At 44.9% G+C, this 144,179-nt stretch overlaps 2 protein-coding genes across 5 annotated transcripts in view; one reads left to right on the top strand and one right to left on the bottom strand.

Moving 5' to 3' along the window:
- sh2d3a (SH2 domain containing 3A) overlaps positions 1-18,182 on the top strand; it is a 20,903-nt gene extending 2,721 nt beyond the window's left edge. The window contains exons 3-10 of one of the 2 annotated variants that reach the window (XM_078531398.1): positions 217-662; positions 2,081-2,178; positions 3,856-4,493; positions 5,517-5,632; positions 6,448-6,619; positions 9,689-9,800; positions 13,738-13,941; positions 16,797-18,182. In XM_078531398.1, coding sequence (XP_078387524.1) covers positions 217-662; positions 2,081-2,178; positions 3,856-4,493; positions 5,517-5,632; positions 6,448-6,619; positions 9,689-9,800; positions 13,738-13,941; positions 16,797-16,969 — 1,959 coding nt within the window. In that variant the 3' untranslated portion in view covers positions 16,970-18,182. Of the gene's footprint in view, positions 1-216; positions 663-2,080; positions 2,179-3,852; positions 4,494-5,516; positions 5,633-6,447; positions 6,620-9,688; positions 9,801-13,737; positions 13,942-16,796 lie in introns of both variants that reach the window. The other variant, XM_078531397.1, reaches the window with a different exon arrangement.
- A 15,572-nt stretch (positions 18,183-33,754) lies between these two features.
- Positions 33,755-135,573, bottom strand: LOC144668920 (cdc42-interacting protein 4 homolog). 3 transcript variants are annotated; one of them, XM_078531395.1, is made up of 15 exons: positions 135,504-135,573; positions 135,349-135,400; positions 72,250-72,365; positions 66,660-66,716; positions 64,743-64,890; positions 62,586-62,648; positions 61,109-61,213; positions 59,993-60,121; positions 59,036-59,182; positions 58,076-58,273; positions 41,091-41,200; positions 38,720-38,852; positions 38,005-38,123; positions 36,745-36,878; positions 33,755-35,215 (listed from the first exon to the last, which is right to left on the bottom strand). In XM_078531395.1, the coding sequence occupies exons 2-15, from the start codon at positions 135,370-135,372 to the stop codon at positions 35,061-35,063; spliced, it is 1,638 nt and encodes a 545-aa protein (XP_078387521.1). In that variant the 5' UTR covers positions 135,373-135,400; positions 135,504-135,573; the 3' UTR covers positions 33,755-35,060. The 3 variants fall into 3 exon arrangements, with proteins under 3 accessions (XP_078387521.1, XP_078387520.1, XP_078387522.1); XM_078531396.1 differs by lacking the exon at positions 135,504-135,573 and adding an exon at positions 49,630-49,788 and having other exon boundaries at positions 33,757-35,215; positions 135,349-135,426; XM_078531394.1 differs by lacking the exon at positions 135,504-135,573 and having other exon boundaries at positions 135,349-135,426.
- Between the last annotated feature and the right edge of the window lie 8,606 nt (positions 135,574-144,179).

Raw genomic sequence — 144,179 nt, 5'->3', positions numbered from 1 at the left:
ACTGTCTCAGGGCAAGTAAAAGATATAGTCTATTCACAGGATTGACCTGGGACCACTTGAAATAGATAATTTGTGTCTGAAATGGGAAAGGGCTCCAATCCCTTGCCAAAACCTGGCAACTCAAAAAGATAAAGAACGTCCGAAAAGGCAAGAAATTATTTAGCAATAGCTGCCAAGTAGCTGCCGGACACTGATTCTCTCCTTTTGATAATTTAGGTAGCGGAAGCACTTATAGAGAGAGACGGAGACTTCCTCATTCGCGAATCTCGTTCTAGTCCTGGAGACTACGTGCTGAGCTGCACCTGGAAGCATGAGCCTCTCCATTTCAAGATCATTCGTATCGTCCTCCGGCGTAAGGAGTCCTACACCCGTGTGCTCTTCCAGTTTGAACAGGAGAGCTTTGATAATCTCCCAGCGCTGGTGCGGTTCTACGTAGGAAACCGCAAGCCAATTTCGGAGGACAGCGGAGCAATAATCTTTCATCCAATAAACCGCACCGTCCCCTTGAGATGCATTGAAGAGAAACATAGAGGAGCATCTGGTCAAAGACCGCATGATAGACATCTGGCAGCCAGAAGCCCTGATCAGAATAAGAGATTCAGCTTAAATCTGTCTGAAGGAGTATCTCTGGACCAGCTTGCAGCAGACAGCAACCTTTTGAGGTAATTAATTAATATCCTACTAATCAGCTAGGTATGTGTTGTTAGCCCTCTGGCCTTGTGCCAGGCTTAGGAGAAGTCATACAGTCAAGAGAGTTACAGATTCAGTTCCTGGTGTTTGCCTTTATGTCCAGACTTGACTATTCCAGTGCTCCCCTGGCCAGCCTCCCATCTTCGAATCTGCAAAAACATCAGCTCATCCAAAACTCTCCTGCCTGGATCATAACCTTCACCGGGTTCTCTTCATTCATCACCCCTGTGCTCATCAACCTACACTGGCCCCTGCTCCAGCTACACTAAAATTATAAAATCCTCTCTTTTTTTGTTTTCAAATTCCTCCATGGCCCCGCCTCCCCCAGCCCTCTGCAATCTCTGCGCTCCTTCAATTCTGTTGCTCGCATGTCACCTGCTTTAACAAAAACAGAATTACCTGGAAAAACTCAGCAGGTCTGGCAGCATCGGTGGAGAAGAAATCAGTTAACGTTTCGAGTCTTCATGACCCTTCGGCAGAACTCATGAAGACTCGAAATGTCAACTCTTCTCTTCTCCACCGATGCTGCCAGACCTGCTGAGTTTTTCCAGGTAATTCTGTTTTTGTTTAGGATTTCCAGCATCCGCAGTAGTTTTTTGTTTTTGTCACCTGCTTTAGTTGCTTCACCATTGGCAGCCGTGTCTTTGGCCATTGGGCCCTGAACTCCAGAATTCCTTTCTTTCCTTCTTTAAGATGCTTCTAAAAAGCCTGTCTCTTACACCAAGCTCTTGATCACCCGTCCAAATATGTCCTTTATGTGCCTCAGTGTCAAATGTTGTTTGATAACACTGCTGTGAAACACCTTAGATATTTTAACTCTGTTAAACGGTGATTTATAAATGCGGTTGTTGTTGTTGTTCTTGGTAGTTTGCTGATCCCAGCAGGGAGAGAGGCATCCCTTGGTATTCCTGAATTAGGAAAAGAACAAATTAGCCAGTGATTTCACTCCCAGGCCAGTGACCCCTGCTGGAACTTTGGGTGAGGAGAACATTCAGTTCTCCGAGCCTCGGTCATGACCTGGCTTACCCAGGTCACGGGCTATATTGGTGTTGATCTGTGAGACTCCCATCAGTTTTATTCCAGGAATTTGCTGGGATGAAGAAGTAAATTTAGCTCATGAGAACTTACTGAAAGCTCTTACACAATTAGTGTTTTCTACATTGCAATAGTGACTATGTGTCATTAAAAAATGACTGTAAAGCATTTTGAGGCCATGAAAGAGCAAAATATATGCAAGTCTTTCTTTCATTTACAATAGCATTTATCATTCTACCTGGTGGATTGACTAACATTTATCAGCAAAATGACAGCACATATAAATATGGTACGGGGAGTGGCTGAAAGATTAACTAACAAACCGTTGCTGTGTTTACTGACATTTTTATTGTAGGAATAAGGACAAGAGTGGCAGTCACCCAAATATTCTGGACTATGGGAATGACAAAAAGCCTTTGCAGTCTGCCCAGTCTGACAGCTACCTTTCTGGAGGTGAGGCCATTTTAAATCTGAACTCTTGCATAACTTGTTATTTTCATTCTGACTGAATTCTCCTTATCTCATCTAGGGATTCCACCATTTTAACTCCTGAGGCAACAATTCTAGTCTGCCATTCATTCAGTGGCTAAAACCCATCCTCTGAACCAAATGTTACTGAAACTAAAGGGCTTAAATTACGAGGGCAGGTTGCATGGATTAGGTTTGTGTTCTCCTGAATAAGAAGATATTAAGGTGATCCAACTGGGGTATTTAAGGTGGCCAAAGGAATTGATAGTTCCTCTTGGTAGATAGAACTAGTCCATCTGGGAGTAACACCCAGAATAAGTGAGCATAACCTTAAAATTAAAACTAGGCTGTTAAGGGATGATGTCAGGAAGCACTTCTTCACACAAAGTAGTGGAAACCTGGAACTTGTTTGCCCGAAAGCTATTTAGGTTGAAGGTGTGTTGAAAATGCCAAAACTGATATTTACGGGTTTTAGGCAAGGGTATAGTGGGTTACAGAACCAAGAGTTGGGAGTTAAGATCTAATTAAATGGCAAAACAGGCTTAAGGGACTGAATAGCCTCCTCGTGTTTCCTTTGTTCCTCACAGGTTACATAAGATAAGTTTAGATGGAGAAGGTCTCTTTGGGCCACTTTGATTTCATCCATTCCAAATCCCAAACCTGCTATCTTCCTATTATTATTGATAACTTCCACCTAAACGGCCTACAGGACCTGTGCTTGACATCGCAACAAGGGGCAGTATCTCTGGCAAAGCAGCATTTATTCAGTACTGCACTGGAGTGTCACCTAATCTTGTGTGAAGACATTGTGTGGGGCCCCAACCCAAAACCTTCTGACCAGGAAGGACCAATGCTTTTGAAGTAAGCGGATGGTGTGAGGAGATGCCATAAGAACAAGGGGAGAAAATAATCCCTACCTACCTTACTTAGTGCTGATTGTGCAGAGCCTCTGACTAGATGAGGAGATTTGATAGAGTTATTCAAAATTATATATGGCTTTGATAGAATAAAGAACAAAAAATTGTTTCCAATGGCAGGTGGGTCAGCAGCCAGAGGACACAAATTTAAGGGGATTGGCAAAAGAAACTAGGCAACATGAGGAAACAGATTTTTTTTTTTACACAGCGAGTTGTTGTGATCTAGGATACGCTGTCTAAAATCATGGTAGAAGCAGATCCAGTAGTAACTTTCACAAGGGAATTGAATAAACACTTGAAGGGTGTTGCAGGGTTATGGGAAAAGAGCAGTGGACTGTGTCTAATTGTATATCTCTGCCAAAGTGTGAGTAAGATGGGCTGAATGGCCTCCTCTTTGCTGTACCCTGCAACCTGCTTTTTCAATCAGGGCGTTGAAAAGGAAAATAGGAGAAAATAAAGGCTGTGGCCGCACCTGAACTGGGGCTTGCATCCACATGCCTGTCAGTTACTGATCTCACTCACACCGCTGAGAGGAATTGTGGAATAGACAATTGTGGAATGAATAAATTGGGTCCATGGTACTCTGGTATATCTCTTAATGGCCAGCTTATAGCAGCGCTAGAGACCTGGCATTAGTCCACCTAACAGGGGAGTACACAAAAAGGGGAGAGAAGAGCAAATAGTTGAGATGGTCATCACTTAGCCATTATATTAACAGTAAGATTGTTGTGTTTGTGTGCAGCAGGACCCAAGGATGTTGTTCAAGCAAATGGAACATACAAATCAATGCGTCCTTCATCGCTAATGTATAGAACAGGGAGTGACCCACTAATCAACCCCAAAGTGTTCCCAAAACGCTTTGGCTCACAGTCTAGTATGGTGTTGAGAGGCTCCGATGGACAGTTACACTGCAAGGCACCTCCAAAGCCGCTTAGAATTCCATCTGTCATGATATCAGGCACTCCGCTGGATCCAACCTTGGACAGAAGTGTCTACTGCGAGCTAGTGCCACACATTCCTCAGGCCAGTCAGATCCCCTCATCGGCAAAGACACACGTGGAGAAGTTAAGAACCACGGAACGAATCAAGAGCCGAACCCGCAGGACAGATACTGACTTTGGTCTCCTGGATTTAGATGCATACTCAGCTTCCATGAAGACCCACCATGAAGAAGCTAACGAGGATGACGACGACGAGGACTGGTCATTCGTACGGCCCCGTTTGGAGACCACTAGCTCGTTTAAACTCGACACTTTTGCTTCCGTCTTACTTCCTGCTGATAACAAACCTCTTGATCCGATTGTGCTTAAGCATCTCAAAGAAATATTTGCTGACAATGATGCAAAGACTACAGCACTGCACATTCTGAAAGTGGACTGTCAGGTAATTAGCAACCTGATTACAAATCTGTTCAATACCTTGACCCAATAAGAACCTTCAAGCACACTGCTGCCTGGTCCTTTGAGTCAATTATTTAAGAGGTTGAATTAGTATTACAGTGTTTATTTCTCTCTGGAAATGAGAAGATTGAGGGGGTGACCTAATAGAGGTCTTTGAAATTATGAAAGGGCTTGATAGATGTGATGCAGAGAAGATGATTTCAATTGTTGGGGTGACTAAACTAGGGATTATAAATATATCTTGGTCACTAATAAATCCAGAAAGGAAATAGGAGAAAAATCTTGACTGAGAGGGTGGTGAGAATGTGGAACTCGCTACCACAAGCAGAAGTTGAGGCAAATAGTATGGATATATTTAAGGGGAAACTGGATAAGCACATGAGGGAGAAAGGAAAAGTAGGCCATGCTGATAGGATGAGATGTAGAAGGGTGTGAGGAGGTTCGTGTGGAGTGTAAACACTGGCATGGACCAGTTGGGCTGTATAGCCTGTTTCTGTGCTGTTAACTCTGAATTCTATGTGATATTTCATTATTAATAATTCATTTGATTACAGGAACTACATTAAGGCTGCAGTGGGGGTGATGCGGTTGGTTCATAATCCTTAGTCTAAGCCAGGGGAAAAAAAAATCAATCCATCTGCTTGCCAGTAAGCCTGGTCTGAAAGTGTGCTTGTGTGGATAGGGACTGAGAAGAGAATTAGGCTCCAGTGTAATGCTCCCTCCCATCATCTCCATAGTCGACCTGCCTTCTTGTACTCTGCCAAGGTTCATGCATGAATTAATTGTGCAAGGAAAGTGCATCCCCCAGAAACCATGGTGGCCAACTCAGTGTGCTGTCACTGGGGGTTTTGGACACTGAGGAAGGTCTCATTGTTGATAAAATAGCACCACAGGATGCTGCACCTTAATATAAATGCAGCATCGACATGTATAGTCGCTAGTAGGATAGGCAAATGCCACTAGTCTCAGGGGACCCTACTTAAAATAACGTGCGTTGCTCTTGTAGGTTGCTCGGATCACCAATGTGTCCCTGGAACAGAAGAAGATGATGGGAGTGAGCTCGGGGCTGGCTCTGATCACATTACCCCACGGGCACCAGCTGAGAATGGACCTCCTGGTCAGGTAATACCCAGTAACAACAACAACAACAACAACAACAGAGTGATGTTGCTTTTGGCACCTCAGTCAGTGATCCATTTAGAACACCCACCCCACCCCATTTGATGTTCTGGGAATTTCATTTATTTTGCCTGTTTGGAGGAGGTGAAGTGCAGAAAAAGAAAAATGGAAATGGTGTCATCCGAAGTGACATCAACTGCAAGACTGAATGTACAACGTTGAAAGATGCGATGGTGCAGGTTGATGATGTCACTGGTTGGATGATGACACCAGGCCAGCTAGCAACCAGAAACACCACAATAAGTACTTCACAGGAGCATAATCAAACAAAATTTGACACCGATCCACATGAGATATTAGGACAGGTGACCAAAAGCTTAGACAATGAGGTAGTAAAGTCAAGGGAAGAGGTGAGACACAAGGTGGCAAAATCAAAAATCTATTTGGCAGTATTAATTTTGATGAATCTACAATAGATTAGGTGAGCATTGGCCGGTGGATATTCTCAATTAGATACTATGGAGCTCTTGCTTTGTATATGCATTGGCGAATGCAACAGAGCTGAATTAGAGTCAGTATTAAAGGGAGGTGCCTGATGCTCAATGTGCCTGTTGTGGATTCCAACCCAGTTGGAGAGGCAACACAGACTGTATTTTAACACAAAGAGGAACAGAAAATGCTAGAGATACTCAGCAGCAAGTTAGGCAGACCCTGTGGAGAGAGAAACAGAGTTAACATTTCAGGTCCATTATCTTTAGTCAGAACACACCATGCCTCAAAAAACTTCTTTATTGTCTCTCCTGCTTTCTATTTTTCAGACATCATTTAATAGCCCTGGGCATTGCTGTGGACATCTTGGGCTGTACAGGAAGTGTTGGACAAAGGTCTGCGGTACTTCATAAAATTATCCAACTGGCTGTTGAGCTAAAAGACTCCGTGGGAGATCTCTTTGGACTTTCAGCCATCATGAAAGCCTTGGAGCTGCCTCAGGTATCTGGATGGCTTGTTTTGTCATCCCTCTTCCTCCTCTACCACCAACTGCTGCTTTGTTTGTTGTCATTCTTTAACGTTAGCTTTCCCAAGGCTGCATCTTGTTCCTCAACATAGGCTTTTGAACCATTGCTACACCTTCTCTTGAGATGAGCGTTTAGTTAATTGTTAATAATCCTTGAAACACACAACACATAAGGCCATTTGGCCCATCCCATCTGTGCCGTCTCTTTGAAAGAGCTATCCATTGAGTCTCACACCCCTACTCTTCCTACATAGTCCTGCAAATTTTTCCTTTCAAGTATTTATCCAATATGCACAATTTTTACATTTTAAACACCTCAATCAAATCATTCTCAATCTTCTATACTCAACTTCATGCAACTTGTTCTCAACGTTTTACTTTTAAATCCCAGTATCATTCTGGTGATTCTGTGTTGCCTAACCCAGTCCTCCAGTCCAGAAACTGAACTGGACCAGTCATAAAAATACTGTGGCTACAAGAGTGGATCAGAGGCTGGGAATTCTATGGAGAGTAACTCACCTCCTGACTCCTCAAAGCCTGTCCACCATCTACAAGGCACAAGTCAGGAGTGCGATGGAATACTCCCCACTTGGCTGGATGACTGCAGCTCCAACAACACTCAAGAAGCTTGACACCATCCAGGACAAAGCAGCCCGCTTCATTGGCACCACATCCACAAAACATTCACTCCCTACACCACCAACAAACAGTGGCAGCAGTGTGTACCATTTACAAGATGCGCTGCAGCAACTCGCCAAGGATCCTTAGACAGCACCTTCCAAAACCTAGAAGGACAAGGGCAGCAGATCCATCGGAACACCACCACCTGCAAAGTTCCCCTCCAAACCGCACACTGTCCTGACTGGAAATGTATCACCGTTCCTTCACTGTCGCTGGGTCAAAATCCTGGAACTCCTTCCCTAACAGTGCTGTGGGTGTTCCTACACTGCATGAACTGCAGCAGTTCAAGACGGTGAATCACTAGCACCTTCCCAAGGTTACATTAGGGTGGGCAATAAATGCTGGCCTAGCCAGTGACTCCCACATCCCGTAAAAGAATAAAAAACATCCGAGGCCAATATATCATGCTGGAGGAGTGGTGCCAAAATTAAATGTACTCCAGGTGGTTCTGAACAGGGTTTTGTACATTATAAACATAGCTTCCTGCCCTTTGTATACCATTCTTCTGCACCCCTTCTCCTGCCACCATTACAAACCCCCCCCACCCCCCCACCAGCTCATAAATTTCTGCACTTGCCAAACTGTGCGTCATGACCTCCAGTGGGGTCTCGAGATGAGATTTTGATATCATAATCTCTGACGGTGAAGTTTGGACTGATTTCTGACAACTATGAGGCCCCTTTAAATCCTTACATTGTTTTCTTTGTCTGTGGTGGGTATGGTCTAATGGACAAATCCTTTTGAGGCCTGATTGCAGTTGCAAAAATAGCCAGTCACAAGGTAATTTTTTTAAACCCTGCATTTTAAACACTTCCTACCATGTTCAACCTCACTCTCCCGCCCCCACTCAGCTGACCATGTTCTATACAATAAGGAACAGACTGATGGGAATTGTCAGAAACAAATACCTGGTGCCCTCTGGCAGTGACAAAACATGAGGTGGCCATCCACACGACAGACAAAGACCATTTGTTCCTAAGACAGTGTATCAACAATCTTTCTTCCCAACGACAACCCCTCAATGGAACAAGCTGCCAAAGGAAACATTCACAGCCCCATCTTCAAGACCCATCATTTCCATTTACAAGTTTTCATTATCAGACTTACCAGTCTCAGCAGTCATGCCTGGTTTAGCTAACATTACCCAGATAAATGTTGGTGGACTAAGGATATTAGTCTGTGATGCCAACACAACTAAAGCAGAAGGCCAACGCTCAGCAGATAAAGGCCACCCACCACCCAAATTTTCACACTGGAATCACTCAAAATCTGGGACATTAAAATGGGGTTACTCCAGGAGCAAGTTTGGGAAGCATTTGTGTATTTATTCACTAAGCCATTGCAGGAGCTGCGATCTTGTTCCATTTCTACTTTCCCTGCCTTGCCAAAGCTAACAAAACACTAAAGTACCTATTGATAGCACTGCATCAGCCAATAGGAGGGAGGCAGGATGGGATTTATGGCAGGAAACGCAGCAAACAATCAGATTAAAATAAGAATCTCGGTGTGCTACAGCAAAAGGAACTCAGTAACCTCTCCTGCCGATCTGTCCTGCAAAGTGCAGTGACTGGAGGATAGTTGGCTCATGCAAAATTTTGCACATAAAATCAATCCGTCACTTGCAGCACTCTCCAGGCGTGATCAATCTTCATTCTGGCTCGGACTCTTGCTGGTGTCACTATATGCAGCCCTCCAGGACATTCCAACCATAATGGCTAAGGGAAATAAAAGCAAAATACTGCGGATGCTGGAAATCTAGAACAAAAACAAAAATACCTGGAAAAACTCAGCAGGTCTGACAGCATTTGTGGAGAGGGATACAGTTGACGTTTCGAGTCCGAATGACCCTTCATCAGAACTAAGAAATATAGAAATGAGGTGAAATATAAGCTGGTAGAGGGGGGCTGGGACAGGTAGAGCTCGATAGGGGGCCAGTGATAGGTGGAGGCCAAGAAGAGACTGCCAAAGATGTCATAGATAAAAGAACAAAGAGGTGTTGGCGGTGGTGATATTATCTAAGGAATGTGCTAATGAGGTCATTAAGGGTAGCAAGCAGGACAAGCTAGTGGCAGATAGCCCTAGTGGGGGTGGGGGGGGGGGGGGGGGGTGGGGGAGGGATCAAAATGGGCTAAAAGGTGGAGATGAAACAATAGATAGAAAAATATATTTGTAAAAAAAATTATAAATTATTGGAAAAAGGGGTATTGGAAAGGGGGTGGGGATGGAGGAGAGAGTTCATGATCTGAAATTGTTGAAATTGTGTAAGGGAAATAAACTTCTGCACTGTTAAGTTCACACTGCAAGTGGGCGAGGGAGCTTGCAAAATACCACCATTGACGCAGCTTCTTCCCTTCTCCTACCAGATCGTGCGTTTAGAGCACACGTGGAGGACTCTGCGTCGGAATCACACGGATAGCGCCATCAAGTTCGAGAAGGAGCTCAAACCATTCACCAAGTCCTTGAATGAGGGAAAAGGCAGGTATTCAGTGTGCAGGGAGAGTCACTCACATGATGCAGAGCTTTAACCACAGAGATAAAAGCAAAAAACTGCGGATGCTGGAAATCCAAAACAAGAACAGAAACAGAAATACCTGGAAAAACTCAGCAGGTCTGGCAGCATTGGTGGAGGAGAGCACAGGACTCATGAGGACTCGAAATGTCAGCTGTGCTCTCCTCCACCGATGCTGCCAGACCTGCTGAGTTTTTCCAGGTATTTTTGTTTGTTTTTGTTTCAGAGCTTTAACCAGGCCAGTGGAGCAGGGATAAAAACAGAAAATGCTGGAAAAACTCCGCATGTCTGACAGCATCTGTGGAGAGAGAAACAGATTAACATTTTGAGCCTGTGTGACCCTTCTTCAGAGCTGGTGGATCAGGGATACGTTAGCACTTCAGAACCGAAAATCCACCTAAAAAAACTAACAAGGTTAGGGTTTCTTTTGGAAATGAACTTCAAACGCACCACAGGTCCTTTTTATCTGTGCATTTCAGTAATTATACAGATTCCTGTAGGGATTCCTAATCTTTCCTGCAGACAAAAGGACTGGCTTGTACCTTTGAAAAGCTGAGAATAGTTAACTCGGTCTCATGATCAACCAGTTAAAGCACATCAGTTGGGATAATTGGTGTAAATTAGAGGAGATCACATCCATCTGCATACAATAAACTCATCACTTGGTAATTTAAATACTTGCAGAGCCTGTTGCTGACTTACATTAGAATTTACTCCACAGAAGCAGACCTAATTGGTCTCAGCTGCTGTTTATGCTCCACACAAGCCTTCTCCCACCTTACTTCATCTCCATCCTATCAGCATATCTTTCTTCCTCGTGTGCTTATCTAGCTTTCTCTTAAATTAATCTCTGCAGTGTCAGCTATGCCTCAGTTGATAGCATTCTTGCTTGAGTCGCAACATCCTGGGTTCAAATCCCACTCCAGGATTTGAGCACAAAAATAAAATGCTGACAGTCAAGTGCAGTACTGAGCGAGCAACAGCTGCACTGTCGGAGGTGCTGTCTTTTGGATGAGACATTAAACCGAAGCCCATCTGCCTGCTTGGGTGGATGTAAAAGATCCCGTGGCACTACTGAAGAAGAGGAGGGAGTTTTTCCCTCTGTCCTGACCAATGTTTATCCCTCAATCATCATTACAAAAAACATAATCCAGTCCATTATCGTATTGCTGTTTGTGGGAGCTTGTTTTGCTTTTATTGGCTGCCGAGTTTCCTACATTACAACAGTGACTATACTTCAAAAGTATTGGCTGCAAAGCACTTCAAGATGTCCGTGATCATGAAAAGCACTATATAAATGCAAGACTTTCTTCCTATGCTTAGAAAATATATATATAATCACGTGCTCAATCTAACCACATCCTTTAATCAGAACTGGCAGTTCTGATGATGAGCAAATGGGTTGGGCTCGTCCAATTTCTTTAAAGGACAATAAAAGCAAAATGCTGGAAATCTGAAATAAAAACAGAAACTGCTGGAAAAACTCAGCAGGTCTGGCAGCACCTGGGGAGACAAACAAAGTTAACATTTCGAGCTGAAAATAACTTTTCTTTAGAACTACATTATTCGACTCCACAGAGGCTGACTTTTTTTATCCTTTGAAGGATAACTCATTTTAATTGTTGATTGGACAAGTTGGAAATTGGAATCTTCATTTCAGGAGTGCGCTCACATTTTCTGGTGTTTGCCTAACCCTCAGTTTTCAGTCCTCCCCACCTCACATCTTCCTTTGATTGTACAACAGTCAGATTGTGACCACAACTGCTGATGCTGGACCCAACATCCCTGAGACAGGGAAAGGTTGATGGTGGCAGAGGTTCCTATCTGTGAACTGAATTTGAAAGAGATCAATCCCAACTCCAGGAATTAGATTCCAGTGACTGTCAGCCTAAAGCAGACTAAGCTAGCTTTCAGTCTGTCTTCAGGTTGTCCATTTCCCACACGACTTCCTAACCTTTGAGCAGAACTCTGTTGATACAACTCCTGAACTACTTTTCCAAGAGTGAGGTGGAGTCATTGTTTGCTGTGTCATCCCTGCCACCATGAAGATAACCCATTAAACTTCCAACTGAAACTGGAGGCTCACAACATAAGGAATCATAGCAATAAATTCTCCTGCATCAAGGACCAATACTTTCTTCCAATACTTATCCCTCAACCAACATCAAGCCTTGAATCCTGATGGACTTCATCCTAGGGTCCTAAAAGAAGTGGCTAGTGAGATAGTTGATGCATTGGTTTTAATTTTCCAAAATTCCCTAGATTCGGGGAAGGTACCATTAGATTGGAAAAGAGCAAATGTAACTCCTTTATTCAAAGAGGGAGGGAGACAGAAAGTAGGAAACTACAGGCCAGTTAGCTTCACATCTGTCATAGGGAAATGTTGGAAGCTATTACTAAAGATGTTATAGCAGGGCACTTAGAAAAATTCAAGGCAATCAGGCACAGTCAACGTGGATTTTGTAAAAAGGAAATCAAGTTTAACCTATGTATTGGAGTTCTTTGAAGGAGTTATGTGCTGTGGATAAAGGGGATCCGGTGGATGTACTGTACTTAGATTTCCACGAGGCATTTGATAAGGTGCCACATCAAAGGTTATTGCGGAAAATAAAAGCTCCTGGTGTAGGGGGTAACATATTGGCATAGACAGAAGATTGGCTAGCTAACAAGAAACAGAGGGTAGCCATAAATGGGTCTTTTTCTGGTTGGCGGGATGTAACTAATGGTGTGTGACAGGGATCAGTGCTGGGGCCTCAACTTTTTACAATTTATATAAATGACTTGGATGAAGCGATCGAAGGTATTGTTGCTAACTTTGATGATGATTCAAAGATAAGCAGGAAATTAAGTTGCCAAGAAGACATAAGGAGGCCACAAAGGGATATAGATAGGTTAAGTGAGTGGGCAAAGATCTGCAAATGAAGTATGATGTGGGAAAATGTGAAATTGTCCATTTAGGCAGGCAGAACAAAAAGCATATTATCTAAATGATGAGAAAATAGAGCTCTGAGATTCAGAGGGATCTGGGTGTCCTGGTACATAAATCACAAAAGTATGCAGGTACAGCAAGTAATTAGGAAAGCTAATAGAATGTTATCATTTATTGCGAGGGGAATTTGAATATATAAGTAGGAGGCTATGCTTCAGTTATAAAGGGCACTGGTGAGATCACATCTGGGGTACTGTGTACAGTATTGGTCTCCTTATTTAAGGATGTAAATGCATTAGGTTATTAAATTAATACCAGGAATAGACAGTTTGTCTTATGAGGGAGGATTGGACAGGCTAGGCTTGTATCTGCTGGAGTTTAGAAGAATAGAGGCAACTTGATTGAAATATATAAGATCCTGAGGAGTCTTGACAGGCTGGATGTGGAGAGGATGTTTCCTCGTGTGGGAGAATCTAGAACTAGGGGGTCACATTTAGGACGGAGATGAGAATTTTTTTCAGTGTTGTGAATCTTTGGAACTCCCTCAAAGGGCAGTGGAAGCAGAGTCTTTGAATGTTTTCAAGGCAGAGCCAGATAGATTCTTGATAAACAGTGGGGTGAAAGGTTACTCTGAGTAGGCAGGAGGTTACAGTCAAATCAGCCATGATCCCATTGAATGGCGGAGCAGGCTCAAAGGGCCGAGTGGCCTACTCTTCCTAGTTTGTATGTAAATTATGTGACCATTATCACATTGTTTGTGGGAGCTAGCTGTCCATAAAGTGATTACCGTGTTTTCTACTTTACAACAATGACTACAATTTAAATGTACATCATTGGCTGCAGAGTGCTCTGGGGCACACTCAGGATGTGTGGTTGTGAAAGGCACTATATATATGAATTTTTTTCATTGCATTGTACATCCATGAATTATCATCTATTACTTGATCTCTCAAAGTCTTTCTTTCCCAACACAGCTGAGCTTCCTCTGCAAAATATCACCATTCCACACATTCTGCCCATCATCACACTAATGGAGCGCCAGTCGGTATCTGATGTCATGGAAACATGGGGTAACATAGATCAGAGCTGCACAATGTTGCTGAAGACGCTGGAGGCAGCTCGTACTGTGACACTGAATGTTGCAACATATAGAGCCAACGCTGAGGCCAAACTGAAAGGTAAGCTTCTCATGCTGCACTACCTTATCCAACGATCATCAAACCCAATGTTTCCTGTTGGTCATGAGTTTCATTCGAGGTCTGTGCTAATTTATCTGTCAGCATGGCACAGTAGGTAGCACTCTCTGTCAGAAGGTTGTGGGTTCAAGTCCCACTCCAGAGACCTGAGCATCCAGTGATGCTCAGTGCAGTACTGAGAGAGTGCTGCACTGTTGGAAGTGCCTTCTTTTAGATGAGATGTCAGAGGCTCCATCTGCCCTGTCAGGAGTACGCAAGAGATCCCATGGCATTGTTTTGTAAAAGAACCATTTCTCCCTCAATCAACATTACTAAAACAGATTATCTCATCATTATCACTTTGCTGTTTGTGGGATCTTGCTGTGTGAAAATTGGCTGCTGTGTTTCTTACGTTACAACACATCAAAAGTACCCCATTGGTTGTGAAGCACTTTGGGACAACCTGAAGTGGTGAAAGATTTTTTTTATATAAATGCAAGGCTTTCCTTTTATCAGCTTGATGGTGAAGACAAGGTAGGATTTGGGAGACACAGCCTGGCTCATGCTTCTGATTATTAGAGGTGAGCTGTGCTGTCAGTGCTCATAATGCAGGATCAGGTTATGATGTCTCTACATTGACATCCAGTTACATACAGTCCTACAATATTCTGAGTGTAGTGCCAGCAGATCTGCTGCGATGACCCCACCCGGCTTTAGACAATCTGGAAAATGGGTAAGTTAGAGAACACTGTTCACCTTCCAAGCAAAATATTATTCAAAGATTTGACACCCTTTCCTGACTTATTGATAGTGTCATGCTAGTTTCAATTGGATGAGCTGGACCATGGCTACTGGTTAGGCATCAGGGGCTGGATTATAGATCCTGTGATGTTTCACTCTAGGGTTGGACAGATTTGAAATCTGTTTACAGCAACATCAATGTGTATTTAAATAGTGCCTCAAAGAGTGTAAAACATCCCAAAGTGCTTCACAGGTGGCTTATCAAACAGAATTTGACAAGGAGCCACATAAGGAGTTAGTAGGACAGGTAACCAAAGGCTTGCCAAACAGATAGATTTGAAGGAATCTTGAGGAGAGAGAGGCAGAGAGGTTTAGGGAGGGATTTTTAGAGATTAGGGCTTTGGCAATAGAAGGTACAGCTCCCAAAGGTAGACGATGAAAATCTTGGATGCACAGGAGACCAGAATTGCAGGAACACAGGGACCTCTGAGGATTGAAAGGCTGGAGGTGGTTACAGGGTTCAGTTTCTTTGGTTATATAGATTTCACATTGGTGAGAAAATACTTTAAAGTGAAAGGAATTGCTTGTCTGACTGTAGCCCCTCATTGTAACACTAACCACTATGATGCATCTTTCCATATAACCAGGATTGTGTATGCTCACTGGGAGCCAGACATTACAGTGCATTCTCTGTCTATCATATCCTACAACTCCTTTTGGTCTGCTTGTCAAGCCAATCTCCCATAATCATTCAGAGCCTTAAGGATACAGTAGGGGAAGTGGAAGTGTCACATTGGGTCAGTAGGTTGCATTTCTGTGAGGCTGGGATTGGGGGGAATCTTTGGGTTCGGGTTCTGTAGCAGCAATTGCAACTATATTCCAATTGTTTGGGCCTCCCTTCGAGAGATCACAAATGCTTGCTCCATTCATTGGGTGTAAAGTGAAGCAACAAAAGCATCTTTTTTTTAGCGTGTGCACAGCCACACTGACTGGGCCAGAAATGTCTAAAGAAAGATAATCCAGTTGGTAGTGATCAGTGTGCTGACCAAGTTGTGGCTCAGTTCATAGCACCCTCGCCTTTGAATCAGAGGGTTGTGGGTTTGTGTCCCACTCCTGGAAACCAAGAACTGTGATTGTACTCGAAAGAGTCGCAATCTGTGACCGTTGATAACTCGAAAGAGTTTCATTTCAACTCCCCATTTAAAAAAAATTCTCCTTATTGTTCTCACCTGTGTCCCATCTCTTGAGGAATAGCTTCTGTCATTATTCATGCAACACAATAAGTGTTGGCAGGTTATTTAACTACAGGGTGCATCAAGCTTCATAATGAAAGCAAAATATAGCGGATGCTGAAATCTGAAATTAAAAATTGCAAATCTGCCTTCACATCATTTCTCACACATGCACTTCCAGCAGAAGCCACTGAGAGGTGAACAAGAGCAGGGAATGTTGGCTCCTTCCTCTCCTCCTCTCCTCTCCCTGCATTGGTAGCAGAGCCTTCGTATGCCTTCTACCAACTTTCGAGGACACTCTTCCTGGACTCCACTATCTTGTCACCCCTCCCCTTCTCCCATTCCACAGCTTCTAAACATCCCCCATTCACTTTGCCTTTAGCCAAGTCCACAGATTCCTCTGTGAGATGTTTATTGCTACCATAAAGGTGCTATAAAAACAGTGACTACAACTTGCATTTATATAGCACCTTTAACTTAGCAAAACATCCCAACTTGCTTTACAAAAATATTATTAAGCAAAATTTGGCATCAGGCTGCACCAGAAGATATTTGGACAGGTGACCAAATGCTTGGTCAAAGCGATAGGCTTTAAGGTGGGTCTTCAAGGAGGAGAGAAAGGTAGAGAGGCAGAGAAATTTAGGGAGGGAATTCCAGAGCTGAGGGCTTAGACAACTGAAGGCATGGCCATCAATGGCGAAGCAAGAAAATGGTGGATGCGCAAGAGGCCAGAATTGGGCGAGTGTGGAGATTATAGAGGGTTATAGAGCTGGAAGAGATTATAGCAAAATGATTTAGTCCATTGACTGGATTGCATATTTCCCTGATAGCAATAACTTTTTATCTAAATATGTGAAGGGGTTAATGTCAATATTTCTTTTCCAGATTTTCAAGCTAAAGATGAATTGTTAGAGGCCTTCAAGACCGAATTTGCTTTTAAATTGTTCTGGGGTGCCAACGCAACTGAAGTTAGTCAGAATGAGAGATACGAGAAATTTGATAAAATCCTGAGTGCCTTGTCACGGAAACTGGAACCTCTGGGTCCATCGGAAATATAGATCAGCATGGCGGATCCTTGTAAAGCGGCTTGGGCCCAGGATAGAAGGGAAGAACTGCTAATAGTCCTCATCATATGATTTAACTCAAAGGACATGCACTTGTTCTCTACAATCTCTCTGGTGCCATGCAGGAAATGTTCTCATCTTCAGTAAATTCATCTCCTACCTTGATCTGCAAAGTATTACTTTGTGACCATGGAAACCTTGCTTCTTTGATTGACCTCCATAACCTAGAAGGACAAGGTCAGCAGGCACATGGGAACAACACCGCAGCCAAGTTCCCTTCCAGGTCACATGCCATCATGATTCAGGTATACATGGCCATCCCCTCATTGTTGCTGGGTCAAAATCTTGGAACTTCCTACTTAACAGCACTGTGGAAATAAAGCCACCACTTGGACTGCAGGGGTACAAGGTGGTGGTTCACTACCACCTGCTCACGGACAACTCGGGCTGGACAATAAATGCCTGCTTTCCCAGCGATGTTCACATCCCCAGAACTTTTTAAAGTTTATTCACTCTCCCATTTCCTGTGGAATGATTGTTGGTGCTTATAATGACATTCTGTTCCGGGGGCGGGGGGGGGGAGCGGGGGAAATTCCCTCGATAATTTTACCAAAACATTATGTATAAAACAGGCAATTTAGTTTTTTAGTCACAGAACTATAGGAACGGGAGGAGGTCAGTTGTATCTGCTTGCAGCTATTTTGAACAACAAACCATCCTAGGTTGGAATGAAATAAATGGGAATCTGTAGCTAATCAGTGACGGCAAATATTTCACACGTCAGGTGATTACAGTTGTTAGCACCCCAGAGATCTATCAGGTCACAACACGGAAGACAATGGAGCCAGGCTCCTCCTCCTTCCATCCTGTCGAGTTGACTTCTTCATGTAACACTTTCCATATTCTAATGATGCCTCACTGAAAAGGCTTTGCAAACACCCACAATTATTGTATCAATCTACTAGCATGTTTCATATCATTTACTATGTTGACAGGTTGTCCACTTCAGCAGCCTTGGGAGCTGACAGGAATGTCTCAATCAGACATCAGCCCCATATTAAATGTATTTACAGATTCAGTGTGCGTTGAACTGCCTTTACTTGTTCTAGCTTAAAATAATTTTTGTAAATCAAGACTGGTGCTAGTTAGGTGCCATTATCGGTTAACACGAGCTTTAGTATTAAAATAGCCACGTTTTGGAACGCCGGCCAAGTTTGGTTTCTGCCATTTTCACACAACTTCTCCAGGTATTCATCACTCCTTTGAGCCCAGAATGCAATTCTCGACGGGATGTGTCGTATTATAGACCTTTTTGTTCCCTTAAATCTCAAGGTCAAGTTCTTAATAAAACCAAAATAAGCATTAAATTCATAAAAAGAAATCACAGATTAAAAAGGAAGCAGTTGGTGTGTTGGAAACCCTTCCTGTCTTTCCACAGCTGGAACTGTTTAATAGATCCTGATACAAATGCTGGTTAAAGAAACTATTGTACTCACGTGGATTCTGGGAACATGCACAATGTACACCCACAGGCTGCAGCTTCCCAAGCGCATTGTAGGGGGGAGTGGGGGAGGTGTGGTTGGATGAACATATAAAATTGACAGGTAGGAAAAAGACAGGCTGGTCCATCAAGCCTGACCCAACACGCATCACGGTTGGATTATCATGACTAAACCCTCCCTCCCTCCCCATCTCGCAACCACGTTATCTGGGGAATGGCTGGAGGAGATTCCCGGTTTGATCCTAGGAATATGCTGTTAACTGGTTTGGCAGCAAGGGGTGCTACAATGCCAGTCTGGGCTATACCATAAACCCTGCTCTTGATTTATTTTGACAAAAAGGTGACACAGTTGTACAGAATATAAGTCTGAATCCACAAATCCTAAGATTTCAACTATTGAGCTATGTCTTCGTTTGAAGTAATTTCTGTGACTGGAATTATTCAGAATCTGACTTTATTTTCTCCCCCCCGATTGTGAGAGGTTGTTCAATCGTAGGAGTCACCGCAAATATGACATGTCTTAGCCTCACCAAGTACATGTTGCTGACATCATTGACTGGTAATGGTTCCTCTTGCTCAGTGACCAGACAAGAAAGTCCCTGTAATGAGAGGTTTTACCAACAGAATAGAGTGTTTCTCTGGAAATTTTTGGTCAATATTACATTAATCAAACCACTTAAGTATCTCAATGGACAGTCTTATCCATTAACCCACTCCATTACCCACATTGACTATATGAATATACAAATTAGGAGGAGTAGGCCATTCTGCCCCTCAGGCTTGCCCTGCCATTCAATAAGATCATGACTGAGCTGATTGTGACCTCAATCCACTTTCCTGCCTACCCCTGATACCCTTTGACTCCCTTACTAGTCAAGAATCTATCTACTTCTGCTTTAAAAATGTTAAAAGACCTTGCCTCTACTGGTCTGAGGAAGAGTGTTCCAAAGACTTAGGACCCTCAGGGAAAAAAATTCTCCTCATCTCCATCTTAAATGGGAGTGCCCTTATTTTTAACTGTGCCCCCTAGTTCTAGTCTCTCCCACAAGGGGAAACATCCTTTCAGCATCCACTCTGTCAATTACCCTTAGGATCTTACATGTTTCAGTATGATCAACCTCTCAATCTTCTAAACTCCATTGGATACAGGTCCAACATGTCCAACCTTTCTTCATAAGATAACCCCTTCATCCCAGGTATTGGTCAAGTATATCTTAGCTGAACAGCTTCTAATGAATTTCTATCCTTTCTTAAATAAGGAGACCGAAACTGTATGCAATGCTCTAGATATGTATGTTATATTTCACTTCCTCCCTTCACATCATCATCAAAATATCTGCTCTTCTCCCAAGCAATATCCATCTTAACCGTGAATTCCAACATCCACCTGAATCAGAAAGGCAGAGAAGGCCTGGGTTTAATAAGTCATGGGAAGAACAGCCCCATCATCTCCCTCAGATGCGTCCTGGGGCCAGAGGGTAAAGTAAAGGTCACAAATTATTATTTTAATACCAAGAAACAAATACTTGTGAGGACTGTGACTCAGAGTTCATCGAATCACAGAAACTTGCAGCATAGAAAGAGGATCTTCGTTCCATTGCCCCTGTGCTGTTTGTTTGAAACAACAGTCATGTTTAGTCTCACTCCTCTGCTTTTAGTCTGTAACCCTGTAGGTTCCTCATCCTCAAGTGCCTGTCCAACTCCTTTTTAAAATTATTTATGGAATCAGCTTCCACACCCTTTCAGGCTGAACGTTTCAGATCCCAACAATTCACGGAGTGAAAAATTTCTCCTCGTCGCCCCTCGAGATTTGTTTTGCCAATGATTTTAAATGAATTCAGTCTTAAAGAATTAAGATGACGTTCAGTAAAATGCAAAAGGGGCCAAAGGAAGGGTGGAGCCTAAGCACATGGATATAACAAAAAATAATAATCAGCTATGGAAGATGCAGATGGAGCAAAGATTGGAACAGTCCTTTGAGGAATAAGTTGTTTTGAAATATTTCAAGTCTCTGGAAATGTCAGGTGTGTTAAATTTATTCCAAATTTCAAATCCAGTTAAATTGTCTTGGGAATCTCTAACATATGTGGACAAGAATAAAGCATGTGTTATTAAAAAACTCAAAGAATTCACGTCTACAAGGGACCAAATGGAAAGTATGCAAGAATCATGAGGGAAGAGAATAAGGAAATAGTTAAAGTTTCAGTTTATATTTAAGAGGCTTCATAAACACAGAAGATGTACCTGAAGACTGGAGAATGTTCTGTATGGCTCTCAAATGTCCCTTTAAGAAAGGAAAGAGCTTGCATTGAGAAAGTGCCTTTCATGATTTCAGGTTGTCCCAAAATGCTTTACCTCCAATGAAGTATTTTTGAAGTGTAGTCTCTGTTGTTATGTAGGAAATTTGGAGTTGAAACACGAACACAGGAACTATGCACAGTTTGTGCAACTTCAACTGTGGGGGAAAATGGTCAAGGGGACATTATGGGAACCCCATGATGTTCATCTGAAGAGCACAGACACCATAAAAATAGTCAGGATGGTTTCAGAAATGATTGGTTGTCCCTTAGATCATACCTAGTGTTTCTTTGAAGAGGTCAGCTGTGGCTCAGTGGATAACACCCTCGCCTCTGAATAAGATGATCATCAGTTCAAGTACCACACCAAAGACTCGACTACACAATCTGGGCTGACACTCCCAATGCAGTACTGAGGCAGTGCACTCTCAGAGACATTGCCTTTTGAATGAGATGTTAAACTGAGGCCTCTCTAAACCTGTCCTCTCAGGTGGATGGGGAAGTTCCCTGGCACCATCTTGAAGAGGAACCAGGGAGTTCTCCCTGAGGTTCTGGTCAATATTTAGACCTCAAACAACGTCGCTACAAAGTCAGATTATCTGCGCATCACCAACTGTGCTGTTTGTGAGGGCCTGCTGTGAATAAAATTGTCTGCTGCATTTCCTCCATTACAACAGTGACTAAGCTTCACAAGTACTTAAATAAAAGCAAAATACTGCGGATGGTGGAGTGCTGAAATAAAAACAGAAAACGCTAGAGAAACTCAGCAGGCCTGACAGCATCTGTGGAGAGGGAAACAGAGTTAACGTTTTGAGCCTAATATTGACTCTTTGGAGTTCCAAAGAAGAGTCATATTCTCGAAACGTTAACAGTTTCTCTCTCCACAGATGGTGCCAGACCAGCTGAGATTTTCCCGGCACTTCCTGTTTTTACTTCAGAACTACTTCTTTAGCTGTGAGGTACTTTGCGACCTCCTGAGGTCATGAATGGTGCTATAAAAACACAAGTCTTTTTTTACTTTAAATATGCATTTTTCCACACATTTGCGGAGAAAGTAGAATATTGATTGTTCCAATTGAAACAACGACAGTCCATCAGCAAAACGTTCAACCTGCAGACCAAGTAATCTGTTCATTCATCGTGGAACTGTTTTGTTCCCTTGATAAAAACAAAAAGCTAAAAGCTACTGCGGATGCTGGAAATCCAAAACAAAAACAGAATTACCTGGAAAAACTCAGCAGGTCTGGCAGCATCGGCGGAGAAGAAATCAGTTAACGTTTCGAGCCTTCATGGCCCTTCGGCAGAACTGAAGCATAGTTAGAAGAAGGGAGAAATATAAATTGGTTTAAGGTGGGTGGGGGGAAGAGACACATTGAAGGTGTGGTGATTGTGGAGATGAGCAGATAATCAAAAGATGTCACAGACAAAAGGGTCAAAGAGGTGTCGAAGGTGGTGACATTTGTCTGAGAAAAGTGCTAATTAAGAATGGAAGACAGGATATTCAAAGTACAGCTCTAGTGGGGGTGGGGTGGAAAGACTAACAAGGTTTTAGTTTAGATTTAAAAATAATGGAAATAGGTGGGGAAAGAAGAATCTATATAAATTATTGAAAAAAAGGGGGCGGGGGGGGGGAAGAAACGGGGTGGGGATGGGGGGAGGGGGAGTTTAAGATCTAAAGTTGTTGAATTCAATATTCAGCCCAGAAGGCTGTAAAGTGCCTAGTCGGAAGATGAGGTGCTGTTCCTCCAGTTTGCGTTGGGCTTCACTGGAACAATGCAGCAAGCCAAGGACAGACATGTGGGCAAGAGAACAGGGTGGAGTGTTAAAATGGCAAGCGACAGGGAGGTTTGGGTCTTTCTTGCGGACAGACCGCAGGTGTTCCGCAAAACGGTCGCCCAGTTTGCGTTTGGTCTCTCCAATGTAGAGGAGACCGCATTGGGAGCAACGAATGCAGTGAAATGCTGCTTCACTTGAAAGGAGTGTTTGGGCCCTTGGACGGTGAGGAGAGAGGAAGTGAAGGGGCAGGTGTTGCATCTTCTGCGTGGGCATGGGGAGGTGCCATAAGTGGGGGTTGAGGAGTAGGGGGTGATGGAGGAGTGGACCAGGGTGTCCCGGAGGGAACGATCCCTACGGAATGCCGTCAGGGGGGGTGAAGGGAAGATGTGTTTGGTGGTGGCATCATGCTGGAGTTGGCGGAAATGGCGGAGGATGATCCTTTGAATGCGGAGGCTGGTGGGGTGATAAGTGAGGACAAGGGGGACCCTATCATGTTTCTGGGAAGGAGGAGAAGGCGTGAGGGAGGATGCGCGGGATATGGGCCGGACACGGTTGAGGGCCCTGTCAACGACCGTGGATGGAAAACCTCGGTTAAGGAAGAAGGAGGACATGTCAGAGGAGCTGTTTTTGAAGGTAGCGTCATCAGAACAGATGCGACGGAGGCGAAGGAACTGAGAGAATGGGATGGAGTCTTTACAAGAAGCGGGGTGTGAGGAGCTGTAGTCGAGGTAGCTGTGGGAGTCGGTAAGCTTGTAATGGATATTGGTGGACAGTCTATCATCAGAAATTGAGACAGAGAGGTCAAGGAAGGGAAGAGAAGTGTCAGAGATGGACCATGTGAAAATGATGGAGGGGTGGAGATTGGAAGCAAAATTAATAAATTTTTCCAGGTCCCGACGAGAGCATGAAGCAGCACCGAAGTAATCATCGATGTACCGGAGAAAGAGTTGTGGGAGGGGGCCGGAGTAGGACTGGAACAAGGAATGTTCCACATACCCCATAAAGAGACAGGCATAGCTGGGGCCCATGCGGGTACCCATAGCCACACCTTTTATTTGGAGGAAGTGAGAGGAGTTAAAGGAGAAATTGTTCAGTGTGAGAACAAGTTCAGCCAGACGGAGGAGAGTAGTGGTGGATGGGGATTGTTGGGGCCTCTGTTCAAGGAAGAAGCTAAGGGCCCTCAGACCATCCTGGTGGGGGATGGAGGTGTAGAGGCATTGGATATCCATGGTGAAGAGGAAGCGGTTGGGGCCAGGGAACTGGAAATTGTTGATGTGACGTAAGGTGTCAGAGGAATCACGGATGTAGGTGGGAAGGGACTGGACAGGGGGAGAGAGAAGGGAGTCAAGATAACGAGAAATGAGTTCCGTGGGGCAGGAACAGGCTGACACGATCGGTCTGCCAGGACAGTTCCGTTTGTGGATTTTGGGTAGGAGGTAGAAGCGGGCCGTCCGAGGTTGGGCGACTATCAAGTTGGAAGCTGTGGGAGGAAGATCTCCAGAGGAGATGAGGTCAGTGACAATCCTGGAAACAATGGCTTGATGTTCTGTGGTGGGGTCATGGTCCAGGGAGAGGTAGGAGGAAATGTCTGCGAGTTGACGCTCAGCCTCCGCGAGGTAGAGGTCAATGCGCCAGACAACAACAGTACCACCCTTGTCAGCGGGTTTGATGACAATGTTGGGGTTGGACCTGAGAGAACGGAGTGCAGTGATTTCAGAGAGAGACAGATTAGAATGGGTGAGAGGAGCAGAGAAATTGAGCCGTCTCAATTTCTCTGCTCCTCTCACCCAATCTAATCTGTCTCTCTCTGAACTCACTGCACTCCGTTCTCTCAGGTCCAACCCCAACATTGTCATCAAACCCACTGACAGGGGTGGTACTGTTGTTGTCTGGCGCATTGACCTCTACCTCGCGGAGGCTGAGCGTCAACTCGCAGACATTTCCTCCTACCTCTCCCTGGACCATGACCCCACCACAGAACATCAAGCCATTGTTTCCAGGACTGTCACTGACCTCATCTCCTCTGGAGATCTTCCTCCCACAGCTTCCAACTTGATAGTCGCCCAACCTCGGACGGCCCGCTTCTACCTCCTACCCAAAATCCACAAACGGAACTGTCCTGGCAGACCGATCGTGTCAGCCTGTTCCTGCCCCACGGAACTCATTTCTCGTTATCTTGACTCCCTTCTCTCTCCCCCTGTCCAGTCCCTTCCCACCTACATCCGTGATTCCTCTGACACCTTACGTCACATCAACAATTTCCAGTTCCCTGGCCCCAACCGCTTCCTCTTCACCATGGATATCCAATGCCTCTACACCTCCATCCCCCACCAGGATGGTCTGAGGGCCCTTAGCTTCTTCCTTGAACAGAGGCCCCAACAATCCCCATCCACCACTACTCTCCTCCGTCTGGCTGAACTTGTTCTCACACTGAACAATTTCTCCTTTAACTCCTCTCACTTCCTCCAAATAAAAGGTGTGGCTATGGGTACCCGCATGGGCCCCAGCTATGCCTGTCTCTTTATGGGGTATGTGGAACATTCCTTGTTCCAGTCCTACTCCGGCCCCCTCCCACAACTCTTTCTCCGGTACATCGATGATTACTTCGGTGCTGCTTCATGCTCTCGTCGGGACCTGGAAAAATTTATTAATTTTGCTTCCAATCTCCACCCCTCCATCATTTTCACATGGTCCATCTCTGACACTTCTCTTCCCTTCCTTGACCTCTCTGTCTCAATTTCTGATGATAGACTGTCCACCAATATCCATTACAAGCCTACCGACTCCCACAGCTACCTCGACTACAGCTCCTCACACCCTGCTTCTTGTAAAGACTCCATCCCATTCTCTCAGTTCCTTCGCCTCCGTCGCATCTGTTCTGATGACGCTACCTTCAAAAACAGCTCCTCTGACATGTCCTCCTTCTTCCTTAACCGAGGTTTTCCATCCACGGTCGTTGACAGGGCCCTCAACCGTGTCCGGCCCATATCCCGCGCATCCTCCCTCACGCCTTCTCCTCCTTCCCAGAAACATGATAGGGTCCCCCTTGTCCTCACTTATCACCCCACCAGCCTCCGCATTCAAAGGATCATCCTCCGCCATTTCCACCAACTCCAGCATGATGCCACCACCAAACACATCTTCCCTTCACCCCCCCTGACGGCATTCCGTAGGGATCGTTCCCTCCGGGACACCCTGGTCCACTCCTCCATCACCCCCTACTCCTCAACCCCCACTTATGGCACCTCCCCATGCCCACGCAGAAGATGCAACACCTGCCCCTTCACTTCCTCTCTCCTCACCGTCCAAGGGCCCAAACACTCCTTTCAAGTGAAGCAGCATTTCACTGCATTCGTTGCTCCCAATGCGGTCTCCTCTACATTGGAGAGACCAAACGCAAACTGGGCGACCGTTTTGCGGAACACCTGCGGTCTGTCCGCAAGAAAGACCCAAACCTCCCTGTCGCTTGCCATTTTAACACTCCACCCTGTTCTCTTGCCCACATGTCTGTCCTTGGCTTGCTGCATTGTTCCAGTGAAGCCCAACGCAAACTGGAGGAACAGCACCTCATCTTCCGACTAGGCACTTTACAGCCTTCTGGGCTGAATATTGAATTCAACAACTTTAGATCTTAAACTCCCCCTCCCCCCATCCCCACCCCGTTTCTTCCCCCCCCCGCCCCTTTTTTTTCAATAATTTATATAGATTCTTCTTTCCCCACCTATTTCCATTATTTTTAAATCTAAACTAAAACCTTGTTAGTCTTTCCCCCCCACCCCCACTAGAGCTGTACTTTGAATATCCTGTCTTCCATTCTTAATTAGCACTTTTCTCAGACAAATGTCACCACCTTCGACACCTCTTTGACCCTTTTGTCTGTGACATCTTTTGATTATCTGCTCATCTCCACAATCACCACACCCTCAATGTGTCTCTTCCCTCTCCCGCCCCCCCCACCCACCCACAAACCAATTTATATTTCTCCCTTCTTCTAACTATGCTTCAGTTCTGCCGAAGGGCCATGAAGGCTCGAAACGTTAACTGATTTCTTCTCCGCCGATGCTGCCAGACCTGCTGAGTTTTTCCAGGTAATTCTGTTTTTGTTTTGTTCCCGTCCTGTGCTGAAGGGGTTGAGGAAGGCAGGGATAACAATCCATGGATCAGGCAGCTCAGCTGCGGGCGATCTTTCATGTGACAATCTAGACAGAAAGTGTCAGAAGGTTATTTAAATACGGAGTGACACCCCAATACCTGGACCATCCCGCGTCCCCCTGGCCGGCATTGAACTCAACATCCGGATTTGCAACTCAGGAATAGCCGCAGGAACCTCGACACTGGTGGAACTGTGTCCCGCAATCAATTTCTTCATGAGGTGTGGCATTGGGTGGAAAGTTAGGAGCAAAACTTGTAAGGAGGCATCTAGATTCATAAATTCCTGGGAACCAAGTGATAAATTGTAAATGGGTTTCTGTTTTTATTTTGGAACAGAAATTCTATAATTTCTCCAAGGGGCTTCTAAGAGTAGAACAGAGCCAGAGTGTCAGATAAGGAAGCACATTGTTCCCAGCATTAAGAGCCTCAGGTGGATTCCATAATTCTAAGCAGAAGGTTGGTGTCAACTACTTCCAGTAACATGTCCTCATCAGGGAGCACTTGTACTGGGAACCAATCCACAATAAAGTCAGCAGGAAAATAAAGAATACATGACTGCCCTGTGGGGAACAGACACGATACTGAATACTGATTTTCTCAAAAGATTATTTGGGAACAAACAATTGAAGGTTGTAACTTTTAAACAAAGATCAGGCTCCTCTTTTCACTAGAATAAACAATGACAACAATTTGCATTTATATAGCATCTTTAACGTCGTAAATCGAGGCATTTCGCAAGATTATCATGCCAAATTTGCCGCAGCAGTTCAAAAGCTCAATTAAGGTGGTAGTATTTTTTTTAAAAAAGGAGAGATAAAAGGGAGGAAAGTTTTAGGGAGGGAATTCCAGAGCTTAGAGCTTTGGCAGCTGAATGCTGGGAATTGTACCAGGAACCTTCCTGGTTTGTGTTGCTTGGATACACACTGCCTACACTACTAACCCCAAATATGTTGGCGCTCATCAAGCAGAAACAACTTCAAAGGCTCAGGCATGTTTGTAGAATGGAGACGGTCACATACCTAAGGGTTCTCTGTATGGCGAGGTAGCCAGAGCCAGATGACCAGTAGGATGCAAATGATGGCCCTAAACACAGATTCTCACACCGGGGGGTTAATAGCTGACAATAGAGGAAAATGGCGACATCGCCTTGTATGCCCTCATTCACCACAATGACGATCAGTGGTTTTAATAGCTTGGTAACAGGCGCCAACACCAAAAACAAACCCACAATGACACCTGACAACCACTTCACACGCGGCACCTGCCTCTCATGGATTAGTCTCTTCAGCCATCAGCAAAAGTGCACCACACGGAACTACTCCATTCCCAATAGATTTCATTTGCTGCCTGTCCCATCATGCTGCGCAGATGGAAGGATGCCGGTAATGACATTACTAACCTAGTGTGGTTAACGATCACCACAGATAGGTTATAACCTATCAAGTAAAACTGAACAGGCTAGGGCTCTTTTCTCTAGAAAAAAAGAGAAGGCTGAGGGGTGGCCTGATAAGCGTGATTAAAATCACGAAAGGGTTCAATGGGGTTAGAGATGGAGAAAACGTTTCCGCTTGTAGGGGAGTCCAAAAGTAGGGACTATGAACATAAGATAAATTCAGTAAGAAATTCAGGAGAAACTTCTTTACCCAGAGTGTGGGTCGGATGTGGAACTGGCAACCACAAGGAGAGCTTGAGGTGTGGATGCATTTAGGGGAAGCTAGACAAACACAGGAGTGAGGAAAAAAAATCAAATAACGCTGAGAGCACAGGAGGCGGCTATTCATGCCTGTGTCACCCCTCTGCAAGCACAACCCAGCTAGGTCCCCTAGGAATAGGTGGTGCTGCTGCTGGGGTGAGATTAAGGATGGGAGGAGACTTGTGTGTGTCATGACCACCAGCATAGACCAGTTGAGCCAAATTGCCCTTTTTCTGTACTATACATGTTAACAGTGTTAAAATAATTTAAGACCACCGCCATTACTTTTTGCTTAAGGTTATTTATTACGATCTGCTCCCATTCGCCAGAAAACTGCTCAGGCTGACAATAGCCAGAAACATAGTTCGGGAATTGAATTTGGGGCCCTACTTTAGTGTCACAACCAGTAGTACATCAAACCACTGAGCCACGAAGGGGGGAGTCACTATTCCCTAAAACTTACCAGCCGAAGGTTTAAATTTCCCCATTATCTGCCTGTCACTAACTCGTAGACACTGATGAAAACTCATTAACCTTCACTGGCACCCGACTTCCTACACGGGAGCTGAGACAACAAGTGTCAGCAGGCATGGCCTACTATGAAACAAGCAAGCTGGGCCCAGCTCTCACCTGAGGTCCACGGTCAACAAAGGTCATTGGATGGTGATCAGGCTGTAGGAACTTTGGCTGGTCACCCTCCCCTTGGTAGACAAGAATACTGATAGGAGTTGAAGTACATGCCCTTCACCCCATTTCAGTCCAAGACCTGTTAGCTCCATTCAGGACGCAGGGACACTATTCTAATTCCAAGGAATTTAAAAGTAGACTTCATATTCCTCCAATGGCCCAAGTCTAGCCACTAAACTAGCTGATCCCTACCAGTAGAATTGACTCCAGAGCTATGCCGACTTTTACCCAGATTAGAAATTGGATTGCCATGACTGGTCTCCATGCTCTGATTTGGACCAGGGTTGGGAAAATCATCCAGGATCCTCATTCTCGATTGCCTGCCAGAAGTGCGTGCTGGTCAGGAACGATTGGGCTTGAGCTGAAGTGTGAAGCCACCACAGTCAATTATCTCGTCAAACCCTTACCATGAGCTTTCAAACATCAAGACCTCTTGGGTGACCAACCCCAATAATTGATCATCGCCTTCGAGAGTGAGAGAGAGAGAGAAATAAGAGAATCAGTAAAATCTGTTTGATGGTCCATAAAGTCAATGGGCCAGTTATTAAATAAGTGACCAAGAAAGATACTTTGTCTGGCAAAATCAAGTCATTCCCTAAGCTTAACTAAGATAGATATACATTGTAAAGGCAATATAGTAGTGATGAACATAGATGCACCAATCAGGGGGATCAGACAGAGCTTAGGGATCCCTGCATAGTGAGTCCCAATCACAGCCACACCATTTAGAGGAAAGCACTGTCTTAATGGAAATTCTCCCAGTCACATTGTGTGCACTTTTTAGCGATTGGTTAGAGAGGAATATCAAATGTCTGGCTGCTGGCTGTTGGCCAGGGATGGTCTGTTAGCATGCGGAAGAGAAACATCAAGGAAAAAAAAACATTAAAATGAGACAGTCACCATAAATACCTGAAGTTTCAGGCATTAGTTTATTTTTTTGCAAAATGTTATACATTAAAAGTAGGCAACACAAGAGCATCAACCCATCACCCTGGGGAGTAGAGAGAATATTTTGAACTTTAATCCCCACACATACACTGCACCGTACGCCGTGCAGACTGAAAGCATCAACTCAGTTTCAAATTGTGAAATGAACCATCCTGATTCACAGGGGGTCGTAATCCCATTACGAGGCGACGTCTGGGAATTGGCAAATCTCCATTCACATTGTATGACCCTGTAAACTCCTTCAGCGCCAAATATTGCTTTGGCACTTGCATTTTAGTAATGAAATAGGCTCAAAACTTCTCCGCCTGCAAACTTTGAGCCCAAACCAATCTTTGTGCTCTGACCTGGACTTCAGACCCACAGCAACGTGGTTGACTCTTAACTGTCCCCTGAAATGGCCTAGCAAGCCACTCAGTTGTACTCAAGGAGACGGCTCACCACCGTCTTCTCGAGGGCAATCTGGGGTGGACGGCGAATGCTGGTGTTAACCGGCGATGCCACATCCTGAGAGTGAATTAACAAAAAAAACAACAGCATTGATCTAAATCCCTCCCGTGGTGTATAAAACACAGGGGAGTTCTCCCATCAGATCTTCAGAGAAAACTGTAAGCTTTTCCCTGGTGTTGCAGTGAGTTAACAAAGTAAACAGACCAGATGGAACATTTAGGAAAAAAATGATGAGCTTTTACCAGCGCTTATCAAAAATAGTTTGGTTAGGTAAAGGATCGCACTGGTCACCCTGAAAGCAAAAATGCTGAATCCCTTGTGGTCTAGCTCCCAAAAAGCAAGGAAAGACTGATTATTGGGAAGCTGTAGCCAAAACTAAAAACGTTCCATCAGATAAAATGTTAAAAATGGAGGAGTAGCAGCAGGTGATTGAAATACTAATGAAATATATTAAAAATTAATTTGCAAACTTAAAAGTTAAATATAAATAGAATGGTAATTCATTAACCCATCTGCACACAAACTGTTTTTGACAAATAGCTTTCTCTCATCCCCTCCCCTTTTTAAATGAGACAAAAATGGGGTTAGAGCAACTGAGCTAAAAACAAAATCTTCAACCATTTCAGAAGCACTGCTTGGTCACAAAATGCCATGAAGCAAAATCAATTCACCTTTTCCAGGCTGAAAGAACACCACCATGATAAAACAACGTTTGCAGTTAAAACGGGAATGACTCACGGGATTATATTCTTGGCATATACTTGATGCAGTCAGCACTCTAGGAGTCATTTTACTTAGCATTTCCAAGGTAGAATAATATTAAACATTAGTGGGCGTCATGAAGCGAGGTATTTTACCAGCAAGACAAACCAGATGCTGTTCCAGGAAATGTTAAAGAGCCATAAAGTTACTACTATAAGAAATGATGGCTTCTTTTGGTATATACAGAAGGGGAGCAAACTGATGCACAGGGCATCTGTGTAACAATACACCATCAATGCAGCATCAGACAAAGGGACCAAAGTCACAACTGCAGAAAAGCCTTGTTTTAGGGGAATGGATTTTCCTCCTTGCCCGAGCTGGGATTGCCCAAACATGGGCCCGAACAGGGAGTGCTTGGAAATGACCTGACTGCAGGACATCACATGAACCCTCACCTGATGCGCATTCCTTCTCACTTTCAAAGATATTAGTTAAGGGGAACTGATAAGGTAGATAAGGAGGCATTATTTCCACTGTGGTCAGGGAGTCAAGGTCAAGGGAACACAGCCTGACCGGGCCCTATCGAGAGTGAAATTAGGAAATCCTTGTCCTCACAAAAGGGTGGTAGAAGTTTGAAATATTGCTCCACAAACAACGGTTGCTGCTAGGCTAATTAATTTGCAATTGTAAATGAGATTTTGTTAAACAAAGGCACACAGAGTGAGGTGACAGATCAGCCACAATCTCACTCAATGGCGGAACACGTTTGAGGGACTAAATAGCCTCCTCCTGTTCCCATGCTCCAGCAGGGTCACGAGATAGGTGCCCCCCCCAGGTGATCATTCCTCCACAAAACAGAAAATGCTGGAAATACTCAACAAGTACAGGCAGCATCTGTGGAGAGAGAACCAGAGGTCACGTTTCAGATTGATGACCCCTTCATCCAAATGATCTTTCCTCCACTTGGGGTTGAGAGAGATTTCAGTTCCCCTACCATCACCATGCTGGTGTTCAGCTGACTCAGGATAGGCCAGGTATCCCATCCACCTGTTCTAATGCCAACATCATGACGAGGGGAAGCCAGAGGGCGAGAAAGAATTTCTCTGTTTAGCCGCACTGTAAATGGCTTCATAAAGAGCACACTCAGAATTTCATTAGAGAGAGATCAGGACAATTTCTCCTTCCAGGTGCTGGGCTGACCCACTGGGAAAGCCTGAGGGAGAAGGCACATTATAATAAGACAGTTACATGCGTGTGTGAATTATACCAGCAAATAATAATCCAACTGGCCACTGCAACCCACCAATTAGAAATGCCCATGGAAAACAATGTAAACAATGCTGTTTTATGAACACCTTCAAGAAATTTTCAAAAGAGGTCCTCCTCACTTTTCAAAGTTTATCACCTGCTTTCCCCTGTGCTCTATCAGCTAAGCATGCATGTGAGCTATCCGACTTGAGAACCTGGTCAACGTTATGCTCAAATCAGCACCCAAACAAATGACTTTCTGCCTTGCCTTTCTTTGGGGCTTCCTCACACCACAGAGAACCACAGTGAGCAAATGATGATGAGCACAGTTCCACTCTTTACTGTCCCATGGCCCACCAGTCATCACCGTTACTTGCAGCCTGACTCAGCCCTATCCTCATCTTCTCAAACCCTTCTCCCTCCTTTAAAATCCTCAAATCTCACCATACATTCTGGTGATGTCTCTTAACTTCCCTCTCAAAGGTTCAGTGTCAGTTGCAGTTGCTTCTCTTTGTTTCCTTGTTAAAAGTACTATATAAATACAAGTGGTAATTGATCTCCATAAAGCGTGGAGATGGAGATTGGAGCCAGAGTACAGGATGGATCACAAGTATATTAAGTAACCTAACAGCTCATTAAAAAAAACTCCAATACGTTGACTTGAAACAATCCTTCCTCTCTCTCTTGGCAGTGGGGGGCGGTGGGGTGGCTGTTGCATTGATCATAGCTGAGGCACTTGGATTTGACCTCAGGACCCGTGCTTTTTACTGCCAGCCACTGCTCTGTGCATATCCAGTGAGGAAAGGATTGAGTTGGGCTGTAATGACGTGCCCTTCTGTCAAACAGCCTCATCACAGCTCGTAGTGAACACTGGCAACCTGGGCTACGTATCGGAGAGTAACCCAGCTGACAGCCAGTTAGTGCCCCCTGGAGATGAGGGGGAAAGAATTGAAGCTGTAGAAGGTGGTGGTGGGGGGAGGGGGGGTGCGGAAGCGAAGAGGGGAAAGAATGGGAATTTTCTGTTTGTTCAAAGACAGGCGTCGGAAGGTGAGATACAAAGTTCAGTAACTTTCAGTGTGAGACATGTGGAGTGCACCAAAGAGAAGGAGCAAAGAGGAGTGATTTATCTCCTCTCATACTCATCATCCTCCAGACAAAAATCTAGAGTTAACAAACCTCTCGGCCTCTCTCTTCCCAATGTGTCTCTCCCTTTAATCCTCTGTTCTGCACTGATATGCAAAATTAGGGACACCCTGTGCGAGATCACCACACCTGGATATCTTCTACACAAGCTGTTGTGTATTTACAAGAGGTGACAGACATGAGTCCTCTGTTGGAATAGTATTTTATTACAGGATTAAAACAAGGTGGGGAAAAAAACAACCATGTTACTGTCCTATTGTAAAGTGAAGTGCATTATTGGTCTACGATACAATCACAAATGAACCATCATCATATAGTTTTTGCACCATGATACAACAGAAAGGCTACATTCTGGACAACATACCAGACACCACAGAAGAACTGACATGACTGCTTGAGCCTAAACTCCCCAGATTAGAATCAGTGCTGGGAGAGTCTGCCTGCAAAGCTTAACTCACATTTGGCTCCCGACAGAATTGTATTTTCATTTTTAAGAATTTACTTCTTAAAAGCGCCGATAAATTTGGCGAAGTTTCAAGTTAATGCAAACTGATAAAAGCATGAACAGGCATGCATGCCTAAACTGGGACTGCCATCTGTACCTTTCATTTCACTTTCCACAGGCATCTCACTTTCCAATTCGTTAAAAATCCAACAAGGCCAGGAAACAGCACCAGCTGGACTGTCGCTGAGCCGGGAAAGGAACCTTTGCTCCCCAGCTTAGCACCCATCATCCGTTACCTAAAAACCCATGGGCAAGCGTTATCTAAGTGTCGACTTTCACCAGTTCATTCACTCTCCGGGGCCACAGCCAGTTAGTTCCATGGCGAGCGTGGGTCTTCCTCTGACTCAATGCCCCATTGCTTTTGAAAACAGCCGGCCGGCTTTTCGTACCCTTCAAACAGAGCCATGATGTCAACGTAAAACAACGAGATGCTTTGGAAACCTAGTTTTTTTGTCCTGCAAATAATATCGTTTGGATGGTGCACTCCATTTAATCAGAATCCGAGATGTGTTCTGCATGTTGTCCTATTCCTCACCCGAAACGACTCCACAAACGTGGATAGAAGAAATGTATATTCTATGTAAAATATCTATATAAAAGATGGCATCAGTGATCAGCAATTAAACAATGGGACTTCATCCCTAAATACAATTATTACTACAAAATATGTACATTAGAGCAGTATTTACTGTACCAGCATGAACTGCAACTGGACAGAGTCTTTCTACAGTGAACTGAAAGATCATAGATGCTGTCCTAATTATGTGTCAAAGGTATTACAAATGCAACTAAGTGACTCTCAGGTTTCCTTTCCCCCAATGTGTGAATACCAGTGAAGGTCAGCCAACCCTCATCCCTCTCCCACTTTTCCACAGAGCCATTCATTCCGTAGAAAGCTCCACCTGCTCCATCCTGGTTCAAAGAAAGAAGACGAGACACCCTGAACCAGAGGATAAAATGTCCTGTGGCCACCAGCAGATCCTGGCTCACTGTCTGCTGAGGGTGATTTTCACGTAGGAGGTGGGTACGTAGCCTTCCTCCCCGTCGCTCCGTCTGACCCGCGTCCACCCATCGCCCTTGTCCTCTTCAATCAGGTGCAGCACCTCTCCCTCCGCCATTGGAATGGTGCCTTCGCTGTTGCCTGCAAGGAACGGACCATTGCCAGACTGTTAATTCGTTGTTTTACCCACAGTTCTTCAATATGCATGTCCACACAAGGACAATCCTCATTTTGGCCCTCTCAGTTCAACTATCGCTGAAATGTAATGAAGGGGAGGGGGTGGTTGTGAAAGTAGAAAGGGCATCTCGGCTGTGGCTCAGCGGGTAGCACACTCCCCTCTGAGTCAGAAGATTGTGGGTTCAAGTCCCACTCCAGAGACTAGAGAAATCTAGGCTGAACTTTAGTAAAGTACTGAGGGAGTGCCGCATTGTCAGAGGTGGTGCCTTTTGGATGAGATGTTAAACTGGTGTCCGACAAACGTAAAGAATCCTGTGGCGCTACTTCTAAGAGGAACAGGGGAGTTCTTGCCAATATTCATCCCTCAACTGTTATCAGGGATTATCTGGTCATTACCACATTGCTCATTGCCATTTGTGAGGGCTTGCTGTGTGCAAATTGGCTGCTACGTTTCCTATATTACAAACTGACAACAATTCCAAAAATGTTAGGTGCTTTGGGACATCTGGAGGTAGTGAAAAGCACTATATAAATGCAGTCTTTCCTAATCTTGTTTTTTAAGAAAATTACTGAGTTGGGTTCCCAATGATGTGGAACTGAGCCACACAAAAATGGTTACAATTCAACCCCAGATCAATGCCAAGTTAACAAATCACACTCAGATAGGCCTTATAGTTGGCCTCAGTGTGTTTTTGAGCCAATGTTAAGGAGGTGGGGGGGACAAGGGGGTTGGGGGGGTGGTGAGTTGTGGTGTGGTGTGGTGTGTGGTGAGTGACTAAGGGAGAGGATAAGTCAAGATTGCTGCTCCAGTTTGCTATCCAAATACAGCGTCTTGGTGCTCACATGGAGAATGGTAACTTGGGGTGGGCTAGTTGGGAGAGCTAACTAAAACTAAACTACAGCTTGAGTCAATGTATGGAAGGGAGAGGAAAAAATAACACGGGAAAACGCACGGATAAAAAGACAGCTCTTTAACTCACTGCTACTGTTGATTAAGAGCTTTTCAAATGAGTCTGGAAAACCGTTCTAGGTGGGTGAACAAACTACTGAGACATTGATCCGGTTCAGCTGAGAGTCAGCCGACTTCTAGTAACTGTGCACAAATTTGGTTGGATTTAGGTGCACGTGTGATTCGCTGTCAGCCTGTGACTTTGTCTAATATTGGCATATTAAATATCTGGAGTAGGACTTTGTAAATAGAGATAATCTCAGAACCTCAATTAGATTACACTTTGCATTCAGCAATTCAGTAAAACACAAATTTGGTCTCGTCCTTTTCCCACCTTGTAGATCTTTCTAAAATTGGAATGGTCATATTCTAAATTTTAAATCTGACTTACATAGAGCTCCCATTAAATAGCAGAAGGGATTACATGAAGATATGACCCCAGGGCAGCAGATTTTGCACAAGGACAAAGCTCCAGCGCCTGTCCTCCAAGCGTCTTCACATTCTAAACCTTGCCTCATTCCTTCAATGAGGTTACCAAGCTTACCGTCAAATGGATACAGAGCAGTTGAGCTTCCAATCGGATGGACAAGGTCATCCTCAAAGTCATCAAACTCCGAGAGAGAAGAAGGCTGTGGCAATGGCTCCTGGCCACTATCATCGGAATAAGTTGTGTCCGGGCTGGTTTAGGAAAGGAAAAAAAAAACAATCACAATCTTTTTAAACCAATTCTGAGTAAGATTATTGGGTGTCAGTTGTATCTCAGCGGGTAACTCGCTCATCTCTGAGCCAGACAGTTGGGGTTCATGCCTTCATTATCCCCAGACCCGACTATTCCAACACACAGTTGGCTGGTCTCCCACATTCCACCCTCCATAAACTTGAGGGTATCCAAAACTCTGCTGCCCGTGTCGTAACTCACAGCAAGTCCCATTCCCCTATCACCCCTGTACTTGCTGACCTACAACGTCTTGACTTTCAAATTTTCATCCGGGCTTTCAAATCTCTCCATGGCCTTACCCCTCCCCAGCTCTGTAATCTCCTCCAGCCCCACAAACGTCCTCTAATTCTGGTCTCTTGTGCATTCCCAATTTTAATCGCTGCACCATTGGTGGCTGTGCCTTCAGTTACCTAGGCTCCAAGCTCTGGAATCCCCTCCCTAAACCTCTCCCCTCGTTTTCCTCTTTTAAGATGCTCTTTAAAATGTATTTCTTTGACAAAGCTTTTGGTCATCTGACCTAATTCGCTTCACGTGGCTTGGCGTCATACTTTGTTTTATAATGCTCCTGTGAAAGTGCCCTGGGATGTTTCATTATGTTAAAGGCGCTGTATAAGTTGTTGTTGTCCCACTCCAGAGACTGAGCACACAATCCAGGCTGACACTCCCAGTGCAGTACTGAGGGAATGCTGCACTGCCAGAGATGCCACCTTTCAGGCTGGATGTTGAAATGAGGACCCATCTGCCCTCTCAAGTCATTCAGCAATATTTCTGTTCCATTCTGTACAGAGCCTCTTGGGGCATTGATGTGGCTAAAAATCATCTTAAACCAAAATTAGTTCCAATATTCCTGAATCCAAGTTGGACTCACTTATGCAGTGGGAGGATTCTATCTGGCAAGGCATTACTGGGAATTATTGGAAGCTACATCACAGTTTGGTTAGGCAAGAGTCTGACCTGATATTGGATTACAACAACACTGGGTGGAGACGCATTCCATTCACTGCCCTTAATGAGAACAGGGTTTAAAATTACTGTGGCCACTGAAAAGAGGAAGAATCTGGAGAATTATCCAAGGCATTCACTTACCTTTCCTTATCATGCGATCCATTGTTATTCAAGGAGGGAGAGCGATCACCGTGGGGGATGTACTGCACACAGCTGTCATTTCGTGCAACCAGTTTCCCTTCAGCATCGGCCAGCCAGGTCTTGGAAACAGAACCAAAGATTTATGGTGCAGCACCTTTTACATCCAACTTGGAATTATTTTTTTTTTCCTCATCCTCCACGGTAATCCCTCCCTCCCAATTCCCCAGCTGAGGAGTTGAATAAGGCAGGTTTATGCTCTGGTTGCCCTTCATGTGAGAAGGTGCATCTTCCTCACCGTGTAACCGAGAACAGGAATCCATCAGGTTAGTCAGAAAGCTGTACTTTGCTGGTGCATTATGGACCAAATCTCTCAGGGCTACTTTGAGCATTAGTCTTCCATCCTATATCTAAATCTCAACTCTTAACCATTAATACCATCACACACTAGCCAAATATTAATTGCTCCTGTTAATAGACCATAAGACATTGGAGCAGAAATTAGGCCATTCGGCCCATCGAGTCTGCTCTGCCATTCAATCATGGCTGATAAGTTTCTCAGCCCCATTCTCCTGCCTTCTCCCCGTAACCTTTGATCCCCTTACCAATCAAGAACCTATCTATCTCGGTCTTAAATACACTCAATGACCTGGCCTCCACAATGATCTAAGATTATAACACTCCTCCATCTCGCAAGCAATCTACTTCATTATCTTACCTCATACTTCTGAACCTCTTGACGTAGTCTGTCAATCTGCTGGTTAGTCTCTGTTATTCCGGGCTCAAGGCTGTTTGGGTCACCCATCTGTGGATTCCGTTGATAAACATCTTTCATTTTATCTAAAGCTTCACTGTGGGAACAAACCAAGGCAGGACATCAACAACTCATTTCCAGTCCTATCTTATATATACACAAAATATAATCAAATTCTTCCCCGCTCCTGTCCCAACGGTGTTGAATCAAGCTGGGGTTCAGTTCCATTGGTGCCAGCTATCCTCTACCACCTCACCCAATATGCCAGTCTTCACCTATGTGCCTAAGCGGCGGACATTAAGCAGTCTCACTGCCCACGGTGGGCCGCAATGCCAAGTGTGCCCCTGCTCTGGCCGGTTATCCAGAGGCGTGAGGCTAACAAGAGCGGAAATCCTGGCTAATTTTCATCTCATTCCACAATCCAGGGTCACCCGCGTCCCCTCCCCACAGACCTCCAGCCATGACCTATCAACTCTGTAATGGAGATGGGAAGGGGGTGGTCAAGTCTGCCTGTATCTGTATTGAAATAAAAACAGAAAATGCTGGAAAAACTCAGCAGGCTTGGCAGCGTCCTGTGGAGAGAGAGAAACAGATAACTTTTAGAGTCCAACATGACTCTGCTTTGGAACTGTGCTGGATGTGGAGGGAGTGGGGTCAGGTCAATATTTCCAATTTAGTTGGGGTTCAAAGAAGAAAAGAACATTTCAAGTGTGAGAAAAAAATTTTTTTTAAAAAGAGAGATGGGTGCTAATGCTAATGTGGATGATACCATTGCTTCATAACTCATCATTAAGTTAGCACCAAGCAGCAGCCTACAATAGGAGTGTCCAGATGGTTTATCTCTGTGGGTCAAGCAGTTTCCAATTATGGAATCTTAGGGATCACATATAAAAGGTTAAATCCAGGTCCCCATTAATTCTTGCGTTGCTGATACTGACAGATCTTAGCGTTCTGATCCACCCAGCGAGTCAAGAGTTCAACACAGTCTGAAACAAATCTGAAGACCAAGTAACATAAAGGGGGCAAAATAACAAATAAGCAAAAATAGGACAGAGGAGCTCAGTTTTGTTACACGTTTGCTGGGGCTTGTGAGGCCCTGAAGGCTCAGTTTGACACACGACTGGCCTACACCATTACCATAGCAACAATCCTGTGCTTTGTTAGTCCAGTAGCGATTCCATCATAAAACAAAAGTTAGTTTAATGTAAAAATAAATAAGCAAAGGTCATAAACTCTGCCAACGGTTAAAAAGTCTGACTACAATAAACAGACCAGCAATAAACTTTCATTTTGTGGACATAATTTACTAGAAGTTGGACAACAGAAATAATCAGCTTGTTTTTCTTGAAATGTAAGGAGCAGAAATCACTACTGGACATCATTGGCTGGAGTTTGGTTTTATTTCCTCTCTCTTAAAAATTAAAAAGTCACCACTGTCAGGATGAAAATAAATAGGTTATTCACACACTGGAACTTCACTCACCCACCTCAATGCAAGGCAGCCCTAAAGCAAATAAAAGCAGTCAGTAATCACCATTGTTTAAGTGCTTAGTTGCAATAACTTGCAGTCACATTATGAGCTGAAGATAAAGTGATAACCTCCCACATTTGTAGTGTTGGCAATTGCCACCCGTGCTGCCATTTTCTTTCAGGTTGGGTTTGTCCATAGGGTCCCTGACAGTTCAGTGAGTATATTCACCCCGCAATGTGGAACTGAAGCATACAAGACTGCCCCGGGTTCAAATGCTATTCTGTGCCCGATTTCAGGCAGGAATTCAGTTAGAGCGAATTCCAACTGGTCTCTGCATCCCTGGGCTATTTATCAGGGAATAAGATGCCAATATGATGCAAGTAACACAGTCAACATCAAGACAAAAGGTTGACTAAGAAAGCATAGAACACCTGGTTATTTAATCCACAAGGGGGAGGGCAGGCTAGACATAGTTCACTCACTGGTGTCATCTCCTTTCCAGAAGGTTGACTGCCGTGGACTTCCACCTCCGTCTGCCCTTTGCTGCCCTCACGCATTCCACATGGGTCAACTGCATCCAGTCCATTCTATACATCCATCATCCATTTTCTCCTGCCCCGCGCACCCCCCCCCCTACATTTTCCATCCATCTTCACGTCAGACAAGTAAATCCAACATTGCCTCAACCCTATTCTGGGATTGGGTGCCACAGGCTACTGCGGTATCCTAATCTGATCACAAAGCCGTCCAGCTGAATGAGCGATAAGAATTACAGCGACCCACAGAGGTGCCTGAAGTTCGCGAAGCAAATAAAAGGTGGTCCGATTGCCCCTCTGCACTGCCCCAATGCGGTGTTTAATTTACCTTTGGTCCAGTTGTTTCTGCAGCTCCTTATTCAGATCATCGATTTTCTGCTGAAGCTTCTTTCGGCGCTGCTCAGGTGGTAGGTGACTGAAGTCCTCGGACACAATGAGCTGCAAGGAACGAACCTGGTTAGTGAGAGGCAAGGTTACATGGATAATTAAAGATTACAGCAGCAAGACCAGACGTGCCTCCCACACCCAAAAGGAAACACGATGGGCATGTGGAGAAGGGTAATTGATAGAATCATAGAATGGCTACAACATAGGAGGCCATGAATCCGGTAGAGTGTGTCTGTTCTGTACAGGCCCACTGGCCCCACTTCCCTGAACTTTCCTCATAGCCCTGTATATTCTCTCTCTTCAGACGCTTACCCAGTTGCCTTTTGAAAGCTAAGATTGAATCTGCCTCCACCACACACTCAGGCAGCGCATTCCAGATCCTAACCACTTGCTGCGTAAAGAGGATTTTCCGAATGTCACCTTTGATTCATTTGCAAATCACCTTAAATCAGTGTCATCTGATTCTTGACCCTTCTGCCAATGAGAACAGTTTCTCTCTCTATCTACTCTGTACAACCCTTCCGGATTCTGAAACATCAAATTTCCTCTCGATTTTCTCTTCTCTAAGGTGAACACCACCAACTTCTCCAATCTACCCAGGTGCCTAAAGTCCCTCATCCCCTGAAAACATTCTCAAATTGTTCCTGCACCCTCTCTAAAGCCTTCACATCCTTCCAAAAATGCAGTGCCTAGAATTGGACACACTACTCTGGCTGAGGCCAAACCAGAGCTTTATAAAGGTTAGTAAAGGTTACATCTCCTTTAACTGGCTGAATCCTGGCCATGCCTCTCAATTTGAACACTACTTTTTTTTTTGCTCAGATTAACTTCAGTTTTGAAGTCTCATAGTTACCATGGACATTTTTCTTCCTGGAAACGATCATGGGTAAGTGATAGTGTATGACTGGGTTAACCTTTTTGGTTTAAACCTCCCGTTACAATGCTATCCTTAGCGCGCCGATGAATTTTCAAAGCGGTAAGTTGCCCCAACCCGCGTTAAAAGACTTAATTAACTGAACAAGAGCCAGGCAGCTGAAGACAATATTGGGGGGGGTGAAAGGGCCTTGAACCAGAGGAACAAAGAGTTCACAGGAGCTACAGGCTGGTGAAAGATTCGGAGATAGAGTAAGGGTCTAGTAGAAGGATCTAAAAATGAGGTCAATAATTTTAATGGAACGTTGGGGGATGGGAAACCAATGAGCGAAGACTGGGGTGATATGAGTATAAAAAGGTAGCAGTTTTGGACAAGGGGGAGTCCATGGAGGATGAGAGCAATGGAATATTAGAGGCTGTAGGTCAGTGTTGTCCAATACCTTCACCACTTGCCACATAGGGCGAACTGACACTGCTCACCAAGTGAGAGATTTTAATCAAATGGACATTCGAAGCCCGCGGCAGCTTATTTGACTGGAGACCCAGTTCCAGATCCTGCCTGGCACAATCCGTGGCCAGTCAAAAGTAGAAAATCCTGCGGGAAAACATTTTAAAAATGGAGCCTCGTTCCATTAAGGTATGTGGTAAAGAAGCCCCCATTGAAGGAAGTGAAAGCACGTTGTAATATTTTAGCTGCTACACCACAACTGGATATAGTGATTAAGTTGCTGCTGCTCAAACTATATTCTACAACAAAGGCACAGTGAGTCCTGTCCCTCAATGCCAGATCGTCTCTGGGAGATTGCTACAAGATCCATCCTTTGCACATATTTTGTATTATGTGGTGAATATGGTGATCCGATCGCCACAAGTTTGGCAAGTGTCGAAATCTTCTTGGACAACACTGTAGATGGCAAAGGCATCTTTGAAGGATTCAGCATCAGGAGGAGCTGAGGGCAGGGCAGAGTCAGGCAACTCTGCGGCAGTGGAAGCAAATAAGTCTTTAGTGAAGGAGAAAACTCGAGGTCAGAAGCTCAGGTAAAGGTTAACTTGATGTTGATCGTTCCTTGGGTTTTCCCTTTGGGGAATGGAAATCTCATTTTTGTGCAGTAGGGGGTGCCATTTTAAGGCTGATGTTCAGGTCAGACTAAGTCTCTGGAGTTGCAGCACTTAACTTTTATCTTTGTACTTTATACGGCAGCAATCGTCATTCCTAGCCTGGGCGTGTTAGATGGGTAAATACACATTAAAATACCTTGAACAGGTCAAGATAAGAAACTAGAATAAAATGGCCTCAAGAGTAGCAAAAAAAAGTTTGTGTTTCTGACTGGATTTCAGAAGTCACATCAATGAAAGACTTGTAAATGTGCACAATCAGAGAATAGGTCAATTCACAATATCAAAGAATGGTGCAAAACAATAGCCTTTCCAAAATAAAATCTTTTTCATGTGTACATTTTCACCTACAGGTCTTCAATCTCTGTGCCAGTCATGCGTCAGTATTTTACCAAGTCACCAATAGCCACTCAGAGGGAATGGGTAATGAGCGCGGGCACGTTATAAAGATTCCCAGGGACACCATTGCCAAGACCAGCCTCCCCTGCTCAGATTGTCAACTGCCCAGCTGACACTCATTGCTTTGCTGCACCAGAGACTAAATGGAAACGGAGACCTCGCACAGCCTCAACACAACACTGCGTACAGTCATTCAATGATACAGCACAGAAGGGGGCCATTCAGCCCATTGTACCTGTGCCACATCTTTGGATGAGTTATCCACTTAGTCCCACACCCTCTGATCTTTCCCAATAGCTCGGAATTCTTTTTCCCTTCAAACATTCATCAGATTTCTTATCGCAGAACTGTTACAGCGCAGAAGGAGGCCATTCAGCCCATTGTGTCTGCACCAGCTCTCGAAATGAGCAATTCCCTTAGTGCCATTCTCCCACCTTGCCTCCATTACCCTGCACATTCTTCCTTTTCAGATAATAGTCTAATTCTCTTTTGAATGCTTCAATTGAACCTGCCTCCACCACACTCTCAGGCAGTGCATTCCAGACCCTAACCACTTGCTGTGTGAAAAAGTTTTTTTCTCATGTTACTTTTGCTTCCTTTTTAACCAACTGCTTTAAATCTGTGCCCTCTCGTTCTCGATCCTTTCACAAGCAGGAACAGTTTCTCCCTATCTACTCTGTCCAGAACCCTCATGATTTTCAATACTGCTATCAAATCTCCTCTCAGGCTTCTTTTCCCTAAGGAAAACAGTCCTAACTTCCTCCAATCTATCTTCTTAACTGAAGTTCCTCATCCCTGGAACCATCTTTGTGAATCTTTCTGTTCCCTCTCCAATCATTCCTAAAGTGCGGTGCCAAAACTGGATGCAATACTCCAACTGAGGCTGAACGAGTGTCCTGTGCAAATTAAACATTACCTTCCTTCCAATTTCCACCCCTCTCTCACCTTCACATGGTCCATCTCCCACATTCCCTTCCCGGACCTCTGTCTCCATTTCTGGTGATAGACTGTCCACCAATATTCATTACAAGCCTACCGACTCCCACAGCTACCTCAACTACAGCTCCTCACACCCTGCTTCCTGCAAGGGCTGCATCTCATTCTCTCAGTTCCTCTGCTGCATCTGTTCCAATGATGCTACCTTCCAAAACGGTGCTTCTGACATGCCTTCCTTTTTTCTTAACCAAGGTTTCCCACCGACTGTGGTTGACAGGGCCCTCAACCGTGTCCAACCCACCTCCTGCACCTCTGCCCTCATGCCTTCTCCTCCCTCCAAGAATAGGTCCCCCTTGTCCTCACTTTTCACCCACCAGTCTCCGCATTCAAAGGATCATCCTCTGCCATTTCCACCAACTCCAGCACGATGCCACCACCAAACACATCTTCCCCTTACCTCCACCCCTGTCAGCATTCCATAAGGACTATTCCCTCTGTGATACCCTGGTCCACTCCTCCATCACCCCAACTCCTCATCCCCTTCCCATGCAATTGTAGAAGGTGCAATACCCGCCCCTTTACCTCCTCCCTCCTTACTGTCCAAGGCCCTAAACACTCCTCACTTTTCATCTACTTGCACCTCCTTCAATTTAGTCTACTGTATTTGTTGCTCCCAATGCAGTCTCCTCTACACTGGGGAGACTAAACGTAGACTGGGTGACCGCTTTGCAGAACACCTTCACTCAGTCCACAAGCATGACCCAGACCTCCCTGTCGCTTGCCATTTTAACACTCCACCCTGCTCTCATGCCCACATGTCTGTCCTTGGCCTGCTGCAATGTTCCAGTGAAGCTCAACGCAAACTGGAGGAACAGCACCTCATCTTCCGACTAGGCACTTTACAGCCTTCTGGACTGAACATTGAGTTCAACAACTTCAGACCATGAACTCTCTCCTCCATCTTTACCCCCATTTTAATCCAAAATTTTTTAAAAATTATTTTATTTATTTTTATTCATTTTTAAAAATAATTTTAAAATTATTTTTAATCCTTTTGAAAAAAATTCTCCTTCCCCCAATGCCTCCCCCCATCCCAACTCCACAGGGCTATCAGTTACTTGTTCCACGTTGTCCTTTCACAGAGTGCTGACCCTTGTTCTGCTATCATCACATTCTGCTATCTTACCTTTATGCCACTATCAGCACTTTCTTTAGTCCTTACCACTACCATTAACATTCCATTTGTCTGATGTCCATCGCTCCTGAGCTCCCACCTACCGCTGACCTATTTTGCTCCACTTGCTCCGCCCAATCTTAAACAGTATAATACCCATCACATTTCTACTTCTCTTTAGCTCTGGGGTCATAAGAACTCGAAACGTTAATTCAGTTTCTCTCTCCACAGATGCTACCAGGGCTGCTGAGTTTTCCCAGCATTTTCTGCTTTTATTTCAACATAACCTCCTTGTTCTTGTACTGTACGCCGCTATTGCACCCGCTTTGGAACTGTGCCCTATACTTTATATTGTCTCTCCATGGTCTTCCTACCAAAATGAATCACTTCACATTCCTCTGCATTGAACTTCATTTGCCACGTCAGCCCATTCCATCAGCTTGTTTAAGTCCTTTCGAAAATAACTATTAAGTTTGTTTCCACCACCCTTTCGGGCAGCGCATTCCAAATCATAGCTTAATGTAAAAAAAAATCATCTGGTGCCTTTGCCAATGACATTAAATCTTATGTCATCTTGTTATTGAGCTTCTGCCATTGGAACCAGTTTCTCCTTATTTACTCTGTCAAAACCTATCATGAACATGACCCACCTTTATTCAATCTACCTTGAACCTTCTCTGATCTGCTCTGCTCTAGCTCCTCTCATGCCCCTGACACCAGTCCCCCTGCAAACGCAACTGAAGTCCTGAATTCCTGGTATCATTTTCGCAAATGCTCTCTGCACTCTGTCCAAGGTCTTGTCATCCTTCCTGAAATGTGGTGCCCAGAATCAGACACAATATTCCAGCTGTGGCCGAACTGGTGATTTATAAAGGCTCAGCATAACTTCCTTGCTTGTCCTCAGTTTATAAAGCCAAGTGTCTTGGGGTTCCAACTCACAGGGTAATTTGAAACTGGCAATCGGCAGCAAGCCCCTCCCCCATTGTATCATTGTTAAGTTGTTTTGCCTCAGAGTTGCCCAGAAATTTGATCTTTTCTTCTTCTTGGACTGCTATCCAATCACTTGTAACCCCAGATATACCATCTGGCAGGAAACTGTTTAGAAAGACTAGAATAGCATCAACGTCTTCCTCCTGGTCCTAGTGCCTGCCACCACAGCTCGCTAATTGTAGGCAGAAGGAGATGGTGGTGTCGTGGTGATGTCACTGGACTTGTCATCCAGAGGCCCAGGCTAAAGCTCAGAGGACGTGGGTTCAAATCCCACCACGGCAGCTGGTGGGATTTGAATTCAGTTAATAGATCTGGAATTGAAGCCAGAGATGGTGACCATGACAAACATCATCGCTTAATGCAAAAACCCATCTGGTTCACTAATGTCCTTTAGGGAAGGAAATCTGCTGTCCTTACCTGTTCTGGCCTACATGTGACCCCAGGCCCACAGCAATGTGGTTGACTCTTAGCTGCCCTCTGAAATGACTGAGCAAGCCACTCAGTCCATGGGAAATTAGGGATGGGCAACAACTCACAGAATACACAGAATTCCAACATGCCTAATCACTTCCCCTTCTATCATACAAAATTCCTTCCTGACCAACTCAGAACTCAGAACTCCAAAAAAGGGATATTCTAGGAAGGAGCTCTGGAAAGGATTTATTAATTTTAGACACTTTTTTTTTTAAAATTAAGAACCGAGAAGGAATTTCTTTTCATCACCATAGAAACGTAGGAGGGAGGGCAGATGGAAAGATTTGCATTTATATAGCGCCTACCACTACCTCAATTTGACCCAAGGTGCTTGACAGCCAATGAAGTGCTTGTGAAGTGTAGTCGATGCTGTGTTTTAATGTTGGCTAAAGTGGTTGAACTAGGAAAGGATCAATATGGACAGAGATGGTCGAATCAATATAAAACCAAAAGCGGCTGTAATGGTCAATGACCAATATGTTAAGTGTAAAGTTATGAAATTCAGTGGGAAGGACAATGAATGACGACGCATCAGAGGCTGATTCTTGGAGGAAAATTTATCTATTTTTGAACATCACGCCCTCAGCAAGACAAAAACATTGAGGAGGAGGAGGAGGAGATCAGGTAAAGCTATTGATGTGTCGCATTTGGATCCAGCAAAGTACTTTTCTTGGGCATTAGATTAGAGGACATCGTTAAGGGTGTCAAAAGATAATGGGATACTTAGGCAATCATATTGAGAAACAGAAAACCAGAGGCCTTTTTAAAAAAAGGACAATAGGAATTCCTGTTAGTAAAAACAAGGCAGGCCTGTTAGCTACTGAAGTGTGGTAAAATAAACTCACTCAACATCATCATTCAACCAGTTAGTGCTGCTGTGGCTTTTCAAGTGTTTTCCTCATGTTAAAGGTTCTCCAGCTATAAATGTCTGGGGATTTTACAAACACATTGGTCTACTCCAATGTAATCAGTGTAGTTTGTTTGCCTCTCCAAGATGGAAAGCCCTTGAGGTAACTCTTTACCACGGTCACCATGGTATCTCTATTGACACAACATATAGTAGTGGCATAACTGCCTGGCAAATAATTTCTGAATACATTCAACAAGTTATTTATTCCACAACTTGGGGACGACTTTACACCATTATAAACTGTGGGGGAAAAGCCTGGCTGGTTCATTGCAGTCACCTACCAGAGGGTTTGATTACAACCCACACACCACTCTCACGCAACTGTCACTCCTCTTCCTGCACTTTCTCCTCTTCTACAGAGAATACTTGGACACGTGCTTGTGTACAGTTCCTCTTCAGTACACCCTTCATCTATCGACCTTGCCTGTTAGTGTTTTCTCCTTAACTCAGGGGTACTGAACTCAGTCATAAGGTCTCTGTTACCATCTTGGCCTAGATCAGAGTTTCCTTCAAGAGACCAGGCATCAAGAGAATGTCTTGGTCAATATGGCTTGGTGCTAAACTGGGCCATGCATTAAACACTGACCATTAAGGAATAAATAGCCATTATTCATAATATAAAAAAGTAAATCTATGGGCAACTTTATTTGCAGTGATGGCCCTTTCAGGCCATGCATCCTGTGCGTTTATCACTCCATCATCCAACAAGAACAACGTTTGTTTAGATCTTGTATTTCACTAGTTTAAATATCTAAACTTCTTTCCTAAAAAAGACATTAATGAACTAGAATACAAGAAGCAGGAGCAGGAGTACACCATATGGCCTGTCAAGCCTGCTCCACTATTCAATACAATCATGGCTGATCATGGGCTATAACTCCACTTTCCATATCCCTTAATTCCACCGAGAAATTGGCCTATCACAGCCTTGAGTGTATTCAACAATGGAGCATCTACAACCCAACAACAATCCAGCAACTTTTTACTCTGCTAGTCCACAAATCACAACTTGGGATTTGAATCTGTGTTGCTAACCCAGTGCCAGAACCATTAGGCCAGCATTTTCTAATCAATAGTTATTCTCTCCCCTGGAATAGTAGACCAAAGGAGTCTTCTTTCACGATGTGGATGCAGAGTCTTATTTCAATTCTTTTACCTCTCCAGCCTTCAGCTTGAAGACAGAATGTTTTGGATTCTGGATCTTTCTGTGCCTATTTATGCAACTGGTCAATGACCGGTTGAAGGCTACTGTCCTGATCCAGGACAGGGCTGAAGCAACCAGTACTTTAAACACTTTCCCATCTTCTCTCACCACTCTTCATCGCTATGCTGGCCCGAGCAACTCGGGTGCTGGCCAATCTGTTGTATTTGAGAGTGTGATAATCTTCCTTTCCTGGTCACTCCTGTATTTCATCTCCTCTTGAACTCTTCCCCCCCTTTCCCTCAACCAAAATAAATTGACGGTACGTTTTTCTTGGAAAGAAAATCTTAGAAGTTACTGCAGTTATTAGCGGAAGTCAGCGTGAGGAGTTGAGCCAAAAGGTTTTCAGCTTCCCAAACAAGTGCAACACCTTCAGTGCATGAGTATTTGTAAGGAAACCAACTTACCCCCCTCCGTAAGCTTCGGAAAGAAGGGATCCTGGGTTTCACTGTCTTTATCTCGTTCAGACAGTAAGACAGCGGATCCCTGGTGAACTTGGGGGATGGGTGCCCATTAGCGACAGATGAAGGGTAAGTGTACAAAGGTGAGAAGGGAGGGGGTGGAAGCTGTTAACGGAAAGGGAAGATATCAACTCACAGCATAAAACAAAAGAGGGAAGAAGGAAAGGGAGGACAAACAGCAATGTCTAACATAGCCCTTGAAAAGCCTTTCAGCCGTTTATTTATCAATCAAAAATAGGAGCAATGCTTTGAGTTCGCCCCATACTGTCTCTTCCACACATTCTCTTTTAGCTAGGATGCAAGTACAGTTCCTAGGAGGTGAGATCTCTCTTCCAGGTCCACCCACCTCCCCACCCCACTTCCCCTTTTCACCCCAAGGAGAGACAAAGTTTTCACAAACTTCACAGCTCTAGCAGATTGGCATGTGTCGATGATTGGGTGACTGGATTGTCATCCCTCAAAGGGTCAGATGCTTGAAATCCACTTCATCGGGGAAATCTGCGCAGCGACTCTTTGTGAGGCATGAATTGTCAGTTGTCAGCCAAGTCAATAACCGTGAGCGGTAGATCAGCGAGAGGCAGAGGCTGGCCCACCCACTAAGGGGAGAAGCAAGAACTGTTAAGATTATTCTAATTTGGCAGGGAGGACAGTGACAACGCTGGAGCCAAACTATACTCAAGGCTATCTCACCCTCCCGGTGAAGGCTAGGCTGTTGAGGAGTCCAATGGGAGGAGGTGCTGAGCCAACGGCTTGGACAGAGAGACTTGGGGAGGCAGCCAGTGTGACGCTTTGTCCCAGCGCCCTGGCCGAAGTCCATCACACTCTGCGGAATGGTCAACCATTCCTTTGAAGAGGCTGTGCTGTGTAGCTATCCCTGCTCTTGAGTTTCAATATCACCTTTCCTTCAGAATGCTGGTTTTATGCAAAGTATTTGACTAATGGAGTCAACCTGATAAACCAGTCCTGCCAGTGACGCAATAGAAAATACAGTAATGTTCTCTGAACAGGCGGACCAAATTTGTTCATGGGTTGCATTTGGATTACAGGGTGTGAGAGATATCTGACATTCTCACCAGAAATATCTCTCTCTTATATTTTTCCCCTTAGTTTTCTCTCCTTATCTCGAAAAGGTGTCAACTCTTGCTAGGCAGGAGACAACTTCCATTACCTTACGCCCAAGTAATTGTTCTCCACATGAGCAGCAAGGTATTCAGTTTGGACAAGTTACTAACCAATAACGGCCATCACCGATGACCCCAATTCTGTTCCCTCCCACTCACGAGCGCTTTCCAGGAGGAGTCAATGGGTAACTAGTAGGAGTGGGAACTCCAGCTGATTTTCCCAGTGATGTTAAGACTATTGCGATCCCCCACCTCCCCCCAAACTCAGCACAGCCAGGAAATGGGGGGGGTGTGGGGCGTGCAGTTTGCACATTTAAAACCCAACCCCAAAGACAAATTTCTCTTTTAGTTAGAAAATCTGGAGTATCCCCTCCTCGTTTCCCATTCCACATACTGTGTCACTTTAATCCCAATCACCAGGCTGGACACTGTTCAAGAGCTCCTTGGGGGGTCATACGGTGGTAAATTCACAATATCATGCATAAATAAAATGCAAGAGTTAAGTGCTGCAAAATGAGGATTAAGGGTTGGCGGGGGGAGAAGTTCTCAGACCAAATTCATTCCTATTTCCCATCCTGTCTAACAATGGAGACATTTTGTTTACATCGCATCCCCAAGCCCTCGGAGCCCAACGTTGGAGTAGGTACAGGACTGGAGATCAGCAGTTATCGAGTCACTTATTAAAGGGGCTAGGTCACCAGAAATTGCCAGATCCAAACTGCAGTTGATTAAAACGGAAGTTAGGAAGTCGCAAGGTGAATTCTGCATTTGTAAGAATCGATTCCTCGAGGAGCTTTTAAAGGCATAAAACTTCCCAAAAAAGAGAAACAAAAACCAAACTGCAAAAATCTTTCTGTACCGGCAACTGCTGAGACACCTGCTCTGGTCCAGCCTGGGTGCATTCAAACACACCACGACCCAATTAAATGGTGGAACAGGTTCAAGGGGGCTGAGTGGCCTACTCCTGTTCCTAAGTTCACTCTTCATGGCTATCCTTGGGCATTTGGCAGGATATTTGGACCAGGCAATGTTCTCGCATCCATCTCCTTGGCCCTCTGCTGCTCATGTTACGAGCATGATTATATTAAGCTCCATGACCTTCTCCATCTTCTTCACGCCTCGCTGCCCAACTGAGCTCAGATTATAGGGAACAATGGGCATTACCCCTCCCACTCGCATCAATCTGTGGTGGGTGCATCACATCACCAAGGCATGCATCAGTGCCATACGTGTCCGATGCACTTGTATCGCTGCCCAATCTTCTCTGCCCCGGAAAAAGGGTTCAAAGAGCAGGATGCGAAATGATTAATGAAGTTGGTCATGGTTTTAAAAATAAAGTGAAGAGATGTAGATAAGGGAGTGTTTCACAGCCTCCAGTTCTGTACTGCAGCTCGTCGTGTCAAAGCAAATGTATTGAAGGGTGCAACAATTACAGGAAGCATTGAGCACTCGCAGATCCTCGATCGCTCTGACATCCAAAAATACATTCTCCTCCCCCCAGCCCCAACCTTAATCTACAATTAATTTCCTGCCCTCCTCTCACTGATGCTGGCTCATGCAAGGAGAGAGCTGTATCAGTCATGGCAGGTCTCTGGTATCTGGCTCCGGTGAGTCATTCCCTGTTGTGAGCCCAAGGCAATGTGTCAACAGGTTCTGTCCAACCCTATCCCCCTGCTGGTTAAAAACACAGGTACAATGGCATAAATGAGCCACTGGCTAGGAACTGGGAGCAGGAATTCGGAATGGTCCCCCAATTGCACGCCCCCACCCACCCATTACACCCATCTGGCTCAAGAGAAGCAAAGCTAACAGCCAGGGATAACAGACTTCAATTATGAGGAGAGGTTGGGACTGGAACAGAGAAGGTTAAGATGGCGCCTAAGGGAGAATAAAGGTGATGAGCCGCTTTGCTCCGCTGGGTCAATATCCAGAGGTTTCCAAATCAATGGCGAAAATTCTCGAGGGGAGACGAGGAGAAATATTTTGACTCAAGAGTTGTCAGAATCTAGAATGTTCTGCCTGAGTCAGTGCTGGAAGCTGATTCCATCAATAATTTTAAAAGTAAGTTGGACAGGTTCCCAAGAAGTTTTACAGGGTTATGGACAAAAATCAGGGGACTAAGCACAGCTACTCTTTCAAAGAGCCAGCACAGCATGACAGGCCAAATGGCCTCCTTCCATGTTGCAGGTTTCTATGATCCAACTTGTTGCTCTCACTGAGATTCAGTGCCAACTATGGATTGGGCCTGAAACATTTTCACCTGCATGGTGTATTAAAAACCATATCAAACCATTGGGGACCACTCAACTTTAGCTGCCCAACAGCAGAAAACAATCTCATGTGATTTGGTTGATGGAAGATAGAGGATAATTGTTTTCTGGCAACTGGCGTAAAAGTGCGGGTTTATTCATGACAGAAGGCTCGGCCCAAACAAGGCAATGGAGGGTGTGACCCAACAACTGAAGTGAAGAGCAGAGTGACAGGCATAAGTGGAAAGTTAAGACTTTTGTCACATTCGGAGATCCCATGACGATTAATTGTGCAGGTCGCGATGGGTCTGGGGGTGGGTGGAAAAGGGATGGATGGATGGGGAGGTGGGGGAGGGGGGCATTCTAAATTGCAGCTGGCACTATAAACTCATCCACACTCGCATTTGTCATTGCAAATGCAGGGAAGCCATGAAAGCTGGGAGAAAGAGAGGAATATTATAGATTTTGCATTGCATGTTTCAGGGGATGTGGTGGTATAGTGGTATTGCCACTCAACTAGTATTCTAGAGACCCAGTGTAACGATCTGGGGACCCGGGTTCGAATCCCACCATGGCAGAAGGTGAAACTTGAGTTCAATAAAAATCTCGAATTAAAAGACCACGAAACCATTGCTGATTGTCGGTAAAACCCATCTGGTTCACTAGTGCCCTTTAGGGAAGGAAATCTGTCATCCTTACCCGGTCTGGGGTCTGGCCTAGATGTGACTCCAGACCCACAGCAATGTGGTTCACTCTTAAATGCCTTCTGGGCAATAGGCAATAAATGCTGGCCTAGCCAGAAGTGCCTACACCCCATAAATGAATTTAAAAGGTGTAAATTGAGGGGGGCAGGGCATCGATTAGTGTTAAAGGTTGGGGTGGTTTGCACTGCCCATGGCTGCCATGAGCTTAAAACAAAGTGAAGCAACTCATTTTGGGCCTTTGAAGTCATCTGGCACATTTTGTATTCCTCTCCATACACAGCTCTGAGTTTACATCCCATTGTTACACTAAATGTTGTGACAATGTGCAACTGGAGGTGACTCGTGTCTTGTGTGTTTAATCCATAGTGGGAGAAAATAAACTTGGGAGAAACGTTACTCGAACACCTATTTTGAGAGTGTCTGCGCAAGAGATTCTGCAAGAGCCCAGTTTGAGGTGAGTGCTAATTTTGTTACTTAGGGGAGAGTGACTATTTCATTTGGCTATTTCCTCCCTCCTCCACGGAAAGAATAGGTTCTTGCTAAGATGTCATTCCAGCAGCACCATCAAGCTATTGGTATCTCACCCAAATGTCCATCCTTCCTTATGTGAGTTTGAAAAGTGAGCGTGCACAGGCTGTCGAACTCTGGAGGGCAATGGATCAGAAGCCGGACAGATCTAGTCCAACCCTTAGTTTGCTCAGAGAGAGTATGACAATCAATTCACACCCCGTGACCAGGATCACCTGCTGTCGGGATTAAAGCAGCCATCTCTCACTATTAAAGCTCAACACGCAACAATATTTACCATCTCTCAACTCATTCTACCTCTGGTCTTTCAGACAAAATACAAACGAGAGGCCTTTATTCCATTGGACTAGAATTGCATTACCCTCTGAGGTTAATGGGAAAGACTGTTCCAAACCTAAACAACACTTCCCGTTCCTCTACAGCTGACTGGAGAATGCCACTAATCGTTGCACCCTTCCTTTTCAGAGCGGCTGCATTCACAAAAGGCATTTCATGCTTTCCTACGTGTTTGCAGTCAGACTGTTACATGCCAGCGCTCATTGCTGCTTATTAAAGCTGGTTAGACTGCATGCGTGCCATGTGCCTGATGCTTCAGTGCCAGCCTGCCAACCAGCTCATGAGGCTTTTGCATTTTTGGGGTGGGGAATGTGGGTTGCCGGAGGGTGAATGCACGAAGAAAGAGAAAATCAAGAGATTATTTGGCATCGAGGTCCAGAACCTACTGCAAGAAAAAATTGAACAGTTATTGCAGGAACAAGGTCACATTGCGAAAAAAAAACGAAAATGTCTAAAGTCCCGAAAGGAAAATTACAGCAAGGTATTCGAGAAAAGATTGATTTGTACTTATATCCAAATGAAGATGACGTCAGGATGTCCCAAAGCGCTTTACAGGTCGGGGCAGTGATAAGAGTACAATGGTTATTGACACCTCTAGGTTAAGGAAGGAGGAGTAAGTCAGGGGGGGTGTTGGGGGTGTGAGGAAATGAGCTCGGACCCGTCACTCCTCAGGATCCAGCAAGAGCTCAAGATTTGAGCTCTTCAAACTCGATCGCCTGGTGAATACTCGGTTATGAAAGTCTCAGATGGGAAGTGGTCACTTGTGGGGAGGTCCGGGTGGACTCTGGACTTCCTGGACATGTTGCCAACCGTCTGCATTGTAAGAAACGACGGAGAGAGAGAGAGGACAAGGTTGGCCGGCCCTCAGCTCCTGTGACAGCAGATTTTAAAGCTGCAATTCGAGTGGTGGCAGAACTCCAAAACGCCTTCCAGAGAAACTCGACGGTGCAGAGCGACTTCAGAGACCAACAAAAATACTGACCAACAATAGCTGGCCTCCTCCCTCAAGAGCTGCAAGCCAAGTACAAGATGTCTGCACGGAAGGTAACGTACACCACTGCAGACAAGCGAAAACGGGTTGTCCGCTGCTTTGGGCTCAGTTGTTAGCTTTGCAGAACCTCATCCACCTGAGCGATCTTCCAGTCTGCCTAGTATTGGAAAGATACTGGACTGGTAGAGGGTGCAGAAGTGGGCATTGCAGCCCTGTTTCATCCTGGCTGAGTGAGCATACGATTTCCAGGAGGCCGACATAACCAAACTATGACCTAATATCTCCTGTGGCTCAGTGTTAAAACTGTTCGTTTGATATCCCTCCTTGGGATGTTTTGCTACATTAACAGGCGCTCTATAAATGCAAGTGGTTGCTGTTGTTAACTCACCAGGTACCATCTCAGGAGAGGAGCAGAAACCATATTTTACTCTCACTGGAATGGGAGATGGAGAGGCAATTTTGACTGACTGGCCAATTTGTATATGGAAGGGATCAAATGTGAGATGTTCCTAGTCCCTGTGACTCAATGTTGTTCCCCCGCCACATATTAATCCATCGAGCCATCAGGAAAGTCCTTGTGGAAGCATCTCCACCGCACAGACTGCAGTTGTTTCAAGGTGGCGACGGACAATCACCTGAAGGGCAACGAGGGATAGGCAATAAACACCAGCCTTGGCAGCGAAGCCCACAATGTGAGCATTTTGCCTGAGCAGATACATAGAAATATTAACGTTTTCAACTATATTTCGAACTGTCTGTCTCTATGTGCTCCCTTCTGGGGCTTTTATACTACTACTGATTTAAGCGAAAGGACTTGCATTTAGGTAGTGCCCTTCACGACCACCAGACATCCCAAAGTGGCTTTTAGAGTCAGTGAAGTGCTTTCTGAAGTGTAGTCACTGTTGCAATGTAGGAAATGTGGCAGCCAATTTACACACAGCAAGCTCCCACAAACAGCAACGCAGTAATAAGCAGATAATCTGTTTCAGTGATGTTGGTTGAGAGATGAATGTTAGTCGAGACACTGGGGCTAACTCTCCTGCTCTTGGAACAGTGTCTTGGCGGGGTCTTTCACATCCATCCAAGAACAGATTCAGGTGATGGCACCTCTGACAGTGTAACACTCCCTCAGAACCCACAGCTTTCTGCCTGAGTGTGCTGGCAACTGAGCCATGGATGACATCATTAAGTCTGGACTGGGGAGTCAGCTCCCAGTACTCACAATACTAAATGCAGCAACTAGAGCAGCCTAGATCTGCTTTTCTATCAATGTCGGTCAGATCTGTTGCCAGTCAGTCGAATACTTCCACCCTTGTACAATGACATCGCACTATAGGAGGAGAAGAGTGCACAGTTGCAGTATCTTCGACGATCGCCACAGGGTCAGTGAATGATTAACAGTACAATCCCCTGAGAGATCAGTGGATAAATGCACCATGCCACACTTGATGAAGATGCACAGACAGCAAAGGTCCAGCGTTGATTCCTGAATGTTATGAATTACCTTATCGCAGCCAGCAATAAGGGCAGAAACAATCGGCTTCAGCAAACTTGTGGAGTGAAGTAGGAGGAAGAGGAATGAGGAAAAATAAATCAGCCAGAGTCTGGTACCTATTCCATAACTCTGTCTGGTAAACCGACGTGCACGGAGCCGATGAAAATCGAATCAGGTTCAGCAGTGATGCCCTAAACACACTAACATTCATTAGCTAAAGGAAGGCTTGCATTTATATAGCACTTTTTGACCTCAGGATGTCCCAAAGCACTGCGCAGCCAATGAAGTACATATGAAGTGTAGTCACTGCTGTAATATAGAAAACATGGCAGTCAATTTGCACACAAGTGAGCTCTCACAAGCAGTAATGAGATGGTTGTCAGATAATCTATATCTGGTGATGCTAATCGAGAGGAGAACTCTCTATTCTTCGTAGTTGTGCCGTGGGGGTCTTTTATGTTTGGCCGATTAAATTGTGGCCAGCGCTCTCTCAGTCTTGCACAGGAAGTGCCAGCATATATTATGTGCTCAAGCCTCTGAAATGGGGTCTTCTGACTCGGGTTCACACAGTGCGCAAGGCAGCAGAGAGCAGCTTCTGCGCACAGATGTGAGTCCCAGCACGAGTCAGCACCTGGATCATGGCAAGGCGCTAGGAAGAGAGAGAGAAGCTGGGAGAAAATAAAAGAAACAAAAATACTGTACGAAAGTCGATGTATATACGCGGGCAGTAATCCAGAAGCAAATCACAGTGACAAGCAAGTTCGTGCAAGGTCAAAAAGAGAACAAAAACAAGCATAGTTCCCTAGAATTGAAAGCTCACATCAGTAAAAGATAAAACACAGCTATAGGATGTGAGGTGGAACCAATAAAATCACAAATCAATGCCTCATGTTAGCATTGTTGGCAACCACTCGATCACATTTGAGTCATGTTAGCCTAGATGGAGCTACGTGTCTTTATGTCTGTACCTTGTTCTTCTTCCCAAATGGCCAACGTTTGGTCTTGCTTTTGCCGATGGTTCTATGGTCAGCCCTAGGCTCCGATTTAACAGAACCAAGGCTATTTTCTGATGAAGTCCGATTAATCATCTGGCTGTAGTCTTCGAATTCTAACTCCCCTGGTCTCTCAAATCCTGACTTATGGGCCTCGATCAGTACTCGAGAATCCTGGTTAAAATCGAGAGAGAGAGAGAAAAAGAAACACATGAAGTCTCAACAAGTTTGTTTTTAAACTATTTATGCTATGCATGCATTGAACAGTTTGCAACAATGCTATTAAAGGTGTTTATATGAGAAAACTGTTCCTTTGCATCTTGAACCAAAATGAAACAATCGCCCTGGGATTGCAATGCTACTCATCCTACACGGCTGGTTTGTATGGATCAATCCTTGTCACTCATAGCTTTGAGAGCCAAGCATTCCCAGTTCTGGGGCAAATGGAGTTGATTTGTAAACAAAGAAAGGCCTGCATTTCTATAGCATCTTTCACAACCTCAGAACATCCCAAAATGCCTTTCGGCCAGTGAAGAACTTTACGAAGTATAGTTGCTGTTGAAATACAGCTGCCAATTTGCACAATCTCATAAACAGAACGTGAATAATGACCAGATAATCTGTTTTAATAACGTTGGTGTATTGGCCAGGACATCTGGCAGAAGTCCCCTGCTCTATGTTCTATGTAGTCTTTTACATCTAACCGAGAAGGCAGACACAGCTTCGATTTAAGATCTCTGAAAGACAGTACCTCTGACAGTGCAGCAGTCCCTCAGTACTGCACAGGGAGGGTCAGCCTAGATTTTGTGCTCAAGTCTCTGGAGTGGGGCTTGAACCCACCACACTCCGACTCAGAGGTGAGAGTGTTAGCCACTGAGCCGTGGCTGACACAGGGCTGTTGGTCAAGCAGTGCTAATGATCAGCAGTTCTACGTACCGTGCTCTCGTTTACAGACTCTGCAGCTTTGGTCATCCCGTCCAGACACTTCCCAATGATTGGCATGACTTGACGCTCCGTGTCGGCAAACATCTTGTACGCCTCGCACAGCTTCTGTATCCGCTTTTCATCCATCTCCTGGAGTTTCTGTAAAAACACGAGCAGGTACTTGGTTGATAAGAGTACGTATGAAGGTAGAGGGGAAATTATAATGGCTTCCTGCCATTCCCATAGCACCACCTATTGATGCCATGGGGTGAAACCAATGATGTCCGATACTGATCTTCAGGTTTTAACCTGGGTTGCCAACTCTGGTTGAACCTATTCCTGGAAGGTTTCATCAAATGAGTTTCTTCCTCCAGCCATCCTACTCCCATACTCTTACCATTGGTCACCCAGCATGACCATCCTCAAGGAGCAAGACCTCCCTAGGTCAATTTGAAAGTGAATAGATTACCTACTGGATGATTCTTGGCTGTCTGTCCCACATGCTGAATATTTTTATAGTGAGTAAACAATATTGTTGAAACAATTAAAAAAAAATGTTATTGCCCTTATGATTTTGTTCCCTAGGGTTTCTCACATCTGTGTACTGATTATGGGTCAGTCTTTACTTCTCTAGAGAGACTCTTGGGTAATCCTGGAGTGTTGGCAATACTAGGTAGCAAAAGAGAGGGAAGGAGCTTAAAATCTAATCTTGCGGTCAGCTACTCACAGATAAGATAGTCAAAGATATTTAGTTCATTGAAGTTCATCCTTCCAATACTCTAAATCTTACAATGTAGCAGCTGACTGCATTTTAAATAGCTCTAACTTTTTTTTTTTACTTAAGCTTTGCCCAGCTTATTTCAAACGTCTCTTGCACGGGTTCTCCCTAATAGTGGTTTCAAATTTACTGATCACTAAATTTACCTCACCCTGGTTCTACTCTCCAAAGTTCCAATTCCTTAAACTTACATTGAAAACATGAGGCATTTCAGCAAAGTAAAACTGATTTTGGTCTTTGTTGTATTTCTGTAGTTGGGAGGCGTATTCATTCTTGCTTTCTTCCACCATGTGATTCCGCAGGTTTGCCTGCTGTTTTGCCTGAGGGGAAACCAATAAACATAATTTAATTTACGCTCGGATACTGAAGGACCCATTACCTCACTCCACTGACATTAACGATTCCTAATGGCAAGTATGTTGACTACATGTCCCTGTCAATAGTAGTCTTGACATCGCTCTTTCACTATTGAATCCGGGATCAGTATCTACAGCCCCGGAATTAAAAAAAATACAAGTGCACATCAAAAAAAAATTGGATTAATTTTTGTGCTTGTCAAATGACTTTTAGAACTTAATTGAAAAGCAGAATACTGCGGATGCTGGAAATCCGGACTAAAAAGAGAAAAGGTTGGAAATACTCAGCAGGCCAGGCAGCGTCTGTGGAACAAGGAATAGAGTTAACGTTTCAGGTCCATGATCTTTCATTAGAACTGAGAAAAGTTAGAGGGTTTGTGGAAGGGGTGAGTGGGACAAGGACAAAAGGAAGGTCTGTGACAGGGTGGAAGACAGGAGGGGTTGAAGAGTTAGTCTCATGGGGCCAAAGGGAATGGAGATGGGGGCTAGAAGAGAAAGAAAAAATGTGTCTTGAGCAGGTGTGCTACTGTCTGAAAGTGAAAATAAGAGATAAACCGAAACATACAAAGAAAAGGAAAAAGAAATAGGGGGGTTGAATTTATGGTCTAAGATTGTTGAACTCAATATTTTGAGTGTGGAAGGCTGTAAAGTGCCTAATCGAAAAATGAGGTGCTATTAAAACTTGTACACCTCGGTGCCCAATGTAGTTCAAACATTCCCAAATTTTGAGAGGCCAGTAAAGATTGCATGACTCTGCCTCATCGACGTGTCTTCATCTGAGCCAGCTCAGCATTCCCAGCCTTTTTGTCTTCTCTGCGTCAATTCAATGATAAATTAAGGAAAGCTGCTTGTGCTGTAGACTCCTGGCCAGCAGACATTGAGATTAAGATCTGAAAGGGCCAGAGGGAAATATGCTTGGAGGGATTTGTCTGGATCGAACTTCAGGTCTACCTTTTCCACGTCGGCCTTGGTTGTGTTGATGTCACTGTTGACCCTCTCTGCATTCTGCATTGCCTTCTCTGCCTCCTTGCAATCACGCTCAAACCTCTTCTTCGCCTGTGGTAAACAGAACATCAGATTTAAACTGATTGCAATTCCTGTCGGCTAGTGCCTTGGGTGGTAAATCCAGTGCTAAATAAATCAGAAAATCCCAGGACGAATTCCTACCCTGTACTTAACTAGCCGTTCAACCAGGGCAGTCATTGGAGCACTGCAGGTAAACTCAGTGGGGATAAGGGAAAATCATCTGGCGCTCTTGCTCTTAAATGGTATCCAGTGATCTCTGCTGGTATGTGTATGCATGGTGACTAAGGTTTGCCTATGATCCTCCCATACTCAAATAGCTTGTCAATACTCAAAATCTGCATACACATATGAAGAGCGGTCTCTTGAGATAGTGGAGTGGGCCCAGCACCCATGGAATCATATGCTGGTATAAGTCAAGAGAAAGGCACTATAAGGGAGGAAGAGGAATGAAATGTGATCGTTCCTGCTCGGAATAGCTTATTTGAAGTCCCACTCCAAAAACTGAACCTAACATTTAGGTTGACACTCCCAATGCAGTACTAAGGAAGTGCTGCACTGTCGGAGATGCTGTCTTTTGGATGGAGTTAAACTAAGGTCCTCTCAGGTGGATGTAAAAGATTCCATGCATTAGTGTCAACTAACATCATCAAAAACAGATGACCTGGCAACTATTCCATTGCTGTTTGTGGGAGCTTGCTGTGAGCAAATTGGTTGCCGCATTTCCTACTTTACAACAGTGACCACACTTCAAAAGCGCTTCACTGGGTGAAAAGTACTTTGGGACATCCTGAAGTTGCAGGAGGTGCTACAGAAATGCTCGTCTTTTTCTTCCCATTTCCGATCTGAACAGAGCACTTGTCACTCAGTCATCAGGGAGCAGGAGTAGGTACTGAAGCAGGTGGCTTCAGTATTGCTCAGTTGTTAGGGAAAGACCAGTGAGCAACACTGCAGATTGGCACAGGTCCACACCCAAGATAACTTCATGGTCAAGTTGTGAATTCATTTGGTTTCTCAGAAGACGACCCCTCTCTGTTTGTCATTCCTTCAACTTGGAGGAGAGGCAGGAGGGGAAAAGGAAGAAAATAAAGACTTGCATTTATATTGTGCTTCTCATGACTGCTGGGCATCTCAAAGCACTTTACAGTGAATGAAGTCAGAAGTGTTGGAAGTTTGGAAATGCGGCAGCCAATTTTCACACAAGATCCCACAAACAGCAAAGTGATAATGACCAGACAACCTGTTTTCTTGTGATGTTGGATTGGGGAATAAAGATTGGCCAGAACACCAGGGATAATTTTCCTGCTCTTCCATATTGGTGAGATACATGTGAAGAGTAGTCTACATTAATGGCGAGCAGATATACCTGGTGGCTAAAGGAAATAAGTTTATTTGGTAAACTTACATTATCCAGCTGTTTAAAACTAACTTCCAGGTTCTGTTGAGCTTTTCTTCCTTCCAGAAGATACTGAAACAAAAAGGACTCCATTAACATAAAGATGCTGCCAAGTATAAACATAAGAAGTATGAGAAGTGGGCCATTTGGCCCCTTGAGCCTGCTCTGCCATTCAATAAGGTCATGGCTGATCCAATAGTGACCTTAATTCCACTCTCCCGCCTGGTCCAAATAACCTTCAACTCCCTTGAAGATCAAAAATCTGTCTAACTCAGCCTTGAATATATTCAATGACCCAGCCTCCACTGCTCTCTGTGGAAGAGAATTCCAAAGACTAATAACCCCTTGAGAGAAAAGATTCCTCCTCATCTCCATCTTAAATGGGAGACCCCTTATTCTGAAATTGCGCCCCTTGTTCTAGATTCCCCCATGAGGGGAAACATCCTTTCAGCATCTATCCTGTCAAGCCCCCTCAGAATCTGATATGTTTCATTAAGATCATCTCCCATTCTTCTAAACTCCAATGAGCATATTTTTTTTAGTCATTCATGGGATTGTGGGCTTCGCTGGCTGGGCCAGCATTTATTGCCCATCCCTAGTTGCTCTTTAGAAGGTGGTGGTGAGCTGCCTTCTTGAACCACTGTAGTCCATGTGGTGTAGGTACACCCACAGTGCTGTTAGGGAGGGAATTCCAGGATTTTGATCCAGCAGCAGTGAAGGAACGGCGATACAAGTCAGGATGGTGAGTGACTTGGAGGGGAACCACCAGGTAGTGGTGTTCCCATCTATCTGTTGCTCTTGTCCTTCTAGATGGTAGTAGTCGTGGGTTTGGAAGGAGCTGTCTAAGGGGCCTTGGTGAATTCCTCCAATTCATCTTGTAGATGGTACACACTGCTGCTACAGTGTGTCGACATGGAGGGGGTGAAAGTTTGTGGATGAGGTGCTAATCAAGTGGACTGCTTTGTCCTGGATGGTGTCAAGCTTCTTGAGTATTGTGGGAGCTGCACTCATCCAGGCAAGTGGGGAGTATTCCATCACACTCCTGCCTTGTGCCTTGTAGAAACCTGCCTATGCTGTGCTTAAGCCAATCAGTCAAGAAACCTACCATAACAATTCAGGCTGAATGTCCCTCTGATTTGCCCTCGAGCAGAAACGGGAGGAAAATAAAGAACCCCTCTTCACATGACAGCAGTTCAGATCAAGAATACACAGCAGGGATTAATGAACATAACAGGCTTTGGGGAGTCAGGAAGCGGGTTACTCTCCACAGGATTCCTAGCCTCTGACTTGCTCTTGTAGCCACAGTATTTATATGGCTAGTCCAGTTCAGTTTCTGGTCAATGGCAACCACCAGAATGTTGATAGTGGGAGATTCAGTGATGGTAATGCCATTGAATGTCCAGGGCCGATGGTTAGATTGCCTCTTGTTGGAGATAATCATTGCCTGGCACTTGTGTGGCACGAATGTTACTTGCCACTTGTCAGCCCAAACCTGGATAGTGTCCAGGTCTTGCTGCATTTCGACATGGACTGCTTCATTATAGGCCTTACATGCTCAACCTTCCATCATAAGATGACCCCTTCACCCCAGAAATCAACCGAGTGAACCTTCTCTGAAAACATATCCCTGCTTTAAAATGTATTCCAGCATTATCCCAATGACAAACGTTAGGCTAATTGGCCTATAGTTTCCTGCTTTTCTGTCCCTTTCCTTTTTTGAATAGGGGCATAACATTTGCAGTTTTTCAATTCACTGGGATCTTTCTATAGAATTTTGGAAGATTACAACCAATGCATCCACTATCTCTGCAGACATTCATTTAAGACCCTAGGTTGCAGGCTATCAAATCCAGGGCACACAATAGCTTTTAGTCTCATTCATTTTCCTAGAGTTTTTCTCTAGTACTAGACCCAAGTTTCTCACCCTCAATATAAATGTGAAACACTCTCATGTTATGGTCACTTTTCCTCAGAACACCCTTTACTAAGAGCTCATTAATGAATCCTGTCTCCTTACATATTAGCAAGACTGAAATAGCTTGTTCCCTGGTATCCATCGCAGGGGAGCGGATTTGGACATGTGGAAAGGTGGGTGGGGGATGTTGGGGGGTTGTGGGGCACAGTGTGGGGTAAGGAATGGATGAACAGAGTAGCGCTGCACCCTACCGTCTTACGTTCCTGCTTATTTTCGAGCAAGTATTTCAGCAATTGGGCAAAGATGTTCTGCATCAGGTTCTCCGCTATAACTTCCCGCTGTCCAGCGTAGTCATTCAATTCATTGAGAATGTTGATGAAGGCCTGATACTGGGAGAACCTACGAGAAGGAGTCAGATTTTGAAGTAATGGTATTGGACAAACTCAGCACGGGGAATAAAATAGAGACCAACAATTAAGTCAAATTAGATCGAAAGTGTCTTCCTTTGGACAGTTTCTCCCCTTTGCCTGATCTCTGCTTAGGTCCACCTCAAGGGCCTTAGCAGCTCTCCAATACCTCACTCCAGTAGGCATATGTCACATGGTCCTATGTTCCTTCCAGGCCTTGGTTCTAAGGGGCACAAAGTATCAGACCAGATAATTCTCCCATCATTTCAGATGCACTTGTCCCAGGGGAGGAGAAGTTAACTTGAGAACACCAGAGGCCTCACAAACTAATGAGGCATCTGCTGCCATATTGGCTGCAGTTCTAACTGACAAAGTAATCTCCAGCAGCTTCCTCATCAGACTCTGGCAGAGTCCCAATCAGACTTATCCTCTGATAAATGCAAGAGCTCTGGGGTTGGATAAGTGCAAAGTCGGATGAGCCACGCGGACTGGAAGCCCACTTTCCATTTCCAGCTAGCTTCTCACAGCTGCGGGAGTGGTTGAGCAAAACAACCAGCTCTGTTGGTTTAGGAGAGTGGAAAATAGTTCATCAGCATGCTACCTTCACCCACCCACTTCGACTGGTCACTGTCCAATAATAAAGAGCATATTCAGTGGTGGTTGTGAGGAGAGAATTGTCTCAGCTATGGTGTATCGTTGGAGGATTCCTGGTTTTTGAAGAATGCCCCACGGCAAGAGTTCAAGGGGTTGAGAGAATCAGAGTCTTGGAAGTCAAAGGCCATCCAATTACAGGCTGTGGATATAGCTGGGGAAGTGGCACAATGGGTGGACTCTAATTTTCCTCAGCTTTTTATTGGCAAAGTGCTTAACAGATTCTCTCTCCCTGCCCACATCTTGTATCTCCTAAAAAAAAACTTGAGGAACACAAGAAACTATTTGCTGATCTCCTCTCCAGAGGACAGACACCTCATTGACAAGTGACCACTGAGATGTAAAAGAGTTTATTCTGGAGATTTTGGGTAGTGAATCACTTACTTTCAGAGCTAGCAAAACACAACTTCATTATCTTGGATCGAATAAAACAGCTGGCTCCAGTCCCAGAAATGATGTCACTGAGCTTTTGTATTCACCCGGTACTTCCTGAAGGACTGGTTATTGGTACATGAGCAGCCCATCATCCCAGAAGTGTATACACATATGCACACACACAGAGTTGTGTATGTACACGTATGCACACATTACCTACATGCACACAATGGGAAAAGCAGATCTTCACTCTAAACCTGCCTATGCTGCTTCAGCCAATCAGTCAAGAAACCTACCATAACCATCCAGGTTGAATGTCCCTCTGATTTACCCTCTTGAGCAGAAACGGGGGAGGAAAATAAAGAACCCCTCTCCACATGACAGCAGTTCAGATCAGGAATGCAGAGCAGGGATTAATGAACATAACAGCCCATTCTTGTACAGCGGAGCCCACATGGGTCATGTAGCCCCACCTTGAAGAATCAGAATTTGTCCCCTTCCCCACCACCCCTCCCCTTTACTTCTGAGACTCTACAAGAAACCAGTCAAGAAGCCCATAGCAGAATTGCTCCTGGGGTCTGCCAATGCAACATGAGCTCTTCAACAACCTTGGGAAAGAGGGGGAGGCCAATGAGACATTAAATGTGCCCCACTTCCAAACATAATCATCTGCTGGTTACTATAACTAACGGTGTGACTGTATATGTTCATTTTGTCCAATTGAAAGCAGCTTACTTCAATTCATGGTCTTCTTTAGAGACTCGTTTGGGACTGTACTTCTTCACCAAAGTCCTGAGGAAAAAAAGCAAAATGTTCGCATGAAGCAAAGCGCTTTTGTTACCATTGGTCCATGATGATACAAAGCCCTGCTTAGACCACACCTTAAGAAAGACATATCAGCCCTGGAAGGAGTGCGGCAAGATTCATCAGAATGATACCTGGACTCCCAAAGCTAAATTACGAGGACAGATTACATAGACTAGGATTAGTATTCACTGGAAGTTGCAAGGTTAAGTATTGATTTGATTGAAGGTTTCAATATGTTAAGGGGAATTGATTGGGGAGATAGCGAGAAATTATTTCCACATGTTGGCTAGCCTAGGACTGAGGGCCTTAGTCTAAAATTTAAAGTCAGACCTTTTGGGAGCGAAGTTAAGAAATACCTCTACACACAAAGGATGGTAAAAGTTTCGAACTCTCTCTTCCACAAGCACATTTAATGCTAGATCAATTGTCAATCTTAAAATCAGAGATTGGTAGATTCTTGGTAACCGAAGGCATTAAGGGATATGGGGCAAAGACGGGTGTGTAGAATTAGGTTGCAGATTAGCATGGTCTCATTGAATGACGAACAGCCTCGAGTGACTAAGATGGCCCTCTCTTGTTCCTATGAGGTAACTGATCATCATGTGACACCACCATTTGCTGAATGTCATTGTGATGGATAGTGACAGCAAACATGGACTCCGCAAATAAATAAACCCAGCGGCAAAACAATCCAACCCTTAAAGAGCAAATGTGCAACTTAGTCTATAGCTAATGTTATGAAGGATGTCAACACATTTGCTATCTTTTATACAGTGGAATATGGTCTCTGCTCCTGCTGGCTTGCCCTTTTTGCTTTATCCAAACTCCAGATCTATGCCCTTTTCCTCCTTTTCACACTCTCAATTTTGAAATGAAGTCTCTACGAACCATTTCTTCCTCATTCTGCCCCACAGTCTCAAAGCTAATGCTTCAATCCCTTACAATCCAAAACCCAACATGTCTCTGAAGAAAGTGAAGTTAACCTATAGAATTAAACTCTATCCAGGTCATAGCCAATAGCAGGAAGAGGGGTTTGCGGTCAGGGCTTTGGTCTCGGCTAGGACAGTAATTCTATACCAAACATGCTTCACTGATTTAATTCCTTAACCAAAAGTCTCAAAAAATCAGCCAAACCAACCCTTGGTCCAGGGTATTGCCTAAACGGTATCTCTGATGGGAATTTGCATAGGGAATGACTCTACTCATCAGTTCTATGCAAAACAGGTTGTGTGATTTGCTCATCATTTAAATGTACTATTTGGGGAGGGAAGGAAGGAAGGGGTAGAAAGTCTCCATTAAATCAAGTAGCATACCATGTCCACCTCGTTTACCTTCAGAAGAAACTCTAAGATTTCCCCAATATCCTCCCTTCCTGCTGTCATCAGTGTTGATTCACAAGGAATGAAGGTTTCCCAGGACCATAAGACATAGGAGCAGAAATTAGGCCATTCGGCCCATCGAGTCTGCTCCGCCATTCAATCATGGCTGATAAGTTTCTCAACCCCATTCTCCAGCCTTCTCCCCGTAACCTTTGATCCCCTTACCAATCAAGAACCTATCTCGGTCTTAAATACACTCAATGACCTGGCCTCCACAGCCTTCTGTGGCAATGAATTCCATAGATTCACCACTCTCTGGCTAAAGAAGTTTCTCCTCATCTTTGTTCTAAAAGGTCTTCCCTTTACTCTGAGGCTGTGCCCTCGGGTCCTAGTCTCTCCTACTAATGGAAACATCTTCCCCACGTCCACTCTATCCAGGCCTTTCAGTATTCTGTAAGTTTCAATCAGATCCCCCCTCATCCTTCTAAACTCCATCGAGTATAGACCCAGAGTCCTCAAACGTTCCTCATATGTTAAGCCTTTCATTCCTGGGATCATTCTCGTGAACCTCCTCTGGACCCTCTCCAGGGCCAGCACATCCTTCCTGAGATACAGGGCCCAAAATTGCTCACAATATTATAAATGTGGTCTGACCAGAGCCTTATAAAGCCTCAGCAGCACATCCCTGCTTTTATATTCTAGTCCTCTCAAAATAAATGCCAACATTGCATTTGCCTTCCTAACTACCGACTCAACCTGCAAGTTAACCTTAAGAGAATCCTGGACTAGGACTCCCAAGTCCCTTTGCACTCCAGATTTCTGAATTCTCTCCCCATTTAGAAAATAGTCTATGCCTCTATTCTTCCTACCAAAGTGCATGACCTCACACTTCCCCACATTGTATTCCATCTGCCACTTCTTTGCCCATTCTCCTAACCTGTCCAAATCCTTCTGCAGCCTCCCCACCTCCTCAATACTACCTGTCCCTCCACCTATCTTTGTATCATCTGCAAACTTGGCCAGGATGCCCTCAGTTTCTTCATCTAGATCATTAATGTATAAAGTGAAAAGTTGTGGTCCCAACACTGACCCCTGAGGCACTCCACTGGTCACCGGCCGCCATCCTGAGAAGGACCCCCTTATCCCCACTCTCTGCCTCCTGCCAGACAGCCAATCTTCTATCCATGCTAGTACCTTGCCTCTAACACCATGGGCTCTTATCTTACTGAGCAGCCTCCTGTGCGGCACCTTGTCAAAGGCCTTCTGGAAGTCCAAGTAGATAACATCCATTGGCTCTCCTTTGTCTAACCTACTCGTTACCTCCTCAAAGAATTCTAACAGATTTGTCAGGCATGACCTCCCCTTGATGAAACCATGCTGACTTTGCCCTATTTTACCATGAACTTCCAAGTATTCTGAAATCTCATCCTTAATAATGGACTCTAAAATCTTACCAATGACCGACGTCAGGCTAATCGGCCTGTAATTTCCCATCTTTTGCCTCACTCCCTTCTTAAACAGGGGGGTTACATTAGCGATTTTCCAGTCCTCTGGGACCCTCCCTGACTCGAGTGATTCTTGAAAGATCACCACTAACGCCTCCACTATCTCTTCAGCTATCTCCTTCAGAACTCTGGGGTGTAATCCATCTGGTCCAGGTGACTTATCCACCTTCAGACCTTTCAGTTTTCCTAGCACCTTCCCCTTGGTAATGGCCAGCCCTCCTGTACCTCACACCCAAATCACTGTCTTTCACTTGTGAGCTGAGGCAGTGAATGTTGACAGGATATTCAACTGAGGAAACCAAGTGAATGTGACGTGAGCACACTGTTTCATCTCCCCACCAACACCCTTAATCTTCACAACTGAGGTCATGGAGAGTGACCAAGAGCAGGAATAAGACCCAATTTCCCCTTCCGCCAGGGGTTCTAAGAGCAACTTTTCCCAGTGCTCCCACCATAGAATGGAGTCAAACCTGGGGCTTCCCAGCTCTGCCACACTGGTTATTACATCTACCTCTTGTGCTAGGACAAGAGCCTGCGAGAGCATGAAATCCTTTCAATTTTGCTTAGACGTGTGGGAGAGTGAGGCGCCAGAGAGCGTGAGAGGAGAGAGAAAATATGAAGACAAAAAAGAGCAAGAGCGTGTGTGAGAAACGGAGAATGTGCAACTGAAGACAAAGCATGAAAGGGAGGGAGAGAGAATGTGAAGGTGAAAGAGAGAGAAAGACCAAGTACGAGTGCTTCCCTCCTTTCATCTTTGCACTAAGAAAAATAATCGCAGGGTTATGAAGTAGTGTTTGTTTATGTTGGTTTAGACACACCTGGAGATCCACTGTAAATAAACACCTGGCTCTTGCTCAAACTGGAACAGAGTCTGGGTGGGAGGACAGAAATTGGATAAATGCGAGGGGTTTTTCTCCTTCCCAAAACGCTTTCTACCAACAGACTTATTGTTTTGCTGCCTCAGTCCTTTTTAAAAGAGAACTAGGCCCCATATGGTGAAATGAGTTCTTTCAACTCGGTGTTCTCTTTATCTGAGGGATCTGGCATCTAGTCGGGGTCTGGTGGGGGGAGGGGTGGAGATGCGATGGGGAAAGGTGAGGTGAAGGTATGGCTTCTTACTTAAAAAACGACATTCAAAGGTCGAAGGCCTCAGATTCCTGGGTGTTCGCCATTTCGGGTTTCAGTGTTCAGACAGTAAATCCAATAATGTTTGGATTCACAGGGTCCATCCGGGGTTGCCATCTTAAGACAGCAGTCAGAAACTATCTAGAGTTTTTCACACGCTGTAAAATAAGGATGAAACAGGACCAACTGACAATGGACCGAAAACGAAACACTTTCTGCTGGGCTTGTAGCTAAATCACACATTGACTACACCTCAAAAAGTACAGACGGCATTGGGATGTCCCTAGATGCTACAGAAATGCAAGTTTTCAATAACGCTTCCAAATCTTTGTGCAGATTTTCTGTTTAAAAAAAAATATGTTATTACACACTGTTCTGCCCCTTTAAGCTTCCTTCGCTTATTGAAAAAAGAATTTTGGTCAAAACAAAAGAATAATTTCCTACTTTGCTTCAACACGATGGAGAGTTGTCTGAAGCAATTTGCAAATCCATCCCCCCACCTTCCACCTCATGTTTTAGAATCCTGCCGTGCCATTGCATTTCTGTTGGGGTGTGGAAGGTCTGGATATGTCTAATAACTTGTTGGGAGTGGAGAGTTACAGGGCAAGGACAATTCCGTGGCCCATTCCCGTTCTGTGTAGCATTTGCTTCAGTCACATACAGGAGACATGTGGGGAGATGGCGGCGTGGTGGTAACGTCACTGGGCTCATCATCCAGAGACCCAGCTTAATTGTCTGGCATTCAAATCTCACCATGGCAACTGGTGGAATTGGAATTCAATTAATAAATCTGGAATTGAAAGCTAGTCTCAGTGACGGTGACCATGAAACTATCGATTGTCGTAAAAACCCATCTGGACTACTAATGCCCTTTAGGGAAGGAAATCTGCCGTCCCGACCTGGTCTGGCCTACATGTGACTCCAGAACCACAACAATTTGCTTGACTCTTAACTGCCCTCTGAAATGGCCTAGCAAGCCGCTCACTCAGTTCAAAGGCAATTAGGGATGGGCAACAAATGTTGCCCTTACCAGTGACACACATATCCCATGAAAGAATACATCTTAAAAAATTACTCCTCTTCACGGAGTTGACTCCAACAACCCAAGTATTTCCATGTTCTTTGAAATGTTCCCAGTTAGAGTTCATTCCTTCCCCATTTTCCTTCTGCACAACTTGATTCTTCATTTTATCAATGACTCATTATTCCTTCAACCACCAGTAACATTGTGCAGGGTCTGAAAGGGGTTGCCAATTCTCTAGGATTGTCCTGGAGTCTCCAGGAACAATATCACAAAGGGGCATTAAAACAAAGAGCTTTCATTTTAAATTTCTCTGTTTCCTAAGTTATAAAAATATTGAAGATGGAGGGGGGCAGGGTTTGAGAAAGGGAGAATAATAGATGTTTAACAGACAGTCAAGAATCATCCAATTGGATAACAACGATGGTAGTGTTGAGCGTGGGTGTGTAGGGTAGTTGGTGACAGTATATTTGAAGAAACCAGAGTTGGCAACACTAGGCCTGAAGCCTGACTGAACTCCAAATGCTGATGACAGACCTCGAGCTTACCTCAGCTGCTTGGCGTACGTCTGTTCTATTTCAGTCCGATCCTTTACAAACTTCACGTACTTCTCTATCAAGTCAATCCCCCACTGGGTCTGCCGTTCTATAGTGTCATATTGGTCCTAGACCAAAAAAAAGAACAAAACAAAGAGGTGGTGAGAAGTCTAAGTTGAGCAGTAAAGTCGAAATATATCAGCGAGCAGAATGGAAAATTCAAAGAACCATCCTTGTATCCATCCATGTGAAAATCAGCACTATTGGTCTATACGAGGCCGAGACAGACTGAATTGATTAGACACACTTAACTCAAACTTCATCCTGCCCCGTTTCTGGCTCTTGCATTAGGGTAGGGCGTGTTTGGGGCTTCCCACATATACGATTAGGAAACTGGCACACTCACGTCAAGGCTCACACATCACGGATGGCCATTTGGGCTCAGTAATGGATTACAAAGCTGACCTCCAACATAAAACATTGCCCGTAGGGGACAGGAGGAGATGGCAGTCTTGGTAAATATGAAGGAAAATATATTAAAAAAACTTATTAATTTAGTGTCGTTCATGGTTGCACTTTATAGCTAATGAACTGCTCATTGTCACTGTTGAAATGAGGGAAGTGTGGTAGCCAGTTTGCGCACAGCAAGCTCCCACAGACAGTAATGTGATAATACCCAGATAATCTGTTTTGGTGATGCTGATTGAGGATAAACATTGGCCAGGACACTGGGGATAACTCCCCTCCTTTTCTTCTAATTCATATGATGGAATCCTCTACATCCAGCTGGGAGCACAGACAGGGCCTCAGATTAGCATCTCACCCAAAAGACAGTCCCTTGAACAGTGCGGCACTTTTTCAGTACTGATTTTGTCAAATCCTTGAGTGGGGTTTGAACCCATAACTTGACATAGAATACGAACACGGAGCCACTGCTCACACCTCTTGGACAGACAGGGACTTTATTAAGAGAGTTAAGATTTAAGTGGAGTGAAAATGAATGTGCTGAATGAATTAGCACAAACTACAGCATTTAATCACTATATATAAAGTATGCATCTTCGGGTGCCTTAACTTAAGAATAGCGGTCTCTGTAATTTTCTTTTTCCACGGGTTTTGAGTATAGGGAAGATTCTTTGGAGGATTCAAATGCATTTTGGGAAGGTTTGGGATAGTAACTAAAATTAATGTGCCGATCTTCTTCAAACAACATTTTCAAACCATCAAGCTAACAAAGGGGATGTGAGAGACAATGACAGTGAGTATTTACACATCTCCTTTTATCAGATGCATAACAGATCAATGGATTAGACATCTGTTTTAAATGCACAGTCTCTGTGCCTATTCACATAGGAAGGCTTTGGGTTAAAGTACACTCTTGCGCTCGCTTCACAGGCGTTTTATATATTGCACTGTCATTTGATATTCTGTATTTAAGCTGTGATGTAACAACTTATTTAAACTACTCAGAATAATCACCCGCTGAGAATGCTGGGACAAGTACAGTGTGGTTAAGGGAACAAACATCCCAAACAGGATTTCCTTTACTTGTGGAGGTTCATCTTGGTGTCACAAGACGCACTGCTGTTGACCTCTTCTGCTCCAGACAACAGAACCCAGAGTATGACAGGAGTACACGCTTCAACACAAACCAATAAGCCACTTACTCTATCTACCTAGCTACCTTGCTTCAGATTGCAGAGTCTTGTGTGTGTGTGTGTGTGTGGGGGAGGGGGCAGGGAGCATGGAGGAATTAAGAGGAGAGTGGGAAAGCAGAGGGGGAGTTAAATTATCGAGTCAGCCTCCCAGGGGAAAATCTTGTACAACAACTTGCATTTATATAGCACTCCTAAAGAAGTCAAGTGCCCCAAGGTGCTTCACTGGAGCATTAAGAAAAATTATCAACCGAAGAGATATTAAGATGGTTCACTAAAAGTTTGGTCAAAGAGGTAGGTTTTAAATCCTAAAAACAAAAAGCTAAAAGCTACTGCGGATGCTGGAAATCCAAAACAAAATAAAAACAGAATTACCTGGAAAAACTCAGCAAGTCTGGCAGCATCGGCGGAGAAGAAATCAGTCAACGTTTCGAGCCCTCATGGCCCTTCGGCAGAACTGAAGCATAGTTTCAACAAGGGAGAAATATAAATTGGTTTAAGGTGGGTGGGGGGGAAAGAGACACATTGAGGGTGTGGTGTGAGCAGATAATCAAAAGATGTCAGAGACAAAAGGGTCAAAGAGGTGTTGAAGGTGGTGGTCTTTGTCTGAGAAAAGTGCTAATTAAGAATGGAAGACAGGATATTCAAAGTACAGCTCTAGTGGGGGTGGGGTGGAAAGACTAAAGGTTTTAGTTTTAGATTTAAAAATAATGGAAATAGGTGGGGAAAGAAGAATCTATATAAATTATTGAAAAAAAAGGCGGGTGGGGGGGGAAAAGAAACGGGGTGGGGATGGGGGGAGGGGGAGTTTAAGATCTAAAGTTGTTGAATTCAATATTCAGCCCAGAAGGCTGTAAAGTGCCTAGTCGGAAGATGAGGTGCTGTTCCTCCAGTTTGCGTTGGGCTTCACTGGAACAATGCAGCAAGCCAAGGACAGACATGTGGGCAAGAGAACAGGGTGGAGTGTTAAAATGGCAAGCGACAGGGAGGTTTGGGTCTTTCTTGCGGACAGACCGCAGGTGTTCCGCAAAACGGTCGCCCAGTTTGCGTTTGGTCTCTCCAATGTAGAGGAGACCGCATTGGGAGCAACGAATGCAGTAGACTAAGTTAGGGGAAATGCAAGTGAAATGCTGCTTCACTTGAAAGGAGTGTTTGGGCCCTTGGACGGTGAGGAGAGAGGAAGTGAAGGGGCAGGTGTTGCATCTTCTGCGTGGGCATGGGGAGGTGCCATAAGTGGGGGTTGAGGAGTAGGGGGTGATGGAGGAGTGGACCAGGGTGTCCCGGAGGGAACGATCCCTACGGAATGCCGTCAAGGGGGGTGAAGGGAAGATGTGTTTGGTGGTGGCATCATGCTGGAGTTGGCGGAAATGGCGGAGGATGATCCTTTGAATGCGGAGGCTGGTGGGGTGATAAGTGAGGACAAGGGGGACCCTATCATGTTTCTGGGAAGGAGGAGAAGGCGTGAGGGAGGATGCGCGGGATATGGGCCGGACACGGTTGAGGGCCCTGTCAACGACCGTGGATGGAAAACCTCGGTTAAGGAAGAAGGAGGACATGTCAGAGGAGCTGTTTTTGAAGGTAGCGTCATCAGAACAGATGCGTGTCATTTTAACACTCCACCCTGTTCTCTTGCCCACATGTCTGTCCTTGGCTTGCTGCATTGTTCCAGTGAAGCCCAACGCAAACTGGAGGAACAGCACCTCATCTTCCGACTAGGCACTTTACAGCCTTCTGGGCTGAATATTGAATTCAACAACTTTAGATCTTAAACTCCCCCTCCCCCCATCCCCACCCCGTTTCTTTTCCCCCCCCACCCGCCTTTTTTTTCAATAATTTATATAGATTCTTCTTTCCCCACCTATTTCCATTATTTTTAAATCTAAAACTAAAACCTTTAGTCTTTCCACCCCACCCCCACTAGAGCTGTACTTTGAATATCCTGTCTTCCATTCTTAATTAGCACTTTTCTCAGACAAAGACCACCACCTTCAACACCTCTTTGACCCTTTTGTCTCTGACATCTTTTGATTATCTGCTCACACCACACCCTCAATGTGTCTCTTCCCCCCCACCCACCTTAAACCAATTTATATTTCTCCCTTGTTGAAACTGTGCTTCAGTTCTGCCGAAGGGCCATGAGGGCTCGAAACGTTGACTGATTTCTTCTCCGCCGATGCTGCCAGACTTGCTGAGTTTTTCCAGGTAATTCAGGTTTTAAATCCTGTTTGGGATGTTTGTTCCCTTAAAGCGAGCACAAGAGTGTGCTTTAACCCAAAGCCTTCCTATGTGAATAGGCACAGAGACTGTGCATTTAAAACAGATGTCTAATCTATTGATCTGTTAATGCATGTGATAAAAGGAGATGTGTAAATACTCGCTGTCATTGTGTCTCACTCCTTAAAGTGGGAGAGAGAGGCGGAGAGATTGGAGGAGGGAATTCCAAAGCTTGGGGCCTAGATGGCCGAAAACGACTAAATTCATAAAAGTCAGAAGGCTACAGTTCATAAATTTCAACCCAAACAGGAAGTTGGATAATAAATTGTTTGTGCAGCAGGAGGAACTCCACTAATCATAAGCCTGCACAGGGAAGACGAGCGTCGCTGGCTTTCCCTCGTCTCGACTGGCTGTTTTCCTCATTACAGCAATCAGACTAGACAGTGGCAGAAGCCTCCCCCCAGCTTTCGAATCTTCGAAGATTCTGCACAGCCTCTGAAAAGAATTTAAACACTTCCCAAAATTTGGAAGCTACTCTGTTGCTTTTGGAACCAGTTTAAAGTATGCAAAATCAAACGGATTGTAAATTGTCTCCTCGATATTTCTTTGCTTTTAAACAAAGCAAAAAACTTGGAAGTGAATTTAATTATTCATTTTAGAATTTTGTTTTCTGCCTTTTGTAGGAGGACAGGTGTGCAATAGTGGACTGTGTAACTTCAGAAGCAAAGTATCGTAGTAAAAAGATGCTTTGTAATCCGATGGTACACTCCTCCCATATATGGCAAGCAACTTTTGGACAAGAATTTTAAAATTGGAGAAGTAGGTCAGATGGCCTCGTGAATTCGTTCTGGCGTTCAATAAGACCATGGCTTACCTTCTCCTTCCACTCTTCTGCTTGATTCCCATAACTCTTAGTATCCAAAAACCTATCAATCTCAGTCTTGAATATAGGAACGTAGGAGTTAGGAGCAGAAGTCGCCCATCAAGCCTGCTCCGCCATTCAGTAAGATCATGGCTGACTGACCTGGTTGTGGTCTCAACTCCACTTTCCTGTCTGCCCCCCACCATAATCCTTGACCCCTTGTTTATCAAAAAGATCTGTCTAACGCAGCCTTGAATAAATTCAATGAACCCGCCTCCACTGCTCTCTGGGGAAGAGAATTCCACATACTCAGTGACTAAGTACAAACGGCTCTCTAGGGTAGAAAATTCCAAAGATTCAGAACCTTCTGAGTGAAGCACTTTCTCATCCATCGCTTAAATGGCCAGCCCCTTAACCTGGGACTATGACCCCTAGTTGTAGACTCTCCAGCCAGGTGAAAACAGCCGCATCACAACTACCCTGTCACCTCTCAATCTTCCAAACTCCAGAGAACATATTTTATTCAATTTTTCCTCATACAAAAGCCCTCTCATCCCAGGAATCAATCTTGTGCGATAGGTATGGATCTGCTTATGAAAACTTCATTTTACTGAGCATGCGAATAGAGGGAAATTTGAGAAAAACTTTGAATTGCAACAGTTCACATTTATCTTATCACATCACTCAGAAACACCTCAAAGCAATACAATGCATTATTTTGATGTGCAGTGACTGTACTTTCAGAAAAGACCTCAAAAAACAGAAGCCATACTCCAAAAAAGAAAATAGAATCCAGTTCTTTAAAGTGTTAACTTATATTTGGTTTATTTGCACTTGATTTCTGCCTTTGTTTATCCATGACTATTTGGAGATCGAGAAACTATTGTGAGGAATAAAGCTGAAACCTAAGTTCATCCTTTTGCACAATGCCAATGCTGTGACTCTGGAGGCTGCTCTGGCTCAACAGGCAAGGACTTAATAATCTTCCACAGACATGGACACCATTTACAATGTTGCAAGGACGTTTTGCGCTGAGGCACACAACCCTATTAAGGTTCCCAAGAGAAGTCCTTCCTTCCACTACCCATAGAACCATAGAACACTACAGCACAGAAAAACAGGCCATTCGGCCCTTCTAGTCTGTGCCGAAATATTATTCCGCTAGTCCCATTGACCAGCACCCAGTCCATAACCCTCCAGACCTCTCCCATCCATGTATCTATCCAATTTATTCTTAAAACTTAAGAGTGAGCCCGCATTTACCACGTCAGATGGCAGCTCGTTCCACACTCTCACCACTCTCTGAGTGAAGAAGTTCCCCCTAAACCTTTCCCCTTTCACCCTAAAGCCATGTCCTCTCGTGTTTATCTCTCCTAATCTAAGTGGAAAGAGCCAACTCACATTTACTCTGTCTATACACCTCATAATTTTGTAAACTTCTATCAAATCTCCCCTCATTCTTCAACGCTCCAAGGAATAAAGTCCTAACCTGTTTAATCTTTCCTTGTAACTCAACTCCTGAAGACCTGGCAACATCCTAGTAAATCTTCTCTGCACTCTTTCAATTTTACTGATATCCTTCCTGTAGTTAGGTGACCAGAACTGCACACCCAATTTCTACCCAAATTCTTTCATCTTCCACCATGGCATCTGTTATAGAGTTGATTTTCCAGGCAACTTTTCTGGGTGGAAACATTGAACTTTATTTACAAGGCGGCAGCAGCAGCTACACGTCTGCATCAAACTCTATAACTAAAGAACTCCTCGCTCCTAGAGGTTCCCCACAGTGCCAACTCATTGGTTTACACAGATCATGTGATCTTACAACACAGGATTATTCTTAGAACCACAGTCCTAACGTTTATCAAAACTGTAATTACTACATTCCTCCCCCTTTAACTTTTCTGTACATTTTGTATTTACAAGGATATTTATCTCATGACATTACAATATTTACACAGGTCTTAAATTACAAGTTCGGTCTTTCAGGTGGTTTCCTGATCCGTGTGGAACGTCACAGCTCCACGATTTCAGATTCTTTGACAGGCACCACATTCCCTGGAACCGCATTAACATCAGGTATCTCCTTAGGCACATGCAGCTCAGTGTCGTCCACACCGACAGAGACACTGGGCATGTCTATTATTGGTTGAGCAACTTCAACAGGAACTTCAGGTTCAGCAATGGTCACAGGCAGAACATCATTTTGTTCTTAAATGATCCACATGCTTATGGATGATCCAGCCCTCCACTTCCACACGGTACGACAATGGTCCAGTCACAGAGCTTACTACACAGGTAACCACTTTGGTCCTCCACCAAAATTCCTTAAATATCCTGCTTCACCAGCAGTAAATTGTCACTCACAACTATGCAACTCATGAATCATTTTTTGGTTTCCCTTGACTTTTCTCCACCTTCCCCTCCAAATTGGGAAGTATTAGGCTTAGTCTTGCTTGAAGATGGCGCCTCATCAATAATTCTGCAGGTGTTGCACCTGTCGTTGTGTTGGGGGGGTTGTTCTGTAGTGAAATAGGAAATGAGCAAGTTCAGTTTCCAACGATTCACCTGTTAACTTCTACTTCCCATCTTAAAAGTTTGTGCTGCTCTTTCCGGCAGTCCGTTAGGTGACGGATGGTACAGTGCAGTCTTCACGTGGTTGACACCATTCAGGCTGACAAATCTGAAATTCAGTGCCAGTAAATGCAGTACCACTATCTGAGATGATGACTTCTGGCAATCCACGGACAGCAAAGCTTTGGTGTAGTTTTTCCATAGTAGCGCCTGAGGTTGGCGACTTAACTTCAACTGTCTAACTGCTTGGCATAAGCATCTATAATCAGTAGAAACATGGTTCCAAGAAAAGGACTGATGTAATCCATGTGTAATCCCACCCCGGGTCTACCAGGCCACTCTCAGGATGTAATGAGGCTGCCACCGGCAGCTTTTGTAGCTGTTGACATTGCACAGTGTTTAACCAACTTCTCAATATTGCCATCCATTCCCGGCCACCAAAGGTAACTTCGTGCTATCATCTTCATTCATGAGTTTCCCAGAAGGGCACTGTGTAGCTCTACTAAGAGTGGTTCCCTTCCTTGTGAAGGAACTACTACTCATGTACTCATAATAGAATACCACCTTGACTGCTCATTTCATGTCTTCGGTTGAAAAAATAGCTTCAATTCATCAGGGACAGGTTCCTGGGACCATCCATGTAACACTTGGTCTCTCACTTGAGACAGGACTGGATCATGATTCGTCCAGTTTCTTATCTACCTGGCACAGACTGGGTGAGGAATCCAGGAAATTTATCACTAATACAAGCTCTTGGGGAATTGGGACGTGGTCACTGATGTCTTAGGGCAGCGGCACTGGCTATGTACAAAGGTGATTTCATACGCAACCCAAATTAGGGCCCATCTTTGAATTTGTGCAGAAGCTATGGGAGGGATAGCCTTTTCCTCACTAAAAGACCCAAAAGTGGTTTGTGGTCTGATTTCAACGTAAATGTCACCCATGCACGTATTGGTGGAATTTTTTTTACACCAAAAATAATTGACAGACCTTCTTTTTCGATCTGTGAATATCCCTTTTTGGCTGTGTTAAGTGTCCTGGATACATAGCCCATCGGCCTCTCTGTACCGTCGTCTATCTTGTGAGATAGTACTGCTCCCACTCCATAGGGGGATGGCATGATAGGTTGTCTTGGGGTGACTTCCAAACCAGCTCTGGTTTTTCTTTAGCAGTGAATGTAGAGGGGCTAAGAACTGTTGATAAATTTGGTAGAAATCGGCCATATAATTTACCATCCCTAAAAATAAGTTAAGTTTGAGACGTTCTTAGATGCAGCTGCCTCTCTGATTGCTTTAACCTTCTCTTCAACAGGGTGGAACCCTTGGGCATCTACCTGGTGGCCCAAATAAATGACTTCATTTGCCTGAAAAGTGCATTTTTCCTTCTTTAGGTGCACTCCTGCTTCTAAAAATCGTTTCAGGACTTCCTCTAGATTAGCCAAGTGTTCCTGTTATGTGAATCCAGTTATTAGTACATTGTCCAGGTAGAGCACAACTTGAGGTGGTCCTTGTAGCAAGCTCTCCATCATCCTCTGAAAAATGGTATAGGCCGAAGAAACACCGAAGGGCAGGCGTGTGTACTGATATAACCCTTTGTGGGTGCTTATGGTCACAAATTCTCGGGAGGCATCATCCAGTTCCAGTTTCTGATATGCGTGACTCATGTTTAGTATACTTTGTCCCTCCTGCTAGCTTGTCATACAGGTCTTCAATCTTGGGAATAGGGTCCCATGTCCCTGGCTGCTTAGTTGACCATTAGTTTATAGTCCCCACAGGCCTGGATGGTCTGATCTGGTTTTAGGACAGGGACTATGGACGTTGCCCACTCTTGATAACTGAACTGTTTTTATGATACCCAGCCTCTCTAGTCAGTCCAACTCAGCATCAACTTTCTCTCTCAGGGCATATGGCACCGGTCTTGCTTTCAAGAAGCGAGGAGTTACTTCTGGGTCCACGTAAATCCTAGCCCGTAGGCCTTGGATATTTCCCAGTTCATCCTTGAAGATGGTGTCATGTATATTTTTTAGCAGCTCTGGCCGTCCTCCTTCTCGCAACTGAAGATTTCGGACCAGTTTAATTTAATCTCTTTCAACCAATCATGACCTAGAAGGCTTGGTCCTTCACTTTCTACCACCATCACTGGTAGTTGTGCTGTTTGGTGTCTATAATAAACATACACTCTGGTAATACCTTTTACCTGGATTTCTTCACCTGTATACGTTTAACTTGGCAGAGGTTTGTTCCAAATTTAATTGTTCAGCACCTTTATTTAAATACCTGAAAGCGTGTTCTCCTACTACAGCAGTAGATATACCCGTGTCTACTTCCATTTTTAAGGGTTTACCATTCACTTGCAGTGTGACAGTGATTGGCTCTTGTCTTCCCAACTTTCATGTTGAATATGGAATAAATGTCAGAGTTGGCAGTTTCTGGATCTTCCACGCTACCTACTTCCTTGGACTTCGTTTGTTGCCTGGAAGCTTGTTTTAGTCTTGCTTTGTAATGTTTTAATATGTGCCCACTTTTGTGACAAAAATAACACTCCAACTTTCTAAATCTCCAGTTGCTAGGAGTACGATTGTTTCCATGTCAATAAAAATTAGTTTTCGAATTTGTTGCTGGTTTTCTCTCATTTTTCGGTTAGCAGGGGCTGTTTCCCACTGTTTCCCCACCTCTTTCGGCTGACCTTTCCCGCCCAACTAGGAAAACGGCGCCATTTTGCGCGCCTTGAATCGCCTGTGCAGCCTTTACAGCGCTTTCCATCGCAGGCGCTATTTCTAACACTCTCTTAAAAATCAAGATCCACTTCAGTCAGTAATCTTCGCTGAATAACATCCTCTTGCACGCCACAGACCAAACAATCCCTGAGCCCTATCAGTCAGGTTTTTACTGAAATCACAACATGCTGTTGGTTGTTTTAATTTCGCCACGAAGGTAGCAATGGTCGTCTCCGAGGCTCTATTCTGTGAATTGAACATGAACCTCTGCATCGTGACCAAGGGCTTGGGTTGAAAATGTCGCTTAACGAGGCCTACTAATTCACTGAAGGTCTTTGAATCAGGAGCACTGGGGGCCATCAAGCTTCGAATTAAGTTTTGCTCCCACAAATACTCAGGATAATCGCTCTCCTCTTTTCCTTCCCCATGATTTTGTTTGCTTGAAAGTAGAACGCGAGACGTTCTATATAACGAGATCGGTCATCTGTGGCTGGTTTAAAGGGATCAATTCTGCCAAGCTGTGGCCTCTCGAATGAGTTTATCTTCCTTTCTTTTTTGATTATCTTAGATACTCACAATCTCTAGGCAAGGGACAGCACCGGATCAGATTTATCCACGTCGCCAGTTTGTTATAGAGTTGATTTTCCAGGCAACTTTTCTTGGTGGAAACATCGAACTTTATTTACAAAATAGCAGCAGCAGCTACATGTGTGCATCAAACTCTTTAATTAAAGAAGAATTCGCTCCTGGAGGCTGCCCGCACTGCTAACTTATTTGTTTACACAGATCTGTGATCTTACAACACATGATTATTCTTAAAGCCACAGTCCTAACATTTATCAAAAGTATAATTACTACAGCATCAGACATCATTGAGTCCCTCAACTAAAGGGCACTCCTATCTATGCATGTGCATAGACAGAGAGCTGCCATGCAATAACATCATGGAGGAAACTGCGCTTGAGCCAACTCTAATCCCCAATCTACTGTACAGACATGTCCATTATCAGTAGCGATCATTAAATAGTAAGTTTAAACACCGTTTAATTTTTCCCCCCACTCATTTCCCTCGGGAAATAGCAGCAGGAGTAGAAGAAGGTAAATACCTCAAGTCTGATCCACCATTCATTTAGATTATGGATGCTCAGTGCCTCAAAACTCCAGACACCTGCCTTCGTCCCATATCATTTAATACCCTTAACCGACAAAAAATCCTCGCCGTTTTTAATCGACCCCCAGCCTCAGTGATTTTAAAGAGGGGGGTGGGGGAGCTCCAGATTTCCACTACCCTTTGTGTGAAGAAGTGCTTCCTGACTCACGCACGCACATGCAGTCACATGTCATGGGTCATGCTCTTGTCACCACCTTTGGTTAAAGTCTGCTACTACTGCACACACCGTCTCTGTTTTCAAGACCATCCGCAGCTCATTTTCACACCAGCCACCACAGGGATGGCCTCTCTATTTAGTCCGAGGGCAATGTTCTCTCGGTTTACCTTACTTGCCACAAACCAGTACATCTGAGAAAGCGGGTGAGAATTTTATTCCCAGGCCTGGGCCCACTCCATTCTGACCTGGCCGTACGAAGGGATGCGACCAAGGCACGGGAATCCCTTCTAATTCTTCGTACCTCCTTTCCCATGGGAAACACCAGTCCCACGCTCACTGTCTCTCCATTACACAGAGAATAGTTTGTACAGGTTCCACCTCTCTCTCTCTCTCTGCCACCTCACACTGATGCTCCAATAGATTACACCACCTCATCATCATCATACAATATCCTCAAAGCCATGCCAACTATTGTGGCACCTTTTATGCAAGGCTGAAAATTTTACTTCACTGCGGAGGGCTTAATTTGGATGCAATATTCACCAACTGGTACACAGATGCGGAATTCCCTGTTCATTAAAAAAGACAAAACTCCTTTAATGACTTACAAAATAGGCCATAGGTTTCTCCTGAAAGATTTTTATTATTGTACATAAATTGAGAAAGGCTTATTTTGGTTGTTTCAACAAGCCGGCTTTGTTTACGTCTCAACCCGTAGCTCATGCCAATAAACCTCGGCAGCCAAATTAATCCATCTTGAATATGCTCGAAATATTTGGCATTAGGCCCAAAGACTGAGAGGGAGAGAGAGAGAGAGAGAGGGGGAGTGGGGGGAGGGGGTGAAGAGAGAGAGAGAGAAAGAAAGTTGGGGGAGGCGGGAGTGGGGTGGAGAGAGAGAGAGAGAGAGAGAGAGATCGGGATTAAGAGACAGACATACAGACACAGTGACACAGCAAAAGAGAGAAAGATAGAGCAAGAGAGGTGAGAGAAAAGAAAAACAATTAAACTAGCACAAAAGCCCTGCTGTTAGGCCCGAGCTTTTGAAGCATTCCAGTATTTTTCTTTGACCCAGCGACGAGTTGAACCACAAAAAATGTGAGAAAGCAAAGAGCAATATTGTTGTGTGGGTGGTTCCCTGCCAAGTCAATGTCCACTGCCACAAAGACTTGTGGATAAGATACAATTATTTTGCAATGAAATCACTGTTATGAAATCCAAATTTATTTATTCAAGTGCTGTTGTGTTTTCAGGAACCATAATTGGTTTGACCTTTTCTCCTTCAAACCTTATTTGCTGGCCAGGAAAAGTTGTTGGCTGTCCTTCTGTATTAATAAGTTTGAAGCTGCTGACTGGAACTGGTTAAGCTGTCCCCACCAGTGGGCTCAATACCTTTTATGACATACAGTGCTCACAGCGCAGTGACTTGCTATGGTTCATTTCAACAGCACCTCCATTGCCCGTGACCTCCACCAACAAGGAGGTTTAAGTGCAGCAACTTTGCTGGGTAAGAAACCCTACTGCATGTACCCGATTGTGAGAAGCTCTGGCTGTTACAACATCTGGCCAGATAATGAAAGAAAAAACAATGGTCACCAGAGCGCCCACTCCACCACCCCCCCAACCCTCTTTGCCACAGGAACAATGGCATTTGGAATATGGAGCAGTCATAACTTGTATAACATGTAGTTCTGAGGCTGTAGCTGGGCACTCCGGCTCTACAGAGGTACTGGGTGCCTGAAGCAGTTACCTGGTCACACTGTTGGAGGACTGGTGGGAGGTGGAAGAGAGGGGAAGGGGAGCCCGGACCAGTACAGCCCAGTAAGAGAGATTTTGACTTTGTGGTGTGCCGTCATTGTGCTGCTTCCCCAGCGAGACTTGCAGTGTCACTCGCACGCGAGCCCGCTTTCAACTGGCAGAACTCAGGCCCTCTGCCCTTCTGAAAACAGGTCACAGGTCATACGTCAACCATTGAAGAGCTGAAAGGTCAATGTTCTGCCTCAAAAGGATGACATTCTGCCTCAAACACATACAGATCGCAACCCTTCCTCCTGCTCAATAAGCACAAAGGGTTAAATTTAACAGGGTAACCTGTAGAGCAACCTATTCAGTACAAGGAATGGTCCTGCCACCTCTGCCCTCAACTCACTACAGCTGCCAAAGCCTTTATCCACACTTTTCTTACCGCCAGGTATGGTTTCTCCAACATCCTGCTTATCTTAGTCCGGAAACTCCAACTCATTCAAAACTCAGCTGCTTGTATCGTGTTCCATAATCTATCCTGCTCATTCCCTTCTTAACTCCTCAAGCCCCGACATCCCTTACTCTCACCTTCAAATTCCTCCACTGCTTCTCTCCACCCTACTTTGGTAATAACCAAATTCCCCTGCTCTCCGACATGGCTTTCTTTGCACTGTTCCCTTTCGCTCACCCTATCATTGGTGACAGAGTTTCTGCTACTTTCTGGGACACCCTCCTTTGACCTCTCTGCCTCCCTATTCTTGTAAAAGCCTTTGGAAAACCTACTAGTGTTTTAGTTATGCTCTGCACTCTTCCTAACCAGACTTTGAAAAAAAAATGACATTCTTGGGATGTGGGGTGTCGATGGCTAGGCCAGCATTTAATGCCCATTCCTAGCTGCCCTTTTAGAAGTTGGTAGTGAGCTGCCTTCTTGAACCACAGTAGTACAAGTGGTAAAGGAACTCCCATTGCGATGTTAGGGAGGGAGTTCCAGGATTTTGACTCCGCAAGGATGAATGAAATGTCTGAGTTGGGATAGTGTGCAACTTGGAGGACAATTTGGAGATGGTGTTCCCAAATGCCTACTGCCCTTGTCATTCTACACAGTGGGGCGCAAGTTGGAGGCTGAGAAACTGTTACAGAAGAAGCCCTAGGCAAGCTGCTGCTGTGCAATCACTACGGTGACAGTACACTGGTGACAGGGGAGGTTTCTATTTGCAAAGTACCTTGGGCCATTTTGCAATGTTAAAAAAGGTGCAATAACAAATCATGTCGGTGTTGGTCATTTGCAAACAGACCCCCCCTCAGTTCAAGGGTCGGAAAGGGTTGGCAATGTCCTTGGACATGGTTGACAGGGGCTTGACCTCAACCTATTTTAACAGCCTCAGCTGTTAGTAAGAGGAGTGTGAAAACAGGCACCCATGATCTAATCTGACTGACCTATGACCTCTGCACTTCCAGTTCTCACCTCTTATCCGAATTCCCTTTTAGGAACCGAACAGTTCACATTCTCGACCAGTTGAGTATCCATCATGGTGACAAGGTCTTAAAAAGTCCTTGGAAATATTTTCAGGAGGTTCTAATGTCCAGGGATACTCAGGCTCCTCCATGAGAAAAGAGAAGAGATGTAAAGGGACTGGTAGACAAGAAACTAACAAACAGTGTCTCTGCATCAAGGTAGCAGCCAGGTCCTGGACCAAAGCAGTCTCTGGCTGGGTGTTGTTCTGTTTTACTAAGTACGTGGAGAGTTAGAGGGAGAAAGAAAAATGAGAGAGTTGAGATGATCATGGCCAACATAGGCCCAATCAAGAGGCTGTTTAAGAAGTCAGTTTGTCACATTTTGCGAGTGGAACAACATAGGGATTAGCTGGAGAACACCCCTGGGTTAATTGTGCTTATGAAGAGTCAAGAGCCTGCTATCGAATCTCCACTCACGCCAGGTGATCACACCCCAAAACGTTTTTTTTTGCCCCGACTCGTCCTGCCTTTTACACTGAAGGAAACCATGTGAGAAATTGCACTAAAACTCACCAGTCAGGAATGATTGCGTTTTCAAAGGGCAAAGGTCAACAGAAACCCTTCCCAATCAACCATTAGCCATTGGCCAATGACTAAAACTAAACTTGGGTCTGTAATGGCCATTAGGCGATGTGGTAACTAAGTGCAATTGTAATTATGCAAATTTTCATTCTACGGAGAGGAGTGCATTTGAGGTGACTAATACCAGAGATGAGTTTCTGGTCGTTAAAGGCCACCAAGGGAGGTAATAATTCAAAGGAATGAGTTTGCTTTAGCACATGAGCAGCATTCACTTTAATGTGATCTTTCTCCTACAGCAGTCAGATGCTAATACACACACACAATGGTCACAAAATGTCATCCTTGCCCATCTATTAATGGCCCCCTCCCCAGCCCACTATAAAAACATGTGCACGCACATCACAGGACAGCTATTGGTTCTAGTGCAAGTAGAGTATTTTAGGGTGAGGTGGACCATCCCAGTCAAACGGCCATGACTCACTGAAGTTGACAACACAGGAGAAAATACAACTTAACATTCCTGCTCTCTGCAGTCAGACTCTCAATTACTGTGAAGCTCTGAATTTCCCACCTTAGGACATGCAGGTGCTGCACCTATAAACGGGAAGCCCATTCATTTCCATTACTGATTAACTCTGTGTCATAGTCCCTAAAGAGGTGAAAGAGAAAGAAGTCTGTATTTGGAGATAGACAGACTGTCTGCCAAAGCGAAGCCTTTGATCAGTGTCTGCCAAGGATGCACCAGTGGAGTTGGTGAATGCAGTCCCTTCACCAAAAGTTCAACTACTTGCATGCAGCACCTTTAACTTTGTACAATGTCCCAAGGCATTAGCAAACAAGATTTGACAGCGAGCTACATAAGCATGTGGGATCTCTACCTTTATTAATATAGAGAGAGTATAAAAGGCAAGAAGGTATGCAAACACTTCATGACTCACTGCCAGGCCCTAGCTAGAGGGCTGTGTTCAGTTCTGGGGAAGATGTCAAGGCCTTGGAGAGGGTGCAGAGATGGGTTGGTAACAGGGAGAGGAAACAGCTATGTGGAATGATTGGCGAGAGTTGGCTTTTTCTCCATAGACATAGATGATTAAGAGGAGATCTGATGGCAAAGAGCTGGCACAGGCATGACGGTCCATATGGCTTCCTCCTTCTGTGCTGATCTTTCTTATGAGTCTATAAGGAGATAGTGGGATAGGTGGTCTGAAAGCTTGATTGAAGAGAACGTTTTAAAAGGAGGAAGAAGGTGGAAAGGCAGAGAGAGTTAAAAGGAATTCCAGATCTTGGGCTGAGGCAGAATGCATTCCTGTCTCTCAGTCAGAGGTTGAGGGTTCAAGTCCCAAACCAGAGAGTTGAGCATAAAAGTCTAGGCTGGCACTTTGAGTGCAGTACTAGAATATCTATGGAAAATACACACTACACGCAGTGCAGAAAGTGCCCACCGGATCATTTACTACACAGTTTCCATCACACTCCACCAACAAGGACTTGGCATTTGAAGACTGGCATTTCATCAATTTTACCAATAGTTGCTTCAATTCACTGTCCGGCAAAATTCACACACTGGATAACACACTGTGCGCATGGTCGCTAATTCATGGCAAAATGTTAAGTCACAGCTAGGTTGTCACTAAAGCAGGAAGCACAAGCTGCTTTTATACAAGGACTAGCAGCTGATTAGCACAGGATGCACATTGACTCCCGATTGAATGAGTTGCCAAGACAATAAGCGACAGAGAGGGGAACGAAGGCAAGGGCTGGGAGGAGCTTCCTTACAGAAAGGAGGGGGGCGGGGAATTTCACAGGCCCTGTCCCAAACTTCCAATCTCCCAATTGCACAGCGAGCTGTGAGAAGCGGTGGCCTGTTGGTGACATGTTTCCCTGTTGTGGCCCATTCAGAGGGCAGTTAATGGTCAACTACGTTGCTGAGAGACTGGAGTCATATGTAGGCCAGGCCAGGTAAAAGACGGCAAATTCCCTTCCCTAGAAGACATTGGCGAAGCAGATGGGTTTTTAACGACAATTCATGGTCACTGTTACAGATGCCAGTTTCTCATTCCAGACTTTATATTTAATTAACTGAACTTAAATTCCCCAAGCTAACACGGTGGGATTTGAAATCACATGTGGATCAGTAGTCCAGTTCTCTGGGTCACCAGTCTAATAACTTAGCCACTTTGCTACCATACTCAAGCCCTGGGACACTGAGGCAATATCCCCAACTCTACAGACCAGGGCAAAAATAAAAATACCTGGAAAAACTCAGCAGGTCTGGCAGCAACTGCGGAGAGGAACACAGTTAATGTTTCGAGTCCGTGCGACTCTTCAACAGAACTAAGGAAAAATAGGATTTTTATAGGATCCTATTTTTCCTTAGTTCTGTTGAAGAGTCATACGGACTCGAAACGTTAACTGTTTTCCTCTCCGCAGCTGCTGCCAGATCTGCTGAGTTTTTCCAGGTATTTTTATTTTTGTTTTGGATTTCCAGCATCCGCAGTTTTTTGCTTTTGTCTACGGACCAGGGATTGAGTTGACCTAGTCTTTTTGGCTCACTTACAGTCTTTATAAAATAAGCCACTTCAGGCTAGAGGGATGGGAAGAGTCAATTTCTAGAACATTCCTAGCATAATGCAATGATGGGGAATTGAGTGGGTGGTGGGAGTGGAGAATGAGGAAGTGTCTCACCTCAAAAGTCCCATAGTTTTCAACATCACCCTCCTTTTCACATATGAAGTGGTTACTGGGGGTTTGCAGTCTTCCGAAAATGATAAAGTTCAACTTGGGTTATTTCCGTTGGATTTCCCTCAGTATTTTACAAAGCTGATACAAGACAATCGACAGAAAAATCCCATCAATTGGAAACTCCTGACCCACCCGATGTCAACATTTAATTAGACTAAGACCATTTAGTGGGTAAACGCACTGACTGACAATAATACAAAGCCCACGCGACGGGAAGATCTCAGATGCCATTCCTGGTCTATGTTGAGGTGGTAGCTATTAGCTGAGAGAACGCATCTCCTTTGGCCTCCGTTTCCCTGCAATGTGTAGGCAGGAGAAACATTAGCTAGAAGTCTTGCTCACGGTGACACTACCAAAAGGGAACTGCTTAAGTGTAGGATGTTGGATGATTGGTAGCAGCACTGTTGAATTTAGTGGTCAAATAAGCTAGGTTTACCCATCACTCATTGGCCCATGTTGGTTCCCATCCAGCACTGCCTCAAATTTAAAATCCTTATCCTTGTGTTTATAATCCTCCATGTCCTCACCCCTCCCTGCCTAAGTAACCTCCTCCAGTCCTCCAGCAACTGAGAACTCAGTACTCCTCCAATTCTGGCTACATCATGTCCCCAGTTTCCTTCACACCACCAGTGGCATCCATGTCTAGGCCCTAAACTCTGGAATTAGGACTCTAATTTAAAGGGGAGATAGTGGCGTAGTGATAATATCACTGGACTAGTAATCCAGAGGCCCAGGCAAATGCCCCGAGGACATGGGTTCAAATCCCACCAAGGCAGCTGGTGGAATTTTAATTCAGCCAATAAAAATCTGGAATTGAAAGCTAGTCTCAGTAATGATGACCATGGAACTATCATCAATTGTCATAAAAGCCCATCTGGTTCACTAATGTCCTTTAGGAGATGAAATCTGCTGTCCTTACCCACGTTTGACTCCAAACCAACAACAATGTGGTTGACTTGTTCAAGGGCAGTTAGGGATGGGCAACAAATGCTGGACTTGCCAGCGACGCCCACATCCCAGGAAAGAATAAATTCCCTAAACTTCTCCCTTATTTTTTTTTAAGATACATCTTCAAGCTTACCTCTGACCAATCTTTTGGTTACCTGTCATATCGTTGGTGGCTTGGTGTCACATTTTGTGTGACAGTGATCCTGCAAAGTGCTTTGGGATGGTTCGCTAAGTTAAAGGCGCTATATAAACGCAAGTTGTTGCTGTTTACAACAAATTGCGATTTGAATGAAGGGGCAGGCATCACTTGTAGGTCTCTTCTTCAGAAGGAGTGGGACATGGGAAGAGAAAGGGACCACATCAAAATCATTTCGTCACAACGTGCTGCAGGAAGTGGGGAAATCACCCAGCGGTTGGAAATCACCCAGCGGTGAGAGATGTCATCTTTGCATTTTAAATGCTGAGATTGCTCCAAACTTGCTTCAACATGCTGATTTGGATATTTAAAGAAAGAAAGACCTGCATCTATATGGCACTTTTCATGACCACCAGATGCCTCAACGTGCCAATGAAATACCTTTTAGTAGACAGCTTTATAATATAGAAAATGCAGCACCCAATTTGTGCACAGCAAGCTCCCACAAAAACAGCAATCTGATGATGACCACATCATCTATTTTTGTGAAACAGAAAATTCTGGAAAAACTCAGCTGGTCTGGCAGCATATGCGGAGAGAGGAACAGACTTAGAGTCTGTGGACTCTTCTTCAGAGCTCTGACATTGATTGAGGGATAAATATTGACCGGGACACGAGGGAGAACTCGCCCGCTCTCCTTCAAAATAGTGGCACGGGATCTTTTACATCAAACCAAGTAGAAAGATGGGGCCTTGGTTTAACTTTGTATCCGGAAGGTGACACATCCAACAGTACAGTAGTCCCTCAGTGCTACACTTGATTTTTATGCTCGATTTGGTGAGGAAACAGTTCAGATTCATCTTTTAAAATTGATATAAGCTACTGTTTTCCTAGAATATAAGAGCCTGGGCTGACCGAACATTCCTGCTCAATTAGCAAGACCAGAGGCCCAAGCTCGACAAGTTCCTGGCAAATAATAAATACACGGAAATAGGACGAGATCGACAGAATAAACAACATTTAGGGAGCGAGTGAGACTTGGAGGAAACGAAGAAAGAAAGCTCCTATACCACAATCAAACGGCACTTCAAACTACCCCATAGTATAGGCCTGGTTCCAAACATAACAGTGCACAGCATCGGCCTATGACTGGCTGCAGAAAGGAAAAGTATGTGCATCCAAAACACTGGGTAATGTTAACAGGAAATAGTTTGAAAAGTGGCATTAGTTTGCGTGTTTAATCTGAAACAGTGCCAAAGTGTTTTCAACCTTAATGTGGCTTTAGTACTTAAGCAGTAATATGTACAGGAAATATGGCGTGGGGTCGGAGGTACAGAGAGTCTAGTCCAGGAGAGACCCAGCTCTGGCTCTGATCCAAAAAGGCTTGTCGGTAAAGTACATCCACTTCAACTGTGAAAAGACCCAGCTGTACAATCACAGGCCTGTCTGTGCAATGCGGGGTTGTACCTGGAGAGAGCACATTGGATTGTGCAACGTTAAGGATGTTGCACTGGTGGTTACACGTCTGTCACTGGTGGTGACTTTGAGGATGAGGGGTGGGGGATTATTGGGGGGTGACAAATATGAGGGGCACGCACACACATACAAGTTGGGTAAGGTGTGACCCATTCGCTAAATAGGCTTGGTGATAACATAGCACAAGAGGTTTTACATACACAGTGGCGTCCTCCTTGCAAAAGGGTGTGCTTCGATTATTTTGTGGGAAATACCGCTTAGGCTCATCAATATAGAAAAGCACAGCCTCTTAAGAGAATAGCAGCAAAGCAAGAAGCCATTCAGCCATTCTTCCAATGCTGATCAGCACTTCAGCCAGGACTTAACCTGTTGCCCTACCCTCTCCCCACATCCTTTCTAATACTCACCAGAGATGCAATGATTCCATGGGCATTTTCTTCCTTCTCCCCCCCCACCCTTCCCCCCATGTGCCACCCCTTCTACACCTGGGAACCCCCATGCCTCCCCTGCTCGGGAGTTATCCCCTCTCAGAGTAAGCAGAGTCGTCAAAACTGTTGAGTGAGGAAGAACATCTTCAGGAAAAACACTTCAAGGCTCCTTGGTACAATTTCACGGAAGCCACGTGGGTTGCTGTGGTTCAAGGCTACGGCTCACCGCCGCCTTCTCAAAGGCAACTTGGGATGGGCAATAAATGCCAGTCTTGCCAACAACTACTCATATCCCAAGGATTAATTTAAAAAGACAAGCTTTGACGGGGATTGCAGAGTCAGAACATAGGAAGGCGAGAACACAATTAAACTTGGACCATCCCCGGAAATGCATAGATAGTGGGAAGCTTCTATTAGGATTACGAATCTTGAGAAAGAGGTTTATCATTGAGACACTCATGTGATGCAGGACAACGTGTTTGGCTGCTACAATTCACAGCAAGCAAACAACAGTCCGGTGACAGGGACCCGGTGTTGCACAAAAGTTACTGCAACATGTAGCAAGGGTTAGTTGGAATTTTCCCTTGCCCCTCAGCTCAAATACAATTTACTGCATAACAACAAGCTGGAAGTAACAGCGTTACCAGGGCAACGGGGCATCTGGAACCTCAGTGAAGGAAGGGACCAACAGTCTCTCTTTAGCCAATGAGATTAAAGGATAGAGAAAGAAATAGAGGAACAAAAGGAGTAGGAAATAGGGTGAATTAAAGTCAAATCAAATACAGAAAGAGAAATAAAGAGGGAAAGAAAGACTGGATTAAGAGAGAGAGAATCAATGGTTTATATTGTTCCCTTTCTGGGCCAAAGAATTCGATTGGTATAACATTACATTGTTAAAAGGATATTTAATTAGGAGCCTGAACTACCTGCAGTGAGCTGAACAGGCAATTAACATGCAAGTGCAGTAAGACCTGAAGAATAACATGGGCACCAAGCATGAGATGTCAGTTGTGTGAGGCTAATGGTGAATCAAGTAGAAAACTCTGGAGATTTTGCACCAATCACCATATCTCTTCTACCGCTGGCCTTACTGACCGAATCGTTCATTTAATGACACAATGTGGCATTTGCCATCATTTTTTCAGGAGGATTTGGCACAATGCACTGTCGCCAAGGTGGGGTTAAGGAGAGGAGGGGTGTACCAATGTGAGCTGGTGGTCAACATGGTTAAAAACTCTGCACATTCTAGAACGCTGAGCGTGTAACTGTTGCAGTGACATTCCCCAAACAGTGTTCAGCCCCTGGTCGTCCTTACACTTCCCCAATCTGCAGACATGCGTCTGCAAACACTGTGTAAGAATGGAAACGGATAACCAAGATGACAAGAGGACATCACATGACTGACTGGGCTCCTAAACCACAAGCCTCGGGTTAGCCACACACCAACTGAATCAGTGCAGCAGTCATCAAAACTACTGAATCAGGAGAAAACCAGGGAGACGGAAAGGAAAAGTTAGAAAAAGTTCAAGGTTTTAAAATTTAATTTTTAGCCTTCCTCCCAAACTATGAAAACCTTTTGTTTTGCAGCGGTTCAAGAAGGCAGCTCACCACCACCTCCTCTAGGGCAATTAGGGTTGGGCAATAAATGCTGGGCAAGCCAGCGACTCAAACATCCCGTAAATGAATTTTAAAAAAACCCTTTAATAAAAGCATTTTTTTTTAAAACGTTGGTGAATATTGATTAGTCACACTAGCAATGAAGAAGCACTAGTAAAATCTAGAGACCAAGAGAGCTCTGCTGACCAAGGTCAGGAAGAGACAGTTGGAATTTCTTAGGCATGTGATCAGAAATCATAATTTACAAAATCTGATACTGATGGGGAAGATCGATGGTAAAAAGCGATCGAGTTAGGCAAAGAACGATGGCCGGGATTTTCCGGCCCCGTCACCAGCAGGCATCATCGCCGGCAGGACGGGGAAACTTGGAGAGCCGTTGACTTTTAATAGCGCTCCAAATTTTCCCGTCCCGACCGTGAGGATGCCCCGCCAGTGGTGGGATCGGAAAATCCCACCCTACATTTTTCAAACTGGATGAATGTTCCACTGACGAAGATGATCCACACCTCCAGAGCAAGATTAACATGGAGGGCCATGGTCGCCAATGCCCTCTCAGGGCATGGTACCTGAAGAAAATAGATTCACACACTTCCTAAGCTCTTTGAATTCAAGCAGAATATAAAAATGAAAACATTCCCAAACATCAGTATGATATTTTTTTTTAAAAAGTGGTGATGAGGCATTAGAAATTGAACTTGGGCGCTAAGTGCCACTGAAACTACTAATCCTTCCCTTATTCCTGGCAGAGAGCACTGTAGAGCTGGCAGTATAACTGATATCTGCTGGCACTGGGAGTACCAGCATAGATTTTGTGCTCAAGTGTCGGGAGTGGGCCGTGACCCCATGACCTTCCAGGTAAATATGCTACCCACTAAACCGTGGCTGACCACCAGTGACATAAGCCAACTTACTAACCAGCACTGAATTAAAACAGAAAGGCAGCTGACGCCTAGAGGTGAACTGCAACTGGCAAGATGCTGGGGTTCTATAACCAGCCTTGGATCGGCAACAGTGGTGGAACTGAACCAGGTCTGGCTCAGCCTGAACCTGGAGTCGGTGCAGAAACAGGGGAAACAGGTTTGCAGGCACTGCATGACTCAGGTTACCACCTGCACTGTGGGCGATGGTATACGGATGTGTCAAAATCACTTCAAACAAAAGTGTAGAAACGTCAAGCCTATTCATAACGAAACAAAAACCCCTTCAACATACAAACCCCATCCCCCGCCCCCTTACAGGGAGTGCAAACATCGATACAGAAAGTACAGAGGGAAACGCTGATAGCGAGAGGCCCTCTAGAAGAGGCAAATAGTCAACAGCTCGTGTTGAAAATCAAAGTGTCCCATCGCCAGAGCTAATTGAAGACTTTTAGAAAAAGGGGGTGCAACTGGCAATTGTTTGCCAATTCTCCGGCCTCACCTGCTCCAGGAGCTCAAGTCCCTGGTTCAAGAACCTGCCATCGATCTCAATGCTGAAATTTAGCCAATAGGGCTGCTAACTCTGGCTGGACGCATTCCCGGGGACTTCACCAAATGACCTCCTGCCTCAACCCATTCCGTCCAAACAGCAGTTTCTCCTCAACTCCAATTTTTAAAAAGGAAAGTATAACCAAAAGTATTCGAAGAAATCCAAAAAACCAAAATGCATTTTTTTTTTTTTCCATATACATACGTCATTCTGGTCGTCCACCTGGCTTTAGGAAGGGGGAGATTTCAAAGACGAGGATACTGGAAATAGAAAGACACACAGGTTCCAAACAAAACCAGACTGAAAATTTTGGGGTGTTTTAAGAAACTGGTTTGGAGAATTCTTTTACAGGTTTGGCTAGTGTGCGCCTTTGGCAGTTCAGTTGCAGGCACAGCATCTGTAAATTCGCTCTACAATCTGTTTGTACAAGTTTTCCCCTGGCTGTCTTCATACAGCTGTTCGGGGATGGTTCTTACGAAGACCCTTCACTGCCCCATTGCTGCTCCTGGAAAACACGTGACTCCTGCTTGACGGAGTGAGGTCCTGCGGACAGCAGCATCAACCATGGTTCCTTTCCGCTTCCTCCAGTGGGATCTTTTGTAGAGCAGGGACTGTTCCACTGTCCTGGCCAATATTTTTCCCTCAGCCAAACGATATTCACTTGGGTTGCTGTCGGTCAGAAACTCGCTGCCAGGTGATTTTCTCTGGCAATCCCCCCTTGCCGTGGGGAGGAGAGCCATTTCCAAAGGTGAATTCTTTCTTCAGCTCCCACACATGCTTCACATGAGTTAATCCAGGTCTCTCCAGTGCTCACTGACTGACACAGGGCACTGGTTAAGCAATGCCTTGATTTTAAAATTCCCATCTTGGTTTTCAAATCCTTCAACAGCTGTTACCTTCCCTGTCTCTGTAACCTCCTGCAGCCTTACAACACACTTGAGATCTCTGCACTTCTCCAATTCTGGACTCTCGCACATCCCCATTTTTCATCAGTTCACCATTTGGCCAGCCACGCCCTCAGAGTTCCCTCCTTAAACCTCTCTGCCTCTCTCTCCTCCTCTGGACTCTTCTTCAAACTCAAGCCTTCGCTGGTGTTCCAATATAACTGATGGAACAACTTGCATTTATATAGCACCTTTGACATAGTAAAACCTCCCAAGGAGCTTTGCAGGAACCTTCTCAAACACAATTTGACATTGAGCCACATAAGGAGATGAGGGGACAGATAGCCTAAAGCTTATTCAAAAGGATTGGTTGGAAGGAGTTCTAAAATGGAGGGAGGGAGGTAGGGAGGAAGAGAGGTCTAGGAAGGGAAGTCCAGAGCTTTAGGGCCTAGGATAGGTTTAATAACACTGCCACACCTTAGCTATTTTCAGTAGAGTGAGGTGTAGGAAAGCCGCACCTTATATCTGTTTATTCCTCACTTAAGGACCAAAATAAAACCCAGGAGCCTTGGCTTCAGGATGCTGAGCTATCCCCCAATCTCCCTCTGGTATCTGGTGAATATTTCAACAATTTATAACTCGGGCCTACTGTGCAGAACACAAATGGTTTTCACTCCAGCTTTCAACCTGCACAAGCAACACTTACTAGGATTTCAGTAATGCATTAATGTTGGGTGTGAGAAATGTTCAGACACTGTCCACTTGAAGTGTGAAAAACATTGTATAATTAAGAGATTTTGCCCTAAGATAAGGTCCACGTCTGCAGAGACCATTTCCGAGAATGTAGTGGTGAACACAGATCTGACGTCAACCTTAACCGGACCATCACCATTGTAAATAAAACAGCCGGCTACAGTATTTTGCTGGCTACTATAGTATTTTGCTGGCTACACAAAAGTCATGGAGAGAGTTTGCAGCCATGACCATTAGCCTAAAGCACTTTTACTGCATGATAATCAAAAATACACTTCAAAACTGGCTAATGTAGCCTGTGTAATTATTATTCAAAATTATAGATCAACCGTGTTTAAAATTACAACAGAGTCTCGCTGGAGTAAAGCAGACCGCATACCAGACAGAGAAATATGACAACAGGTCTGGGCAAAGCCGGCAAGCTGTTGCAGTTCTCATTTTCTACTCTTGTTGTGTGACCTGTGCTTCCTTATTTGTATGTTCTTTGGATCTCCAGAAAGAAGAAAAAAAAACTTTTACACAATGCCTCATCAAAGGGCTGGAATTTCTGAGAGTCTCACACTGTGAATGATTTTATTCCTGAAGTACTGTTACGTGGGCAAACACAGCAGTCAATTTTGTCACGGATAAGATGGATGCCCGGTCAATCTGCTGGCATTGTTGGCTGAGGAAGGAATGTTGGTCGGAATTCTGACTGAGCGCTTTTGTTCCTTCAAATAGTGCTGCTGCACCTTTAGTACCCAGCTCAACAGGTTAAGACAGGACAGGGGCTTAGTGTCTAACCTGCACAGCCGCGTTTCTGGCACTGAAGTGTCAGCCTAGGTTAGGAGCTCAGGCTCCAAAGTGGGACTCGAACCGACGCATTTCTGACTCAAAAGGCAGGACTGTTACCAGTGGAGTGAGCTGACAAAAGCAGTTCGCTTCTAACCAGGGATTAGTCAGTCCCCTTTGCCTTGGTGTGGAGAGACCAGGGAGGTCTATAAAGTGATGGGGCTAGGCGAACAGCATCAGCACTAGAACGTATGCTGGCAATCGGTAATAACCACAGGGGGCAAACTGGTTGTCTTATGACTATGAGACAATGAGCTGATACTTACACTGGAGTTTAGAAGAATGAGAGGTGATCTGATTGAAACACAGAAGATTCTGAGGGGGCTGGGAGGTAGATGCCAGTCGATGTTTCCTCTTGCGGGAGGATCAAGCTAAGGGGGTGGGGAGGGTCTTGCATTTAAGACAGAGAGGAGGAGGAATTTCTTCTCCCAGAGCTTTCTTAGTCTGTGGAATTCTCTTCCCTAGTGAGCAGTGGAGGCTAGGTCATTCAACATATTCATGGCGGAGTTAGGTTTTTGATTGACAAGGGAGTCAAGGGTTATGAGAGTCTGACAGGAAAGTGGTGTTAGGCAGCCACAATCAGATCAGCCACGATCTTAATGAATGGCAGAGCAGGCTCGGTGGGCCGAATGGCTCACTCCATATGATCTTATGTTCTTATAAGTCCCGCCTCTATTGAGCAATGTAACAGAAACTAATCACTGCCACATTGTAGAACTGGTGCTTTCAGCTACAGGAGGGTAACACCTCCCCTGTGTGAAGTGTCCCTTCGCCACCACCAACACCGCAACCCTCCCAACCCCCACCAAAAGAAGCCCTGTTACTAATGCTCATGAATTGCCATCTTCGTCCACACAAGAAAAGAACAGGTTTGTTTTCTGGTACTTATTCCTTCTCTCATCTTTAGCTTCCAACTCTTACCTTTCTCATCACACTCCTCCCCCATTGCAAACTTCCTCAAATCAAGCATGACGATATTCTAGCCTAATGGCTATTCCTATTGGTAAAAGGGGAGTATTGACAGCAGGGAGTCCACATCCTGAACCATTGCTTCCTCCAGGTTACATACTACAGCTTACAAATTACCCGATCAGTTTGTCTTTAAAGGGCCTGGGAGTTGTTGAATGTCCATGCATGCAAAGCTTCAGAAAAACCCTGCTAACTGCAGAGAAATCAGCGGGAAACTCCCCTTTGGAGGTGAAAAGGCCTTTCAGCACCCACAAATCATGTGTTCTTCTGGCTGAAGAACAGAATTCCCTCATGTATCCATGTTGGCAGGATTACTGCACACACAACCTTCAAATTCTCTACACACAATGCAACCCTCCAACACAGTTACCATCAAAATGGGTGCAGTGAACACATCTGGGGTGTAACAAGGCAGTTGTGGGATATGTTGGCTTTCATTCCATAATGAAGAAAAACACACAGAAGCGAAATACACAGAGAAGCTAGGTACAAAATGAATCTTGAGCGAATACTTTAGTGAGGGTCTTGGAGTACTTAAAGAGGAAGTCCAGAGGCTTGGTCAGTTTCTTTTTTGCTTTTGGTAGCTGTGCATAACTTGTGGTAATGACACAGAATATAATATAACATATTTCTGTCAAAAAGTCACCAACCTGAAATGTTAACTCTGTTCCTCTTTCTGCCAATGCTGCCTCGTTCACTGGAGCATTTCAAATGGTTTCTGTTTTTAGGTCAGGTTTCCAACATCCACAGTATTTGCTTGCTGTGTTGTTATGACAATGCCATGTTCAGTCACTGCAATGGTGCATCGAGTGGAAATTTGCACGTGTCTCTAGCCGCTTGCTGCTCCCTCTCTCTTGACTCAGTGTGGAGGTACAGTGACGACCAGAGCCAAGGGGACCGGCCATTCCATAAAAACACAAGGAATAGGAGTAGGGATAGGCCACTCAGCCCATCAAGCCTGCTCCGCCATTCAATACGATCTTGGCTGAACTTGAGCTTCAACTCCATTTTCATGCCCATTCCCCATGTCCCTTAATTCCCGGACAGGCCAAAAATCTGTCCATCCCAACCATCTGGGGTAGAGAATTCCAAAGAACCCTTTGAGTGAAGAAATTTCTCCTCATCTCAGTCCTAAACAGTCGGCCCCTTATCCGGAGACTGTGCCCCGAATTTCCATGTACTTAATCTCAGCTAGGGAGCATTCTGATTGGCCTGAGAAAGGGAGGTGGGCGGAGGGTAAAAGGAGAAGGTACTCAGTTTCTGCTCATGCCCACTACTCACTGACCCCGTGGCTTAAATATGCAGTGTCTATCCAAAGTTGCTTTCACTTCACAACAACGTTAAACTTGCGCAGAGTAAACCTAACCAAAGTAAAACAGTGCGCTCTCTCATCCAATGTCAGGTCAGAATTTCACTCCATGGAGTCAAGATACTACTGGAGTTTCACTGCAAGGTTCACCATTGTTACAACTGCCACTGATCATAGTTTACCAAGAACAATGATACCTGGGGCAGAGGTAAGGCAATGACAGCTCTACTGTCCCAAACCAAGAATTGATCCTGTGTCAAAGTCTCTCTTTCCTTGTCTTTAGACACTCCTTAAAACCTATCTTGTATGACTTGGCGTCAAATTTTGTTTGAAAACACTCTTGTGTGAAGCGCCTTGGGATGTTAAATAACTATATAAATGCAAGTTGTCGGTGTGTTGCTCAACTGGTGAAACTCTCTTCGAATCCAATCATTAACCGTGCTCAATGATGCTGCAGCAACATTCTTTCCATCACACAAACCAACACCATAGGTAATACTTAGGAGGAATTGGAATCCCCAGAAATATGTACACATCAAAGAAATATCTCCAACGCGTGTTGTTGGGAAAGAGCCACCCACGGTCCTTAAGGTGAAGCGGGCATTTCGACACAAGACAACATCTCACACGGCTGTAACCATCCGAGCCGAATATCTTGGTGCCAGCGTTCATTGACTGGATATATAAGAATGGGCAGCTAGGGTGGGCTTGTATCGCAGGTGGCACCATAACAAGGGGATTGCGATGAGACAATGCTGCCTGAGCTCAACACTCAGTTTTACCTTCTACAGATTTGTAATGGAAACTTACAAGGAGGATGATATAAATAGAGACGCACCACTCGAGGCTCCCGCCCACGTGGTCCTTTTACTGCATTGAAAATGGAACAGTATGCAGACCACAGTGGAGAGAAGTCTGGGACCAGTCAGAGAGCAAGACTGAAGCTAGGAAAGAAAGGTCACCAATAATGGCTGCCCACCCGTAAGACACACATTTATATAGTGCCTGTCACAACTTCAGCCCCAAAGCACTTTACAGTCAACAAGGCACTTTTATAGTGTTGCTGCATTGTAATGTAGGAGATACAGCAGCCAATTTGCACACAGCAAGCTCCTACAAACAACAATGTGGTAATGACCAGTTCATCTGTTTTTGCAATGTTGGCTGAGGAGTAAATATTGGCCAGGGCATCAGGGAAAAACTTCCCTGCTCTTCAAAAGCAGTGGGATTTTTTTATATCCGCCCAGGAGGACAGACAGGGCCTCAGTTTAACATCTTGCCTGAAAGATGGCGCCTCTGACAGTGCAGCACTCCCTCAGTACTGCTCCAGAGTGTCATCCTGGACCATGTGCTCAATTCCTGGAGTGGGATTTGAACCCACAACCTTCTGGCTCACGAGGTGAGAGCGGTACCCACTGAGCCACGGCTGACACACAAGCTCAAACATGCTGCAGCCCCTCCTAGGGACATTCAGGTCAGCCCACGTCAGAATGCTTGGCGATCAGGAGAGGTTGCGTCAACAATACCTTGCATTTTTCTAGCACCTTTAACGTAGCAAAGCATCTCAAGGTGCTCCACAGGGGAACAATCAGACAAAAAAAAAAAATTGATGCTCAACCAAAGGAGGAGGTGTTTGGCAGAAAATCAAACACTTGATCAAAGAGGTAGATTATAAACAGAATGTTAAAAAGGAAGTGAGAACTGGAGAGAATTCCTTTTGTAGGCTGGTGCTGAGACGGAGCCGGGAGAGATGCAGTGATGTACAAACAAAGAAATATATTTCCATTTGAATGCCTGGTTTTTTTTGCATTATACAAATGTTTCACGACGTGTGCTTAAACTTCAGATGGGTGGGAATCCAAGTCCGAGTTAGGAGGCGGTTTAGGGTGGAGGGGAAAAGAGGACAGGAAACCAATTCTCGAGAAACCTCCCTTTCACAATTCTGTACCATCAGCTGTGTCGTCAGATATATTCCCAAACCTGCTCTCGCAGGAGTGGCCATTTCTCTTGTGTGAACAGGAATAATGAAGCCACCAATCCGGCACAGCAAGAATGACAGGAGCTGGTCTTTGGGGTGTGACACCCCCGGCTTGCAGAGCAGCATCAACAGATATTTGAAGAATTTGCCTGTGGTACCAAACATTTACATGCTTATTCGCCCATAACTTATAGGGGCTGGGGCTGCTTGTATTTGCATCGCGGCAGCTTACGAGACATATCCAGGCTCTTACAAACCTTTCGTCCCCAACCCCACAAATACACACACACGCCTACACACGATGCTCAATGCAGAGTCTGTAATGCCATACCATTCAATCAACAAAAACAAATCTGGAACAGTGGACATAATGTTAAGGCTTGTTTGAGCTTGTCAAATACATCCATAGAATTACAAATTTATACAAACAGGCCATTCGGCCCAGCCAGTTGTGCACAGCATTATGCTCCTCCTAGCCCTACTACATCTCATCCTTTTATTTCTTTCTGCCTGTGTTTATCGAGCTTCCCTTAAATATATCTACTCTAGTCATCTCAACTAATCCACATGGCATATCCAGCTCTCAAAATAAGGGACTTTTCAAAGAGTAACTATTTAATTGCACAATATACTCATCCCGATCTCGTGACGTTTCCTCAGCAATTTTGATTCCCAACCCTTATTCCTAATTTAGGCTACCTGGGTTGCCATGACAACTTTCTCCTTTCTTTCTGCCTTTTGTGGATTCAGGTTGAGAACCCGAACTTTGTGAAGCAGTCATGCCCCCACATAACCCCCTGCCCCTACCTCTGTCACAATCTCCATTTGGTTAAATAATACTCCCACACAAGGACCACTGTGGACAACTTTGGTCCAAGGTTTGGTGCGGTCTGGTGAGAAATTGAGCAGGAAGATCTTGGGGATTGTGTCAAGTTAGCTAATCTTAGTCAGAAACACAATAGGATTGCCACAATTGGCCTCAGTACCCCGAGAAATATCTTCCAGGGACGTTTCTGCTTATTTTTGGCTCCTTGGAAAGTTGACTGGCTGAGACTCCGTTCTTGGTGCCCTCCACACTTCAGTCGCCTGTCGACTCATATTTAAACTGGTGTTTCTTCAGCCTAAACCCCAGCAGTAGCTTTATCCCCACTGTTGACCATAGTGAGAAATTCATTCCTTCCTCCAACCACAGCCCCATACACAAGCCCTCAAGGGTCTTAGAAGGAACCTGTCCCATCACCATTCAAGTACAAAACATCCCAAGTGATGCCAATTTGGGAGGGAGGGAGGGTGAGGACCACACACACTAATATGCAACTTCCATTTACATAGCACCTTTAACTTGGCAAAGCCGCCCATTCACTGGATTGAAACCTAGCCACATAGAGAGAGAGAGGGGTTGGGTGGGGGTGGGGTGGAGTGGGGGAGACAGGCAGAGAAAGAGAGAGGGGAGGAGAGACAGAGACGGAGAGAGAGAGACAGACAGACAGAGAGAGGGGGGAAGACACAGAGAGAGAGAGAGAGGGGGGAAGACAGAGAGAGAGAGAGAGAGAGGGGGGAAGACAGAGAGAGAGAGAGAGAGAGGGGGGAAGACAGAGAGAGAGAGAGGGGGGAAGACAGAGAGAGAGAGAGAGAGGGGGAAGACAGAGAGAGAGAGAGAGGGGGGAAGACAGAGAGAGAGAGAGAGAGGGGGGAAGACAGAGAGAGAGAGAGAGGGGGGAAGACAGAGAGAGAGAGAGAGGGGGGAAGACAGAGAGAGAGAGGGGGGAAGACAGAGAGAGAGAGAGAGGGGGGAAGACAGAGAGAGAGAGAGAGGGGGGAAGACAGAGAGAGAGAGGGGGGAAGACAGAGAGAGAGAGAGGGGGAAGACAGAGAGAGAGAGAGGGGGGAAGACAGAGAGAGAGAGGGGGGAAGACAGAGAGAGAGAGAGGGGGGAAGACAGAGAGAGAGAGGGGGGAAGACAGAGAGAGAGAGAGGGGGGAAGACAGAGAGAGAGAGAGAGAGGGGGAAGACAGAGAGAGAGAGAGAGAGGGGGGAAGACAGAGAGAGAGAGAGAGAGGGGGGAAGACAGAGAGAGAGAGAGAGAGAGGGGGGAAGACAGAGAGAGAGAGAGGGGGGAAGACAGAGAGAGAGAGAGGGGGGAAGACAGAGAGAGAGAGAGGGGGGAAGACAGAGAGAGAGAGAGGGGGGAAGACAGAGAGAGAGAGAGGGGGGAAGACAGAGAGAGAGAGAGGGGGGAAGACAGAGAGAGAGAGAGGGGGGAAGACAGAGAGAGAGAGAGGGGGGAAGACAGAGAGAGAGAGAGAGAGGGGGAAGACAGAGAGAGAGAGAGAGAGAGAGGGGGGAAGACAGAGAGAGAGAGAGAGAGGGGGGAAGACAGAGAGAGAGAGAGAGAGAGGGGGGAAGACAGAGAGAGAGAGAGGGGGGAAGACAGAGAGAGAGAGAGGGGGGAAGACAGAGAGAGAGAGAGGGGGGAAGACAGAGAGAGAGAGGGGGGAAGACAGAGAGAGAGAGAGGGGGGAAGACAGAGAGAGAGAGGGGGGAAGACAGAGAGAGAGAGAGGGGGGAAGACAGAGAGAGAGAGGGGGGGGAAGACAGAGTGAGAGAGAGGGGGGAAGACAGAGTGAGAGAGAGGGGGGAAGACAGAGTGAGAGAGAGGGGGGAAGACAGAGAGAGGGGGGAAGACAGAGAGAGAGAGGGGGGAAGACAGAGAGAGAGAGGGGGGAAGACAGAGAGAGAGAGGGGGGAAGACAGAGAGAGAGATGGGGGGGAAGACAGAGAGAGAGATGGGGGGGAAGACAGAGAGAGAGATGGGGGGGAAGACAGAGAGAGAGATGGGGGGGAAGACAGAGAGAGAGATGGGGGGGAAGACAGAGAGAGAGAGAGGGGGGAAGACAGAGAGAGAGGGGAGAAAACAGAGAGAGAGAGAGGGGGAAGACAGAGAGAGGGGAAGTCAAAGAGAGAGACAGAGAGAGAGAGAGAAAAAGACAGAGAGAGAGAAGAGAAGACAGAGAGAAAGAGAGAGAGAAGGGAGGCAGAGAGAAGAGAGAGAGAGAGAAAGAGAAAGAGAGAAAGAGAAAGAGAAAGAAAAACAAAGAGAGAGAGAGAGGAGGGAAGTTTAGGCAGGGGATTCCAGAGCTTAGAGGCCAGGCAGCTGAAGACACGGGCGCCAGTGGTGGGGTGAATAAAATCTAGGGTTTTAATTTGTTTAAACTCCGAACGATTTACGTTCCCAATCCGTTGCTGCTATTATCGCATGTTAATCACCAGGATCCTCTCCACATGACCAACACACAACCATATCCATTCACAATCCAAGTGAACTTTGAGATGGTCATTTCTCAACCTACAATTAAGCTGCTGAGGCACCAAGCTATTACTGCAGAAAGATTTCATTCAGCTGATAAGTGTCAACAGGCTACACTAATTCAGTGGCAGTCCGACAGACACTCTGGCTGTGTATCTGTATCTGCTAACCTCCCAGACCTTCCCGCACTGCCCCCACAACCCCCTAAATATCAGGCTGGATGCACAATTCATTTAAAAACACAAATACTGCCCCCTCCCACCCCATCTACCCCCACCCCCCCCTCCACCCCATCTCCCCCCACCCCCCCCTCCACCCCATCTCCCATCTCCCACCGCACCCCCACCCCCCAAACCCCCTCCGTTTTGCTCAATATCACACAGAGTTTTTCCCTCAGTCACAATGCACTGGGGGCTTCCACAACACAAACACTCTAAAGCCTATCAGCTGTAGCTCAGTGGGTAGCACTCTCGTCACTCAAGTTAAAACACTGTACGTTCAAGTCTCAACTTCAGGAGTTGAGCACAAAAATCAAAACTGACACTTCAGTGCAGCGCTGAGGAAGTACTTCACTGCCGGAGGTGCTGTCTTTTGGACGAGACATTAAACCATCTCAGGTGGACGTAAAGGTCCCGTGGCATTATTTCAAAGGAGAGCAGGGGAGTTCTCTGTGGTGTCCTGGTCAATATTTATCCCTCAAATCAGCATGAGACAGATTATCTGGTCATTATCGCATTGCTGTTTGTGGGAGCTTGCTGTGCACAAACTGGCTGCCACATTTCCTACCTTACAACAGTGACACTTCTTCCATCAGCCGTAAAGCGCTTTGAGACATGAGGTGGTTGTGCAAGGCACAACAGAAATGCAAGTCTTTCATGTGTCTCTTAACACAAACAAACTGGATTTTAAATAGTGAGGCACTTAAGAGGGCAAACGGAATGGGTGGCAAGCATCAGTCGTTGGACTAATGGAGATGAGCAAAGGCATGGTTGAAGAGGCAGGTTATGTATGAGGTGCAGTGCGAATCTGGAAAGGCCAGGAGAGAAGGGGGACAGAGTCCCGGAATGTGGGACAGAGAACTGTAGGTTCTTCCATTGCCGTTGAAGTGGAAGAAAGAAGTAGAAAGGACAAGGAGGGATGCACAGGGTCAGGAGGGGCATCAGGCAAATCCTGCCCACACACAGGGCTTGAGGATGCTCGTTGGTTTGGCCAGGCCATGGAGGCAGTTTGCATTTAACCTGTTGGGGAATGCAGACTCAATAGAAATCAGCAACAGCACAAGTCATAGGGTAGTTGTAAGTAGCACATGATAGGATGTGGGTGCTAAAGCTTGGATTTCTATTTGCCTCTGACCAATAGATTTTGCACCTTCCATAATCACCACTGACCCTTATCAGTGATACAATTGCTGGGAGCACAACAAAAGCACAGAAGGCTTTTTTTTTTTAAATATGAAAAAGTGACAGAATCTCTCAAATTTTGGGGCAAAGTTTCTGCCCCTCTAATCACAGACGTGGCGTGAAAGGTCATTTGCTTCCCTTGTGCGCAAGGGCAAGGCACAAGACTTGTGACAAATGTTTCATGTCCCGACATTAAAGACCATTCCTTGTCCAAATTCCTCTCCATGTTGAGAAGGTTAAGGGTGTGGATAGGGGGGATGAAGGAGAAAGGGCAGGGGACTTGACTCCTCCTTACAACCAGTCCAATAGCACTCTGACTCCACAAGTAAGCAAGTGACCAGGCTGGTTAACCGCGTAACCCTTGTTACAGTCAAGCTTCCTCCTGCTCTCGCACAAAGACCACTTACCCATTCTTCCCAATAAGAGAACAGAAGTAGGAACCCATTCCCCTGCCCTGCCACTTGGACCAGGGGTGATAAAACCAATTGTTAGTTAGTACTGCTGTCCCCACTGCGATTAGCCAACTTGTAACACAGTCAGGATCAGACCTGGGACGTCTTGACCCTGGATTGGCTCTCGGTAATTTAACATGGGTCATTAAATGAGCCCCAAAGATCTTCCTCTCAAAAACTATTCTGCACTTGGTATTTGCACGGACTCGGGTAAATGAAGCAGCAGCAACTGGATGGTGGATTAATTCCTTCGCACAACTGACCTTTCAGAAAGACAAACACAACTCAAGCAATCATCCAGCGCACAGCTAAAAATAGTCACACTCCTGGCAACTGTTCTCCTTGATTTAAGTATCATTAAATTCTTGTTGTCCTACAGATATTGAAATTCTTCTGTGTCACAATGTTTTCTTAAACCACACAGACACTGCCACCCTTCATGCCCCCTCAATCTCATCACTACCAATTGGGCTCCTGAGTGTCTTGTAATTGCTCTAAGGATCCATGTAACAGGTCACAATTAAAGCCTTGAGTATATTTTTTTGGGCAGGGGAGAGACTAACTAGAGAGTGGCAGCATCACATTTCTGTGGGGGCTTCTACAGGAGTTGGCCATTTAGCCCTCTGAGCCTATTCTGCCATTCATTCAATCTGTGACTGAGCTATAGATTGTGGAATGTTGCTTTGTCGATAATTTAAGTCCAGTCTCTCTCTCTCTCTCTTTTTCTCCACATAGCTTTGTTGTAGAGGGTTCTGGAAGCAGATATAACAGATGATGAATCTCAAGGGTAAAAGATGCCCTAGTTAGAGGTAGCAATCTTTCACGGTTGTTTCAACGCAAAGCCAAAAATAAAATAAAAAAATAGCCCATTGGTGTTTCAGAGAAAAGCCACCCAGAGATAAACTGTCAGCTACATTGACCCTGGGAGGTTTCTAGTCTACATGTATTAGATAGAGCATCTAATCTATGGTCAGTGGGGAGTGTTCTGCAAGTGGCATCAGTGGTCCTGGGTCAGGGAGGTCAAATATTATCACCATCCAGCTACCAATCCTGGAAGAGCAAATGCAGCAAAACAACTGAACTTGGCAGAAAACCGACAAGGTTGCTTTGTCAATGATGGCTACTGGATAAACTACTGGAGAACAAGAACTGTCCACGGAACTATAGTGCAGTGAGGCAGTTACACACGTGGAGGGGAGAGGACCTCTTACATGGCCCCAATACCCTTCTCACTCACTCCCCCTCCCATACTGACATAGTCACATAGTGAATTATATTAACGTACCCCCTACAAAACCTACACTCTGAGTATCACTTCTTCCCAACACACAACTTCTGCATAACTCAGGATCTGACTAATCTCTTTACTAATGATTCATAAAGTTGGCCTAGGTGCCAAACCCCACCTAGGGGATAGAGGGTTAACCCTTTACAAAGTTTCAGGTGGACTGTATCACAAGATCAAAGTTCCAAGGTGAAGAGCAATTTAGTTAAATGTATTTGGAACCAATTTAGCCACCCATTCAACAAGGGAATTTGCAGTTCATCTACCTGAGATTCTGGAACAACCTCTGCTCAAGAGTTGGTGGAAGAACAAACAGAGTGACTGAAGCACCTGAGCTCCTGCTCCCAGAGTCCTTCAGTACCTCACACATTGTGATTAATAAAGTTCTGCCCAAGGTCCTCCTCTGTGGCTCAGTTCATAGCACCCTCGCCTTTGAATCAGAGGGTTGTGGGTTCATGTCCCACTCCCGGAAACCAAGAACTGTGAATGTACTCGAAAGAGTTACATGTGATCTGTTGATAACTTTCCCTGAGTGTCTGGGAGAGTCCGTGACTTTGCTTTGCTGTCTTGGAAATAAATCTATAGCCACAGACCCCTGTATGCGGGCAGGGAGATTCTAATTAATACAGACATCTGCAAAGTCATCTAGATCCACACGACAGAATAACACACAAGGGTTACACTATGACATATGAACACAAGAAGTAGCAGGAGTAGAGCATTCAGCCCCTCGAGCCTGCTCCGCCATTCAAAAGAACGATGGCTGGTCTAGCTCAACTCCATTATCCGGCCTATCCCCATATCCATAGATTCCAAGAGATCAAAAAAACCTATTAGTCTCAGTATTGAATATGCCCAACAATGAAGCATCCACAACCCTCTGGGGCAGTTAATTCCAAAAATTTACAAACCTCCAAGTGAAGAAATGACTAATCTCAGTCCTAAATGATCGACCCTTTATCCTGAGGCTTTGTTCCCATGTTCTAGATCCCTCAGCCAGGGTAAACAGCCTCTCCGTGTCTACCCTGTGACCACACCAAATGTTAGGAAAAGCACTGCTGTTTAAAAGCTCGATTATATTCCTTTCTTTCAGGCAATTTGAAAGGAGGGTGGAGGCAGGGAGGGGAGAATAGCCCCCATGTAGCAACAGGGTTTCTGGGACACATGAAGAGCCATGTGACCAGAGAGGTACATCAGTGCAGCTTTGGTACATAAGGAGAACTGAAATTCCTTCTGCAGTTCAAATGAAGGCAGACTTCCATTGATATAGTGCCTTTCATAACATAGGACATCCAAAAGCATTTTACAGCAATTAAATACTTTCTTGTTTTTGAACTGGAGTTACTGTTGCAATGCAAGACAACACTCGGGTAGCTGGTTCAAAGCTAGATTAGCAAAGAGGAATATGAGGTAACTTGTGTACCATAAGTCACCATCCATGCTGATGTCCCTGTTCTGTGCATCAGTACCGCACTGTGCAATGCATTTTCAATAATTATTTTTAACAACTAATTCTTACATTCCTAAGCCTGAATGTAAAACCGAATGAATGTGGTGACTAATGATGCAAGGGGAAATACCGTTCATATCCCACAGAGCCATGAATGTCCTCTGTTTGAGGTTAAAGTCTTATCTGGCCCTTCCAATGATTCATAACACTTATTAAAAAGTAGGGAGCTCTCTGAGCCCTGGCCATCTCTTTCTCATCCAACAACATTCAGGAAACCAGATTAATTTGTGGGATTGTGCTATGTGTAAATGACAACCAAGTATGCCCACATAAAAATGCTTTTGAAACACAATGATTCATTCGGTGTGAAGTGTTTTGGAATGTCTTCTGAAAATAATAAAGCACAAGATGAATGCAATTTTTTAAAAAATATTTATAAAACACATACCATCTTGGCTTTTAAAGAGGCGGAACCTCTCCAGTAAATCTTCAGTATGTAATCTCAGAGCAAAGGCTTTGTGAATGGCCTCATTTCTAAAAACTGACCGGTCAATGGCAGCCAAAGGAAATGATGTAACTACGTACACATCTGCTCCAGTGTCAACCAACTCTCCAGGGGTTTTGATTGCCATGGTGATGTGATGTCATTGAACAACATACCAATCAAAAAATGTCAAAAAAAATAATTTCCAAACATTCTCATGTGAAGACAAACTATCTTTCACAGAAGGGCTGCTCAGCACAAACATAACCAGGTGACCCATCAACTCAGATGGGTTTGTCCATCACTGAGTCAAGAGTACCTGGGAGCTGTCAGCTCTACCCACCGAGACGCTTGCTTGGCTTATTTTAAATCAGCGCGCTCACCTTCCAATAGAAATCCAGTCATTTCTGCAAAGAGATTCGCAAAGTGTTGCACCCACCCATCCACACCTAACCGGGAATGCCCATTGAAAGAGAGTACTAAAGTGAGGAAGTTATGCTGAAACTTTGTAAATCTCTGGTTAGGCCACAGCCGCAGTATTGTGTCCAGCTCCGGGCACTGCACATCAGGAAGGACGCCAAGGTCCTAGACAGCAGATTTACTAGAATGGCACCAGGGATAAGGGTTACTTGAAGGGAATAGAGAAGCTGGGATTGCTCCCCTCGAAACAGAGAAGGTCAAAGGGGAGGTTTAAGCAAGATGTCCAAACTTCTCAAGAGTTTTGACTGAGTAGAGGGGGAAGAATTGTTTCTATTGGAAGGGCGACGGGGTAGGGGGTGCAATAACCAGTTTTCAGATAATTAATAAAAAGAGCCAGAGGGGAGATGAGGAGATTTTCTTTTAAATTCTATTGTTACACTTGGAATACACCACCTGAAAAGGGCGATTGAAGCAGAGAAGAGCATCAGAAGCCATAGACATAAGCCCGACGACCAACACCATACACATCTTGAACTTGCTCACTGTTATATGGTTTGTGTTCGGGGTGCTGGCAGGCAAATAGGAGAGCAACAAGAAGTCATATTTCAGCATCCACAGTGCCCTGGGTGCAAGTTAGAAATTAGAAGAGTTTCCACTCATGATTGCTATCCAGCGACACCTCTGTGAAAGCCAGCATTCGTTTAAATGTTGAATGGGAATAGGATTGAGCTCAGTTACTGTTTTCTCAGAGTGTAAAATCACTCAATTGTTCACCATCAATGGCCACTTGGGTGAGGTTAAGAGAGACAGTTAATGGCGACAATAAATGTCCACTTCCACAAGCAACGTCTTAAGAGATGGGGAGAATGGTGTTGAGATTGTTTAAGGTTAAACAGGGCCCCGAGCTACCCCTTTCTACCATCAGGGACCTAGAAGAGCCCATTTTCAAATGGTATGTGACCTGCATGTAGAAAAAGGTCAAACTCAGCGCCTTTCGCACATTAACCGGTCATGTAGTCAGGTGTTACTGGACCCTGGCACTCCATACGTGAAAGTGGAGGGCTGCATTGCTACTATCTGACTGAACCAATGTGGGGACAGATTGGAGCAGAGCCCATGCAAAGTGGTTCCGATTCACAGTCTCAAGCTTCCAAGTTGGAGTGGGGGTTGCCGCAGAAGAATGGCTTTGAATCAGATAAGTGGACTTTAAATCTATTATTCTAATTGATTTCCCGGATTTGCAATGTTACTGGAAAAAAGGGAACACAGGAAATCTTCCTACCTTGTTTACAGCTTTAGGAACAAAGGCAAGAGGAGAAGTTCCCCTCCGATAACCTGTAATCACGTGATGAGTACGAGGGTCCAGACCCAAATATAAATCTGCTGGGACATACAGGGGTAACTGACAAGCTACAGCTTTATAGGGTGTTAGGGAACCCATGTTCTAAGCTCTTGACTGAAGTGGTGTCAACAGCGATATATAAAAAGCAACAACAATATGCGCCAGAAAAATATCCAGTTCTGCGCTCAGGCTGTTCTAATCATATCCAGGATGTTACATGGAATACAAAGCAAAGAGAGGGCCATTCGGCCCTGCCAGTTCATGCTGATGTTTATGCTCCACTTGAGCCTCCTCCCATCCTTCCTCATCTAACTGTATCAGCGTAATCTTCTATTCTTTTCTTCCTATTATGCAAGTACCGCACTGGCGGAGGGTTAGGGGGGGTCAAATAAGGAAAAAAATGTGGGAAAAGAATGGAGAAAAGTAAACAAGTCAGCCTGGGCACTGAGTGGCAATGACGAGTGTTACATTGAACTGCAGAAACACATCTGCACCAGATACCCTCACCCATCATCAGATGAAAGGTCATTGAGACTTGAAAGGTCAACCCTGTTTCTCTCCACAGATGCTGCCTGACCTGCTGAGTATTTTGTTTTTACTATAAGTGTTATGTTGGCAGGATAGCACAGTAACTATAATCACGCCTGCAATTGTATGGCACCTGTAACGTGGGTGATTGTCTCTGTCCTCGAAGAGGGTTAGAACGATGCCAAGCAGGAGATGGGAAGGGGAGGGTTGGGCGAAAGGAGGTTTCTGGAGTGCTTTGGGAAAGAGGTGAGTAGGGTAGGGAGACAGAGGGTGTGAGGGGTGCCAAGGATTGAGAAAAGAGAAGCAATCCAGTACCAAAGCAGCACAGGATACAGGCTGGAATACACGGGCAATGTGCATCATCGCTGCAGACAGAGAGGAGCAAAAGATTCTGTTGGGGGAGGAGAGAGCAATTAGCGCCTAGCTGTTTAGAGTTGAATTTCCTGAGCTATAATTCAGCCTGGCACCTTCACATCCTGCAGTCCCCGTTGTCAAACACTCACTAATGGTCCCTAAGTCGCATAGTAAAAACTTCAAAACCTGTTAACCGCTCACTGAGGGCATCAACAATTTGCATTTAACTAGTTAAACATCCCAAGGTGCTTCAAAGGAGTGTTATCAAAGAAAAGTGGAGATACTGCAACAGGTCAGTACAGGGATTTGGGAGGGTTGTAAGGCTGGAGGAGGGCAAGGTGAGAAAAAGGGTAGCGTTGTACTGCAGAAACACATCAGCATCACAGTCAGATACTCCCAACCACCATCCCCATCCCATCATGCCCCAGCACCCCCAGCTAAACTTAGACAAGCTCCCAAATGAATTCTTGAGATGAACAGGTTAACAGGCACTGTTCCTTAATGGAGAGCAATAAAGCGATGATCCTGCCATAGGAACAAGAGGAGCCGGCACATGAGCACCACTCTTTATGACCCAAATCACAGAAGCATTTAACAACTGAGATAAAAGATATTGTGGATGCTGGAAACCTGAAATTACAAAACAGAAAATGCTGGAAAAACTCAGCAGGTCTGGCAGCATTGGCGGAGAGGGAAAGAGTTAACGTTTCGAGTCTGTATGACTCTGCTTCTGAGTCATAGAGTTAACTTTTTGAGTCCAATATGGCTTGGAAGCAGAGTCATACAGAAACGTTAACTCTAGTTTCTCTCTCCACCAATGTTGCCAGACCTGCTGAGCTTTTCCAGCATTTTCTGTTTTTATTTGACAACGGAGTTGAACCAGGAGTGGGGGAGGTGGGTAGCTTTACAAGGACAGCAATGCAGAGCAGATTGTTTTTTTGAAGATGGTGCTGCAAAAAAAAGGCCACTCAGCCCCTCAAGCCTGCTCCGCCATTCAATAAGATCATGGCTGATCTGACTGCAACCTCAACCCCACATCCCTGCCTACCCCCTGCTTGCAATTAAACCCACCATGGCTGCTGCAATTGGCAGGAGCTCGTTCAGGGGATCATTCTGACGCTTGCCGTTGATACTGTCCTTTTATTCCTTTAGACCTGAACACTGACCCCCAGCACTGCCAAAATGAAGAGCCTGTGCCTGCATCTGCTCGTGTATTCTCCTGCATTTCAGTGAACCGCTGTCGGAATGGTTCCCATTCATCACGGCTCCACTGGAGCAGGGGAGGGAAGAGTGTCGGCCGTCACACGAAACGTCTGGCTGCCCCCATCTGCTTCTGATTTGTACTTCCTGGTTGCGTTCCGAGCCCATTAGGAAGCTGGAGTGGCAGTGAGGGGTGGTGAGCTGTTCTTGCACTCGGTTCTAGTGCCACCAGTTCTGCCACACCCAGCTGGAGAAACCAACATCACCACAGCCGGCATTCTCTCTCTCTCTCTCTCTCAACAAGATTATTTTGGATCACCCCCCACCCCCGCCGACCCCAGCTCTGCAATAACATGGGCATCAGGACGGCACACAGGCAGAGGGAAAGGAGCTTGAGAAAGACAGGCAGTAAAAACAGCAGGAGAAACAAAGGTGGGGGAGAGAGTGAAATGCAGAAAGAGAAAGAGGAAAGGAGAGAGACAGAGAGAGAAAAGGGAAAGACAGAGCGAGAGAGAGATCAAAAGAGACACACAATAAATTTGCCTGCCAGAATTATGTGGAAAAATTGTCATGGTAACAAGAAATCATGATGAACAAATAAATATCACAGAAGCTGATTTGATGCATTCCAGAATCTAAGCAGTTTGACCAACATTGTGGATGCATTTTTCAAATTATTTAAAATATTCCATTCTAAAGGTTTTCAGACGAGCTCAATTTCCTCTAGTTCACTAAACATCTCCAAGGAACAGGGCTTGATTAGTGCTGTGCAACAACTCAAATCGAGTCCCCATTTAGCTCATCTCATCTTGGGCAGCCCTCAGGTTTGTGGGGGCCGGTTGGGGTTCGTGGGCAGGGGGGATGGTCTACAATTGACCTGTGCGCTCTGGGATTTTGAGGATGGTGAGTAGCAGTTAATCAAAATTAATCAGCACTTCTGATCTCTGTTGTGACCCAGCTGCTAATTGGGGGTCTCCTCATCTCCCCCACTTTCGGTCTGGATGGTTCAAGAGGCTGCCCAGACCCACCCAGGCTCCCAGTGAATGACTGCTTTTACAAAATCAGGTGGACCGTCACATCTGTTCCACCAGCTCTCCATAGAACCCAAAACCAAACTTGCCTGTTTTGGCAAGGGAAGTGGGCATGGAAAGATTCCAGTGGGAGAATAGGCCCTCCCAGCTGCCACCCATTAGCAAACAAGTTGACCGTGGCAGCCGTTACTGGCTGCAGCGACATGCTAATAAACCCTTGGTGAATGGGAGCTACTCATGACCACACGGAGCAAGAGCAAAGGAACAGGAGGAGGCTATTCAGCACCTCAAGCCTGTTCTGCCATTCAATAAAATCAAGGTTGATTTGTATCTCGACTCCATCTACTTGTACTGGCTTGCCATCTCGTAATACCCTTGCCTAACAGTAATAAGCAGCAGCATCACGGGAGGGCCATCGCCTTCCAAATCACACGCCAATCCAAGTTGGAGGTATAAATTGACCCTCTTGCCTCGTCACTGGGTCAAAATTCTAGAAGCTTCTACCCGACAATCAGGGTACTCTCGGCATGAGGACTGCAGCAGTTGAAGGAGGTGGTCAGCAGAGCACCTCCTCGGGGAAGTAGTGGTGGACAACAAACATGGCCTTGGCATTGATGCACATATCCCAAGGCCCAAGGATAATTAAAATAAGATTGGGGCCATTTGAGGCAACCACAAAAATGATATTCCTGTGCGTGTCTTTAACACATCAAAGAGGAAGAGTGGGGGTAAAAAAAAAACAGTTGGAGGGGAAATGACAATTTCTAAGCCTGGGTATGGAAGACACGTCCTCTTATGATCCAATTTCAAACTCTGCTCATTACAAAATGCAGAAAAAAGGGCCATTTCACCCTTTCAGTAAAACTGTGCCAATAAATTCATAATAAATGCAAGGGGGAACTTTTGGCACTGTGGCGGGGAACAGAAGAGATAGCATCAGGTGAGCTGTCCTATTGGAAAACAGCCTCCGATAACTCCATTTATTTGGCGTTCCTAATGGAAAAGAAAGATTCACTTAGTGACAAACGCTTCTGCCACCTCCACAAGCTACAGTTCTCATTTAGCTGTTGCAGTGTTGGCAACATTTCAGTCTTAAGGGAGACACCATTGCCAACAACTTGCATTTTACAACTATGTATCCACATTCGGTTATTTCATTGCACTAATCGTATCCATTAGAGAGAGTGAGAGTGATTGAGTGAGGGCGAGAATGTCTTTATCTGATGCACACTGCATCTGATCTGAGCTTCAACTTGTTACAGCTTGTAATTGTAGGCACAAAGGCTGCAGCAACTGGAAAAGGGTGCCAGGCTTTTCTTACCTTGCCTTTCTTGAAGGGGGAGCAGTTTGAGTTGGCATCAGCTTTACTACCATGCCCAATGCCGAATTCTTCACGTGCGAGGTTGGACTGTTGACTAGAATCGCCTGTAGCATCTGAGCTTCATCCCACTCACACCGAAAGTCCACATTCAAGGTGGGGAGCCCTGGCTGAATGCTCCTCTCCCCTCTGACCCAGGCCAATTATAGCAGCTGTGCTGTCGTCCAAGCAGGGGGTCAACCAACAGGTCGAACCTTGGTCTTGTGGTCTTCATGGGTACCATGTGGCACACTTAGCCACTGAGCCAGCAGGTAATGTCAGCTAGTGCTGCTGACTTTACTGCCACCCTCTGCCAGCCATTTTAAGCACACAGCTGGTGGCCGCTACAGCAATTTGCGCAATGCAATATGGAGTGAGGTCGCAGATCAGCCGTGATCTCATCGAATAATAGAACAGGCTCGAGAGGCTATATAACCTCCTCCTCTTTCTAAGCTCCAATAGCTCAGGGTGGCACTGCTGCCTCGCTGCCCTGGCAGAAACTCTCATCATGTTTAAAAATGTAGAGAGTGATTGAACAGACAGACTGCAAGATCTGAAGATAACTACATGCATTCACCGAAAGGACCATTAATCATGCTACAGAGGGTGAATAGCACGGGTTGCGCTAAGGGCACAGGGAAGGTGAACTCGATATAACTGCAAGACAAGTCAGAGAATCAAAAAAAAAAACGAGCTAGGAAAATAAATGTCTTAACTCAATAACCATCTGGAAACATCTATTATCTAAGGTGTTAGAATCAGCGGGAGAGATATTTAAAATGTAGCTATATATCTGCACTTGTCCAATCACTGCCCCTTCTGCATTCCCAGTCATAATTGCTCCACCAGTAGTGGCCATGCCTTCAGTTGCCTAGGCTCCTAGCTCTGGAATTCCCTCCCTACATCTTTCCATCTCGCTTTTCTCCTTTAAGACGCGTCTTAAAACCTACCTCATTGACCAAGCTTTTAGTCATCTGACCTTACATGGTCTGATGTCATAGAGTGTTTTATAGTGTTACTGCGAAATGTTTTGCAACATTTAATTATGTTAAAGGCACTATATAAATATAAGTTGTTGTTGATGATGTCAGGCTGGTTGAGCTAGAACTTTGGATGGACGAATCTAGCTTGGTCAAATGGCCTTATCTAGTTTTTGGACTGGATCTAATTTACATTTGATGTCAAGCATTGGCTTCTTGTAGAGGAGCGGTTGTGATGTAAATACATCATCTTTTTAACATCTGCATTCTTGTGTCAGGCAGGCAGAGTCAGTCACAAGTCACGTGCAAGATAACTGCATCTTCTGGATGGGTGCAGAGATCGACACTGAACTACCAATTAGCCACAGAATCAGTTGCACCCAAGTCTGCATGATGAGTCAACCAATCTCGGTAAGGGCAGGAACAGAGTCCTGATTTATGGCCTCAGAATCGCCCAGGATTTTGAAGAGTGGGAGTGTGTTTGTGTGAATATATTGGGCTAGAAAATAACTGGGATAAACATTGGTCAGAATAACCAGAACTCCCTGTTCCACATTGAATAGTGCTGCACAATTTGTAAACTCCTCCAGAAGTGAAGACACAGGGCATGACTCTCATTGAAGGATGGTAGCTCTGACAATGCTCCCTCAGTGCAGCACAGAGGTGTCAGTTTAAATTATGTGTTGCAGTAAGTGTTGAACCTACAACCTGAGGACAGAGCTCACTGGTAACTGCGTCAAGCTGCCACTTAAAATTACATGCCAAGATGGGGTCAACCACCTGTCCACAGTCTGATTCTGGATTATTGCCCAGTTAATTCCCTTCCATAAGAATTTCAATAAAGCATGACAAGGCAACTAATATTTATCTGCCAACACAGTGGGACCAAAGGGCATCAGCTTCCCTCAAACACTGTACATAAAAACAAAACTAAATCAGACAAAATACAAGTCATGGACTAAAAGTAGAAGAACTGCAGTTGCCAGAAATCAGAAACTAGATCACAAACAGCTGGAAGCAGGTGTCATCTGCGGAGAGAACAGACAAGTTAAGGGCAAGAAAGACTTGCATTTATATAGCGCCTTTTACAATCTCAGGACATCCTAAAGAGCTTTACAGCCAATGAAGTACTTTTGAAGTGTAGTCACTGTTTTAGTTTAGAAATGAGGGAACCAATTTACACACAGCAAGCGCCCACAAGCAGCAATGTGAAAATGACCAGATAATCTCTTTCCACTGGTATAATGGAGAGATAAACATTAACCAGGACACCAGGCAGAACAACCCTACTCTTTTTTTTAAGAATAGCACTGTGGGATCTCGTGAGAACAGGTGGCTTCTTGGTTTAACGACACCTCCGACAATGCAGCACTCCCTTGGTATTACACTGAAGTGTCAGACAAGAGTTTTGTGCTCACGTCTCCGAGGTGGGTCGTGTACCCACTTCCTTCCGACTCACGGGCGAGAGTGTTACCTATGGAGCCATGGCTGACACAAAGGTTCTAGGTTGGATCTTTCTGCATAACTAAACTGCTCTGAAGTATGCCAACTGCATCGCCCACATTGTTCATACGACCAAAAGACATAGGAGCAGAAGTAAGCCCATTGAGTCTGCTCCGCTATTCAATGAGATCATGGCTGATCTGATAATCCTCGACTCCACTTTCCTGCCTTTTCCCCATAACCCTTGATTCCCTTACTGATTAAAAATCAGCCTCGAATATACTTAATGACCCAGCCTCTACGGTAAAGAATTCCACAGATTCAACACCCTCAGAGAAGAAATTCCTCCTCATCTCTGTCTTAAATGGGCGACCTCTTACTCTGGGATTATGCCCTCTGGTCCTAGACTCTCCCAGAAGGGGAAACAGCCTCTCAGCATCTGCTGTTAGGTCAAGCCCCCTAAGAATTTTTATGTTTCAATGAGGTCGCCTCTCATTCTTCTAAACTCCAACGAGTACAGGTCCAACCTACTCAACCTCTCCTCATAAGGAAATCCCTCCATACCCGGGATAAACCTAGTGAACCTTCTCTGGACTGCCTCCAATGCCAGTAAATCTTTCCTTAGATAAGGGGACCAAAATTGTTCTCAGTATTCTAGGTGTGGTCTAACCAGTGCCTTGTATAGTTTTAGCAAGACTTCCCTGTTTTTATACTCCATTCCCTTTGAAATAAAGGCCAACATTCTATTTGTCTTTCCTATTACCTGCTGAACTTGTATGCTAGCTTTTTGGGATCATGCACGAGGACCCCCAAATCCCTCTGTGCAGCAGCTTTCTGCAGTCTTTCTCCATTTAAATAATATTCAGCTCCTCTATTCTTCCTGCCAAAGTGCATAACCTCATAGTTCCCACATTATATTCCATTTGCCAAGTTTTTGCCCACTCACTTAACCTGTCTATATCCCCCTGTGGACTCCTGGTGTCATCCTCAACACTTGCTTTCCCACCTATTTTTGTGTCATCCGCAAACTTGGCGATAGTACATTCATTTCCCTCCTCCAAATCATTAATATATATTGTAAATAATTGTGGCCCCAGCACTGATCCCTGTGGCACTCCACTTGTTACAGGTTGCCATCCTGAAAATGCCCCCCGTATCCCAACTCTGTCTTCTATTAGTTAGCCAATCCACTATCCATACTAATATGGATTATATTCTCCCAACACTATGGGCTCTTATCTTTTTAAGTAGCCTTATGTGTAGTACCTTATCAAACGCCTTTTGGAAATCCAAATACATTACAACTACTGGTTCCCTTTTATCTATCCTACTTGTTACCTCCTCAAAGAATTCTAATAAATTTGTCAGGCATGATTTCTCCATCATGAAGCCTTGCTGACTCTGCTTGATTAGATTATGTATTTCTAAATGCTCTGCTACTACATCCTTTATAATAGACTCCAACATTTTCCCAATGGCAGATGTTAAGCTAACTGGTCTATAGTTACCCGTTTTTTGTCCCCCTCCATTTTTGAATAAGGGTGTTGGAAGTTTTCCAATCCTCTGGGACTTTTCCAAAATCTAAGGATTTTTGGAAGATTCCTACCAGTGCATCCACCAACTCTGTAGCTACTTCCTTTAATATCCTAGGATGCAACCCATCAGGTCTCGGGGACTTATCGGCCTTTAGCCCTGTTGCCCATTTGTCACTTGGCACCCCTTAATTTTCTATACTTAAGGATATACAAGCCTAAGCCATGCAACCTGTTTGCATAGTTTAACCCCAGTATGGTTCTGATGAAATGAGAGAAGCAAGAGGTGGACATCATTCTAGGCATCATAACGAAAGTCTGGTGAGGAACAGAGCATAGGTTCCTCTTTATCCTTTTCCCAGGTCTGCTGATGAGCTCATTGGCCTAGGCCTGGACAGCAGTAGGAGAGACTACAACTGGGTTAATGAGAGAAAGTTGGGCAGGGGAGGTGGTGTGGTGGTGGCAGGGGAGAGAGAGAAGTAGAATCAGCGTCCTTGCTCTTACTACCCAACCTACTGTGGAGGAAAGTGTGGGCACGGGTGACATCAGGTGACAATAGGATTGGGCTCAGCTGTGATACGTGCCCACCGATCAGGCAATCGGCCAGCACTCACCGTCTTAGCTTAGACAAGAAGAGCAGTCACCATGGCGAGTCACCAGATGTGGCGAAGTGTAACGAGAAGCCAATCTCTCAGTAGAGGAGGGGGCAAAATGGGAAGAGAATTGCGGGTAGGGGGGGTGGGGCAGCGGGAAGTTATTGCTAATGCGCTGAACATGCATGTGGCAAAGGAAGACACTGGAGCCAGTCTGTCTTCAACGTGGGTTTACTCACAAAACCCAGCCGACTACTTTTCCCTTCCACAGTTCTCCCCCACACAGGTGGAGACTGGTTCTTATAGATGTGCCCTAACCTTTCCCAATTAGTATCAACTGCTCTCAATCACAACTGCAGCATGCACTCAATTGCCACAGCATTTGAAACATGAACTCTTGCAGTCTTACTTGGTGCCAAAGAGCTGTGCGATGGGATTTTGTGTGGCATTGGCCCCCTCGAGCTCACCTGTTTATGACACGTGAAGTGTTGCAGGAAGATCAAATGGAGCCAACAAAGACCGACTGAGCTTTCAAGTATATATAAAAAAAAAGTAGACTTGGCCCTCAAGTTTTCGCTGGCATGGGAGCCAAGCGTAAATATGTACAGCAGAAGACAATGACCCAATGAATAAGGCCTTGTTACCAGACTGCACAGCACCCACAGTGAGAGTGGACAAAAGCTTGCTGAATTCTGAAAGCCTAGTTTAGCCACGGTACCATCAGGAACACATTGGAGGAGGGCAGAAGAGGGGAAAATAAACCTTCTCCAAACAAAAACATCCTGCACTGTCGCCTTTGAGGTCATTCCCACTGAACCATTACAGCCGAAGGGAATTCTTTTCATTCGACAGGGGCATTTGAAAATCTCATCTGCACACCCAGTATCATCCAAATCTCTTACCCTGAGGCAGGGAAGTGAGTGTCAGAGAGTCAACGCAGTGTCCACTTATTCTAGCGCAAACTCCTCCGCATTTATACACATCCAGCTGTCTTAAGAAATGGACTAGCATTATTTCAGGAAAAGAGTTTGAGGATTTTTGATCCCATGTCAAGGCTGACCTCCATGCAGCATCTTTTTATACTCCCTTGTCAGGGAGCTTGTCCCTGCACAGAGATTTGATTCAAACGCCCTCGACTGGCTGCCTGCCTTTTCTTTAATTAACAATCTGCGCTCAAATTAAAACATTGCAAGTCATCCCAGAGCAGGGCTATCAGGCAAAATTTGACCCTAAGCCAGAAAGTGAGATATTAGGATAGATGACCGAAAGATTTTTTATTATATATTCGTTCATGGGGTGTGGGCGTCTCCGGCTGGGCCAGCATTTATTGCCCATCCCTCATTGCCCCTCGAGAAGGTGGTGGTGAGCTGCCTTCTTGAACCGCTGCAGTCCCTGTGATGTAGGTACACCCACAGTGCTGTTAGGGACAGAGCACCAGGAATTGAAGAGGTAAGTTTTAAAGAGCCTCTCAAAGGGGGGAGGGGGAAGAGATAGAGATGCGGAGGGAATTCCAGAGCAGGTGCATGTCTGTGGGGATCCCAATCCTTCCCCCCACTCCACCCCCACTCCTACCTCCAGAACCCCATTTCCTCTCCATCAGAAAGACAGTCCACTTCCACCTCCATAACACTGCTCATCTTGGATTTGCCAACACTTGTTGGACATATTCCAGGGGGCTTGGTCATGTGACACTTGCTGGCAATTTTTGCAAATGCGTTTCCATTTACTTTATAAAGCTCGGGTCCCCTGTAGCTGAGCATTTTTGTTTGTGCAGAATGGTATTTTTAGAAAATTTTAGTTAAAGGACATGTCTGTTTTTTTTTTGAGAGCATTTTATCTGCTGCAAAGGCACCAGTAGAAAGGCACACCCACACTTTCAACCTTGTTCCTTTGGAAAACTCAGACATTGAGTCAGTCTGAATAATTTTTCCTAAATTTAGAAGATGTGATTTTAAATTTTAAAAGGGTCATCTATCTCCTTATGCCCTAGGATTGTTTTGTTTCTGTGTGTTGATATTTGTGGAGTCATTGCCGTCAATTGAATTTTCTTCCAACCGAAGCTTGTTTGAGCTAAACAAATACTGGAACAATCCTCATTTTACTGAGTGCTTTAAATGGAAAATAAAATAATTTCCAGTGGTTCTGCATGCGTTTTTTGGTATTCTCTTTTCACATTGGCTAAGAAAAAGCATTTGAAGTTCATCTGGTTTCTAAAATGGGTTTATAGAAAACAGTCATTTATTTGAGCTGAACACATTCTGTGTATCCTTTTCACCCCTTGTCCAGTTTCAGATTTGGCCGCTCCACTCGTGCTGTTTCCACAGTGTTGACCACTGCACTCGACAGACTGCAGCCTTTCCCCAAGATCCCCTTCATCGGACTGGAGGGGCCGAGATGGGTTGGGTGCCAAAAACACGAGAGGTCTCGAGCATGCCAATCTCCACTTTCCCATTTTTCTCCCGGGTTGCCAACAGCAGTGCCCAAGGAGATCAACCCGTCGAGCCCCAATGGATTGGCAACCCTTGTGCACCTTCAACCCTATCCTGTTCATCTGCTGCTTGGTGCCTTCAGCACCTCCATAAGTGACTATCAAATGCTCTCCAGGTATTCCCTTTGCCACCCTCATCAAATTCTCCTGTTAGTGTCCTAACCAATAGCACATCCTGCCTTGCTTGCCCATCACCCTGTCCCCGCTAACCTGTATTGGCTCCTGGTCCCCAAAAACCTTCAATTTAAAATAATCTTACTTGTATTTATATCCCTTCATGGCCTCACCTCTTCCGCCCAAGCCCTTCCCTCCCCCAGCCCAACACACAACCCCTTTTCTTGCCCAACAGCCCTCTACCTGGCAAATCATCAATTCCAGACCATGGATGTATATGTAACCACCTCCCTCAACCTTGACCTTCTATTAATAACGTGACTTCAACCATTGAGTCTCCATAATCTGGAATTTGCTCCCTAACTCCCTCTCATCTTTGCCAGGCTGGTTGAGAGATAAACATCTCTGGCCAGAACACTTGGAGAACTCCCCTGCTTTTCGAATAGTGCCATGGGATCTTTTACATCCACCTGAGAGGGCAAGGGCCTTGACTTAACATCGCATCCGAAAGACAGCACCTCCGACAGTGCGGCACTCCCTCACTACTACACCCGGTGGCGACAGCCTAGATTTTTGTGAAGTCTCTGTGCTAAGATCCATTCTTGTGGCCTCAGCTCAGCACTTGTACCCACAGAGCCAAGAAAATCCAAGGCCAGTGATTAAGAAAACCTGGGGAAAACACTCCCATGTGTACAATTTGTCCGCAATATAAAAACAACGGTAAAGACAGAGACAGGAACATCACCTCCCAGTCTTTTCTCTCCTGAAGGAATTGAATTTTGCTGAGTAAATTGTACTTCACTTAAATTCAGTATCATTGGAGAGGCATTTTATTTCAGATCTTGCACATCCTGGTTCAGCAGGGAGGTAATCTAACATAAACTGGTTTTAAGTTAAGTTTACACATAAAAACCCTGAAGAAAATTAGGCTCATTTCTAACATGAGAAAAGCTTGCATTTATATAGCGCCTTTAACATAGTAAAACAAGACACTTCACAGGAACATTATCAGAAAAAAAATTGACAATAAGCCACACAAGAAGGTATTAGGGCAGATGAGGTCAAAGGGGAATAAAGGGGAGTGCCTTAGAGTAGGAAAGAGTGGTAAATAGGCAGAGGTTTAGGGAGGGAATTCTAGAGCTTAGGGCCCATGCAGCAATAATGCTGGTACATCCAGTAAATGGGGGAGAACAGCACAGTGTAGCCGCAAAACTCCTCAAGAGTGGAATGGCAGGATAAGGGTCAAGCCAAGAACTTCCCTGTGCTTTGAAACAAGGAGGGTAAAGGAATGTTGTCTCAGAGACCAACATTCAGTCATGGCGAATTGGACTAGGCCTGACTAATCCTCTACAGTATGAACTTTAGCTCTGCGGTCCTTGACAGAACGAAGCAAAAAGCTGTGAGCTTTCACCACAGGAGGAGATCCCAGGGACAGTCACCTCTGATTGCTCAAGAAATAGAGTAGCTGTGATCACGTCACCCGAGCTCCTGCCGGCTGTTGGAATGTGATGCAGAATGTTAGGCTAACAAGGAGAAGCGCGCAAAATACGGAGTGTCTACCAACAACAGGAAATTACAGCAATCAGGACAGATTCGAGACATTACACCCACCAAGCATTACTTCTCTATCGAGCATGCAGCACAGCACCTTGAGAAAAACAGACATCCAAAGTTTAGAAAGTAGCGAAACGTGGTTCTGGAGAAGGGCTGGAGAGAACACAAGAGCAACAAAGAAGTTCTCAGGATGGTAGAGGAGGAAAGGTTAGGGGATACCATCAAGAAAAGGCAACAAGGTTGGATTGACCATATTCTAAGGCTCGAGAACTTGCTGAAGGACATGTTTGAGGGAAGATTAGAGGGATGTAGATCAAGAGGGAGAAAGGGAATGTTGGACAACCTGAAATTGAAAATGGGGAGGCTCCAATGAGCAAGTGACGAGAAAAGGGTAAGGTGGCGAGACGTGAAGAAATGAGCACAGCAGCTGTTCTTTGGACACATCACGACCACACACAGCGCAGAAACAGGCCATGCAGCCTAAGTAGTCTATGCTAACAAATCTAGTGTCTAAAAATGAATATTTTGTCCTTCTGATCCAAGAAACCCCAAAATGCTCACAGGGGGATGAGAGTGCTTCTCGGGCACAAAATAAAGGGTTGCAAGCATCCTCAAGACAGCTATATGTGAACTGTAGTCAGGTTTCTACTTAGACAGACAGCAGCCAATTTGTGCACAGCAAGGTCTCACAAGATCTAATGACCAGTTAATCTGTCTTGCTGGTTTCAGTTGAGGTATTTGCCAGGACACTGGGAGGACACCCCTGCTCTTCCTCACCAAGTAGCCTGGGATCTTTCATATGCACCTGAATAAGCAGATTGAGCCTTATTTATTATTTCACCAGAAAGATGGCACCATTGACCACGACAGTGCAGCACTCTCTCAATGCTGCATTGAAATGATTTCTGTCCTTAATCCTGTAGACTGGGATTTGAGCCCATGACCATCCTTTGCTTTTAGCAAGGGAACTTACAACCCTCAACACAAGAGCTTGCTAAAAGCTACAGCAAATCTACCAGGCCAGCTGTTTGTCACCTCAGACAGAGCCAAGAGGACGGCACTCAATGTGCATCGACTTCCAGCCATCTCCCACAGCGTCTCCGACGGCAATCATGCAAGAGGTCTGCATTCTTCAAACTAGAACAGGCCTGACCATGCCTGTAACCCACAATTCCAACAGGGACCATGGCTGGTTAACGGGTTACACAAACACGAACCACATGAAACTTGTGAGTGCTTATCAATGATAAAGCCTATAAGATACTTCAACAATATCATTCAACCTGATGATTGCACTATTTGGGATGATAGTCAAAGTGGGATATCCACACATCTTGAGAACCTGTGGTGGGAACTAACATGTAGTATTTGGTCAAGTTTGGGCATGGAGGAAAAGGAGGAGGATTAACTTCTGTCCTGATCAAACCCCCAGCAAATCTGTAAAAACATAACACCAAAGTCTGCTTCTTAAAGTAAGTGTCCTTCTTTCCCTCCGATTTACTTCAGCCCCTCATCGTACATAGTTATTGACGGTTTCAATTAATTTTGAACAGTGTATCAGAACGTGAGCCATGACCTGAACATCCCACACCCCTGTCACTTTGCTTATTAGATTTTCAATCAAGGACAAATTCCTGCTGGGGCAGGAGTTTCTTTTTTTTGTGGGGGGGGAAGGGGGTGGATGCAGAGGAAGGAAAAGGAAAGAATTACAACTTTATTGCCCTTTTAATGTCCCCATTTACAAATTCAGCTGTGGTGCACAGGATGTGACAGGGGGGGGTTCAGAAAATCCCATTTAGCTGTGGGACCAAGCCAGCCTCAGTTCACAGGCTCCAATGTTCATTGTTAATCTCGGGACAATGGAATTGGCAGAAAGTGCAGGGACAGGATGTTCCTGCGGGTGAGAGGACTGACAGCTTAGACAGTCATGATCCAAGGAACAGACATATGGAGAAATGATGAAGAGCCTTACAACTGGACCATATTGTGGAAAGTTAAGCAAATGGAGAAGGCTGCGAAGAACAATGTGCTTCTTCAAAATGCACCACGCAGAAATGAAGCTCTCCCCTATGATCTATGCAAGACCTGGTGTCCCCAAATAATTCAGGGCAAGTGGGCCTCCCCCTCCCCCCTCCCTCAACAATTCCAATTTGACATCAGTCCCGGGACATTCCAAATGAATAATGGACCTTTACAGGTACAAACAGAAACCTGAGGTCTATCAGGAAAGATCGAACAGGCTGGGGCTCACTTCTCTAGACAAGAAATGGCTGAGGGGGTGATCTGACAGGAGTCTTTAAAATTATGAAAGCTTGACAGATGGATGTAGAGAAGATAATTCCACTTGCACGGGAGATCAGAATTAGAGGCAATAAATAAGAGGTAATCGCTAATAAATCCAATACAGAGCATTCAGGAGAAACCTCTTCACCCAGAGGGTGGTGGGAATATGGCACTCGCCACAATAATGGGAGTAGTTGAGGTGAACAGTATCAATGCGTAAAGGGGAGGGAGCTAGATAAACACACAAAAGAAGAAAGGAACAGAAGGATATGCCGATAGGGCAAAATGAAAAGGGATGGGAGACACCTTACGTGGAGCATAAACAATGGCATGAACCTTTCTGCACTGTAAATACTTTGCAATTGCAAAACCCGCCCTATTCCTCGATGAGATTTTGATTTCGGCCATTTTCTCTCACTCCAACCCCTGAGTGGAGAACAAGCAGAGTTTCCTGGCTAGAACGCAAGCCCATAGAACACAAAGAAAGTTCTCCTTTCACATCCCCTCAAACCTTCCGCTCTTCCAGGAGAGAACTATTAGTGAATAACGTGCGTGCTAAGGTCAAACAAAAGTAATTAGGGTTCGCTAGCACTGCATCCACAATCACTGTGTTATGACCATTAAAAAGGAGCTAGAAATATCTGAAAAAATTACTGCAATAATCATGGATGTTTCCAAAAACATGGATGGATAGGAGGGTGGCTCATCTGATAAATACACTGCCCCTCATGGCTCTTGGGCTGTATAAGCCAGGCAAGTTCTCAGCTCAAATCTGATAGAATGGCAGAACAGGCTCCAGGAGCTACACTCCCATTCCTACATAATTCCTAACGTGTGCTAAACGAGCTGACCGCAGCTAGAACGGCATTAAGGTTTGCACAGCTGCATTGACTACTCTAAGGCGAGGGAAGGAGGGAAACGTAAAGCCAGCCAGCATTCCTTTTTTCTGATCCTTATCCAGCAACTCCTACACATGTAGATGCTTGGCTGAGGCTTGGCTGCAATATCTCCCAACAGTCCAAATGGCCAGTTGGGAATTATTATCTGGGCCCACGTGAACAATGGCGAGTTCAATGTGGTACCGGGTGGCACCTGCCACTTACGCAACAACTCTCCAAAGTCTAGATCAGGAGGGAGTATGGGAGACAAACTGGAATAGCAAGCAAAAATAATAAAAGGGCCGATATCGTGGATTTCTTTCATACACATTAGCTTCAGTCAACAAGATAGGAGTCACCGCACTGAGATAATCAGCAAATAAAGTAGCACCAACTTCACAAGCATTAAGTCAGTGGTAGTGATTAAGTTAAAGTACGAGAATGTTTTTCAGCTCAGAACAAGATTCTCCCAGTGAGAAACCTGAGTCAGGAACACATGCACAGCCTAAGTCTCGGTTCAGTAATAGCATTTTCACTTCCTAATCTAGAGCACATAACCTAAGGTGATATCCTTTCCAGTGTCATGCTATGGGAGTGCAGTTTGTTAGAGGTGCCATCTTTCAGGTGAGTTGTTAAACAGGCGCCGCTCAGGTGAATGTGAAAGACCCCAGAGTTTTCCCAGTGTCCTAGCCATCATTCATCCCTCAAACACCACCAAAACTGATTATCCAGTCATCTATCTCATTGCTGTTGGTGGGATCTTGTCGTGTGCAGACTGGTTGCATGCTTGCCTACAACAGTGACTACACCACAAGAGTAATCAAGTCACCCCAAGGATGTAAAAGGCACTATAAAAATGCACACACTTTCTTTTGTACACAGTTCACAGAAAATTCATTAAAATGCTGGACCCCAAACTTAATGAAGTCAGACACAAAACTGCTTACACTGAGCAAATACTTGGTATGAAATTGAATGCAATAACATTGCAGAAAATTACTTGCTTACGGAAAGTGTCCCACACATCAGCAAAAACATGTTCCCAAAGCGCTTTAATTGTTGGCATCCATACGGAGTACCTAAATTACATTTTTTAAGTTATTAAATAATTCAAGAAAGCAGCAGTCCTTCAGATAGGAAGAGGAGGAGGCTGCCCCTCAAACCTTCTCTGCCAGATCACAGCTGATCTGCACCTCAACTCCATTTTCTCCCCTTTGCTCCCTATCTCTTGGTACCCTTACTCAACAAAAATCAGTCAACCTCAATCTCGAAAGTCATTGGACTACAGTACAGGATGTAGACATTTGAAACTGACTTGGTGATTTACTGCAGTTTAACTTCGTGATCTGGAGTGCTGTGTGTCTATGAAGGGTCAATGTACATCAAGTACACCAAGAAACTAATCAAGGGAGCTTCTCCATTCAAGGCACTTCCCAATTTCTGTTACCCAAGATCACTTAATTTCTCTTTGCTTGTTTGCCTGTGTTGTGGACGTTGCGTTTTTCATCCTTTCATCAATCTCCACCTTCCCCCTCTGCATACCCACCCCCCCAGCCTCCCTCTCCTTTCCTGAAGGTGCTGAACCCAGGCACACTATTCCACAGGTGTAACACTGCCTCCAGGTCCTTCTGCATGTGGCTGTTCTCCCCAGTGTCCTGGTCAACATTCACCCCTCAACCAACATCACTGGAAGCAAGATGCTCTGGTCATGATCACAATGCCGTTTGTGGGAACTTGTTGAGCACAAGTTGGCCACCATATTTCCTACGTTACCACAGCGACTACACTTCAAAAGAGCTTCATCAGCTGTAAAGTACTTTAAAACATCCTGAGTTCAGAAAAGGTGCGACATAGATGCAAGTTATTTCTGACAGCTCGAAGGCTAACCAACCATACAGGTCATCACACGTAAAACTGATTCTGTCGTCATCTAACATCCACATTGTTACATTTCCAGGAGTCACTAAGCAACAACCAGGAGCAAGCTCCCTGTCGGATTTATTCTCCCTAACCCAGAGCATGGCATTCCTTTGAAACAGACTCACTGTCACACTCGTCGTGGTTGTTCAGCACGCACTAGGCAATCAAAGCTAGAACATTTTTGATCTGTGTGCCTCAGTCATTGAGGGACTTGGAACTATGTCAACAAAACAGGAGTTCCAGAGTCTGCAATGATGATGGTTTGACACACGAGCAGCCAGAGGTGAACGGATTGGATGTTTAGCTGAGGAAGAAGGGAATAGAGAGATATGGGGATGGGGGTTGGGAGGAAATCTATGTGGACTATCTGGACTGGCATAGGCCATTTGAGCCCAGAGGCCTACTTGTGTGTCCATTCTCAAATTCCTTCATGGCCTTGCTCCATCTGACCTCTACGACCTTTCCAAATCCCATGTACAATCTCACATCTTCACTCATCTAACTTTACTGATAACTACCAACTCCATTTCATCAGGGGCAGGAATTTGGCCTGTAGCCAGTATCTCTCCCCGCATCCCCCTCTGCCATTAACCCTTTCACCTTCCTCACCATATTGTGAGAGCATGTGGAGTCAGGGACTGGACGGCAAGCCAACTACAGAACAGAGAGCAGGGATTAAAGGTAGTTAACTCAGACTGACAAAAGGTGGGAACTGGCATTCCAAAAGTATCAGTACTGGGGCCACTCTTGTTCCACTAAGATAAAAGCAAAATACTGCGGATGCTGGAAATCTGAAACAAAAACAAAAATTGCTAGAAAAACTCAGCAGGTCTGACAGCGTCTGTGGAGAGAAAGACAGAGTTAACGTTTCAAGTCCGTATGAGTTGAAGAAGAGAAGAACTCGAAATGCTAACTCAGTCTTTCTCTCCACAGATGCTGTCAGACCTGCTGAGTTTTTCTAGCAAGTTTTGTTTTTTGTTGCCACTGTTGTTCACCATTTACAATGATTTGGACTCTGGAGTACAATTTATAAAGTTGTGCACGACACCAAATTGAGGGGATTAGTTAATATGGAGGAGGACTGTGACATAATCCAGAAACACATTCACAAAGTTGCAGAATAGGCGGGTATAAATTTTGACATGGTGCGATTTGGTACATTTTGGTCAGAAAAATAGGGAGATCACATACTTTGGAAAATAAGCATCTAAATAGAGGAACAGAAGGGTCCAGGGGTAGTTAAACAAAAGTCACTGAAAGTAGGGGACACAGATTAATACAATCATTAAAATCAAAGCTCTCGAGATTGGGTTGTAAAGCAGAGCATAATGTTAAACTTGTACAGAACTTGGATTAGACAACACTTGGAGTGCTGGGAACAGTCCTGGCCCTCATATTATAGAAAGGATATAGAGGTGCAAAAATATTTACTAGAATGATCCTAGAACTAAGAAATTATCAGGAAAGACGGAACAGGCAAGGGCTCATTTATCTAGAAAAGAGAAGACTGAATGATGACCCACTATAGGTCTTTAAAATTATGATATGGCTTGATAGGATAGTCATAGAGCAAATATTTCCACTTGTGAGGGAGACCAAAACTAGTGGCCATAAATATTAGATAGTCACTGATAAATCCAATAGAGAATTCAGGAGAAACCTCTATACCCAGACAATGGTGAGAATGTGGAACTTGCTACCACAAAAACTAGTTGAAGTAAATAGCATTAATGTATTTAAGGAGAAGGGAATGGGGAGAAAAGAATATAAGAATATGTTAATAGGGTGAGATGAAAAAGAGGGGGAGGAGATTCACGTGGAGCCGAAACGCCAACATAGACCAGTCTATTCAGCCCTGGACTGAAGTGGCAAGTAACATTTGTACCACAACAGAGCCAGGCAGTGCCCATGGTCAACAAAAGAGAATCTAACTATCTCCCGTTGACATTCAATGGCATTACCATCACTGAATCCCCCACCGTCAACATCCTAGGGGTTACCATTAATTAGCAACTTAACTGGACCAGTCATTTAAATACTGGGGCTACTAGAGCAGGTCAGAAGCTGGGAATTTTGCAGTGAATAACTCACTTCCTGGTGCCCTGAAGCCTTTCCACCATCTACAAGGCACATGTCAGTGATATGTTAGAATACTCTCCACTTGCCTGGATGAGTGCAGCTCCAACAACACTCAAGAAGCTGGACACCGTCCAGGACAAAGCAACCCTGTTTGACTGACACTCCATCCACCACCTTAAATATTCACTGCCCCCATCACTGCCACATAATGACAGCCATGTGTAGCACCTACAAGATGCAGTGCAGAACTTGCCAAAGCCCCTTCGACAGCACCTTCCAAACACATCCTATGAGATGGCAGAGGTCACAAGGGCGGAAGATACATGGGAACACCACCACCTGGAAGTTCCCCTCCAAGACACTCACCATCCTGACTTGGAAATATATCGCCGTTCCTTCACTGTCACTGGGTCAAAACCCTGGAACTCCTTCCCCAACAGCACTGTGGGTGCATCTACACCACGTGGACTGCAGCTCACCACCACCTTCTCAAGGGCAACTAGGGATGGGCAACAAACGCTGGTCTTGCCAGCAATGCCCACATCCCATAAAGGAATGAAAGAAAGTTGGGTTGAATGACCTGTTTTATGTAAATCCTATGTAGTGCCTTCAAATAACATTAAACAGTATTTACTTTGACTCCGTCTTCAGACAAAGGAACAAGAAAACAGGCAGACACATGAAGACAGTTGACCCCCCCAAAAAAAATACGACGGCTGGTGTACATGCTGAGCAGAGAAGTCCTCTAGGTTGTAAGACAAGGGTCTGGTCCTGCGATTTCTCAAGCAGGGCTATGGAAAAAGAGCAGGGGCGGGGGGGGGCCGTGGTGTCCTGCTGGGTCGCTATTTTAAAGAGCTTGCCCAGGCAGGACGGGCCGAAAGGCCTCCTTTGGTGCTGCATCGTACGATTCCTAGAAAACAATTGCAGGCATCTCCAGTTCAGCGCATACCAGCCAAACCAAACAATGTCCTCTCAAAATCCTCGACTCAAAACAGTGGCTGTTTTGTTTACAGGGTCGCTAAAGGTGTTTTTGGGGCGACTCAAATCAGTTTCCTCTCTCGGATTACAGCTCTGTGCAGCTCCAATTCATACCGTTGAGGATTTAACAGCGCAAAAATAAAACATCCAGTCACACTAAAACAGGTTCACGGTTCTCCCTCCCTTCCAGACCTACCGAGAGAAGCCAAACCCTCTGTCCGAGGGACGAAGATCACCCAGAGACGCCTCGAAATTCGACCAACCCTTCCTCCCAACATGATCCCATCAAACATTTTACGGATACACTTTATTTCCCATTCATGCTGGAAAGCGCCGATGGAACAGAGCAAAGAACCTTTCCTTGGCTTGGTATTTTTTTATTTTAAAAGAATTTTTGGAGGAATAAAACCTCCCAATGTTAACGGGGGTCCTGTCTGTGTGTGTGTGTGTTTTCCCCCCCACTTTACTCGTGGAGAGCAAAAGAAAAGTACACAGAAAAACAGCATTGGAAAAATAAATCCTGGGTTGGGATGAGAGAGAGAGAGAGAGAGGCGTGAAGGCTTGGGGGGGCGGGGGGCTCCCTTAACACAGTCACTCGGACAAGCCTGGGAAATCGATCGCTTCGCAACTTTAAAAAAAAAGTCACTTCTTAAACAATAACCACACACACACAAAAAAATCCCAGCAAATCCTTTCTATCTGGGCAAGGAGAGATTGAGATACATCAACACACATAAAGGGAGGTGGGGAAGGCAGAGAGAGAGGAAAAAACACGTTTTGTTACAGCTCAAGAACTTTTTAAGAAACTCATTGGAACTTTTCTCTCTTTATGTATATTAAAAAAAAATTCCTTGGGTCGTTTAATCAACGGGAGTAAATTTGCCCACGTTGGGTTTTCTCATGTCTCCCAAATACAACACGGCAGGAAATTCGCCATCAACATTGCCGGGGCATCCTAATCCCCTCACTTTTTTTTTACTTCTTAAAACAGAACTCACCCAAAGCTCCGTGCCCCACTCCATGATGTTTTAACTTCGCCTTTAATTCTGGCTGGGAAGAGAGAGAGAGAGTCAAATTAGACCAGGAGAGACTCTTTCAGCTTCTTTTGGTTGGTTGTTTGTTTGTTTATGTTTTCCCCCTCTCTCTCTCTCACTTCGTCCGCTCCCTTGTCCTAGGTCAGGTTTGATTGTGTAAACTCCTCTTTTATGAATGAGGTGTCCGGGTCTCCTTCAAACTGTAAACATTTCTCCAGCCCCCTGGTTAATTTCAAGTTGTTACTTTCCCTGCGCCGCGCAGCCTCGCGTCACCGACGCCAAACCACCTCGGGTGGGTGGGGGGAAAGGAAAAAAGCTCAACTGCGCCTCACCGCAGTTTTCCAAGGCACAGCAAGCACCCAAACTCCACTCAGGTCTACCGGCGACCTATTGGGCATTATTTCAAAGCAGAGGGAAGGACCTGGCCCCCATATGTCTCCCTCAATCAACAGCACAAAAATGATCATCTGGCCATTGTCACATTGTTGTTTGTGTGTGCAAATTGGCTGTCCTGTTTCCTCCTTTGCCACAGTGACTGCACTCCCAAAGTATGCGAGTGGTTGCAAATCGCTGGTATTTTCTGTGGTTGTGAAAAATGCTTATAAAAATCCTTTTTAAGGAGTGTTTGAAAAGACGGGAGGTGGAGAGGTTTCAGGAGGGATTTCCAGAGCTGAGGGCCCAAGGCGAGTGAAGGCATGGTCACCAATGGTAGAGTGATAAAAATCAGGGATGCACAAGAGATTGGAATTGGAGGGGTGCAGAGAGCTGGGAGGGTTAGAGGACTGAAGCAGATAAGGTAGGGAGGGCCGGGGCCACGGAGGGATTTGAAAACAAGAATGGAGAATTTTAAAATCAAGCTTGTAGAGACAGACACCAGCAATGACTAAAAGGCTTAAATTATGAGTACAAGTTACAAAGACTAGGCTTGTTCTTCCTTGACTAGAGAAGATTAAGGAGTGCTCAAGTTGTGGAAGTAACCTGATTAAAGGATTCTATAGGGTAGATAGTGAGAAACTATTACCATCAGAGAAGTCGTCCAGGACAAGGTGGTGAGGGAGGGGGGGAATGCAGAACCTTAAAATTACAGCTTGGGGTGATGCCAGGAATAATTTCTTCAAACAAAGTGAAAACCTGGAACTCTGTCCAAGGGATGAATTGAACATTTGAAAACTGAGATTTTTGTTGGATATTAAGGGTTATGGAACCAAGGTGGGTAGATAGAGTTAAGGTGCAGGTCAGCCACGTTCTAACTGAACAGCGGAACATACTGAATGGGTTGAATCAAGGGAATCAAAGGTTATCGGGGTTGGATGGGAATGTGGAAATCGAAACACAAGAAGATCAGCCATGATCTTATTGAATGGCGGAGCAGGCTCGAGGGGCCGAATGGTCTACTGCTGTTCCTATTTCTTAGGTTCTTAGGAATAGCCTCCTCCTGTTTGTGTGTCCAATGCTTCACTGGAAACAGGTAGTCGGCCAACACTCCGACAAAATGCCCACAATGATCTTTATATTTGGCTTTAGGCAGTGAGAGCAGATTACGAAGGAGGAATTACACTCACACTCATCCAACCCTTACTTTGACAACTTACATGCACTCATATTTGCAGGACTGACCAGACCAGAGAAGCTTGAATACTGCCCCACCTCCGGGGCACAGAGATGGAATACATCAGTCCACTTACTACTCTGGCTGAGGTCTGTTGACTCAGCTTGGACTGGGAATCAAACCAGGCTTTGTCCTGGCCAGCATGACTAGAGATCATTTCAGGCATTGTGGTTACCCAGATGCACCTCATGTATAGAACCTTGGAGCACAAAAGGAGGCTATTCTGCACATTATGTCTGTGCTGGCTCATTGAAAGAGCTATCCAATTAATCCCACTCCCTTGCTCTTTCCTCATAGCCCTGCGAATTTCTCCTTTTCAAGTATATATCTAATTCCATCTTGAAAGTTGCTATTTAATCTGTTTCCATCGCCTTTTAGGCAGCCATTTCCAGATCACAACAATTCACTTTATGAAACAAAAATATCTGTTCCTTCCTGGATATTTTCCCTATTATCTTAACAGTGTATCCTCGGGTTACTGACCACCCTGCTGGTGAGATTCCACCAGATTTTACTGATATTTTTCTTAAAAACTTGCATTCATAGCCTCAGGCCACTCTCAAGTGATTCACATTCACGGTACTTCATCCTGTAGTATTGAAGCCCATTTGGAGTGTAGTCACTGTTGTAAAGTAGGGAAACACAGTAGCCAAAGTTTGCACACAGCAAGCTCCCAAAAACTGCAATGTGCTAAATGATCAGATAATGGTTTACTAATCTTGGTTGAGTGATAAGTATTGTGGAGAGAAGGAGGTAGAGTTAACATTTTAGATCGATGACCTTTCCACAGAACCATGCATCGTTAGCTTTAAATTATGCGTTGTGCGTTATGCAAGAGAAAGCATCTATTTTTATCAGTCATAACTTGCATGGACGTTCTGCCAGTTTGATCTTTACTGGTTTGCAGTAGGAACGAGGAGTGTTGGATCTGTCTGATAGCACACATTTTTTCAACCTCAAAGGATGAATGGTTCTGTCAGTTGTACTTTGGTGTGGTAAAATTCCGACAATGACATTTACTTTAGCTCTTCAGCATGGGGGGGTGGTAGAGACGGTTTACATAGATCAACCAGAGCACAACTGAGAAGTACAGGCTGTCCAAAGCAGTAGTGATGCAGCCTTAGCACAAGCAACCAGAACAGATGACCTCACACCAGCGCGGCCTTTATTCTGCAGTGAATTTGTTTGAATTATGTGTCCAGACATTTTAAAAGCATTTTTGCAATGCCCTTGTATCGACCTTTCACTTGTTTTGAGGAGGATGTCGCTTGTGTATCGCCCGTCCCCAATCAGATTCATCATCTACAGCCGGTTGCCTTTTCCTTCTCCTCTGGAATGTGTTGCCAGCTGGTGCTGTAGGTGTTGACTCTCTGCACATCTTCAAGAGGAGCTGGATCAGTTCCTGACTGGGACAGGGATCACATCATATAGAAAATAAACATCTACATAGATAACTTGGCCCGTGCGATCGTTTGGACTGATATTGAGAGGGGGGTCGGAGAGGGATTTTCCTTAAGTATTATTACCCCCTATAAATGGCCCCGGGGTTTCCCCTTTTTTCACAGAATCACACAGTGCAGAAGAGGCCCTTCAGCCCATCGAGTCTGCACCAACATGTGAGAAACACCTGACCTACCTACCTAATCCCATTTACCAGCACTTGGCCCATAGCCTTGAATGTTATGACGTGCCAAGTGCTCATCCAGGTACTTTTTAAAGGATGTGAGGCAACCTGCCTCCACCACCCTCCCAGGCAGCACTTTCCAGGCCGTCACCACCCTCTGGGTAAAAAAGTTTTTCCTCACATCCCCCCTAAACCTCCTGCCCCTCACCTTGAACTTGTGTCCTCTTGTGACTGACCCTTCAACTAAGGGGAACAGCTGCTCCCTATCCACCCTGTCCATGCTCCTCATAATCTCGTACACCTCGATCAGGTCACCCCTCAGTCTTCTCTGCTCCAACGAAAACAACCCAAGTCTATGCAACCTCTGTTCATAACTTAAATGTTTCATCCCAGGCAACATCCTGGTGAATCTCCTCTGCACCCCCTCCAGTGCAATCACATCCTTCCTATAATGTGGCGACCAGAACTGCACACAGTACTCCAGCTGTGGCCTCACCAAGGTTCTATACAACTCCAACATGACCTCCCTACTTTTGTAATCTATGCCTCGATTGATAAAGGCAAGTGTCCCATATGCCTTTTTCACCACCTCACTAACATGCCCCTCCGCCTTCAGAGATCTATGGACACACATGCCAAGGTCCCTTTGTTCCTCAGAACTTCCTAGTGCCACGCTGATCATTGAATACTTCCTTGTCAAATTACTCCTTCCAAAGTGTATCACCTCACACTTTTCAGGGTTAAATTCCATCTGCCACTTATCTGCCCATTTGACCATCCCGTCTGTATCTTGCTATAGCCCAAGACACTCAACCTCACTGTTAACCACCCGGCCAATCTTTGTGTCATCTGCAAGCTTACTAATACTACCCCCCGCATAGTCATCTATGTCGTTTATATAAATGACGAATAATAGGGGACTGAGCACAGATTCCTGTGGTACGCCACTGGACACTGGCTTCCAGTCACTAAAGCAGCCTTCTGTCATCCCCCTCTGTCTCCTACAACTAAGCCAATTTTGAATCCACCTTATCAAATGACCCTGTATCCCATGTGCATTTGCCTTCTTTATAAGTCTCCCATGTGGGACCTTGTCAAAGGCTTTGCTGAAATCCATATAAAATACATCAAGTGCACTACCCTCATCTATACACCTGGTCACCTCCTCAAAAAATTCAATCAAATTTGTTAGGCATGACCTCCCTCTGACAAAGCCATGCTGACTATCCCTGATCAAACCTTGCCTCTCCACGTGGAGATAGATTCTCTCCTTCAGAATTTTCTCCAATAGTTTCCCTACCACTGACATGAGACTCACTGGCCTGTAGTTCCCTGGCTTATCTCTACAACCCTTCTTAAATAGCGGAACCACATTTGCTGTTCTCCAGTCCTCTGGCACCTACCCCGTGGTCAGAGAGGAATTAAAAATTTGGGTCAGGGCCCCTGCGATCTCCTCCCTTGCCTCCCTCAGCAGTCTGGGAAACAAATCACCCGGACCTGGAGATTTATCCACTTTTAAGCCTGCCAACACCTCCAATGCCTTGTCTCTCCCTATACCAATTTGCTCAAGAACCTCACAGTCTCTCTCCCCGAGTTCGATACCTTCATCCTCATTCTCTTGGGTGAAGGCGGATGTGAAGTGAGTTTTGTTTTGCCTCTTCCAGGAGATTAGATGGCTGCGGGTGGGGGAAGGTATTAAGTGTCTAGTCTCATTGCTTGCTGGTTCAATTCCAGCCTGTTAACATTGTATGTTCTTGTTCATTTCTGCTGTGTAATATGGAAACTGAACTGCAGAAGTTACAGAAATCTGAGACCACTTTCCCACTTACAGCAGAAACAGTTCCTTCCTTTCTACTCAATCAAAACCTTTCATGGATTTGAAGACCTCTACTAAATCCCTCTGCAACCTTCTCTGCTCTGAGGAGAACAATTCTAACTTCCACTGAAAGGTCATCAGCCTGTGACGTTAACCCCGTTTCTCTCTCCACCGACGCTGCCTGACTTGCTGAGTATTTCCAGCATTTTCTGTTTTTATTCCAGCTTCTCTAGTCTCTGCAGATAATCCAAACCCCTCATGCCTGGTACCATTCTGGTAAATCTCCTCCACACTCTCTCCAAGGCTGTAACATTCCATCTAAAGTGGAATGGAAAACAGCAGATTATGAATCCTTCCAGCATTGATGGGTTTTCTTCTCAGATCACAATCTCCTCAGCCAGGCTCCTAGTGGGTTAGATCTTCCGGCAGTGTCAGGAATACAGGTTGTTACACCTGTTTAGCTGTAATGCAGATAATCTCTATACTTTCCTCGGTGTTAGATCAGGAGAGGTGGGAGGAGGCTCGCTCGTCAGCCGAAACGTCGCAGATACCAGTTGGGCAGAATGGCCTGTACCGGTGCTAAACGCTTGATGACGGTGTAACGTTGGTACAGAGAACAATGTAAAAGCAGCTGTGCAGGGTGCCGAGAGTAAACTCTCACAACTCACAACCTCTGTTTTCTTAACATCTCCAGAAAGGTAATAGAGACAGAAACACGACTTAACCTTCTCTCTAATCTCACCGAACAAACGCACAGAGAATCACTTTGCTTCGTTGTGCCCCTGTCATTTTCTTTTTAAAAACTCCCACCCCCCTTGTCTTCTACCATCAATTCGGAACAAATCTTTTTCCACAAAAAATAAAACAATGTGCTTCTACATAGGGTCTTTAACACAGTAAAATGTCACATGGTTCTTCAAAAGGAGAGTAATCAGTTAAAAAAAATAACACTGAACCAAAGAAGGAGACATTATGGAGCATGGTTAAAGAGGTAGTCTTTAAAGAGAGTCTTAAAGGAGGAGGGGTTTAGGGAAGGAATTTCAAAGTTTAGGGCCTAGATAGCTGGTATGGCCCCTAATGGTGCAAGGAAGGAAGTGGGGGATACACAAAATGTCCAAAGTGGAGGAATGCAGAGTTCTCGGAGAATTATAGGGTTTCCTTCAGAAGCAGACCATTTAACAGGAAGAGAGGTTGTCGGGGACTAGGGTTTCTTACCAAAGGGATTTGCAATTAAATTCAAAGCATGCTGATGAGATGAGTGATTTCCCCCTTCGTTGCCTGCAAGGATTCCATGCGAAATGAGTTTGAGTACGCTCGATAAAATTCCCAGTGGATGAGGACTTATAGTGCAGAGCTGCCCATTATTCAGCACAGGTTGACAATCCCACTTGTGGCTGGTGTGAGAATTGGTCCCAAAGGCATTCGATCAGCACAGGTCAAGGGAGCTTTACTTAGCCGCTGGTTGCACCATGTCTGATGCTGCCACGGGTTGTGGATTGGGAAGATGCAATATTCCCCACAACTGGCATTTCAGGACAAATACTCAGGCAACAAAACAGATTTGCAAAAAAAAAGTGAAAAAACTATTCATAAGGATGATTTCAGAACTGCGAGGTTAAACCTATCGGGAAAGGATGCAAAGTCTTGGTCCCTTTTCTCTTGAAAACAGAAAGCTGAAGGGGGTGAGCTGATTTACATCTTTAAAATTATGAAAGATTTTGATAATTAGACATAGAGGAAATGTTTGCATTTGTGGGGAAGAGTGGAAGTAGATGCATTTAATACAGAGAGTCACCAAGTTTTAGGAAGGATGCAAAGTTTCGTAAGAGGATGCAGAGGAGATTTACCAGAATGGTTCCAGGGATGAGGGAATTTAAGGTTAGATTGTAGAAGCTGAGGTTGTTCTCCTTGGAGCAAAGCAGATTGAGGGGTGATCTGATGAAGGTGTGCATGATTATGGACACGTTTACAGACAGAAAGCAGAGAATAGGAATAAACGGGTCATTCTCAGATTAGCAGACTGTGACTAGTGGAGTGATGCAAGCATCAGTGCTTGGGTCCCAGCTATTCACAATCAATATCAATGATTTAGATGTGGGAATCAATTGTGATGTTTCCAAGTTTGCTGATGACACAGCATTAGATGGGAATATGAGTTGTGAAGGGGATGCAAAGAGGCTTCAAGTGGGTTTGCACAGACTAAGTGAGTGGGCAAGAACATGGCAGGTGGATTATAATATGGAAAAATGCAAAGTTATCCATTTTGGTGGGACAAGTAGAAATGCAGAGTATTTCTTAAATGGTGAGAGACTGGGAAGTGCTGATGTCCAAAGGGACCTGGGTGTCATTGTTCATGAGTCACTGAAAACTAACCTGCGGATGCAGCAAGCAATTAGGAAGGTAAATGGTGTGTTAGCCTTTATTGCAAGAGGATTTGAATACAGGAGTAAAGAGGTCTTACTGCAATTATATAGGGCCTTGGTGAGATCACACCTGGAGTAGTGTGTGCAGTTTTGGTCTCTGACCTAAGGAAGGATATACTTGTCATAGAGAGAGTGCAGGGAAGGTTCACCAGACTGATTCCTCAGATGGCAGGACTGTCCAGTGAGGAGAGATTGAGGAGACTGGGCCTGTATTCTTTAGAGTTTAGAAGAATGAGAGGTGATCTCATTCAAACATACAAAATTCTTACAGGGCTCAACAGGGTAGGTGCAGGAAGGATGTTTCCCCATGGTGGGGGCATCTAGAACCAGGGACACAGTTTCAGAATATGGAATAGGCCATTTAGGACTGAGATGGGGAGAAATTTCTTCACCCAGAGGGTGGTGAATCTTTGGACTTCTCTATCTCAGGGGGCTATGGAGGTTCAGTCATTGAGTATGTTCAAGACAGGGATCGACAGATTTTTAGATATTAAAGGCATCAAGGGATATGGGGATAGTGCGGGAAAATGGCATTGAGGTAGAAGATTAGCCATGATGCAGTTGAATTGTGGAGCAGATTTGAGGGGCTGAATGGCCTATTCCTGCTCCTATTTCCTGTATCCCTATGTTTGGATAAAGTAGATAAAAGAAAAATTGTTACAATTAGCTGATGCACCGGGGCTAGGGGGTACAGGTTTAAGGTTTTGAGCACAGATAGGAGGGGAGGGCAGAAGAGGAAGAACGTTTTAAGCCATGAGTGGTAATTGTCAATTGAATAATTTAAGAGTAAGGATAAACAGGTGGAGGGCATTCATTATTTTAGCACTTATGAAGAGGTACTTATGGGCGTTGGGGTAGTGAATTGGGTGAGACCATAAGACAAGTAAGAGCATAGATGCTTGAAATTACAAGAGCAAAAAAAAACTCTAAAAAGTGACATCAAGAAAGGAAAATGTCAGTATTTGATCAGAACTGAAAACCTACAAAGATCTCATCTGGAGGGCAGCAAAAAGAGGGGTTGACCTGGGCGTAGTTGGATGACGGACGCCAGAGAGTGATTGCAGATGAGCTACAGTGGATGTGTGAGCGTGTTGCATACCGTGATAGCAGATCTCCTGGTAGGAGTGGCTACACACAGCAGGTGAGGATTTGGAACCACAAGGAGCGGTTGAAGCATACGATGGTATAGTTATGTTACTGGATTAGTAATCCCTGGGCCTGGACTAATAATTCAGTGAAGTGAGCTCAAATATCCAACATGGCTGCTGGGGAAATTTAAATTCAATCGAATAAATCTGGAATATATAAACAGTATCAGCAACG

The sequence above is a fragment of the Cetorhinus maximus genome, chromosome 28, assembly GCF_964194155.1.
Source record: "Cetorhinus maximus chromosome 28, sCetMax3.hap1.1, whole genome shotgun sequence".
In the NCBI taxonomy this organism is placed as follows: domain Eukaryota; kingdom Metazoa; phylum Chordata; class Chondrichthyes; order Lamniformes; family Cetorhinidae; genus Cetorhinus; species Cetorhinus maximus.
The sequence above is the reverse complement of the archived record's forward strand: the minus strand, read 5'-3'. Positions and strand labels throughout refer to the sequence as shown.

Bases quoted from the DNA above. Each gene is read 5' to 3' on its own strand.
- LOC144668920 (XM_078531396.1), bottom strand. From the start codon at position 135,372: ATGGAGTGGGGCACGGAGCTTTGG. The intron at 38,853-41,090 runs GTAAATTAAACA...TTGTTCCCACAG, and splicing joins CAGAAACAACTGGACCAAAG to TGAAGCTTTAGATAAAATGA. The intron at 35,216-36,744 runs GTAAGCTTGGTA...CGTTCCTTGCAG, and splicing joins TGCTCTGTATCCATTTGACG to GCAACAGCGAAGGCACCATT.